Raw genomic sequence first — 126,847 nt, forward strand, 5'->3', positions numbered from 1 at the left:
CATACAGATAACAGTGGTGCTCAGGGAGAGCTACACTACCATACACACACTGGTTGAGATGAACACAGATGTGAGCAGAGGAATCTATCCTCTGATCAATCAGTCCCTCTTGGCTTGCAAAAGGAACACTCAATAAAATTAACAAGCTACCAGCCAAGTTGAGAAACAGCTCAACAACCTATTATTTGTGGCACACACCTCTCCTGCCATTTTGGCCACCAGGACACACTGCTAGCTCATGACCATTCTGTTGCTCACCAGGATATTCAGGTCCTTCTCTCTACAGAGCTCTTCTCCATCAAGTCATCCCCTAACCAGTACTGATACATGCTGTTACTTCTCCCCAGGTGCAAGACTTTATATTTACTCTTGTGAAACTCATCAGGTTCCTCCCTGCCAAACTCTCCAGTCTGTTCAGATCATGTTGAATGGCAGCACAAACTTCTGTTGTGTTAGCCATTCCTCCTAGCTTTGTATCATCAGCAAACTTGCTGAGGGTGGACTCTATCCCTTCAACCAGGTCAGTGATGAAACTGTTAAACAAGACAGGACCCAGCACTGACTGCTGGGGAACACTGCTAGATACAGGTCTCCAAACAGGTTCTGAGACACTAGTGACATCCCTCTGTGCACTGCTAGTCAGCCAGTTCTCAGTCCAATTCTCTGCCCACTCATCTATCTTGCACTTTCTAAGTTTCATAACAAAGATGTTACAGGAGATGGTGTCAAACGCCTTGCTGAAGTCAAGGTACACAGCATCCACATCTCTCTCTACATCTACCCAGCCAGAGATGACATCATGGAAGGCTACCAGGCTGGTTAATCACAATTTCCCCTTGGTGAATCCATGCTGACTACTCCTGATAACCGTCTCCTCTTCCAATTGCTTGGAGATGGTATCCAGAACGAGCTGTTCCATCACCTTTCCAGGGACAGAGGTGAGGCTGATTGGCCTGTAGTTTCCCAGATCATCATTCTTGCCCTTTCTGAAGACTGCTGTGACACTGACTATTCTCCAGTCTTCAGGCACCTCACCCATTCACCAAGACCTTTCAAAGATGACAGAGAGCACTTCAGCAAACACCTCTGCCAGTTTCCTCAGCACAAATGAGTACATCCTACTGGGGCTCTTGGATTTGTGTGCGCTGATTTTGACAAGACGCTCTCTGACCATCTCCTCCTCAACCCTAGGGAAGCTTTCCATTCCCTGGACTTTCTTTCTTTCTTACCTCCAGGGTCTGGGATTCCTGAGGGGCAGTCTTTGTTGTAAAGACTGAAACAAAGAAGATATTCAGAATCTCTGCCTTCTTAGCATTCCCATCTCATTTAGTAGGGGACCCACATTTTCCCTAGTTTTCCTTTTACTCTTGGTATATTTTAAAAATATCCTTTACCTCCCTAGCAAAGTTTAATTCCAAGAGGCCCTTAGCCTTCCTCAGTCTCCACATAGTTTTCATTGACAAGAAGAGAACAGCAGGATTAGGAGCAAGACTCTAGGGTTCCAAGTCACTGCGGATGAGATTAAACAAGCAAGTTAGTTTCTGACATGCTTCTTCTCTTTTCACTTTAAAAAGCTTCACTTTGGGTTTATCATTGCAAGTCATATGGACATGATTAGTTATTCTTCTGCAAAACAATAAGTTAACAAACTATGTGAGTGATATTTAAATCAAAAGGGGGTTCCTGAGTGGGGTACCTGAAAATAACCACAAGAAGGAGTTTGGAGAAAATACTAAAGTGAACTGACATCTCTGCCTATAGTCTCCATTAGTTGTCAGGGGATTTGCTTTTGTCTGAATAAGCAAAAATAATTTTTTAACACTTTAAAGTTAGTCTTCAGTCCAAATTTGTTTCTGTATCCAAGCCAGAGGTTTATAAATCCCTATTCTAGTATGGCTTTATAAATAATAGAGCTTTAGAAGTCTTAGAAGCTCTATGCTAAAACAGCTTGGAATTATTTCTTTCAGAACTAAATTTAACTGAATATAACATATATTCTCTTAACATTTTCTCATTTTAAGCAGGTGAGAAAAACAAAAACAAAAACAAAAAATAAGCAGCACATGGCCAGCAGCTCAAAGTAAAATAAATACTATTTCTTATCAGTGCAAGTGAAATCATAAAGTATAACAAGTTCACTGATTCCACCAGCTAGAAAATATGAATACTCATTGGAGTCAAGCAGGAAATTCCATATTCTTGTTGGTAAAAATCCAGGCATATGGACTTTACCTATGTATAGTTCATGTAAGATAGAATTTAACACATTCTCACTGCACAGCTTTGTATATACCGAACAAATGAGTTTTAAGATCCAACACCTCTGGGAAGGCACCCATCAGTTCTCTCTCTCTGTATGGTTCAGTACCAATCCTCCATTCCTATCACACACACAGTCACAGTTTCAGTAGCCTGGTTAAATTCACCTCTGCCTGCCTCTTTCAATACCCATGTCTCCTTCTTCACTATACTCATTTCCTGCATCATACATCATCTGTACACTGGAGCGTTCTCCCTACGCTGGAGTGGCCAAATGCAGAAGGGTCCTCTCCCTTCAGTGTTACGTTTCTTTAGTGCTGCAAAAAGAAAAGAAAGCAAGAAATATATAACAGAGATTGGATTATTATGGAGAAATTGGATTTCATTGCTTTATTTCCTCAAGAGTCCAGATTTTTCTCAGGAGCTCAGGAAAGAGGTCTTTACTGGCACAGGGATAACATACTTAGCACACAAAGTCAACAGAGTCAGGTATTTCATTAAAATATTTTCCTCTAAGATAACAAAGAGGCATAATAATTCTTCTATGTTCATGTTCATATATGAGGAAAGGAAAGGAAGACATCTTTCGTGAAATCCTCTATGAATTCCTGGAGCAAAGTGGGGCCTCTTTGCAGGCTTTTGGGACCTTCAGTACAGATCAGAGCTGTTGTGACAATGCTGCATATTTCATGACACTGGAAGTGAAGCCATGATCAAAACTCGTTTTTCCTTGATGCAACCAAAGAAAACAAAGCCACACAGACAGCTGTCTATAGTATGTCAGTAGGGTAGTATGCAGGCACACTTATATGGAGACCCTGACCAAAGGCAACTCCAATTCAGAAGGGTTAAAGCAAAGCTATTAAACTGTGTACGCAATCACAGGGATAAAATCTAGACCACCTAGTAATCCCACACAAGTGGCATCAACGAGCCTCTGGAAAATTTCCATCTATTGTGCTGGTGAGACAACTCAGACATACCTGAAAAGGGTTGGTGAGGGAACACAAGCATGGAAGTGGTCTGCATAGAAGAGAAACACAAAACTTGTAATCACAGAATTGCAGAATTGTAGGGGCTGGAAGGGACCTCTAGAGATCACTGAGTCCAACCCCCTGCCAGAGCAGCTCCCTAGCCCAGGTTGCACAGGTAGGCGTCCAGGCGGGTCTGGAACGTCTCCAGAGAAGGAGACTCCACCACCTCTCTGTGCAGCTGTGCCACTGCTCCGTCACTGCACTGGGAAGAAGTTCCCATGCACGTTTGTGCAGAACTTCCTATGCTTCAGTTTGTGGCCATTTCCCCTTGTGTTTCAGAGGTAATTGGAATATATAGAACAGATGATGAGCATTTGCTTTTAAGGTAAGAAAACATGCAGTACAGGGCAAGATTTTCTTCCGTTTCTGTTCCAGTACTGGACAAGCCTACACATTACATGTTTTTAAAATTAAATTAAATTAAATTAAATTAAATATTACCACAGAAAGCTATAAATAGGGTATTTTATGAATTTGAAGGCATGAACAAAAGTGCTAACACACAAAATGGAAACAGAACAAGATTCTAAGTGATTGAAAAGTAAAATAAAAACCTCATACACAAAGAATAAAACAAAGGTTTCAAGTCATAACTAAAATACATTCGTATCAAAAATTGGTTGAAGATGTGCTGCTTTTGAGATATCTTTATTTATTTATTTGTTTGTTTTTAAGAAAACCCACTTACAAAGTAGTTAATGATGTCACACTGATTTGTACAATTGTTCAGATGAGTTCTGTAACTGTGAGCTAGCAGTATATTTTTGGCAAAGCAAAAATTTTAAAGAATGAGTTTAATAACATCCATCACTCCTCTAAAAAGATGGCTTTTCAGTAAATGAAAAGGCAGACATAGTAACTCTTATGAAGTGGCAGCAACACAAATTTGACAGCCCTTTATTATTTTGTTGCTGGCAAAATGCATTCAGTCATCCTACTTTAAAGCTTGTTAGAGTAAGACGTACTGTTTCCTTTCAGATGAAAGATTGAATAGATTCTGTTTAACATCTTTTTGTTCCCTAATATGAAGCAGGTCGTAAGTTTCTTGCACACCTTGGAAGATGGATAAATATGTAATTATATGCTGGTAGCATTCAAAAGTATGATATCTAATAAGGAAAGAGGTACAGATGTGCTTTCAGCAGCAACTGTGCTTTACTGCTTTCTGAGTCCTGGAGAGAGTGTGCTGCAGTTGTCACAGAAGGTCATTTGTCAACTTTCACAGTATTGCTGCATTTTCAGCATGTAATTCTCCTAAAAACGCTTGAAAATCCCATCATCATTATGCACACTGGTTTCTAAGATGCTATGTTTTCTATCAGATACAAGAAGTTCCTTCTTTCCTTTTTGAAGTCAGCAATCTTCAAGAGGAGATGATCCATCAGTTTTTGTCAGGAGATAAGGAGTGGCACCACAGCCAAGAGCAGGCTGTTTAGCAGCACAGGTTTTTAGCAACTCCCCTTTTTGTGACAATGAATAGCACAATGGTTAACACGGTTCACAAGCAGGGATCTTGTAGACCTTTGCTTCTCATTTCTTGCAATGTTCAATAAGCATGAGGATAACACTGAAGCAACACCAGGCATCTGTGGCCATGAGCAGGCACAGGGAGGATTCTGAAGCTGTTTACTGTCTGAAGAAGGCAGAGAAGAACTGAAACAGTGTGGGGCATTTGAAGTAACTGAATATCAGATTACATAAGAAGCTATTAGTGGGCTATCATTTGACTGCTTGATCTAAAAAATAGGTGTCCAGACTGAGCTGGCAGTCTAAACATTTTCTCTAGCCAAGGGAGAGAGACAGCCATCTCCAATGGGCAATGTCTAGTTATTTTAGACACTTATCGTAAGATGATTAGAATTGTTGTGCTGATTAACAAAGATTAGCTGCCTAAATCCAGCTGAGACGAATTCTTCCTATCTTCATGTGCTGAAGCCACAAAGGCAGCTTTTGTGCTTACGTACTGACTTTCTGGACAGCCTCTCCATGAAGCATGGAGATTCCTGCCAAGCACTTGTGTAGTGAAGTAACATTTTGGTACATGCTTTGCAGTCTGAGGAAAGGAAACAACAGGTAGCTTCCATCAGTGTATGGTCTCTTTAGTAAAAAGTCACTTTGTCAAACTAATAACCTATGAAGTTCCTACTTGAAAAGGAGCACTTTATGGTGGTGCTTTAGCAAACTGTAAGAAGGGCTGTAGATAAATATACAAAGATACAAAGCAAATTTTGCTCAGGCTGCCTGTTTACAGGTTTGATGGGCCTAAAGAGGAGAGAGGAAGGGCTGCCTGAGGTAGAATCACTGAATCATTAAGATTGGAAAGACCACTAAGATCACCTAGTCCAATCACAGCCCATGCCTGTGACCATTCTAGGCCATGTCACTCAGTGCAACATCTACTCTTTTCTTAAAAACCTCCACCAACTCCCTGAGCAGCCTGGGCCAGTGCTTCACCACTCTTTCTAAAAAGAAATTTTTCCTAATATCCAACCTGAACCTTCCCTGGTACAACTTAAGGCTATTACCCATTGTCCTGTCATTGTTACCTGGCAGAAGAGGCTGAACCCCACCTCACTACAACCCACTGTCAGGTAGTTTAAAGGAACAATAACGTCTCCTTTGAGCCTCCTCTTCTCCAGACTAAACAATCTCAGCTCTCAGCTGCTCCCCATAAGACTTGTGACCCAGACCCTTCACAGTGTCCTTGCCCTTCACTGAACATGCTCCAGGGCATCAATGTCTTTCTTGTAGTGAGAGGAGCAGAACTGAACACAGTACTTGAGGTGTGGTCTCACCAGTGATTGAGTTCAGAGGGATGGTCACTTCCCTGCTCCAGCTGGCAACACTATTTCTGATACAAGCCACAGTGCCATTGGCCTTCTTGGCCACCTGGGCACGCTGCTGACTCATGTTCAGCCGTCTGTCAACTAACACCCCCAGATCCCTTTCCTCAACACAGAATTTCAGCCACCCTGCCCCAAGCCTGTAGTGATGCATGGGGTTTTGGCAACCAAAATACAGGACTTGGGATTTGGTTTGTTGAAGTTCATACAGTTGGACTCAGCACATTTATGCAGCCTATAAGGGATAGGATAGTAGAGGAATAGACAGGAAATGCTGTGCACCTGAAGACAGAATATAGACCAACAACTTGGTGAGCTTCGTGTCTCCCTGGGGGAGAAAAAGTCTGGATAACATAGCTGATGAGAGGCAGTGACCACCTGAAGCACTCCCAGTCACCCCTGCCTAGGCAAAACTCAGCAAATACTGATGTCACTTCCAGTTCGTTTGAATCTTGCTCTTCTTCCCAATAAGATTTCCTTTCCTCTTGGGATGGCAATTTGGAGACCTTTTACAGCATCTGGGAGTGTGAATGGCAAAGCAGTGCAAGCAGTGACTGAGAGCAATAAGCTAGGAAGTCAGACAGGGGGACACAGGTTGATGTCAGTCACCATCCAGTGATCATCCAGCAAGGTTCAGGGTCAAGCCAGGAAGCCAAGCCATCAGGTCCAGATCAGAAACAAGCTGCTATTGCAGGACAAATAAGCATACTCTCAGCTTGAAAGTAGCTTACATGAGAAGGGAGAGCAGGCTCTTGCTGCTGTTTTTCTCCTCAAGAGGTGACCAAGGTTCACAGTGTAACTCTTCAGAAGATAAATATTTTGTTGTTTCTCAAACACATATATATTCATGCTCACACATTCTTTGCAAAGTTCCAAGGCAGGCTTTTCTTCTCTTCTGTAGCCTGAGAAACTCACAATGGAGACTCACAAAGATAGATAAAGAAGTGAACCATATACATGTTTTCCTTATTATCTAGAAATATCTTCGGGTTATGATACATCAGTAATAATACACTCCATTTTAAATACAAATGGTCTTGGCAGCATACATACTTCAAGGATTTATCTAGGGCTTAAGTCTCAAAATGATTATGCCTAGAGCTCGCAAAACGAAGATCTCTCTTCTGTGTGGGTCCAAAGTACACATACAGGAGGAACAGGAGGTGAAGGCAGAAAACTAAAAGATGTTTCTTTTAGTTGTACTATTGAAATTTGCATAAATGCATGAATGTTTCCTTACAGCCTCTAAACAAACAGTAATTAAAGTGTTGTCTTTTTAGGGAGCTCTGAGGCATTAAAAAGATATGCTTCAAAGTGTTTTGTTAGTGCCATTACATTCCAAGCTTCCCATCTGGTTTTGCCAAGATGATAATCTTCTACATCTTGAAGAAACTCTTGCTTAAGTAAAAGTCTTTTTGTTCCACTATTCGTTTGAGTAGTCTTATTAAATGCTTCACATTTTCTTCCCCTCTGAAACACTTGGGTATAAACATCCTGACAATTACGGCACAGCCAACAAATGGATTAACTGAAAATATCTGTTATTGTACCCATTCTGAAGAACATAACTTGCAGCAGGCAAAACTGTTTGAAACAACAGAAAAACAACCCACAAACTAATTCAAATCCTACCAGTTTTTTGGCCCCACAGTATCCCACTGACTTTTGACTGCAATGGTGTGAGTTTCTCCTTGCAATGATGTGAGTTTCTCCTATGCCATTGTTATTAAAAACCTCTTTTGATTGGATTTTATAGAATATTATAATTATTACCAATATTTTGGTATAGAGAAGACTAATCACGAAAAGCAGCTCTTCCTATTACTTATGTAAGGAACATGGAGGGATGTGAAGGATTAATTAAATTGCAGTTGAACATAAATATAACTCCAGCAAGATGGTGCTATTGTACCTGAGGGTGAAGACAGCAATGGAAGCAAACAGAATTCATCTGATATAGATGGTTTTGTTTTGCCAGATTGACTGTGGCAGTTGAGAGAACTATGAAATAACAAGCACAGCCATTATAAAGACTGGGACTGATTTTCACCAAAGATACGTTCAGTTTCCCAGTTACCCAAGAAAAAGAATATTCTCAAAACACTGGATTCAACTGCTAAAAAGACTAATATGCTTTTCTGAAAAACTAAATTGCTACTTTACTAGTCCTTCTAGGAGTAGAAACATGATGTTCTGTATGCTGAGCTGACAGCAGGGGGATATAGATCCACTAGCTTGACCAGATGTACTTACGCTCTAATCACAGAATCAGAGAATTGTAGGATTCGAAGGGACCTCTAGAGATCATGGAGTCCAACCCCCTGCCAAAGCAGCTCCCTAGCCCAGGTTGCACAGGTAGGCGTCCAGGTGGGCCTGGAACGTCTCCAGAGAAGGAGACTCCACCACCTCTCTGTGCAGCTGTGCCAGTGCTCCGTCACCCTCACCACAATGAAGTTCAAATGTACATTTGTGCAGAACTTCCTATGCTTCAGTTTGTGGCCACTTCCCCTCATCCTATCACCACACACTGCTGAGAAGAGTCTGGCTCAGTCCCTTAAAGACTGCTTTATTATTTTAAAAATCTTGTGTGCTGGAACTCTATATAGCAAGCCTTACTATAAATAGTATGTATGCCAGCAGAGCAAGATCAAACAGCAGCCACTGCTAGCTTAATTATGCAAAACACAGTGCTGAGTACTGTGAGCCAACAGTGAGAATCATCATTATGTAGGTCTTTATATAGGATGATGATGCTGTGCACTGTGAGACGAGCTTTTCATAAATCTTGCTTGTCTCTAAGTATTCTGCTTTGGTTGTGAAAGCTTAACTACTCACATTAACCATTTGTGTTAGTTCATTACTTAATGTTATTACCCTGACAGTCACTCAAAGAAAGAAGTGGAGCAGGTGCTTTATTCTGTTTTATAATAATCTTACATTCCAGATGTCAGAGTCAATCATTAATGAATACTCTGGGTGATTGCATCTGATTGAGTCAGGTAGGGATTTTGAAAATGTGCTCAAGAGCTCAGGCAAAAATAAATTTTGATGACATGTTGCTGAGTTATGAGTACTGTTTGCAGATTTTATGATGCTATGCAAATATCTTAGAATAATACATATTCAGATCGACCATAAAAACTCAAGAAATATTTAAGTTTTACCTCACAGATAATAAGGCGATTCAGTTGAAGAGGTAAATAAACTGTAAATTGTCATTAGGAGAAGGGCAGAATCTTTAGCTGGTGTTTAGCCTGGCACCATAAACACAACAGAATTTCCTACGACTGATTTAAGTCACTTCACTGCAGTGTGAATTACTTTATATACCAGACATTTTGGTGGCTGATATGAAGGCTGGACGATTTGTAAAGAACCAGCATAGGGCTTATATCCCCTGTCCTCACTGGTACATGCTACATTAAGAGCATACACTGCTTTTCATCCACTCTGCACTTTACACTTTAACACACATAATGCAAATTCTAGTACAAGTCAGACACAAATTTCCTGCCTCCTGTCCAGCTACTCTGACCTGCATTCTGTCACCTGGCAAAAAGGACTGGAAAGGAAAAAGCCTGTTCCATTAATATATTCAGGTTTCATAGAAAGATATTTTTTGGATTTACATTTTGAAATGAAATAGTTCAGATTTCCCCCCATGGTTCTTAAAATAATATTGGGATAGCAGTGAATTTGCAGGAAAGAGTACAAAAGTCTCACAGAGTGATTAATATTGTGAATTACAGCAAGATACCAGTGTATTATCACCCTAGGTGGTAAGTGAGGTGAAAGAATAAATCTCATAAAGCATAACCACAAATATTTTGTCTCTGGTACTGTAGAAAATAATCATTTCTCTTGTCTACTCTCCCTGGACCTCTGTCTAGCACTAAATACAAAGCTTGCTATGCATGACACTGTACAAAGATCACACCAACACTACAGTTCTAGTGAAGGATAAGAATTTAAAAATTACCAAACTGCACAGAGTGAATCAAATGGAAAACAAATTAAAACAAATTCTTCCAGATGGGTTCATACACTTCTTTCCTGGCTGATGTTGAGGAATATTGAATTGCAAATTCTGTTCTTACATTTAGTTCTGCTTATGGTTTCACAACACATGAAGTGTTTCACAGAATGAAAGGAACACTGCAATTACAACCCTTAAGAGTTTAAATTTTGTGTTTTAAGCGTGTGTAAAATCAGAATAGATTTCTGTGGCGTTGCTCTGAGATTCCTTATTGCATTAGAGGGTTAGAATTTTGTCATCTAGGCCATCCGGCCAGGCCTTTGTTGGCTTTATACTCCCTGTGGACTTTGGGTTTGGCACCTGATCACCCAGTCTCAGCAAGATCAGGAGCAAAAGTAAAATGAATGTACAATTAAAAAAACAGTATGCTTTTTAAGCATGCAAACTACTATTTGAAGGTCCCTTCAGATGCAAGTTCAGTGCTAGTCTTCCACTGCTGTTCATACACAAAGATTAATGTTTCTGGAGTATTTCTTCCCTCCTGCTCCCCTTGTCAACAGCACCCAATCAGATTTTGAAACTAGAAAAAAGCCTACATTATGTTTAGGGTGGTTGTCTAAGCTAATAGAGCTTGTGGAATGTTTTGTGCTCTCATTAAGGAAAGGCTCTCCATTAGATACTAAAACTTCCAATGGTGAAGAGGAAGCAGGGAAGTGATAAGGAACAGGCTCTAGAAATTGAGCTTCATCAGTTCTGATGCACACAGAATTGCTTGTTCCTTGTGTTTTCATTGGTAGATGGTCTTACTGGACAGTTTTCTTCCTGAATGAGATGACTCTCACACTTGTGCCTTTGAGGAGTTAATCAGAACTATGCCTGTGAAAAACACCTTTTTGAGAACTGAACTATGGCTGCCTTTGGATCACATCCACCTGCTTCTCTTCCCAAGGTTTTCTACATCTCCACATCATCCAGAAGTAGCTCTGTTATCCTGAAACTACAGGATGAGGTGAAGAAAGATTCAACACAGCACAAGCCACAGCAAGACTGTCTAGTTCCTGAAAGTTGATCTCTGAACCCTCAGGAAGACCAGTTTGGAGACAAGTGGCTGTCTGTCAAACTATGTAATCAAAAACTGCCTTGAATGGTTTATGTCCTATGAAAGCTTGAACAACCCGTAAGGGAATTTTTCAAACATTGCTCTGTATTCATGTACTCTTCTTTTTACACAGCTTGTTTATCCAATCACTTAGCAGCAATGCCTTTTTGCAGTGCTTATCACTGATGTGCCACGGTCCTCTGTTCACAGCACAGCTCTGTTCATAACCACTGTATTGCTGCCAGCTGTTGGCAGAAAGACTGCACTCTGGCAGCAAATACTTACTGCACTGTGAAGTGGAATTGAGACATTTATCTCTTACTCGTTTGTATGACAATTCTCACTGACAAAAATGCAGTCACAACAGTGTTGTCAGTCCAAGAACGTTTTGTTTCCCTCTTTTGCAGTGGCTCACCTGAGTGGATGTAGAAACACCAAACTTCATCCCCTAAAAACACTGACTGCTGGCACTGCTGCACCCCACTTATTCCCTGCAAGGGGATCCTGAGTTGTGGGGATGGAGCAGGACAGATGCAACCCTCCAAACAGTACAAGAAGGGGCTCCCAGGCACTCCACGCTTGTCAAGATGAGCAGGGGTCATGCAGGACTGCTAGGCAGCATTGTGGACTCTCCTGCTGTCAGACAGCATGACATACAATGTTAGTGGATGCTTTAATCTGTCCCCTCACAGGGCACCACTCACCTCATACTCCTGACCGGGCTCAGAGGGTCTCCTGTTGAAGGATAAGTCTGCAGACCTTCATGTGGACATTGGCTGACCATGAGGATGTACATAACTGGTACCTTAAGTGAAGGACAAAGTCATTTTTTTAGATAACGACTCTAAAGACCTCATTCCTCTGCTCTTCAAGCACACTACCTCAAAAAAAAATCCAAAACAAAACAGCAACTATTACTAATGAAAAAAACTCATGGTATTCCACCTAGAAACGCTGCTGTAGAGCCTTCCTGCCAGTGTCAGAACAATCTGCCAGATTCCAGTTATACCACAGTTCTTAAAACTTGCAAACCCCAAAGAACCCTCACTCATAAAAATAGAAAATACCTAGCCCTTCTCCAGAGTATCAGCCCCAGGCAGTGATTCCATGTCATAAAGTAGGAGGCAAAGAGAGATGATGGGACAGCATAAATATGGGAAAAGTCATGCACCAACAAAGAAGTAATAAATAATACCCCCATCTTTACAATAAATTTAACTTACTTGCCTGCCCATTGCAGTGAAAGGAAAAATCCTTTTGATGAATTGCCACTTGCACCTCTTCTCTGCCTTTCTAACTTGGGTGCCATCTGTTTTCATAGAGGATGATAGTCCTGGAAGGTACTCAAATAAAGCTATTTCCACCTCCAGAGTGCTGGCTGGGCCTGCACCACGAATTCTCCCTAATGTTTATCGATTCAGCTTACATGTTACCAGGATGAAAAGCCTACTTGCTGCCTTTTGTTCACCTCTTCAAGCAACACTTCTAGTGAAGGAGAATTTCCACAAGCCATCTCCAGGGTGAACTGACTCCTTTCTAGCAGGAGAAAGGGGCAGAGAGCTCCTTCCCTGCTCAGCAGTTGCTAAAAGTGGCAGCAGTCAGCTCAGCACCATCCTGCCTCTCCATGCCTTTCCTGGTGGCCCAACCCCATTGCTGCATTCTTGGGGTGCCACAGCCGTGCTCCTAGCCATCACCCAGCCCAGGCTGCCACCTATGCATGGGACAAAGCTACTGGGGCTCCAAGATCCAAATATCACAGACAACTATGCATCTATTAAAAGTGCACTGCAGTATGGTGAATACACATTTCTTATTGACTGATTCTGTCAGTTTAAGAGATTGAAGCTATTCATTTTGAGTGGTCCATTACTTTCTTGTTATCCTAGCTCTGTTAAATGAAATGTGGATGCTAATATTTGCTAATGAATGCACATTGAAAAATTACCCTCAGCAGGATTTAACAAGTCCCACAGCCACTGTTAAATTCTAGTTACCAGATAAATATATTTACGTTGTTTGATAAATATGTTTACGTAATATGTTCACGATGTAGAGTAGCAGGAGGTTTGTATATCTGTTTGTGAATGTTTCTTACGTGCATATGAGCAAATAAAATATGTAAATAAACCACACTGTCCAATTTAGTCACTGAAATGAATTTGTCTTTTTTCAAACAATGAGAATTGATCCGATTAGGGTAGAAATAACAACTAACAATAGTAAGAGTTTAAAATAATCACTAAGCCTTCTGTATCTTTCAAACACTGATGTCAAACTGAGCATTTCATTGTTTTCAATTAGAACTGGCTCCAATCCATCAGTTCCTCGCACTCCAAGGAGATTAGCAATCATATACCTAAAAAGAAAAAGAAGAAAAAATAGATTGAGACCTGGATTTAGATTAATATATGGAACAAAGTTGCATGCCCAAGGGGCAAACTGGAAAATTCAGAAATGACATCATAAAAGTAGAATGCAAAATGTGGCAACATTCTGCTTTTCATAAAATAATGCAAAAAATGCTGTGCTAAGCAACTAATTGCCACCTACTTTTTCCTGAAACATATGTCACACTGTACTAGGATCAGCAATAACCTGCCAAACAAAACATAAATTAGTGCACTCACTCTATACCAGCTTGGTTATTGAAAGTAGGTTCTTAATACACTGACTATGTCAAAAATATCTACTTCTACATAATTTTGTCTGGATGATTGAAATATGAAGTATCTCAACAAGATATCAATGCAGGTGGTGCACTGATTCAGCAAAGCACTTGAGTTGGGAAATCTCATGGAGTTAAATTCCTTTTGAAGTATTTTGCTCACGTTACATGAAAACAAGTTACTCAATCTGTTACAGAGCTGATTTAACAAACTTTTGACAGTGTTTAATTGGATGTGAATGTTGTAATTCTCATCACAACTATTTTTCTCAAAGAAATCCTGGAATTATCTATGCTGCTGCTGAGATGACAGGTGACAGAAAAAATAATATATATATATAACATCATACATACATACATACATACATATATATATATGTAATTATTACAACTGTTATTTCTCTCTTTTCTATCTTAGTTAATAGTTTTTATCTCAACCTACAAGTTCTATCTTTTTTATTCTCCCAGTCCTTTCCCTCATCCTACTGGCAGGAGGGGGAGTGAATGGGTACCCTAAAGTGAACAACCTGAACGAGGGCATGTAATGGTAGTTAACACAGCTGCCATCACAGTAACAAAGGGATCCTTCTAGACACTTCTGTATTATGGTTGATGTAAAATACTAACTTTAACTATATCTTTGTGAAGCTGATCATTTTTCCCATTCTTGGTATTGGTAGAAGTTTCTTAAACATCTAAAGTAGTCCTTCAAGTTCCACTTCCTGCATACAGAGGGAAAGTGGCACTTGCATAGGTCTGTGTGAGGGGGAGAGATATCACCAACTGGACATCACTGTCCTGTACCCAGGACTATGAGGGAAACCAGAAAGACATTTAATGTGTGGACTACTGTAGTTAGAGGAGAAGAAAATCACACTGAGAGCCTAATTTAGACTTTGCAGTGAGCTGTAACTTTTGTGTGCTTACAAAATACTAAAGCTCCAGAGCATCTGTGGGAAAATGGTCACAATAAATTAAAAAGCAGCCACACAGCATACAGTTTAAAAAAAATAAAAAATGGCATTCCCTGCTAAATGGAGTCAACCTCCTCCTCTTGGAGGAGGAACATCTATTCCCTGAAAGGATTGTATGTATCTAGTTTTAAAGATATGGAGGGAAGGATAGAAGAATTTCCCTAGTGGGACACTTAAGTCTGAAAAAAAAAAGAGTAGAAAAGGCAACTGTGAGGAAGCATAGGTTTAGAAGGCTGGAGGTGGAACTGGAACTTCGACACTGCAGGGCAGCAAGGGCAGCTGGAGAGGTCCTGGCTGATGAGAAGCAGATGCCCAAGAGTAGACACATGCAGGCTGAACAGACATAGTACCTCTCACAACTATCTTTCCACATCCCATATCTTGCATTTGTCTTCTCCTAATTAGTGCAGTCCTCCCTTGAACTCATGTAGACTTTTAACATCTAAGGACACTGATAATATAAAAGAATACTGTGAAAGTAAAAGCAGTACAAAAGGTCTGAAAACAAAATTTTTACTCAAGCTGTGAAGTAGCCACTCTTGAGTGACATATAAAAACAAAAACCAGTTCAGGCACAAAAGAAGGGTTGCTGTAGTTTTACTTCAAGCATACAAACTTTTAGTAACACCTTCTGAATTTCATGTTTTTTAATGCTTTTTGCATTACTGCAACATGCAAAGTGTTGAGCCCAGTGAGTAATCTGCTCAGAGTCCCTTATAATAATGTTGCCAAAGAACACTGCAAAATGTTTTAGAAATGTAGGACAAGAGAAGAAGGAAAGTAATTTATAAGCAAACAGCTTCCCCACCTTCATGCTACTCCACAAGAGGATGGGCATTCCAAAGTCACAAAAGTGATAGGGAAAACCTTCAAGGAAGGATTAATGAGACACAATAAATTATGTTTAGACTGCATATATACACTGAAAACTGGAGAACTTGTTGAAGACACTGTTTTGTTTTGTTTTTTCCCAAGAATAAATCAGAAAAAAATATGGGATATTATGGCAAGGGGCTGGTGTATATATTAAGGGGGAAATAAATAGGTACTTAAGAGATGAAAATGAAAGGAGATTAAAATACTTCACAGAAAGAGAAGAATCAGAGACAACATCAATTTTAGCAAGTACACAGGGTAAGAAAAGCAGCTCTTCAGGGAAGCAATTAGAGCTTGTCTGATAGAGCTATAGGAGACGGCACAGGGCTCTTACTTCAGATCAGACTTCAGCTGCTCACCTGGCTGCAGACCAAAATTTTCCAAAGGTCCATGATTAGTTTGGAACATGAAGTCTGTTAGCGGTTGTAGTGCACTTGATGCACAGCAGGAGCACAGCTTCTGATGTTACGTTCTTCAAAGGAATGTTAGCTTTGCACACAGCCAACAGCTCCACAGGGCAAAACGCTCGGTGCACAGCTGACAACAGCTGGAGGAATTCCCTCCACAGCCCCAGTTCTGTACCAAGGCTAAGTCCTGTGTAGATGCAGCCATAGATCCCTATAATGTACTTTGGCAAATATCAAGTAATGTCTTGTAAAATCTGCTTGCCTTTCAATTAGGAGAATTAGTATGGAACCATAAGAAAAATTGGAGTTTGATACACAGCCTTTTGATGTGAACATTGGTCATTTTCATGTTTGGCAGGGATGTAAAATATTCATCTGAGAATGAAGAGCTTCTGAGACGAGGAAGAGACTGTGGAGATAAATCTCATTACTACTTTCAACTGAAGATAACAATAAAATTAATACAACTTAATACAGTACCCATTTCTGGACAGACATCAAAAATATAAGTCACACAGGATAAAAATTTGCCAGCAAGTTGTTTTGTTTTTTTTTTAAGCAAAATGAACAAAATCTGTGAGGAACTGCATAATTCTTTAGTCTTTTTTCTCCTGGTTGAAAAGACCTAGATGTTATACCCTGTGCATATCATCATCAGTACTGTCTGTCACATCAAAAATAAATAAATCCCTTTTCAGTCAGGCGAGATTTCTTCCAGGCTGAACTTCCTCTCTTCACAAGATATTCTCAGCTTGAAAATAAATTTTCTTTTTTTCTCACAAAAGAGATTTTTGCTTCTCTTCTCCCAGAAAATTCCTAGAAAGCTGTTGTGCATAATTAAGATCATTAATTAATAAAATAAATAAAAAACTCAAGTTCTAAGTAGAACTGGCAGAATTTCAGTCTCCCTGATGGAGACAGCATCACAGAGTCCAAACTGTGTGCTCCTTTTTCTTTCCATATGAGCTCAGGATCAGAGTGTATTATCAGACTTCATGAGTCACACTGTCCATTACATTCAATATACGACTTTTCATCTCTTCTAAATTATATAAAAAATATATAAAATAATTGTGGTCTTAACCAGTCCATAGAACTGGTATAAAGTAAGGATTCAAACATGCACTTATCTAGTTTCATAACGTCTCTTTAATTTGAATAATTTGAATAACTTAAATTAACGCATAATTACAGTTTAAAATACATAATGCGAATTTTTTTACCATTATCTGCAAAGCTTCAGTTTGAATTGTTAAGTAGCAGATAAGAACGCTGCCTGGGAAAGATGCATCAGTAAGTGGAATTTGTTGCTTTCTGTTTCCTTACTGATAAAACACAGCCAAATATGCTGAGAAACTGACACCAAATCAAACAAGGACAAGGAGGAAACTGGAAGGTAGTGACTAAGCAACAAATACTATTTTACAATATCATATGAAGAATCACGTGCTAACAGTCTTTCAGGCTTATTTTGTTTAACATGTTCTCTATCTACCAATGAACAGAAGTTAACCTTTCAGTTTAACTAACAAGATAAACACCATTTACCCTCAAAGTCTTCCATTACGAAAATCAAACCAATGAGCAGGTAACAAGTTATACCCAGAAACATCAAAAAGCCAGTGCTGCTAATCATCACAGATACTTCCCATTGACTAAAAGGAACTGTATGAAAATAAAACTGTATGAAATGTAAATAAAACTCAAAAGTTTTCTAAGTTCTGAACAGCAGTAAATCTGATGTTCTGAAAAGAAAAAAAAGCAAAAGAGTGTTTTTAAGTTTTGCTTTGTTTTTTGGGGCTTTTTTTTTTTTTGAGAGAGAGAAATTAAATATTGCAGCAATCAGAAGGGTCTTATTTAAGAAAATATAATGCAAAACTTCAGGAGAATTCATTCTCTCAAATTTCATTTTTCTTGTGTTAGAATCCTAAGCATGAGTGTTTTCCAATAGGCATTTCATGTGAGTACTTCCAGTATATACTCAGGTGATTAATCAAGACCACAAAACACAGTTGGGGCTTTACTGGAATCAAGGATTCTAGTAAAGTAAGAACTCAACTACGCAGGAAAACATGGCATAGAGAACACAACCTCCATTTTCCGTGGTACCTCTGGGGTAATCTTTTCTTGTTAGTATATACTTCTTTTATTTCTGAATTTTAGTCTGATTGCTCTGTGGGTTTTAAAAACAAACCTACTACCCAACCAAAACCACCGTCATGAAATTACTTGCTTAAAAAAATAGAAAAATAAGTTGAAGTTTGTCAAGAAATCATTCCGTCCACAATATCAGGTAGACAAGAACCACTCCAAATAACTTCATTTTTTACTTTCCAGCGGTGTCATTTCACAATGGAGTTCAAAGAGACAAAGTAAATCCCCAAGTAAACAGATAACAGTGTGGATGCTCTACAGAACGCTGACCATTTTACATCACAAATCTCTTACCTTCTGTTGTGAGGACAGCATCTTAAATCCTAGTATATTCCAGAAGCCAAATGCTACAAGACCTGTTAGTTGTTGCCATGTGCACTACAATTCCTGTGAGTTATTGCAAAAAAAAAAAAAAGAAAGAAGACATCTGCTGAGGAAAGTGCCTCATGGTGGAGACAATGTGGATAATCTGTTAAAGAATATGTCTAGTCAACCTTCAAATATTATCCTCTCCATCATTTTTTACTGACCTTGTCCATTCACTCAAGCTAAAGTTTGAAGATATCACATTCATAAACAATTTATGCACATCACTGCATTCTGGAAGACATGGCCTACTCGAGCGCTTTCAGCTGTAAGTTTCTCCAGAATATACTGTCTGGACAAAGTAAATAAATAAGAGATCATTGCCAAGCTGCAATTATATGTAACAATTGCCTACGTTTTGAATGCCTTGATGTGAGAGCTCAGGTGAGCTTCCAGAGAGGAGTCATGGTGTGCTACAGATGACTTCCAGAGATTTCTTCCAAACTCAACTCGTTATCTTTAGAGATAGGAAAAAAAAAAAAAAAAAAGGAAAAGAAAAAAAGAAAACATGCTTGTTTGAAAGTATCTTTAGGCCAGAAAAGACTAATTCTGAAGTATATATCCTGTGGCATAAGGATGGTCACTAAGAGAGTTCATTCCCCTGTACAGCAAATTGCAGATACATGCTCATAATCACCACCAAACACCCAATTCTCTCAGGATCAAAATATTATGGATTCGTAACTGTGGAATACACTCACTGAGGAGAACACAAAACACAATAGCAACAAACACCCATTCTGAACACTCTCAGGACACATGAGCTCTGCAGCAACCAGGCTCTGAGCAACTTGATCTAGCTGCAGGTTCCTTGCAGGGACAAGTTGTACTAGATGACCTTTAAAGGTCTACTCCAACTCAAATAATTCAATGATTCTATGATACTAGGGCTCTATGATTTTTCTCCAACCCATGGTTGCCAACTACTAAATCAGGTTGCCCAGGGCCCCATCTAACCTGGCCTTGAACATCTCCAGGGACAGGGCATCCACCACCTATCCGGGCAATCTGTTCTGGTGCCTCACCACCCTTATTGTAAAGACTTATTCCTTATACCCAGTCTAAATCCCCTCTCTTTTAGTTTAAAACCATTTCCTGTTGTCTCACCACAACAGATCCTGCAAAAGAATCTGTCTCCTGCTTTCTTATAGCCCCAGTTTAGATACTGAAAGGCTGAGCAAAGCCTTCTCCAGGCTGAACAGCCCCAGCTCATTCTTGCAGGAGAGGTGATCCACCCCTCAGGTCATTTTTGTGGCTCTACATTGGGCACATTCCAACAGGTGAATACCTCTCCTGTACTGAGGACTCCACATCTGGATGCAGTACTCCAGGTGAGGCCTCACCTGCGCAGAGTAATGTGGCAGGATCACCTCCCTCCACCTGCTGACCACACTGATACAGTTATACAGAATACAGTTGGTTTTCTGGGCTGACCAGACACCAGTTGGAGAGGAGGGTTAAATTACTGTGGGTATGGTTAATGATCTAAGAGTCTTGTTAAGAAAGAAGTTTCAAAAATATGCACTTTTAAAAAGAAATACTTTCATGTCTTGTTTTCTCTTACAATCTCAAAGGAGAGTTAGAAAAATGGCAGGGATTTTATATGGCACATACCTAGAAACAGACTGATCAAGTAAAGTAAATGCGATAATTCTTCATACTGTTTGAAACACTTCAGTTCTGCAATTTGTTGATGTTTGATCAGTGTTAGTTTACATTCATTTAATTAAACTACCCATCAGAAATACAATCAGTGTGAATCATTCAACACTTCTCCTATTTTAATGGAATGCTGATAAATCTTTTGGCGAAACTATAGGAGATGATTATTGTTCCTGATATTCCTAATATTATAAAGTGAAGCAGGAAGGAAGTTTGGGAATTGCACTTTATTCTTTTGTGGGTTATTTTTGTTGTTGTTTGTTCTTCTTTAATGAGTACTGCCAAACATTCTCCTTTGCAAATCACCTGTAATGAATTAGCATGTACACTGAATCATTAGATCATTGAAGCTGGAGAGAACCACGAAGATCATATAGTACAACTATCAACTCAACACCACCATGCCCACTAAACCACGTCCCCAGCTGCCACACCTCGATGCCTCCCAACCACCTTCAGGGACAGTGACTGCACCACCTCCCGGTTCTTTCAGTCTACAGCATCCTCATGACTGTCTTGACCTGGTGGCAGTGAGCATTTCCAGAAGACCATTTTACTTTTCTACCTCGCTGATCCAAAGCCAGCTGAATCTGGATTGCGAGGAGAGCACTTCATTGTTTTCTCTCTAGAGCCATGCAGGATAGTGCCACAAGCCAATGCAGTTGATTTACCTTTCCAAAACAACTGATACACCTATTCTTTCCAGCTATTTGATGAAAATGTTCTACTAAATATAGTTAAAATCATTTTTAAAATTAATTATTTCTCTTAATTTTTAACATGATTTAATTCTGTGACACTGAATAAGCATGAAGCAAGGAAAGAGCAGGTGTTACGTTTGAGAATCATGCTTACAGGTTTGCCACCTATTAATACTCTGCAAAGTGCCTTCACAAGTTATGACATTAGTGTTAATAAACAGGAAGAAACTTATTTTTGCTGTTGTATAGCATATGACATGGATAAAACTCACTATTTCTCACTTCAGCGTAATTCAGGAGAATAGCTAAGTTTTAAAGAATCTATCAGGGTTATTATCATTAATAATTTCTAGAACAAAATCAAAAACATTTCTATGTTAGAGGTCTTATCTAAGAAGCAATATCTGACTTTTCAATATTGTTCTGAAAGAAAAGCAGGTTTCACTTAAGTTCTCAATGTAAAAAATACATAGCAAATCAAGCCAAAATGGACACAGAAGTACCTATCAAAGCCTCCAGTTTTTTGATGTTTGGCAGCTCCTTCAACAAGCCAAGGGACAGGAGATAAAAGACATAAGTCAGAACTGAGACAGCTGGCCCACACAGAAAATCTTCTTAATCCACCTAGATGAGTGCTATAATGCAAAAAGATGAGTGCTATAATGGGTGATGACTTTGAATATGTGGGCCCTCTTGTTTTTGCTAGCATTCAGTTTATTTTCAATGATCACGAAGGGAAACTAAATGTTGGTACAGACAGTCCTACTGTTCGAACCTATGTGTTACCAGGCTTGTACTTCCTTGCTGAATTTCTCCCGCATTCTAGATTCTTCATATATTTCAGTTCCATCTCTATGACATCAACAAAAGAAAACATTGTCAGGAACTGACAGCAATCTCGTGGTAAGCTGTGGGACCAGTAAAGCATATCAAGAGATAAAATACATTTACAAGATATTCGTGTTTAACAGCCAAAAGTGGAGGGACAAGGAAGCCAGCTAACTGCACAATAAATGCACTTGCTGGTTGGCAGACTGCATTCCTCAACAGCATCCTTATTAAGCTCTTGCTGCCAAATGCTGTTTGTTTTAGCTGTCAGAATTGTCTGCATTAATAATGACTAACTGCATGGAAGCTACTTACATCAAGCACTGTTTTCATGCCACTGCCACAGACACTACTTCAGGGCAGATGAGAGAGTACCTTGTGAATGTGTTCACTGAACAATCCTTTTTAAAGCACTTATGTTGGGACAACATTTCTACGGGCACAAGTCCCATTGGTCTGATCTGCAGCATCTCCAGGATGAAGACCTCTAGACCTAACACACTCTACATTTGAGTTGTCTGATATCATATTTGCACTATGTGCAATTGAGTTAGCTCTGTTATGAAGGTAGGCTATTAGCAGTGTTTATGAGAGCAGTGAGCTGAGATACTCAGGGGAGACCCTCCAGACAAATATAAACTCACTGCCCTCACATAATATGGTCCCAGAGGGAAAAGCCTCTTGGTAAACAAGGAAGCCTTGCAACACCGAAGTAAGGTTTCTGGGAAGCCTTCTACAATCTTGAAAAAACAACACTGTTACCAAAAGAAATAAAACGAAGGAAAACATCTCTTCCACACACTGCAGTTTCTCTGTTTTTGTCTCAGTTGTATTCCTGCTTTTATTTTCCCTCCATCAATACCAGCTCTGTACGCAGAACATATGAAGAATACATAATTCAGAGAGTGTTCATAGAGTGCCTGACAGAAATTTCTGTCATGGAGCTGATTTGCTTGCAGTTTAGTACTGTGACGATCTGGTCTGTGTGAGTTCTGGCTATTGTTGGCAAATTACTTCCATTAAAAGTCTGCGTGAGGGCCTTCCTGTGGTAACATAACTCAGTAGCTGTTAGTGGATCGCTAATATGTCTTTTCCAGATAAGGTCAGAAACAGATTTAGTGCTGGGCAGCTAAATTGCTTTTGAGAATGGCAATCTCACCTTTTAAGCAAGAACACTACATAGGATGTATTAAAGTCCATCTCAGGTTTAACAAGGTATTACCAAGATACAGGTTTAAAATGTGGAAGAACCATGTTGAGGCAATGAGAATGAAAAGGGAGAAAAGCTCTATGATAAGCCTGCAAAACTCCAAAATGAGAAAATGTCAGTCCCAACAGGCTGGTCAAGGTCATACAGAGTTGTGCAAAAGGGTAGAAAAGAGCCTTGCTGACTGCAGCAAAGCACTGACCTATCCCCGCTTGGGCCCCTCTGGCCCATAGTCTTCAGTATGAGACATGTCACCTAGTTGTATTCATGCAGTATTAGGACAACCACGACTGAAAACTGCTTTGAGAGAGGTGGACAAAAAGAAGAGATTCTGCATATAACTCCAAGTATTTTCTGCATGTTTTACGTAGGAATTGAGTCAAAATGATAGGGTAGCTTGGGTGAGGGACACTGAAATCCTCTAGCCAAAGTATATTCCAGCTCTTTCATCATCAGATTTCTGCTCACCTTGAATGCACTTATCTCTAAACCCAGGAAAGCATACTCCCAGGAGGGGAGGAGGGACGTGCTGGCACCCTCTGGACTCCTGACACCAGCATTCAGTTTGGGTTCTTCCTCTAAATGGTGATGAACTCTTGGAAGAAATGAAAAGGGAGTACTTATAAGTGGAATCATGCATTTTCAGGAAGAATGGAATATTCTTTAAGAGCAGTTATGATTCTGAGTGTTGCCTTTGTTCTATGGTCACAAAAAGCATGCAGCTGCAAGGTTTCTTGTGAACTACACAGGATACTGCAACTAAGAAAAACAGGAAAGTAAACTGCTATATGGTTGTGTTTAAAAGTGAATAGAGATTGTTAGTGCTCGGGTGATATCCGTACTGTCAGTTACAGACTGAAAGAATCACAGAATTGTAGGGGTTGGAAGGGACCTCTGGAGTTCATGGAGTCCAACTTCCTGCTAAAGCAGCTCCCTAGCCCAGGTTGCACAGAATGTTCATGTCTACAATCAAAACCAGACAAGCCTTTATTCTGAATGCTGAAACCAGAGCCCTTGTCAATGACAAACTTCGAATTGGCATGTGAGCTAAAGCTAGTCAACTAGCTAACTGTGCTTGGTGGAAATAGAGAGTAACAGTAAAACCATCAAATTAATTCAGGTGTAAAAATTACTTGAAGACTGAGGTAACAGCCCTGTTATAAAGTCCACGTAAAATCTCTAGTAATGTATAATAATTCCTCCAGACTTGCAGAGACTACCTTCAGCATTTCAATCATGTAATATAGACTTTGCTAGCTGTTGCGCAGCCACTCCAATCTGCAACACCAGGGTACTTTAGGTTGCTCCACTGTTTTCCACTTCTTCATGAAACGAGGGAAGATAGTTTTGCTCTCATCCCATGAAGATAATTGGTGCAGTAGAGGGAAGGGGCAGGCAGAATGAAGGATATTCAGAAGAGAACCAGTTTCTCTGTGAACCTGACAGGTACAGTGCTGATCAAGGACTTAATCTAAACCCAAGAACTGAACCCTGGACAGTCTAACACTTAGATGTCTGACCCCAAAGGTGAACCTACACTCCTGTGCCACAAGTTTTTTACATAATTTATGAGGAGAAGGAGCTAGGTTGGGGTAAAATCCATCTGCACAACAAACCATAAGGTGTTTCCTGTGGCCTTGGTATTGAGTAAGTCACCTTCCCAGTAGGCTCAGGACTTTGTGCGTGTCTCCCTATGCCACGCTCATTTGATGTAATTTTTCACTTTGATAGATTCAATCCTGCAACATAGTTATAGTCAAAGTGGGGTCACAAAGAGTGTAAAACAGTTTCGAGAAGTGCTTACATATGAACTGAAGGTATAGCTGTTATTAAATACAACTAGCACTCATAAATACAACTAGCATTCAGCAAACACATTCTTCAGTGAAAAGCATTGGGATTCCAGAAGTTTCTGGAATTATTATTTGGGTTTTCTAACTTTCATTTTAAAAAGACAGGAAAAAGTCTGCAAAAGTGATTCAGTTTCCACCAGAACAGCAAGACAAGACTCAGCTTCAGCATTCATAGACCTTTTGGTCTTAAACCCCAATCCAGAGTAGAGTTCAGGACTTACCCCAGCTCATCTAACCATTAAACATGTGGCTTAACACTGCATTTATAACAAATCAGTCTTTGTGAGACACTCTTTTGAAGTTTACTTTCTTTACTTTTCTTGCTTTTAACTTGTACCACAAGGAATTCACCTGATTTCTCAGATGGGGCTCTTTACTGACTTGGCACTGACCCACACATATAAAAGGCATGTCTTGTACGTGTGGTTCCCATTAAATTCACAGAGAGAAGACAGTTAAGAAGTATATTCTGGAAGAGAATCAATGTATTAAATATTTATATGTCTGATTCTGAATAGCAACCCCTTAGCTACTGTCTTCCTTCTCTCTGAGTTAGCTTTCTTCTGGAAGACTGGAGGGAGACAGTGCTAACATATTAAAAAATGATTTCTGCATCTAAATCAAGCAGCGAGTATGCACGTTATGAGCAGACCTTGAATTTTATCAGATTAAAGTTTAATTGTATCAACTATTTGATTCCTTCTCCTTACAGAAGAATTTTTAAATAACATTTTTCTTGCTCTTATTTGGAAAACTGGATGGCCAGATAATAATTACCCTATTTTCACCTCAAAGTTTTTGCCAGAGGAGGCTGAGCTATTGCAATCTAGTAGCGATCAACACCTCATCAAGCTCAAGAAGCAATTAAACCACTGAAGTTTAAAAAAAAACCTCAGGCATGAACACTTTCTTAGTGACTTACATTAACTGTTCCAAGGGCTTTCAATCACTTTCTTAAAACCATCTGAACTGTAAACTGGGAAGATCTTTCATGTGATGGTAATGGTAGCATATTAAAAGGATTCAAAAATTTCCCTAACTGCCTGTCTTCTAGTGAAGGATTTCAAAGAATACACCTGAGCAGGTATTTCAATGGGTAAAATTCTGTCCTGTTTGCTGTACTCAGAGATCTACTTTTACACACTGTCTGTGATTACAAAAAGGAAAGGTGCTTCAGGAAGGAGATCTGTCTGTCTGTTTGGTGAAAGATTAACTCTTGAAAAGCTGAGGAATAAAGAGAAAGCTGTTAAAAAATAAATATCATCTAAAACAGAAACAACACACACGGACAGGCTCAGGACTAACAGTAGAAATTTGCACACACAGTCATCAAAAACATCAATTAGACAGTATAAAGGACTATTATACCAAAACACATCTCCTAGTACCCTCTCTGCTCTGCCTACTTCTTCCTATTTAACTACTGAATATCCATGGCTTGCTGAGCTTCCAGGCCAAATGGGACAACAGATGGGAAAGAAGCATTTACAGGAGCAGTGAGCTGTTTCACACTGGTGTACAGAAAGCCTTACACCTCTAGTCTGCAGCCATGTTGTAGCCATGCCCCCATTGCATGTCCGTGTGTGAGCGTGGATATGGGACCATGATGCCAACACCACAAATGCTATCAATCTCACACACCTTTTCAGAGCCTTTCTCCCCTTCCTTGTGTGCACAGCAGCTCTGTATCTTACAAAAAGAGCCCTGCTTTTTGTTTTCCCATCTTTGCCAAACACCTTAGCCTCACTCTATGTGGGGAAGATGAAAATTTTGGCCAGGTATCAAACACAAATCTCTAGACTACTGGCCTTTCCTGCTGCTTGACTGTGGCATACCCAAGATCTGCACTCAGCAACCCTGAGCTGCAGTTGTGTGTACATGAATCCCTTGCCAGTCATCAGCAGTAGCAGTGGGGCATGCTAGATGATAAGTGAGGGCTGGGAAATACAAAGGTTTTTGTGCTGCTGCGTCAGTTATTGCCTGCTAACAGCAATTTTATGTGCGGCCTGAGACCAAAGGACAGTCAGTAATTTGGTATTAGGGAGTCCTTTAGCTCCCAGTGAAGGACATAAGAACTGTACATAGTAGCTTAACTAATTGTTGGATGCAATTAGACTGCAGCTACTGCTAAATAACTGAGATTTCTTTGTTTCTGGTGGTGAACTGTAATTACATCCCAAAGTAGATGACAATGTTGAAGGGCATAATTTTAAAATAATTAACAGCTGGGTTTTTAGTGTAGTTTTTATTTGCATTTGTTTGTATTTCCACATAGAAACCAAAGAGAGTACCAAAGCCCTTAAATATGTAAGTATAAGCCTTTACTGAAGCTGGAGGAACATGATGGGTTCCACCTGTAAGAGTAACGCAGGTTTTATAGTCTACTTGACTCTAAAGATTGAAATAAATAACACAAGCAGTGAGGAATTTTTTGTTGGAATGACTGTAGAAGAGCACTCTAATCTCCAGAGAGAATTTGCTGATGCAGTTGTTCCATATGGTCATTTTCTTAAAAAAAACCACCTAAATTCAGAAACAGTGCATTTAAAATACATTTTCTTATGACAGAACCATACAGAAAGCAACTGAATGGCCTAACAGATGGAGTATAAAACTGGTTTTACTTGTACTTGCTTTCTGGTTGGCTAGGTTTAGCAAATGAAGGCTTAATGAGATACATGAGTAATAGAAGTCTACAGCCAGGTTCATTTTGGGTGAGAATGGAGGGCCTGAGCCAGGGTATACTACCAAAGTGCCATCCATATGAATGATACCCTTCCTTCTCTCATACAAACAACCTCCTCCTTTTGTAAATGCCAGCTAATGGGATAAAAAGGGCTCCGAATTCTACTGTAGATCTCCACTGCCTGGCACTGTTCTCAATATTTTGAGGAAAAATGTGCATACTTAGAACTTCTTTACAATATTTAGACACAGATTTTTAATTTTAACGGAGTGCTTTCTTTTCATTTCCCCTTCCCATGTTATTATTTACCTTCTGTAGATTATCTGCTTCTGGGGCTCTGCTTATTTCTCGGGGTTTGCTGGTACTGTGGGCTTTACTTTCAAGTTTTGCAGGAACAATTAGTAACTCCAGAAACAGATGAGCTAATTAAGTCTAGTTGCAAGGGAATCTGTGTCTTGTAGTTGGATTGTTTCATATCTAATAAATTATGAGCTCTGATTGAAGTTGTCACAGTGTTCATATATCTTAGTCCTGCTTGGACTCTTTGCTGCTTAATTAGACTTCAGTATAATCTCTATCTTTTCTATCCAGCTACCATCAATAATGAATTTAACACCCTTGTGGTCAATGCTATCAGATGAAACAAGCTGATTAAAAATTTACCAAGAGACCAGAGAGACAGGGAAGGGACAGTTCAAGAGACACAAGCATACATATGTGCATGCTAAAAAAATCATAGCCCTCACCAACACAGAGATTAGGGCAAAATGTCCAGTAACAACTCAGTTTTACTGATACTGTTTGTTTCTTTCCAGGTTACTGGTTTAAGCTATCCTCACAAGAGATGTCTTTTTCCAGCACGATCTGTGTGGGCACAGGAAGTGAATCCAGTATAGCTTGGTTGGGAAATCTTTCTGTGTGTACTGTAGGCAAGCTACTGAGCCATGCATTTGCTGAAATCAACAGTAACTTGAATCAGTATAATGATTTACCTTTTAACAGGCACTAGTTTGAGATTCTGTTCCTACATATTCAGCCTATCATAAGTGCACAGCAGAAAGGTTTCTATTCCTTTTTGTTCTACAGACCCCTAGACATCAGATGTAAGCCTCCTGATGAAAGGCTTCCTTTTCTCAGAACCTTTTGCAAAATCCTTCAAAGCAGTTAAAACTTCAGGATCTAGGAGTACTTCCAGAAGTAGTTCAGGTGTATGTTTTGGCTTTGCCTCCACCACATTCCTTTCACAATTCACCATTCACTTCACAGTATTGTTTCCACAGGAAAAAGAGATGGTTGCATGAGCCAGTAAGGTCATAGTGTATTGTCTAGGACTGGCCTAATCAACTCAGCTTAATTGCCAAGCTGGAAACCCATGATAAATATAAGCCTATTTATTTATAAAACCTTCCCATGGAAGCACTGGCATAACAGGAAAGGATAATTTTTTTATAATTATTTTTTATCTAATGTTCAAACGCTGTATGCCTTAAGCCTTTTGTCTGTTATTGGTTGCTTTTAAAATAGATCTTCAGTTCCAGTGACAGGCACAAGGTAAAAATAAACACAGAAGAATTACAACATTTTTTTCTATGAATAAGTTTCATACTCAAAAGTTCACACTACTTTTACATGGCTTGGAAATCTATGGTGGTATTGCTTTGGCCAGGAATGAATTGATGATTTGTGCAACAAAAACACTTAAGGATTTGTTTTTTAATTTTGTTTGTTTGTTTGCTGCGCTGCAATACAATTTGCAAATTCACTTAACAGGTATTCACTGGGGGAATTTATTGTTTATGTAAGACTATGATTTAATTTTGGAAGGCAGCAATTAATGTTTATTTGGTCAAATCTTATTAGCTACTGGAAAACGTATCTGGAAGTTACTAATCCTCCTTACTTCAAAACACAAACTTGATACTAAAACTACCTTGATCACAGGCAATAATTCTAAAGGTGGTAATTACAAAAGAGAATGAAGGTTACACAGATGGCTGTTCATCACTGTTTTTACTCACATGAATATTTCTATTGAGATTACTGAAGTCAATTCAAACTTGCATTCACATGGTTTTGTATCAATTCAGCTCAATCAAGGAACAGAATAAGAGTGACACAAGGACACACAACAATGGAAAATATTTGGACCTGTGCTTTTGTTTGCTTTGTAAATACAGAATTACAGAATGGTTGCAGCTGTCAGAGACCTCTGGGTCCATCTGGTCCAGCCTGCACTCAAGCAGGGTCACCCAGAGCACAGTGCCCAGGCCTATGTCCAAAAGGCTTTTGGAGATCTCCAAGGAGACCACACTGCCTCTCTGGCCAGCTTGTTCCATTCTTAATTTGCTTCCACAGTAAGAAAGCATTACCTGATGCTCAGAGGGAGAATCTTGCATTCCAGTTTGTGCACATTAACTCCTGTCCTATCACTGGGCACCATTGGCTCTGTCTTTTTTGCACCCTCTCTTCAGGTATCCATCCTGAGACTTTTCTTATCCAGGCTGAACAGACCCAGCTCTCTCCCTTTCCTCATAAGACAGGTGTTCCAGTCCCTTAGTCTTTTTGCTGGCCATTCACTGAACCCTCCAGTATGGCCATGTCTTTCTTGTAATGCAGAGCCCAGAACAGGACATGATGCTTCGTGTGGCATCACTAGTCCTGAGTGGAAAGATCACCTCCATTGATTCGCTGGTGAGATTCTAACTAACAAAGCCTAGGATACCACTGGATTTCTCTGTGGCGAGGGTTTGTCTGTGAGATTCTGTTTGTACACATCTCCTCTGTATCACCCCATCCAGAAGGAAAAATAATTTCCTGTGGGAGAAAAAGGAAACATTTGGCCCTCATGAAATCCCAGATCTGAAGTACACAGGCACATCTGTGCACAGGACCTATGCTTCCATGGGTCACATGGCTCTCTGCTGATCAGCTCTTGAGGAGCCTGCAACAAAAGGCTCTTTAGTTTGCAGTTGTTCCAGATCCCTCTTCATAAGATCATGCACCTTTATAGTTACAAGTCACATAAACTTAATAATGTTTTTATATTACATATCCAGAAATGCGTGTCTGTCAGTCATCCTATCTCTCTGACACTACAGCTAGGGAAATTTGTTGAATAGAATAATACCAAGTGTCAGTAGGAATTTGAGCACTCCAAATACATTTCAACTGGACTGAGATATAGACTCTTCTGAGTAGTGCCTCTCTATCAACCTTACAAATTATCTAATAACCTTTAGCGATGTTTACCTTCTGCTTTATTTGTCAGTAATGTTGTGAGGTGAATAGAACTAAGATTCTTTCCTGCCTCAGAGGGAAAAACCATCAGTACCGTATCTAGACTGCAGAGCAGATGTGCTCTCCAGTCTTGCAGCCCAGCTTCCTCAGTTACTGCACATTAGTTCTTTACTCACAATTAAACTGATAATCTTCACAGCCGTGTAATTCAGAATCACTATCACTGAGGTGACTTGTAAATCACCTGCCTGGAGCTCACACGAGGAAAGGAGAAAAAGACTTTTTATATACTATACAGCTAAAGCAGCTAAAGTCACATCCAATCTGCATCATTACAAATAAAGATGCCGAAGAAGAACAGCTTCCCAGCATTGTAGCAGCAGCACAGCCTCCCAGCATAAGCCCCAAGAGGATTTTCTTAAGAAAAAGCCATTCTCAGTCACAACACAGAGTGCACATTACATGTACATGCATATACATCACTGGCCCACCCCAAAACAGCTTTTTTCTTTTTCTTTTTCTTTTTTTTCCCAGTTTCTGGGCTGGCATATTGTTACGACTTTGAATCCAACCCAAAATAAAGCCATTCAAAGTCACTACTTCCCACATGTTGTAGGATAGAACTATGCCAATTAAAAATCTCCAAAGGATTTAGGGAAATAATGAAATGTAAAAGAGGAGTGAATTATGAAAGATGAGGAGTGCTTGCTGACCCAGACTAATGAATTGGCCTCTTTGATGGATGATAAAAGAACTTTGAGGAGCAGTACTTTCAACTGCTCACAAGATTTTGCAGTTTAGCCACTCCACAACTTCATTCTTACTCAATTATCTTCTGCACGTTCAGAGCAGACACAGCATCCCAAAATCTTTTTCCAACTATGAACATGTATGGGGTCATCTTTGGTTACCTTGGAAATAATGTGTCATGAAGAACAAGTACTTTATGTAGGTAATTTGTACCAGTCAATCTGTGATAGTTGCTTGACTTTTATTTGTCTCTCTATTCTTTATCAATTTCAAATCTGGAGATGGAAGCAACTTTTCCAAGCAGTGTTTTGTGTAGAGTATCCATGTTCTTGATATAAAAAGGAGCCTCTCAGCTTTCACAGAAAGAAACTGATAAGCAAAACAGATGAACTGCAAAGATTTTTGACATATAATTATGTTTGTATGTTATAATTCATTCTTTGTAAATAGCTGATTAAATAATTAAATGATTCAACTTCTGCAAATCTTATTATGAGCAGTCCCTTCCAAGTTTGACACCCACTTGTTTTTTTGTTCACGTTTGCTGGATGATCTGCCTCCTGCTTTGTATAATTTCAAGATCTAGGATTGACTCAATTCTGCATTCATGTACTCCTTAGGGCAGCTGTGATCCACTCATATTTGAAACTGTTCATTGCCATCACCATCCAAATATTAAATAATAATTCTCTGAAGCTGTTAGCAGTTTTTTCTCTTGTGAGATGCTAATGTTAAAAGAATCCCATTCCCAGAACTGTATGTTCCCTTTTCTTTAGTCTTAGAAAAAACTCACAAACTCTCTAACTTCAAACTTTCCCTAAAAAGAAACACTGCTAGCTCTATCTCAGACTTTTTTGTTTGAGTTCCCCTCGTCACTGTGATCTATTGTTAAAAGCAGACTTAATTTTAAAAGAAAACAAAACACAACACTTGACATTTCAAACTTATTTGTGGAAACCTGTTTCTGTATTTTTCCAATTGGAACAGGGACAAATGCCATTGTTTCTTCAACATTATTTAGGGCTTTGTACAACTGCACTGTTGTGCCTAAGCAGTACAAAAGTCCTACTCCATAGAATAACCTATAGATTTCCTAGAAGAAGATAAGCAGAAATATTTGTAGCAGAAATATTTGCCCCAGAAACATACCACTAGCTGTGGTGTATCTGTGGATGCAGATGGGCTGCAAGGGAGGGCAGAGCTGTGCAACTCAGCCTTACTTTCTTGTCTACTTTCATCCTTAATTGAGATGATTTGTAATACAGTGGTAATGGCTTGGTTTTATTTTTGCATTTTTTCAGTGCTTTATAGCTCATTTCCTTATCTCATGCACAGCAGTTTTCTCTGCTTAGGTCTCACTGCCCAGAGTCCATTTCTGTTTGGCACATTGTATTGTGGAATATTATCTCTTGCAGAAACATGACTGGAACAGAATCACAGGATCTTCCCTGTATTTTCACATGACAGAACAGCCTCCCTCATGTAACATCACACAGAAATTGTGCATATCATGGCAGTCCTTTTCTTCCTTATTCTGAAACCACAGCTGGTTAACTGCACACTTCCACTGTTCTGATTTGGTCAGGCTTCAGAGAAAAGTATGTTGCAGGGGTGTTGTTAACTCTAAGTTTATACCAGCCTTCAAATTTTTAATTATTAAGGAAGACGTAATTATAAAACAAAAATCATTAAAAAAATGACATCATTTCACAGGCTGTGGTTCAGTGAAAAATCAAAATGCTCTCATAAACCACTTTAAGAACTAAAGATGAAAACTGTAATATGGGAGATGGGGTTTACTGCTTGCAAACTAGCCCTGAGAGGATTGCCATTAGCTGAGGTCATACTGACAGCCTGGCGGAGATAATGACCTAAGGCAGATGGATGCTTGCTTCCTGATGCATAACAGTCTCCTAAGAGCCAGCATCCAAAACCATACCATCCCTCAGTCTTTCTCTTGACACATTTAGCAAGCTACTACGTGCCAGAATCTCTGCTACTGATGCCAGTCCTTGGCACAAGGTTGTGGGGGGTGACCAAACACATCCTAAAGTAAGTATTCCTACTGTGTGCTGCTGTTTGACTAGAGAACTGTATAGCACTTAAAATGTACTTGCCTATAGTTATAGTTGAGATACAATGGACTTTTAAGCACACTCTCCTGCAGCCTATGTTAAGTTAGACATGCTCTGGATTACTTGCAAAAAGACATGGACAAAAAGACAGAGGTTATGTGTAACAGAGAGCTGGCCCTTTAGGGAGCTAATAGTTAGGCTGCTTCCACGTGGTTCTAGTCTCCTCAATCACGAACCCACACGGGGCACTCTACATACATACTCTCCTTTTCTCATCTTCATGGACTGCAGCCTGTCTCAGTATGCTTCTGCAGTACACCATCCTGAAAACAGAGCGCGGACGGCACCAAGCAAGATGTCTTACACAAGCAGCCCAGCGGGTTGTGCAGCTGAGCTTCAGGTAGGGCAATTGTTAACAATGTCTTGTCTATCCATAAAGGCCTGTGGAACACAAGTTGTGTGTGTGGGTACCGTTATTCAAAATTCTCACTGAAAACAATAGGAGTTTGAGCTGCAGGGCTAACTCCATAAAAGTGATGCAGTAATAACAGTAATATTCTCTAGCTTTCACGCAGCACTGTTCAGCTGTAGATTTTTGATGGCCAAATTTACTCCTGGTATAAACTGTTACTATCTGAGTGATTGCTCTGCAGATAAACTCAGTGCTAGATTGTATTTTAAATGATTTTTATGTTTATACTCTTTTCTCCAGTCTATAAGCAAGTGGAATAAACATGCAAGTAAAGTATATCAAATACAAACCAAAAGAAACAAAACTTAAGAGGAAAGGAGTTGGCTTTATACTTACAGCACAGGATTAGGAGATAGGAAATCTTGATTCTCAAGGCTTCCTGAATAACGTCACTATGTCTCCAGGCCACAGTGTGATATTCCTCATCATGCTGAATGGCATCTCACTGTACATTATCCTTTGAAGAGCTACACTTCGCACATTTTATTCCTTGTAACAAGGAGGAGTCAACTCTTGCTAAGTATGTGGGCCTCCACTGGACAGAGGTCACAGTAAACAGCTGTCATTCTCTGCTGAAAGTAAATAATTGAAACGAGTCATTTAGTTCAAGAACACTTGTTCTTGCAGTATTCTCCAGAAGGAGATGAATATGAGAAAGAATATTTGTCAGAAACTGCTTGAAGGTTATAATACAGAGAAGGAATGCTTTTGATGGAAGCTTACTTTTCAGATTGTGTTTTACCAAGATAAGAATGCTTTGACACATGAGAGGTTCCTACCACTCCAGACAAATACAAATCAGTGGTTTGCAACAGGCTGCAAGGTCATCAGATGGAAGTTGCAGTGGAACTGGGAACGATTTTAGAGCAGTTTAAATCTTATTACCTTACACAGATGCAACTTGATAAACTTTCTTTGGGAAATAAAGAAAAAAAAAGAAAAAAAAGAAACCCATTGCATTTTATAGTCATCATAGCAAAGTGATGCACAGAGAAAAGCACAGAACCACAGCGTCAAGGTTGGAAATGAGCAGAAAGATCATGCAGTCCAACCATCAGCCCATCCCCACCATGCCCACTGACCACATCCCTCAGTGCCACATCCACGTGGTACTTGAACACCTCCAGGGATGGTGACTCCACCACCTCCCTAGGCAGCCTGTGCCACTGCCTCATTGCTCTTTCTGAGAAGAAATGCTTCCTAAATGTCCAACGTGACCCTTCTCTGGTGCAACTTGAGGCTGTTCCCTCTCATCCTGTCGCTGTTACCCCAGAGAAGAGGCCAGTCCCCACCTCCGTTCTGGTCATTGTACAGTGTTAATGTCTCCCCGGAGCCTTCTCCTCAAGGAGGGAACTTGAAGACCATCCAGCTCCAAGCCCTGCCATGGGCAGGGGCACTTCCCAATAAGCCAAGTTGTTTGCACTAAGGCAAATGGCCAGAATGGCCAGAAGTTGCGCCGGGGAAGATTTAGATTAGACCTGAGGAAACATTTTTTTTCTGAAAGAGTGGTCAGGCACTGGAATGGCCTGCCTAGGGAGGTGGTTGAGGCACCGTCCCTAGCGCTGTTCAAGAAGCGTTTAGATGAGGTGCTAAAGGATTTAATTTAGTAGTTGGGTAGAGATAGTGATAGGAGGATGGTTGGACTAGATGATCTTGTAGGTCCTTTCCAACCTTATGAACTTATGAACTTATGAAATGGAGCTTACAAGATACCAGGCACTGACTGCTAAGAAACAGAGCATGGCACCCGTGTGAAGTGCGACCAGCAGGTCACCCAACGGCCACCACCGCCCCACAGCTTGTTACGAAGGAAGACCTGACACGCACTGCCACAAACGCATCGAGCGGCACCTCGACCTCAGCGCTCCACCCACCGCTTGCGTCGCGCCGCGAACCGCGCATGCGCCCTGCCAAGCGGCGCGGCGCCGCCGCTGCTCCGGCCGCCGATCGCATCCAGAGTGGGGTAGAAGGAAGAGGAGGGCGGGTGGACGCAACTGCGCCTGCGCGAGCGGTTCCCGGGCAGCCGGGCGGGGGGAGCCGCGGTTGTCGTGCCCGGCGCTGCGTGCCCTGGGCATGGTGAGCAAGGGGCCGCTGCTACGCCTGCTGACCGCCATCAACCGCAGGAGGATGAAGCTGCTCGTGGGGCTCGCCTGCATCGCCTACGTCGCGTGTGAGTGTGCGGGGAAGGGGCCGCGCTGCGTTTTCCTCTCGCCGCCCCGCGGAAACTTCCTCCGGTCCGGCGGGTGGGCGGCTGGGCCCGGCGGGACTGGCCGTGCCGGCGGGACGGGGATCGGATTGTGAGCTGTCTTCCCCTGCTCTTTTTATCATGCTTGCGTGGATTTTGCGTGGCCTGCGCGTCACGAGGCAGGACCGTGGAAGCCCTGTCAGCATCGCTAGATGCTGTCCGTGCTGCACAGCGCGTGTTGCTGAGCTCGCCTTGGAGGTGGGCGCGTGCAAGGGCCGCCCAGAGTCCTCCGTGTGCATATGACACGGTACGGAGGTACAGCTTGAGCATTTGGGAAGAGAGATGGTGTTTCCTACGCCAGAACTGCAAGATAGGAATTCCCTTTGCCACTGCGCGTTACTGTGTTTGCAAGATCTCGTCATTTAGTTGCTGCTGAAATGGTTGAAATCATATTATCAGTTCTCGCTCTTAAAGACAGTTTACTAGAATCACAGAATGGTTTGGATTAAAAGGGACCTCACAGCGCAGCCAGCTGCCTCCCAAGCTCAGGCTGCCCAGGGCCTCGTCCAACCTGGCCTTCAATGTCTCCAGGGATGGGGCACCACAGCTTCTCTGGGCAGCTGTGCCAGTGCCTCACTGCCCTCTGTAAAAAACTTCCCCAACATCTAACCTAATTCTCTCCTCTTTTAGTTTATAACTATTCCCCCTTGTCCTTATGTTACCTACCCATGTAAAAAGTTGATTTCCCTGCTGCATGTTAGCTCCCTTTAAGTATTGGTTGGATGGCTGCTCTCAGGTGTTCCTGAGCCTTTTCTTCTCTGATTTGTCCAAGTGACTTCAGATCCCATGCATTATAAAGCAGGAATAGCTTGATGATAATTCTTCCACTTCTGAAAGGATTTGATATTTTGCAAAAGGGAGAGTTAATATAGAAAACAATGCTACCAGGCTGCTTTGAGGACACTGGGATTGAGAGGCAGTTGGTATGGCTGCAGGACCTGGCTACTGAATAGATTCTGTGGATAGTAGGTGATTTTTGCTTTCTGGGTAAAATCTACCCTTAAGGAAGGGGAAAACTGCTGCATTATTTTTGCTGTTCAGACTGCAGCTTATTGAAATCTTCACATTCTTTGTTTCTGGTCATTCTTTGAATTTGAATTTGGAAAAAATAAATCAGAGGACTGCAGCTGGGTGTGGCAAAGGGCAGCTTAAAAAGGGGACAGATGGTACCTGGTGGAACTATGGTTTCTGCGAATCTGACAGGTCCAGTTGTGGTACTATTCCAATTTTTCAGTCTTAGGGTAATAGAATCATTAGTTATTGTTCTGGTGTCTCCAAGTAGTACGTTATGTTGACAGATGCCACTGATGTAATAGATTGTAGAGAGACTATTTTTCATTATCTTTTCTGTGGAAATGATTATGATTCCATCCCCCTATCCTTACAGTGTACTACTTGCAATATTACTGAATCATCACTGTGCTCTGCGTGCTGTCAGATATTGGAAGACTAAAATAGCATGGAATCTGAGAAAACTGAGCTGCTGGTGTAAATGTATGTGCTGGCACTTACATTCCTTATTTTTCAAGTGCTCTCCAGATGACTAAGTGTTTTCAGGCTGTGCACCCTCTTTTCAATGAATCTCTGTTCAGTATTTAGTGCATGGGAAACCAGAGTTGGAGAGCATTGTTTCAGGGAATGGAGTACTTGGAAGTATTCGGTTTTCTTTTGTTTGGTTGGTTTTTATGAACTAGGAGATAGGATTTTTTTTTTTGTTCGTGCCATTTTGTGAGTTTGGATATGAAACCATGGGAGAATGTTTGGAGAGTGTCTTTTAGAGAAGTGTTTTGTTTCATAGAAATCTTCTGCCTTCAAATGTACATTGGTTAAAAATGTGTCTGAGGAACTTCTCTGTTGGAGTCAGTAAACCAGAGGAAGAGCTTACTGCAGGCTGTTGTGATGAACACTAAGCCCTTTCATTCTCAAGAGTCAGTCATTGGGTGTATCTCTTGGTGGATTTGCAGCACACAAATGTTGGATGGCCGGGCTGGCTTAGGCATCCCTGCTGTATATTTCCCATTTCCAACCAGTCCTCCACATACAAGGACTTAAACTGCTGTCATGTGCACCAGCTAAAGGAGATACGGTGTAAGATCACCTGGTAAGAAGTTAGCTTCCTTTTTAGGTTGTAGCTGTTCTACGGTGTGGGTATCAAATGATTGCCATGACCCATGCAGTGGGGAAATGGAGAGCTGTGCTTAGTGTTTGGCAGAACCTTGCTGGTTCTACAACTAGTGTCTTATCTAAGGAGCCTTGCTGAATTTGGTTGGAGTACCACCGTGATGTGAGGTGTGCAATCAGGCTGATGGTTAAGATACCTTGGATTCTTATGGACTTCACTAATTCCCCCAGTAAGAAGGTAAGAAAAGGTAAAGAAAAGTAAGAAGTAAGAAGGGTCCTTACTTTCAATGTCTATTCCAATTAGCCATTTTTCTAAATCTAATTTTTATTAATTTCAGAAATCATTATTCACTTAAATCTGATGATACTGTGGCTAGTGTACTGTCCAAATTACTCTAGGTGGGTGGGTTGGTTGGTTTGTTTCCAGAATTAGCTCATTTAATTCACTTGCACTGCTGTCTGCATGGCTGCAGTGTGCTAGATATCATAGGGAGCCATGACCCAGGGTTATTACCCCGTTGAAGAAGCAAAGTTTTGTGTTACATCTTTGCTCTGATTTGCTCTCCTACAAGATGCTGCAGGTGTGGTAGCGTCAATGAAAGAAGAGGGGCAGAGTGTGGAGGTGGACCAGAACAAATCCTTTCAGTGACAGGCTGCACTTGCATCATCTTGGAGCCATTGTGAAACCACAGCTTAAGAACATGAGGTGGTTAGGACTGAAGTGAAATGGATTTAATTGAATTTTGTTGTCCAATACAAGAGAAATGCAGACAGATTGTAAACCAGCAACCAATTAAAAAGGTACTGAAAAAAATAAAAAAATACTTGGTGTAATATGCACATATTTACTGAATTGGAAAGAAAAAAGCCTGTCTTTTTGTGGATCAGTACATGAATAAATCGATACCTTAAGTTCATTTCCTTTGAAGTTTTAAATATTCATTCAGCTTTGTACAGGCATACTGAGGTACTTCAATGAGACCGTTTTTGTAGAATCAGGCCCTTATTTAAATTGTTGGAAGTAGATTCTGAGTCCTGGCTACAAGATTTTACAGACAATAGTTTGTCCATCTATGGTTTGCTTTAATCTTGATGCTACTGTAAATAATCTGCTCTCTTGATGTAACACGGGAGTTGCATGCTCTTACTGAAAATAAAGGAGGAATTCTATTTCTGGTAAAGTAGAACGGTTCTCTTTGCTCATTTGTAGATCAAATAGTTCTCTGGAAGTATGTCGGTAGCCTTTTTCATTTTCTAAGGAAAAAGCAAATGGATAGTAGGATGCTGTCATGAGATCTGAGGTTAAGATTTCTTTTCCTTTATAAAAGAAGTCAAAAAAAAAAAACAGCTGCTAAAACAACTTTAAATGTCAAAATACTGTGAGTAAAGTGTGTTTTGCAGCATAAGAGCTTGATGTCTCTGAGCATTGTTAATTTCAGTGTTTGTTGCTCCCTGTTTTATAATGTTAGCCATTTTTTAGTCAGATTTCCATCAAGTAGGGAGAGTGTCGTGTCCCCTTCCCTCAGAATAACGAGGCGTGGGTAAGCTTCTAGGCTTAAATCTTACCAGCTTCTTGCACCTTGTGTGTTTACGTAAATTTGTTCAAAATAAGGAGTAAAGGATACTTGATTTTTTTATTCTGATAAGCTTGTAATTTCAGTTTTCATAGTAGAAAAGTAGCTGTGAATTTGGTCTTGTCCTGCTAGCAGTCTGGAGGTAATTTGGCACTGCTTTTGAGAGTAGCAGGAACAGTTCTTCATTCCCTGTTTGTTTTATGAGACAGCAGGATTGACAGGCCAAGGATGATTCAGGAATGGTCTGATGTGACATCAGGCTTGCTTTTTGCACCAACATGCCATGGATTCTCTACTAAAAATAAAATAAAATAAATAAATAAAATCCAGAAAACAAATCCTAAGTGTTTACTTTGTGGCTTTTGACTTAACATTTCTGCCTAGCTTATGAAAATTTGACTGAGCTCCCATAGCAGTTTGGGGTTTAAGTCAGGAACAGATGGTTAGCAAAGCAGGACCAGAAACATTGTTGCTGTTGTTATTCTAGTTTTGTTAATTTTTTGTATCTTGGAGTAGCTCACCCATACCATTCCCAGCATAACTCTCTTAGTATTTGTCTTTACTATGGCATGTGCGGGAGGTGGTGCTGTCATTGTTTCACTCTAGGATAGGCACTCTAGAGCTTTCATCTGCTTCCCCCTCTGCTTTTTTTGCGAAGGAGAGATGTTTCCCCATCATTTGTGTGTCTGTTCTCTCTCAAAGGTTGGTTGGCCAAAGCAGTTTGAGCTGGTGGTTTTCAACTTCAGGTCCTTGGACCTTTGGGAGGGAGATGTGGGGGTTCTGTGTCGGTTTACTTGAAAGGGTTTATAAAATGTAATGAAGAGAAGAGAGTTGGTTTTCAGCAGACTCACAGCATGCTGCAATGGCCAGTGCTATGATTGAGAAAACTGTGGCAATAAATAGTTATTTGCAGCATTTTGTAGTTTGACTTGAGTCACGACCCTGTACTTGATCCTTATCCCTAATCTGAGTCTTGCTGTCTCTCATGACTGCTCAGGTTCTTGGGTTTGTAGACTGTGTTGGTATGTCATTGTTATCCAAAGTGTGGAATATTCTCTGCCACTCTGAGCTTCTTTAAGAATTATCCTCCATTCTGTGGGCCATGCCTGAGGCGAAAAAAAAAAAAAGTGATGTTTGGGCACTGTCTGCTTTAATTTTAACAATCATTTTAACAAAAGACAAACAAAGAAACCTAACCTCTAATGCTTTCGTCAGCCACTATAAAATCTATTTACCTTCAGTGTTCTGCATGGCAGTTTTGCAGCTTCGGGATGACTTGCATTTGATTTATAATTCGTTGTAGCTGATTTGTGATGTTACTGACGAAGTTATCTAATAATTAACCCAGTTACCTCTTGCCAGACCCCTTCAGGTGAGTTGACACAGTGACCCCTACCTCTCCTTCCTTGGAGTCCAAAGACTAGAAGTTGGAAACCACCAGCTAAAATCAGTCAGCCTTCAAGAAGGAAAATGAGCATTGTAAAAGAGAAAGGCAGACATTTCCTATTTGCAGATATTTAGTGAGGAAGGTAGATGCTTCTGTTACTTGAAACTACCTTCCAAGTTTCTGAACTGTGTTAAATTTGTGTGGATGCATTTATATTGAATGTGTTGGAATTGCATTTATTTAAGCATACTTCAGGCTTACATAACATATTTGTAGATCTGTTCCTCTCTGGGGAAGAAAGCCAACCCTTATGCTTTCTGTTTTGTTTGTTTTTTTGTTTGTTTGTTTGTTTGTTTTGTTTTTGTTCTTAACCTTCAGTGTTGCTTTAAAGCAAAAGTAGAAACTTTTTCTTGTGTAGATGGGGTCTATCAGAAGATAAATGTTACTTTATAGGGAATTTTTTTTTGAGTGACAGCTGCTGTTTGAGGAAAGACATAAGGGTTTTCAGTTCTTACATGAAGTGAAAAGAAGTCACAGAGGTATTAGTAAATTATATTGCTTAGATTTTATGTTGTCAGAATAATTCTGATCTTATTGAAATCACAGTTATTGCATACTGCTCCAGTGAGGTATAGGTGAAAGTGCTGTTGGATCCAAGAGAATTCCTGCTGTTTCTGGGGAATCAACCTACTTGCAGATGACTGTGTTGTTTTGAGACAGTAATGTTGATATATCCACTAATATCACAATGTCCAGGCACAACCGAAGAACTGATTGGAACCTCAAAATTGTGATGAGTGCTTCGGGGTGAAAACCAGATGCATTCCGTTGTTATTTAGTTGCTGTAATTACTGGGTGTTTATGTTTGTAGTAGTGAATGATCAGATAGGATTACCTTGCTACCTTACAGAGGATAGACAAAAATAGATGAGAAACACTGAACAAAGAACTGGGGGGGGGGAGGGTCCTAGCAATGAAAGGAAGAACTCTGTTCAGCCTTTAAGTGGTGATGTGAACTGAAATGTTGTAAGCAATGAATATGCATTAATAGCTAGGTTTCCATCCAGTATGAAGCTCGATTAACTCTTATTAAAAAAAAATCACTTGTTGTTGTATCTGACAGCTGTAGGAGTGTAGCAGTTTGCCAGTGTATAAATATTCCTTTCTAAGGAGTGTAAGTATTCCTTTCATAAAAGAAGGTAGGAGAATGTTATTCTGGTGACTGCTTTTCTTATGCTGGGAGGATGAGTAGCTGTGGAATGGCATACAATGATGCTGATATCCAACTTGAACCCCCCTAAGAAAAAACTGTATCCTGATGTCTCTAGGTTACTCCCCACGAGGGGAAATCTGAAGGTTCTATCCCCTGTCTTGGATTTGGGGCAGGAACTTTAATGTTGAACATGACTTTGGTTCAGGAAATATAACACAAATTACTATTTGCTGTTCAGAGATCTATGCAGGTGTACTGAAGCCTTAGTTCTGTTTGTTTAAATTCAAACTAATGCATGCTCCTGAGTGGCATTATATAATCCTGGAAGGTGACATTCCATTACACAAAGCTGTAACTAGTAATTGCACATTGTCATATCCACTAACATCACAACATATTCTCATCTATATAGTACTTTCCCACAGCATATTAAGAAACTATTAGAATTTCAGTCAGGATGCAGTGGCGTTTTTGTATGTGTTAGAGAATGTAATTATAAAATTCAATTAAAAATGCATTGGCCAAATAATAGCTTATCATAGTCATATCATATTATAGACTGGCTTAGACTGAATGGGATGTTAAAGATCAGCTAGGTCCAACCCCCTGCAAGGGCAGTCCCCACCAGTTCAGGCTGCCCAGGGCCCCGTCCAGGCTGGCCTTCAGTGCCTCTAGGGATGGAGCACCCACTGCTTCTCATATGTCCACCTGATCTCTGTGTGCTGTGAAAGCTCTAGTCTTCTACAAGAGTGTATATCTGCATTCCCCAGCTGCTGTGGTTTCAGCTTTCTTCAATTGTGATTTTCAAAGGGGTCCTAATCGGCAGCAAATTAAATCCAATTCCATCAAGGCCAAATTGTATTACTTATTCTTTACATTCCAAAGAGCAGCGTGGCTCTTGCCTTGGCTGCGTACTGTCAAGTCTCCAGTCTGTACTGAGATGTAATGGTAAAATCTCCATGCTTACTCCATTAAGAGTTGTTTTACCAAGTGATTGTTCTTTGTTCCTTCCCCTTTCCTGTAGCTGTTTCCTTTCAGAGCCCACAGTATCTTTTTTTTTTTTTTTTGAGCTTGTGCCAATCTGAGCAGCAATTGAGGATCCATAATGCTGTAAGCCTAAGGTATCTAATAAGAAAACTCCTGTGCGAAAGTATGAGATCTCCTTCCAAATTCACCTCTTGTTCAAGTGAGTTGAGTTCTTCCCATTGACTCCAGTGGGAGTTGGACCGTGACCTACGTTAATACCATAGGTGATTTTTCTGTAACATCTGACTACAGTCAAGGTTACATTGTGCAGGGCAGTGCTATTGGGCTTAAGTATCAGTGTCAGCCGAAGGCTAAGAGATTATTCTGCAAGAGCCACACTATAGAGTCTAAAATGCATAAAGGGAAAGAAAAAAACACCACTTTCCTCTAGCTTCCTTCATATCATTACGTATGCAATTGAGATCTGCAGAATAATTTATTTTTAATGGGTCTGTAATCAACATTTTCAACTCCCTCTGCATGCTTTTCCATTTCGTCAAGTTTTCCTCTGGAAAGAAAAATCTTGTTTTTAACCAAGAAACCAATGCTGCTACGTAACCATGGAGAGCCTGATTTAAGGAAGAGGAAAATAAATACATAAATCCTGTTTTTTAACATCATTGCATCTCTCTGAAATAGGTTTGGCTGAAGCAATTCAATGTGAGCCTTCAAAGGTTAAGATTTTGTTCCAGAAGTTCAGGTAGCAACTGTATATCAATCCACAGTGTTCCTTCATGCTGTTTCTTCTTATAGCAGAATCTCTTTGTAACAGGCATCATTTTTGTTCTCTTCTAATCTGAGGAATGGAGGATGTAAGGAGGGCAATACAGAGAAGAGAAATCCTGTGTTTTGAACTAAATCTGCTTGGGCAAAAGTTCACATAAAAGTTTCTTTAAGTACCTTTGAGATGCAAACAACAGAGCCATTGTGAAGGGAAATGGTTTTAAAGGAACTGCATTCGTTGTTGTACTTAATGGAGTTGTATCTTCATGGGCATTAGGACCCTGCTTTTTTAAACATTGATTTCAAAATGCACGTGGTGCTGAAACTAATAAAATTGTCTGAAGCAGTCTGAAATGACTGAATGAGGTTCCCTTGTGATATATGACAGCTTGATATTAACGTCATAGTCTTAATTCCAGTGAGAAGGGTCTTGGGATAAAGGCACATGTTTCCTTTGATATTCTCCGTTTTCCTGCCTTAAGATTGTTGTGGTACTACTCTTCTGGTTCCCCAGCCTATTGAGGATGGGCTAATTAAGTCATGCAAGAGCAGTAAGCTGTGTTTTATAGAAAAGCTATACAGCAAGTATTACTGCAGTTGGCAGACCGAAATAGCGTTCCAAGTAAAATATGCATCCTATTCCTACATTCTCAGAATCTAAATGAACGACTCCTGCCTGCTGTGAAGTACAATTGGTCAGAGACAAAAGTCTGTGTTACATAGGGAAGCGTGCACTTAACAGTGGATGCTGAACAACAAGTAGCTCGGGATTTCTATTGAACATCTTTGTAGTTTGATTTAATAGGTTTTGTCTTTCAAATCAAGCCAACCCTGCCTGCATAATCTGTCTGAAGAATTGCTCTTGAAATGTTCCTTTGGAGAAAATAGCTCAATTGTTGCACTTCTCTGCATCCGGTGTAATTTCATGGAAGTCTAAAGATTAACTTTTCCAGGAAGACTGAATAAAGTATTAAATTTATAGGAATATGCACGTATGCAGTAGGATCAAAACCCTTCTTTTACTTGACCGACTGTCTTTTTTTTTTAAGGTACTTTTAAGAAGAATTGGAGATCAACAACAGTTTTATAAGATTATGCTTACCACGTGGTTGTAGGTTTATCTCTTAGGACCAGGAGGAAAACAAAATAGGGGGAGGGGACCCAGGAGTAATTAATGTTTAGTATTTAAATTTGGACAGCCTCTTTAATAACAGTGCTGTGATTAAGGCTTTAAAAAACAAATCCCCTTTTTTCCTGGAACAATGGCTCTTTATCACTTCATCCAAGTAGTGGCATTCTTCTTTCTTGAAGTGTATTATCTGTGGGAGTGATCAGTGACTCTGATGTATTCTTAATCTTAGTGGTAATTGTAATTAATCCTTTGAAAACCCGTGCAAGATAAGTGAGCATTACCTTATGGACGGGAAGCAATGGGGGAAAAACATAGAGTCAAAATAGGGCTGCACCTTTTCTCCTTCAGGCTATTAAACCAGGTTTTTGTCTCTGAACAATCCAAATACCACTAATGACTGCATATTACTACCTTAATGAGTCATTGGGTGAGGTTTAGAAATGGTCTTTTGAGAGAAAAAGCAGAATTTCTCTTCCTTCTCTGTTGCACTGAACATCTTGTTTGGTTACAAGTCATGCACCTGTCTGTCTAGTCCAATTAATCATGAATTCCTCACTTTCATGGTTTCGGTAGATGGCAAGGGAAGGCTGTGTGCTCCCTGCATGGGTGAATGGGAAGTCCTTCACAGCTTATGTACTGCGTGTGGCTGTGGAGGAAGAGTGTGTTAATTCTCTGCTTAAAAGATTTGGGTTTGCTTTTGTTTTGTTGCTGCTGTTCTTTTCTTGAAGGCTGACTTTTGCAATAAAGTCTCAGAGTTTGCTCATATTGGGTCCATTAGGAGTCTGATTCTTCTGAAAGATGGGTTTGTGTGTAATGTCTGATTCATGACCTTGCTTTTATGGATACATTTCTAACCATGCACACCTGCAGCTTTTGGTGTAACCTAGTCTTGGTTGGCCCGTGTGGGTTCTCTGGTGCCTCTGAGGGTTTTTGTCTCAGATTTGGGTTGTAATTCTGCTTCATTCTGCTTGCTGATATGTGCCTCCAAACCTGTGATCTCTTCAACCTTGACATAAGCTGCACAGAAACATGGAGCAGTGAAAGAGAACCTTCTTTAGAGCTGTTTATTCGGAGTCTTTTGTGAGGACAGTATGTCCAAGCAAACTTCTGTGGCACCTCTCTCATGAGATGCTTTGATGTTCTTCAGGCTTTTCCATAGAAGATTTCCTTTGTGTTTCATTTTGCAATTTTGCATTCTTTGTGAGTGTGTGTGTTGCATACACACTCAAGCTCTGTGGAAGTTTCGAGAAGGTCATTTATTCCTACAGAACTCTTAATATCGAGTGCAGTGTATTGGAAATATATTGATGCTTTTCTGAGCTTCCCATCCCTGCTGTGGAATCCGAGAATGCACAGTTAGCCCATTTTCTTTAGCAAGCAGGTTCTTTTTTTGTATGTAGCGTAGCTTCACTGTCTGTTGCAACAAAACTACCAGTGTGATGACTGTGGTGCAGCTGGCAACTTGTTTTGTGTCAATTCCTGCTTCACCAAGCAAGCCCAGATGTTTCCTGCCATTGCATAAACAATACCTTACATTGTGTGTACGAATTTCGGCAGCCTAGGAGAAGAAACAGTGGTATATTTGAGTGATCTATACCTTGGCAATTATGTACATGTAATTATCAAATGATAGTCATTCATGGAAAAGGAAGAAAAAAAAATACAGAAAAAAACATTTCCACTAATATTATAAAAAATAATTCAGAAATTTTAGCCAGATGGTAAATAAATGGAATGCAGTTTTAGTGTTCAATGCTCTATCTCTTTTCCCCACTGGGAATCTAATTAATGTAAAATGCTGAATGTTTTTTAGTTCATCTAGATTTTATTGATCATCTTTCCAAACATAAAGCTTACCCGTCTCCTGCCCTAAAGACTGAGGTTTTATGATACCATTGCAGATACTGTAGTGCCCTCCTTTACTCTGATGTTCTGTCATGGATTCATTTGAATTACTCGGCAGCACTCAGTAGTTCAACACAGTTCAGTGGCTTTGCCATCCCCTGGAGGGTGGAACAGTAAACTGCGTTACTGCATTCCTCCTGTATATTTTGTCCCTTCTGTTGCCTGTGTCTGCGGTTGCAATTTCTTGTTCTCATCTCTGTAAGACCTTACTGACTGCTTGAGATCAGTAAATAATGATTGTGAAAATGTAGCTGTAAGGCCTGAATCTCGACAAAGTACTTAATTCATCTGCTACTTGAGGCCTGAAGCACTGCTTGCCGAAACCTCAGAAACTTTCTATAGGCTTAATACCACCATAACTGCACACAGGCTGCTATACTTAAGACACAGTGTAATTTGAGTGCTCAGACTGAGCCTTGCCCTCTCTAAGACCAATTGTGGAATGATTTATTGAAGATATGCTGGGTATATTTTGTGTTGCTTATCATTGCAGAGTTCCTTACATAACTGTCCCATATTAACTTTATTTGTGTTGACAGTCTGAAATTGTCGACTCTATTCTGTAGCCTGCTTTATAGGGTCTTGTTTGTTTTTTACTTTCAGCTATATTCTGTGTCCTGGTTGAAAGTGAAAATCAGTGTTGTGATGATCTTTGTGCTTAAACTCTGAATAGTTTCAGATGGGTTTTCAGGTAGGAATAGGTTTGGCAAATGCAGAGAAAGAGCTGATACTTGTTTGCTGTGTCATTTTATGCTGTTGTTTGTCTTTGTTAAAGCTGTTTTCCATACCAAAGTATAAGAAATGAGCATCGCTTGCTTGGTGAGGCATTTGGTTATATTGCTTAGGTTCATTTTGAGTTTACATCACTATTTTGTATTTACTGAAAGGAATAGTGAATAAGCATTAGCACTTGCCAACTGCCTTTAATGCGGGGCTGTGGCACCTCTGAACTGGTTCAGCTGTTACCTGTGGTGGCCAGTTGTTATTGCTGTTCTGCAGTTCTCAGCTCCTGTGGTACAGGTATATGGGACTTCCTGCTTTTGCCATGTCTCCAATATATGTAATAAACAAGCTTAGAATTCTGTGTGTGTGTGTGTGCGTACAGTGGAAAAATTATAGTTAGAGAATTCTTGTATATTTTATGTAATGTAATACAGTTTGGGGATAGATATGTGGCTCTGCTATTGGTCTGAGAACTCCAGACTTGCACTGGAATTGTCCTCTTTAAATCATTCTGTCTTCCTTCTACGTCATTTCATGTAACCATCAGAATTCCTCCTATACTCCAAAACCATGTTCTGGTCACTTGGTTTGCATATGTATCTGCAGTGTATTCAACTCCAGTTAAATCATACGATGAATGTACTTAGAATTGTTTTAAGTTCTGTCTGATGATGATACAAGAAAATCACTTCCTACTGTTGTTGCATGATAGTAATGTTCTCCTTTTTGTTTTTCAGCTGTGTGGGGAAACTTTGTCAGTATGAGGTAATGTATACATTTGTATTAAATATCCTTATCTGAAATAAAATTCTTACATCCATCGGTGTATGTCAAGTAGGAAGAAGAAAACAGGAGAGTGGCTCGTGCTGTTGCTAAGCAGCTGATACCATCTTTTAAATACAGTGTGTTCAGTCACAGAGTGGTGTGTATTTGCTATAATTCTCACCCAGGGTCTCCTGCACTTCAGTATGTTCCCTTACACAAGATCATCTTCTGTCCTGGGAGTCTGCTTATGGCAAGTTACTTTAGCATAGCTGAGCACATAGGCTGGGATTCTTCTTCACAAACTTGACCCGTATCTTAGTGACAGTGCTGGATGAATCACACTGAAAAGTAGCAGATCATCCACGGCTTACCATAGTTTTGCTTCTGTGCCTAGAGTTGGAAATAAGGTTTTGAGAACTTTTTTTTTCCCCTCCATAGTTAATTGCGAGATAATCTGGTGGTTTAAGTACTGAAAAGCAAAAAATTATGTAGTGTCCACCAGAGTTATTGCCCTTGGAAATACCATGGCATAACATCTAATTGCAAACCATGCATATTTCATAGTATTGCTGCTTACACAAGTGTCACGTAGGCATTTCACTGGGAAGTTGCAACTGGAAAAGAAGGTGAGGAGAACAGGAGGATGCTGTTCTCTATAATGAAGTCTTTGTTCATAGGGGACAAAATGTTTCACCAGGTTGTTCTGCTAGTAAAGGACTTAGTTATTCTGTTGCTATGCTTGCTGGCATGGAATTAAGGAAGTCTGAAGCATGGTGAAAAAAAAAAATCAGTGAATTTTCTGTGGGCTTTGATTTACACAGAATGGCTTACTGTGGGATCTGTTCTTGACCCAAGCTATCCACTTTACCTTTTCTTTTTCTTTTTCTTCTTTTTTGCTGTTTCCTACACTTTTCTAGAAGTGTTCGGCTGTTATTCAAACAGCTGCTGAGCTACTGTGGCTTGCAGACAGAGTTAGCATTTAAATTATCTTGTGATCATCCAACTATGACAGTTGAGCAGCTGTTGGGTGTGCAGCTGAGCATTTCTGAAGGAAGGTTGATATCTCAGTGAGCTGTTTGAGAAGAACGGGGGATCGTAGGATCATAGAATCACCAAGGTTGGAAAAGACCTACAAGATCATTAGTCCAACCATCCTCCTGTCACCAGTAGTTCACTCTAAACCATGTCCCCTCAACACAGTGTCTAAATGTTCTTTGAACACCTCCAGGGTTGGTGACTCCATCACCTCCCTGGGCAGCCCATTCCAGCATCTGACCACTCTTCCAAAAAAGTAGTATTTCCTAACGTTCAGCCTCAGTCTCCCCTGGTGAACTTGAGGTCATTCCCTCTAGTCATATCACTGGTTACAAGAGAGAAGAGGCTGGCCCCCAGCTCACTGCAACCTGCCTGCAGATAGTTATAGAAAGCAATAAGGTCTCCCCTGTGCCTTTTCTTCTCTAGACTGAACAATCCCATTTACCTCAGTTGTTCCTCATAAGGCCTGTTCTCCATAATGCTCACCAGCTTCATTGCCCTTCCCTGGACACAGTCTAGTGCCTCCATGTCTTTCTTGCAGTGAGAGGCTGCTGGTGACATGATTTCAGATACAAGCCAGGATACCATTGGCCTTCTTGGCCACCTGAGCACACTGCTGGCTCATGTTCAGCTGAGCATTGCCTAATAGCCTCAGGTCTGTTTCCTCTGCACAGTCTTCCAGCCACTCTGCCCCAAGCCTGTAGTGCTGCATAGGGTTGTTGTAGCCACAATGCAGGGCCTGGCACTTGGTCATGTTGAACCTCAGGATTCAGCCCATTGATCCAGCCTGTCCAGATCCCTCTGCAGAGCCCTGCTTGTAGAATCCAGCATGTTGATTGCTTGACAGGCTCTCCTTAAAAGTTGTCTGCGTCAGCCCTTTCATCTGAGGAGAGCCTTATGGAGCTGTTGCGGGAAAACTATTTCTGAATGTACTCAATCAATAACATTGTTAGGAGGAAATGCTCATTAGAAACTAAATGGTAGAGTGCTGGCTTTCAGCGCTCCAGTGTTTTCAAATAAATAGCAGAGTTGTTTCTGTGAGGACTGTTCTCCTGTTAGGAAAACATTTGAAGCATTCACACACATTTCTTAATAATGCTTCCTCATAATAAATTCTTACTGTGTTAACTGGAGTGTTTTTACTAAGTACTACTATAAAAAAATACATTTCATTGTGAGAAGGTGATTCAGAGTCCATGAGTTGCAGCTGTGAAATGTACTGCACTCTGATATGACAAAATGAATCTACTCAATGAGATTTTTGCCTCAGTAACATCACCAACGGGCTTTAGTGTTGGGAGTTTTACAGAAGGGTATGAAGGCAATCATTGCTGTGGCTTTGAATGGTGTAGCATAAGTATATCTGCTTAACAAAGGGCCTTCTGTTTCCTTAGGTGTAATGACTGCAGGTCCCAAGTAAAGGAGCTCTGTTTTATTTGAAAGAACTCCATTTTATGTTGGATACCAATGAATCCTCTAGTATGTGAAAAATTACTACTGTAAGGCTTGATTAAATAATTCCCTTTTCAGAAGGTTTAGTTTGGGGGAGGGGGAGGAAAAATAATTATGCAAACTTAAGGAAAATCATATAACTAGATTCAAGAGGTAAAATATTAAAATGTAATGCATTTATGTAAATTCACTTACGAATGAACAGAACTAATTAAGTTATTTTACACAACTGCATGCTAAACAAGTCCACACAGATTTATGCAGGAATCCAACTGCTAGGCAGTCCTGTGTTTTTACAAGTTACCATGACATCTTTCATTCTTCAGTGTACAAGCCTGGCATAATTTCAGAGAAGTACCATATTTGAATAGTCATTTGCCCATCAGATGATCACTTAAAATTACTTTCAGTATTGTTTTTTTTCCTTGGAAGTTTGAATTCAAAGCTAGGCACATATGCTGTTGTTGTTGTTGGTTTTGTTTTTTTTTCAATTAAATTTACAGTTGTGGCAATAAAAGAAAATATTTTGTTAGCATACAGTAAATGTGGACCAACAAATGGTTATCTTAAACATTCACATACTGAAACTGCACTTAAAAATATTTCTACTGACTGTCTCTGTACAGTGAAAAGGCATTTTTTTATAGTTTAATAGATTTTGTCTGTGAAGTGAATCTGTCATCTTTAATTTTATTATTTTTTTCCTGAGGGTGTGGTTCAGTTTTTGCCAAACTTTGTGACAAGGCTGTAGCTTTTTTCAGTGGGAATTGGGCCACCACTTTCATTTTCTCTTAGTATGTCTATTAAATACTGTTTAGGATGCTGTAAAGCTACTGTTTCAACAGGGAAAGTATGATGTAGGTGCAGTGGAGCAAGCATTGCTTGGGAATAAATTACGTTTTTTTCTTTTCTTGCCAACAGGTCTCTTCAAGAAAACGGGGATCAGAAGGTAGAAAGTAAAATAGAGGAGGTTAGTTTTCTAATAAGCATTTGTTCTGTTTTGAAGGATTGATTTTGCTCATTTCACATTGAAAGTGGTTATTTAGCTAATTATTCTGTGTTCCACTAAAACTGTTCAAAGCATTACATTTGTACGTAACAGTATTTGAACTGTTCTTTGTAGTAGAGTTACTAATGTGTGTCTCTGACTCTTAGCTTTCTTTTTTTACCTCTTTTTTCATCTAAGCATTTCTGTGTCTGTAGCAGTAGAGGTGGTCTCATTTGCTGCTGTGGCTTTGTAGATCCCTTTGAGAACTGACTTTAGTTATTGACTATTGGACATATGCAGATTCTTTGAAACCTCTGTCATCCTTCCGAAGTGTTAAATACACCTAAGCTTCAGTAGATATTTGTAAACTCACAAATGTGTTTTGCTTTGTTGTCGACTTATGAAAAAATGTAGCTCTGTTGGTAACTGAGACTAGTTTGCACTAATAATGCCTTAAGGACAAGTGTTGACAATTTCCTGAGTAGATACAAGTATTGAACGTGCTGGTGGTTCAGAAATTCTTTACCAGCACCTCTGAATTTTAGTTTCAAACTCAGTTTATTGTGAAATACTGTGAACGTTTACAAATACTCCTTTATCCAGATGCTTGTAGACTTCCTATAAAATGACAATAAAATAACAGACATCAATGTCTCTGAGATGAGTACTTCCACTACTTTCATGTGTGCTTGTGTGACATTATGTTCATTTACTATGATTTGTGTAGTGTCTTGGGTTCCTGCAGTTCCTGTAGATACAGCAAAGAGCTTACTGCAGCTGCTTAAAATCAGGAAGAAGTCTGTTCTTAGGTCAAGTCTTCTTCTTTTTCTTTTTTCTTTTTTTACTGGAAACGTTTTACGTTGAAACAAGCATTCTGAAAATCCCAGTTGTTTAAGAATGATTAAATAATTGAAATGTGGGTAGATCAGGGTTGCTTCTCTGAGAAGTCAGGCAGCTCTGAACATTGCTTTTAGAGTTTTAGTTGTTTAGTACTTTAAACTATATGAATAAGTATTACTTCTTTGGGATTTTGCTGTTCCTCAGAGCTAGATGCTTGAAGAATAAATAACAATACTGTATTTCCTCTGAATATGAGTGTGCAGCTTATTTCAGTTCATTCCTGAATTTTCAGTTATTTGGCTTTAACTGTCAGAATTTATAGAAAACAAATGAATAGGTGTTGATTATGTATTAATGTTTAATACCTTTTCAATTATTAACCTTCTGATAGCTTTCCATTTACATATGACTATAAATGGTAAATCTGTTTTTGAAACTTGTCAGTGCTGTTAGAAATTCAGGTCTTGTAATAAAGAACATGACATAGATGCTGACCTGCATGATTTTCATTCAATGTAGTGAAAATGCAAACAGAAGCATTAGTAAGTGAGCTATATTTTTCTAGCAACTTTCCTTTTATTAATATTTTTAGAAACCCTGGAAATGTTTTACATCTTGGTTTTTTTTTTTTTTTCAGTGTGGTCTTTCTTCAGTTTCACATGTTCTGAGAGTTACAGCTTTTGCTCTGCAGCTAATGCTTCTGTTTCTGTGTTTATTTCCATTTAAGTCAAGTGGGAATCAAAATGTTAGCTGTTCTTATCACCAAGACTGTGGTACTTATAGCCTTGGATGCTCTTGAGCAACTCCCTTACCTCTGTATATGCTTTGTTCTCAGTGCTGTGCTAAGGGATTTCATGCTATCAGATGGTTGTTTTTTTTTTGTTTTTTTTTTTATGTTGAAAATAATTTAAGGATTTTTAACATAAAGAATAGTTAAAGGTACAAGTTTCTAGGAGTGTCTGGATGAAGAGCACTGAAGCTTTTCATTAAACTGTTTGCCATGATTTTTGCTCCATAGTAACTCTATCTGAATGTTTTGAGGTATGAATCTTGTTTGTTCTTCAAAGTTTAAATATTACTAATTTATTTTAGGCTGTTGCACCTCTAAGGGAGAAAATCAAAGATCTAGAGAAAAGGTATGTAATCTTTTGTAAGTTTCAGATTCAGTTAAAAAGCACAGCTTCTGCTTTGTAGCAGTCAATTTTGTAGCTTGTAGGCTTGAAATTCATGTTTTGTGTATGTCTTCAATACCTTTCAGTTTTTATCATACTTACGTAAGGATGGGCCCTTGGTTGGCAAAGGACATTAATGCTGAAGATAATCAAGCTGACTGAATGTCATTGAAGTGAGGGCTGAATTCTTGTGAAGTACAAATCCTGTGGAGGAGTTTGCAGGTTTTAGAACTGCTGGTGAACAGCTACCATGGTTTTCTAAGTTCAGTACAGATATATGCTGAACTGTACTGGTTTCAACTACAAAAAGCTCTATGTTTCACGTACTTAGTGATGGTTTACCATGGTTCAGGTAAGATGCAGCAGTTGTTTCAGTAAACCTGGACAGTTTCATATGGCATACTGATGGTCATGTGCCATTCCTGTGGTGAAGAGGCAGAATGACATTGCTCTTAGTCAGAGGTGAGCTTGACACCCACAGTGTTTGGAGGTTTGTCTTGATAGGAGTAGTTGACCCTCCTCCCTGCTACATCTGCAGGATAACTAGCAAACAAACAGAAAACAACAAAAGCCAAAGGAACTCATTACTCATCTCATTGTAAGCATAGAGTTCACAGGTAAAAGTAGGCAATTTACTGGCCAGCTGAAGCAGATTATACTGAGTCATCTGTAGTTGCATGTGATGCTAGTGTGCCAGTCATAATAGTGAAATTATGAAGAAATGAATTCAGGTTAAATTTTTCATGTACTCTGTCAGTTTAATTGACTTGTTTAACCTTAACTGGTAGCCAGTATATCTTCAGTTTCAGATATTTCCTTCTGCCATTGTGGTATAGGAGTATCTGATCTTTTTCCAAATGAGCAGTGAGTTGTTAGCTGTAACCGATAAGTTGGAACCTCTCAGGAGCCTTCAGGAAGCTCATTCCATTTTAAGTAGCACGAACAGTGCATTAATGTCTCCTGCTACAAATGTCTAGCAATGAGCAGAAAGAATCAAAATATATTTTACGTCTTTAAGAACTGAAAATGTAATTCCATTTTCATAAAACATTGCCTTCTGGGCTGCTGGGGTTCAGATCAAAACTGAGGCTCTTACTGTTCTAGGTTTTTTTCTTTAAACAGTGCAGCTGCTTACTTCTGCTGGCTCAACTGCCTATAAGATGTTACTGCTAATTATTTTTAAATGTTGCAATTGTATAAAGTGACAGTATGTAACTACTCACTCATCAGCCTGAGGGCTGATCCTGCTTGTGAAATTTACTCTGTAATGTCACTGGTTATTTGGTTGTTTGTCTTGCTTCTTTGTTTTACCTTATTAGCTGACTAAAACCTGTAAGCAAGCCACCTTCTTGCTTTTGGGAAGAAGGAAAGTCAAGACTTCCTTTATGCTAGCTAGTGTCATGACAGAGGGCTGTTTAACAAGCTAAAGCTGGAATGTTTCTATTAATAATTTGCGCAGCAGAAAGCATTACTAGGCTAGTGTATTCATCAAAGCATTAGGTCTAGATAAGCCTGAGTTTTTGCCAAAAGATGAGTGTTCTGCTCAGTTAGCTCTGGAGTCCTGCAGGCTGCCCCTGAGCCATTGCTGGCCTAGTAAAAGGTGCTAGAAGGGTTGGGAAATCCCTTTGGCAGCAGTGTCACTTCATGCCAGGTTAATGTAACCTGACCTTAAAATGAAGGAGACTGATTTTGATATCAAGTTAATTAATGCTTTTTAAAAACTAACTTCACAAAATTTCAATGTATCTTTATCTCTTTTTATCAGTAGATTTGCTCTTCTCTCACAAGAATGTGAGACACCATTTTACGTGTCTGCATTGTGCTTGTGCACTGCTATTTCTCATGGCTTTATCTCAAATCAGTGAATTAAGGTTACTCTTACAAACTCCTGTAGCAATACAAGGCAGGTGTTGGTAGCTTCTTATTTCAGTCTTCCTGTACAGGTGATGTTTGAAGATTCTGCTGCTGTATTTCCCCTATCTCTGAAACTGCAAACTGGGGTAAAAAAATTTTAATACATACAGAAATGTATGCTTTGTCTCTGAAAAATTCCTGTTGGGCCAGTACTGCAGGATATAAGTAGATGAGATGCTTCATGATCAGAGCTGTAGAGTCAGTTCTGTCAGTCATTTTATGTGGGAAAGAAAATGTAATCTCACTGTGAATTCTTGACACAAATGCTGTTTCCTTGCTATAATCCAATTGCATCTCTAGCATGTGGACTGCCTGCAGGAGAAGAGTAACCATAGTTTCATTTCTGGTCAGTCTTGTATTTAATGAAGAATGACTTTTAACTATTGAAATATTTCCAGGACTAAAATGCAACTTACCTTAAAAATAAAATAATAATTCACATCTTCAAATGAAGATATGAAAGAAGAAGTTTGTCATATGCAGAGTGCCAGCCAGTGTGTAAGGAAGAAAAAAGTTCCTTAATTCTACAATCATACAAGCGTTTGAGGTTCTGAGCATCAATTTTGAAATTGAGAGCCCTAAAAAATACAAATCTTACAATTTTATTTTTAGGATATTTTAGTTTAGATTGAATTCCCTTGAAAAAAGAAAGCACAAAAAGATTAAAGTGAAATTGGTTTGCAGACCATCAAAATAATGACAATCCAGCCAGTTTTTGAGAAGAAATTTAAGATTAGCTTTCAGACTGAATAAGATTTTGAGGTGTTGGGTTTTATTTTTGTTTGTTTTTTGTTATTGTTTTTTTAAGTTGAAGGATTGTAAAGAGAGTTTCTTCAGTGTTCTGATTGAAAGCATAATGCTGATTATGTTGAAATTGTAGAAGTAGTTGTTTGAGGTCAATGTGTTAACAGAATTTTCTTCTTTTTTTCCACAGATTTTTTTTTAACAAGGTGCTTGCTTTTTAAAACATAAACATAAACTAAAATCTGTTGCTCACATTTTGCTGTTCTGTTCTCTTGTGATGTCAGGCCTGGCTTCAGTTCTGCTTTCAACAGTTAGAAGCAAAGTGACTCATACTAGAAAATCAGTTAAACAAAAGCTTTGCGTGCTTCTTGCAGGTCAGATTTTAGTTTTCTGTGTTTTGACAAAGTATAGGTAATTTCACATGTTGGTCTAGATCCTTTTGAAGAAAGCAGTAAACATCCTTAGAGCTTGAAAAACTGGGGGTTGTTAGTATAGTGTGTCCTGTTTCAGAGGCAACTGTGTGAAAGAAAAAGCAAAGCTCTAACTTACGTATTTTTTCTTCTTTGTTTTGAAATGTTCTGTAGTTTTACCCAGAAATACCCCCCAGTGAAATTTTTATCAGAAAAGGACCGTAAAAGAATCCTGGTAAGTTTGTATTTACTCAGGGGTTGTGCTTGGGAAATAAGAATACAGTGGAATGTAATCAGTCTTACATGATCGATTAAAGCTATGAACAGGGGTAAAATAAGTTAACTTTGTTATCTATCGTATGTGCTGCACAGAATTGGGGCTAATGCTTCCCCACTCTGATGTGCTCAAACAGAGCATATGGTTATTAGACTTGGGCTCTGGTTTGGAGGTGTTCACAGGAGAAGTATCATTGCATGCTGATAAAAGGTTATGGAGGTCTTTATACACAGCTTTAAACTCTACCACTTGAAGGCACTGGGTGGAGATGGGAGGTGTTGTGATGAGAGCGTTTCTGCTGATCTGGAGATGGATGAGTTTTTGGTGTCTGCATTTTGTAGGTATTAAATTACTATAGGGAAAGCTGGTCAGAAATGTGAGTGAGTCATAGTCACAGTCACGAGATATAATCATTTCTTCTCTATTGCATTTGGAAACTACTTCAAAGTGAACTGCAAGCCTTCTGCTCAGGTGGGCAGTTTTATTTAGAACGTTGCTGTTATCATGTAGTAAAAATGTTCTTCTGAGCAGTTAAAAGTCAGCATGTAGAGATCTTGTGTTAGACTTTGAATTTTGTCAGGAGTAAACAACAAGAATGGGCAAGCCAATTGAAGCTTGGTAGATGACTTACTGCATATTTTGCTGATTTCCCTATACCATTCTAAATTCTGATTTTTCTTTAATGACAGTCTTCAGCTGTGACCTGGAAATATTCGCAATACTGGCATGATCAGAAAACAATTCTAGCAGTCCTTTGCTTATACTGTATCTATTGGCACATAATTTCTGGTAGGGTTGGTATCTCAGCAAAAATGAGATATTCTGTCTCTTTGATTCAGAAGAGCTACTGTCCATTAAACTTCATTCTGTGGTGTTTTGTCTAGCATGTTCAGTTATCTGACGTGACCAGGCCACAGGCATCTTATACAAGAGAGGGAATTATGTAATATTATTGATGAAAGGGCTGATGCAATCTCAATCTGTTATGTATTGGGGTTTTTTGTTTGTTTGTTTTTTCATTCTAAATCCACTATTTTAGACCAGTAGAAGCACAAAGTAATATGATGGAATTTCCAAGTGGGATGTGAGATGTTTTGAATTTGACTGCAGACAACAGAAATGGATCTGTCGAGTAAATAGACAAGTATTTAAGTGCCTCTATTACAGGAAATTTAGTAATATTTGTACTTTTCAGTAGATGCTGAAGTTACAAGGCATATTGGCACTATTAAATAATGAAGTACATACTTTTTAATGAGGTCTTAGTAAAGAAAGTCTTTTTAAGCCTCAGGTGCTAATGCTGCTTCAGTTCTGATATGGAAATGATTCATGTACAGTATATGATTTTGGAGATTAATATATAATTGTGATTTGCAGGAAGTCATATTTAGAAATGAAGTGTATTAACCTTGCTTTTCTAAGTGATTACAGGAAGGTTATACAGAGTTCCAGTGAAAAAAATTTCTTTTTTAATATAGCCTCAAGTAACAATAAGTAATTTATACAATTTTTTACTTTTCCAGGGGAAATTCAGCTCCTTTTCCAGGAAGTTCATTATCTAATACCTATGTAAATTATATGTTAATAAAATGAATACAGGTCTATAATAAAAGTAGAGTTCAAGTACTTGGAATTTCTTTCCTAAGAAAATTGGCTTGTGCTTTTTTTCATTCCTTTTTTCCCTTTTGCTTGTGTATAATGTGAAAGGATGCTGTAAGCAGTGCTTGCTTTGGTTAGGAGATGGGAAGGAAGATAGCTTCAGATGTTTTACTGCACTGAACATAGATTGCAGTCATTGAGTTTGTCTTCTCTGGAAACCTGGAAGTAGTAGTGGCAGGGAATTTTCATGGTCCTTGATTGAAGGAATTTAATCCAGCTCTAAGGATTAGAGTTGGACTGGACAATCTTTAAGGGCACCTTCCAACTCCCTTGCAATGAACAAGGGCATCCACAGCTAGATCAGGTTGCTCAGAACCTGGTCCAGCCTGGCCTTGAATGTCTCCTAGGATAGGGCATCCTCCACCTTTCCAGGCTACCTGTTCCGTCACCTCACCACCCTCACTGTGAAATACTTTTTCCTTATATCCAACTTAAATCTCCTCTTTTTAAGTTTGAGACAATTTTCCCTTGTCCTGTTGCAACAGACTCTGCTAAAGTCTGTCCCCTTCTTTCCTATATCTTCCCTTTAAATACTGAAAAGCTGCTGTAAGGTGTTCCCAGAGCCTTCTCTTCTCCAGGCTGAACAGCTCCAGCTCTCTTAGCCTCCTTATAGGAGAGGTGTTACATCCCTTGAAACGTTTTTTTTGTGGCCCTTGTCTGGATGTGCTTCAACAGGTCCATATCTCCTGTTCTGAGGACTCCACGTGAGCTTTTACCATCATGCAGTAGAAGGGCATGATCACCTCCCTTGACATGCTAATCATGCTTCTTTTGATTTCTGATAGATTCTTATCTTCTACGGGAAATTTTGTTCCTGATCAGCACAAAAAAGCTAACACCTTGGAACATGCAACAAGAGTGCCAGTTATGGAATTCCAACTCAATATAAACTTATAGCACTAGATTTTGTATGCATTTGTTTTCCTTTGGTAGGTGGAGTTACCTGGCAAAAAGCTGTTCTCCCTCAGTTATTGCTCTTCTTTCCTTACTCTTAGCATTCTGCTAGAAACCAGTTCTTTCCTCCTATCTGTTAAGGGATAGTGGAAGCCCCAAGATCATTGCTTTCTTTTAAAAAGGGCTACTCCTAAATCCTCTTTCTTTGTCACGTTTGTCAAGGAACTGAGTCATGTAGCCAAATTGTGTGCAGGGAAGCACTGACAGATTCAAAAGAATACCAAGTAGACCAGCTAAATGGTTTCTTTATCAACTTGGTACTTACAATGCCTTTGGCACAGATAGCTTTGAATTTTTATTACGAAAAACATGGGAAAACAACAACTAGAAAGCTGTATTTTGGAGAATGAAGCCAATCTTTTTTTTTTTTTTCCTTTTTAGTTTGTTAGCTTTGTTTCTTTCCTGATTTTAAAATCAGAAAAATTGTGCTCATCTGTTAGTTGTTTTTTTTTTTTTTTTTCATGAGGGAGGGAGCAGGATAAATGTTTAGGCTTTGATTAATGCAAAGTGAAAGAACTTTGTACATCTTCATCATTCTACACACAGTGCTTGGTCATCTTGGCACTGCCCCCATGTGTTAGATTGCTGTTTGACAGCTGCACCGTGTCCTTATGTTTGGTTAGTTGAAGAATGGAAGATCAGAGGCTGAATATCTTTTCCAAAATATGAATTTGATCATGCAGTCATGTAGTGCAGCTTGATGCCACACTGGCCTTTTACCTTCATTCTTTCAGAGTGTTTGTCATCTGTGTTCTTGAAAAGGCAGGGGAAGATTCCTTCCATATTTGTCCGCTTGGATGTGTCACACAACTGGCAGTACAACCACTTGTTATGTTGACTGCTTGAACACTGTATTAGTGATATTTTTTTCAGTGTCGTTTACTCTTATAAAATTAAGTACATAGAGGGGAAAATCAGATTGCTTCCTTGATTCCTTTTCCCTCCACCGTGGAAGAAGAGCAGATTTTAAATGTTTTCCTTCTGCTTGTTAGAGCTAATGAAGTGAGAGGCTGAAAACAGAATGATAGGATGATTTTAACAGCTATTTCAGATGAGAAGCCTTTCATGTCTGTGATGTGAAATCATTCCTAGTACTTAGGACACGAAACGTGTTTTCCATTTAATCCAGACAGAAGCTGGATTTGTTATTTCTGGTATTACACAAAAATAACGTGCTTTTGTCATCTTTTTTTTTTCTCAGGAATGGAGATTGCAGGGAATTCCTCTTTTTGGGTCTTTTTTAAGTCTTGCTATGTCATAAAAGGGCACAATCCAATTTGTAGGAAAAAAAGAAAGGAAAATAATCTAATCTTAAAGAATTTTTGTTGACTTGAATAGTTAGTGGAACTTTTAGGTTGAAAGTGATGAAGCATATGTCTCAAAATTTTACATACCCTTAAATGTAGGGTGAAAAATTTGTACATGGAAATGGAGTTGTTTCCCCTGGGGTAAGCAAGGGTCTGAAAGCTACTGTTTTTCTGTTTTCATGCTTGTAGACTTTGTCTGGTGTTTCTGTAAAAAGAAAAAGAAATTTATACCAACTGTCCTAACGCAGATAACTGGAGGAGCAGGGTTTGTGGGTTCTCATCTTACTGACAAACTAATGATGGATGGCCATGAGGTTACAGTTGTGGACAACTTCTTTACGGGCAGGAAAAGAAATGTGGAGCACTGGATTGGTCATGAGAACTTCGAACTGATAAATCATGACGTCGTTGAGCCCCTGTACATTGAAGGTGAGTAGCCTCTGCCTTACCTGCACTTTGCTGTGCTTTATGTTGATAAGCATGTTATGAAGTTTATGTACTGACTTCTGAATTGATTTATTACCTGTATACTTTGTTTGTTGTTCTTATTTCTATGAGTAGTATGGGGTGAGAGCTTAATAACTCTTGTCTTTCAAATCAGTTCCTTTTTATTAGAATGTTCATCATTTCTGAATGAGTGGGAGAAGGAAGTGTTTAAAATTTCCTTCATGTGACAGGTTAACAAAAGATCAGTCTGTCCCATCTGTTGTTTCATATCCATGTGTGCATACATGTAAACTGGATCTCGATTTGTCATGGACTGGGAAGCTTAAATCACGGGTGTTGGTACTGAGGATTGGATACCTCCTGCATCGAAACGTAAGCTCTATCATAGAGCAAGTCAACTCGATTTTCTGAGTTACTTTACTGTTCCTTTTTTCTATGGAAAACTGTGTGCCTGGTTTAGGCGTGACCATTGCACTGTCTATAGATTAGGAACGTGTCATCACTGAGTTCCAACAACAACAGAGCAAAAAATGTTTCACTTCAAAGATGTAGGAGCAACTGAATGTCTAAACTATCATTAAGCATTTGACTATTATGGCAGTTTGTAAGACAGCTGTATTTTAAAAATATGCATATATAGACATTAGGAATACATCAGCGTATAATGAAGAAGTAGTGAAGAAGTTACTCTAATAATGCTGGAGTCCTGGTGACTTTGCTCTATTCCTTAGACTTCTGTAGCAGTGTAGTTTAACTTTAACCAAACAGTGAATCTGAGGCTGTATTTTTTATTTTTAATTATTACTCAAGCTGCACTCTTATGGGCCACATTTCACGGAAAAAATCTTTAGCAATTTCATCTCCTGTACTATTGCTTGTGATGAATTCCTGACAACACTGCTGAAACAGTTTTGCAAATGTGTTCCTCCTCTGTTCTGAAAATGCATTGGTTCAGTTACTGTGTGTTATTTTACTTCAAACTTGTGTTGTCACTGACAGGATAATAGGACTAAGATCTTATTAATTGGCTCCAGGTGGTAGTAGCTTATACCACAGCTACATTGGTTTGTCAGCTTTCCTAATCTCTCCTCCATTACTTTTTTCTAACTGACACTTGAGAGCTTTTCAGAGAATTATCACTTATTTCCAGTTACTAGGTACAGAAAAAATGGGAACTCTGAGATCCTTTTACTATGCGTCCCATGTTCTGTGGAATTAAGACACAAATTCTCTATTGTCTGATGACAGCAAGTTATTGAATTTCTTTTCTTACCAACAACATAAATGTGAAGTGATTTGACTAAGTAACAAAATTGACTAAATATTAAGAACACAATAAAATATGTAGTATGGTAATATGCTAAAGTTTTGTTAAAGTCTGAAAAAACAATGAAGAGTTTGGTGTCCAGGAACGAAAAGAGGGGGTAAAAAAAGATGGAGAGGGGAGGACATTTATAACAAAGAGAGTAATTTATAACAAATTAAGAACTTGCTTTATCCTTCTGTCATGGATCCATAACTCTTATTTTAGTCCCTGTTAGTCCTTTCCATTTGAAAATTGAAATTGTGATGGGGAGGTCTTGAAAAAAGGTTTGTATCTAAAGAATTCCAATTTATACTCTGAACAAGATAATTTAAGGATATTTAACACTTAAATTCGAGAGAGTAATTGGGACTTTATTTTGGAAGGAGGCATCATTTCTGATCTAGGAATAACGGTGTTTGTGCTTTTGATATGGAAAGTGAGTGTAGTCTCAGGGTTGTGTAGCTTTCACTGAATTTCTTGATGAATTTTTTTGGCTTCATAGTGAGGCATACATACAATCTACCTTATGTGAGTCATTATCGTGATCTGAATTGTCCAGAGACTGTGATAAATTGGCAAAATACAAGTTTTATTTCTTAGCCCTGCAGCTGTTAACGGCAGTGCTGAGTGACTTTATGCAGTAGAATTTCTGTTGCTGTAGCATTTAGGGAAGATATCAGCAGAAACTGCACAGGGACACTTGGCTTTCATTTGGGCATTTTCAAGGAGAAAAGCAAAGATACTGAACTTCATAATAGAATGAAAGTACTTGAAGGGCAGAAAATAGTCAGAAAACTTGAAAAAACAATTTTGTGAACTTCTTTTTATTGTACTTGAATTTTATGTTCTTTATTTACCTGGGATTTTTTTTTTTTTTTATGTCAAGGTTTACACCACTAATAAATGTGGGTTTTTCTAGTCCATCAAGATAATTTTCTTTTATAAAGGGTGAGGTATAAAGAAAAGAATCTCTTATTTTCTGTGTTGTCTGGAAAAAGAAAAATAAAAGTATAGAAATTCACCTTTGTTTGACATCCTACCTTTCATTCTTTACATTCTTTAACATTACAACCTCCAGAAAATGTTTACTCGAGAGCCCTGTGGCTTATGTTCCCTTAAACTTCAGTGCGAAGTTTAATAGATGCTATTTGGAGAACAAAAGGGAATGAATGTTTGAGCTGGCATTACTGTGACCTGTCTCACTTCACGGCAGTGGAATTGCTTTTAAAACTACCAAATGAAATTTTGGATTAAATGTATGAAGGGAAAAATAATGTACTTAGTAGTGACTTAAAAATGAGTGCTATCGTGGTGTATAGCCGGGTTTCCGCTAGTGTTGACTATGTAGGCAGAAAATGTTTTATAAACTTGTGAAATGTATTTTTGACAGGTTATCTAATCCACTATGGTCTGTGTTTCTGCTGTGAAATATTGTCACACATAAATGGAGCAGGGCAGCCAATTTCAAACTGGGGTTATGAGATGATAGTCATACCATGAACAGAGCATTTTAAAGCTATTAGTGTCTGTCTTCATGACTGAGATCTGGTTATCAGCTGTTATTGTGGACAAACATCTAGTTTGCTGATGCTCCCAGGGATGCATGCAAGGTAGGTTTTGGAACTGTGCATCTGAATAGCCTCAAGCCTTTATGGGACCTGTTCCTTTAAGAATGGCAGCACATGGAAAATTCACCCTGTATTAAAAAAAAATCTGCAAAAAGATTATAGATAGAGGTAGAGAGACAAGAAAGTGTTCACTTCTCCTTTGACAGCATACATCTAGACAGTAATTTACTCCTCAATGCTTTTGAAGTAATGTTTTCACTTTGCAAATGTTTCACTAAAGCCTGTTGAAAAGTAGGCTTAGGTTGTAAAGTAGGTTGTGAAAGACTAAGTGGAGAGAAATGGTGTAAAATTAGGATGACAGTTGAAGTCTGGTGGCAGCTGGTGACTCGTCACTTGGTTTCCTTTCTGAGAGACCTTGTGGGCAGCAATGTGCATGCTGAGGGCACCAGTAAACAGCTTCTCCAACTGCTCCTTTCATAAGCTTTCAATCTATGCCTTTTCTTTGGTATCCTGATTGTACTGTGCTGCAGGGAGAGGGATGATAACGTACAGAGGGATGACTTCAGGCATTTATTTATTTTGTTTGTGTTCAGGAATGGGCAGCATCCTCAATGTCAGAGGCGTTACCATTGTGGATTTGAATGAAGATTTAGCCCCCTGCACTTGCTGCATTAGACCATTTTGGATACAGTTCTTTTTGCTATTGTAGGTTGTATGCTGTGAAAAGCTCTCTTGATACCGCACTGGAGTGGTTAGTGAATGAAAATAACATTCTGCTGAGAAGAGCGTAAATAGCAGAGAAGTCTGCTATAGGAAATTGTATTTCTCTCCACTTTTTAATGTGAGAATAAGCCCTCACCATTGTGACTATACTTGCCAGAATTTTATTCCTTCAACTTTCTAGGCTGCTTTGACATTTTGTAGACAACTGGTCATTTCTATTCTAGTTATTAAGGGCTGTAGACACTGATTCATGTTAATGGAAGAGAGAAAGACACTTCTATATTTGCAGTTATTTTAGGAAGGACTTGCTGGTTGGGGTTGTTGAGTATTGGATCTTGCTTCTGAGAAATAATCCAGCTTTTATTATACTGTTTTTACCATAACTAACTTTCAGACCTGCCATTTCCACATCCTCTGGTAATATCAAACATTGCATTCTTATTTCATATGGATGATCTGAAAATAAATGAATAAGCATGACTACTGGATTTGAACTAATATTTGGTCATTACACGTGGTATAACAGTTTAGCTTAGTTACACTAGGCTCTATTTTTGCTGTTGTGTGGAATGTATATTTCTTGTCAGTAGTTTGAATCTTTGGGTTTCTGCACACTTCAGTGACAGAAATACAGCAATGTAAATTGGTTAAGACTGGGACTAGCATTAATTACCTGGACAATTTCTTGCAAATATAAAAGCTATCTTACTATTATACATCAATATCCCTTCATTAATTGTAAATAATATATAATGTGGTGGTAAAATATATTTCATAACGTGAAGGTGTGGACTATCTATTGAGAATGGTGTTATTTTAAGAAATCTCAACATGCAGACAGATTTCCAAATCAACATTGCTGATGTATGATGTTGATGTACTTTTGTTTTACTGAAAATTGCATCTTGTGGTGGTGGACAGCAGGTTTGCAAATGCATAATATGTAGCATTTGAACTCCAGTATTAGGAAATGCAGAAAGAGTACTTTTTTTTTTTTCAACTCTTACACTTTCTCTTATAATATATCACATAGAAAAATATTAACATTTCCTTTCCTCCCTTCCCTGGCTTTCTGTAGTGGACCAGATCTATCATCTAGCATCTCCTGCTTCACCTCCAAATTACATGTATAATCCTATAAAAACATTGAAGACCAACACAATTGGGACATTAAATATGCTGGGTAAGTAGAAATCTTTTCTTCTTACTTAACAATGTTACACTGTAATATGATCTGGTCAGAGTACATTGGGAAGAGGACAGAGCATGTGAGTCAGGAGCACTAAAGTTGCTTCTTATAGAAAATTATTTTTTTTTTCTCTCTTAAAAAATTGTTGTAGGTTTTCCTTAAATATATCTGTAGGTAAGCTCTGGCAACATGGAAGCTCAGCTGGGCTAGCAAAGCTACAGAATTTCCATGCCTGTAGCTCAGCTATGGAGTAATATGTATGCAGTAATTACAGAAATCACAGGATCAGCTAAGAGCCTGGGATTCTTTTAGTAAAATTGTGCCAGTGACTACACTTTCCACCTTGATGACAGTGAACATTTACACATGGTCCATGAGTGACTGGTTCTTTCTACTGCAGCAAGCACTGAACAATAGGAAACCACACTAGCGATTTAAACCCTGGATATCAAGGGCACTGATCTGTCTTGTGTGTGCCTTGGCTGGCAAAAGTGCTGAAAGGACATTTACTGTCTAGCTTCATACAAGATAATTACAGGGCAAAATTTTCAGCTTTTTTTGTTGGTTTTGGGGCTGGGAATGAGCCTGTATAAAAGAAGGCCTTAAGCCTTTACTACTTTTTCTTCTCATCTTTAATCCATTTGGCATATGCTACCACTTGTACTGGCTGTCAGTGATCCTTACTGAGAGTGAGGAAAAATAACCTTCTGGACTCTGCTCTGTCTCTCATTTGGTATGCTAGTGAACTCAGTTGAGAGAATTATGTGACTTAAATGCAATGTGATATCAGACATTTGTACAGCATAGATGAGTGATTTCTTTGAGTGGCCATGTTAACTTGTAGCCCATGAAGTCATTGGAATGGAGAGCAGAGTAATCTTAGGAGTTGGATACAATCATTCAGACTGTTTAACAGGGCAGTAACTACAAATAAGAGGAAGAAAATGTTTTTGTCCTATAACATGTTATTCTGTATAAGTGTGTTTATGTAACCAAGCTTTCTGTTTTGTTAGTTTATGATACAGTGTGTTGTTTTAAGATTCTCACTGAGTATCTGTAATTATTTATGCTGTCTTCAACTTTTACTTGGGTGTAATATATTAAGTTCTTGGGTCTTAGTTTACTTTAAGTCCCATAACTGAATATACCACACATATAGATGTTCTTCTGTTTCTCAAGTCTTCTAGCTTGGGATTAGGAGCTACAGATGTGACTTACAGCTAGATTGATCTAGTAAAGAGAAATTGATTTGCTTTAAACATAGTACAAATCAGGGTCACGCTGAAGCAGTTAATGTTGCTGAAAGATTCTTGTGCTTGCTCAAGTATGTTCTTTCACTGTTTCCCAAAATTTAGGGTTAGCCAAACGAGTTGGAGCACGGCTGCTGCTGGCCTCTACATCAGAAGTATATGGAGGTAAGGATAAGTGTTTAGAGCTCTTGGGATGTAAATGCTGGAGGGTATTTATATGCCTTTAGATGAACAATAGATATTTGTTGACTTCTTCAGATGCATTTAAAATCAATTTAAAATGAATCAGTAATTGCTTTAAGTGTTTTCTCAGAAGGGTGGAAGAAGGTTCAGACTGCTGTTTGTTAACTTTCCTATGTCTCATTTTTACGAATCTTTTTCAAAGGGGCTTGTGGGGTAATTAGAATGTTGAACACCTATTAAGATTCAGACTCATGAGGATAGATCATTTCGGTAGTATTTCTCTTCCTAGTGTACTTATGAATCATCTTCTTAAAATTCAGCAGTAGCCTTCATGTATTCAGTACAGCACAAAGCCAAGCCATGAAAAAAGTGATTGTGTATGCAGTGGTGCCATATCTCTCATCTTTCCTCTTACTGTGTTTAAGACGTAAACTAGTGAGAGAATGACAAATAGAACTGCTAGTTGTATGCAGTAAAATATCCTTGATTTCTTGCACCCTGTATAACAGACCATATGCCTAACAGAAACTTTCTGCTTTTGTGAACTCTTGCTTAATATGGATAATAGCAGTGCTACAAGGATAACGGAGATAGAAAAGCACAAGTACCTGGTGAACGTTATAAGCTATTTGAATCTAGAACTTTGAAAAAGCAAACAAGCAAAGAAAAATTGCTAATCTCTGTGACAAAATGCATTGCAGAGTTGCAAGGGAAAATAAGTGAAGGATGAAGAGCATACCTCAGGGTGGTCACTTTTCATAGAATCACAGAATTGCAGGGGTTGCAAGGGACCTCAAGAGATCATTGAGTCCAGCTCTCTGCTAAAGCAGGTACCCTCCAGTAGGTCACAATTTCAGTCAAAAAGATTCAAGCAAACACTTAAGCAAGAGAATCCCCTGAAATGTCAGGGGAAATCAAGTAAATGACAGTCAAGTACATGCAGAATTTCCACTCCTTCCCTTGCCTTTGATTGTCAATGATCAGACCCCCCAGAGAAGAAATAACAGCCCTAAAGACTAATTGAACAAGTTCTTATTTTGCAATATGGGATGAAGAAGCAAAAGTGTGTCAGTAAATCCAACATAGCAGGAGTGGATCCACTTAGATCATGCTCTAAACCAGGGGAAGTTATTTTGCTGAAAAATAAAGGACAAAATATAAAGAACGTTTTTGTTGGCTGTTTCCACAGGAGTTTTCAAGGCAGTGTTATGTAGGGAGTTCACAGTTGCTTCATAGTGCTGCATCTGTCAGAAAGGATACAAACTGTGCAGACCAGCCAGGTTGTAGCACTTTCTGGTACTTCTGTAAAACTCCTACAAGATTTTGTATTCACGTAAAAACTGCTTTTATCAAAGTTTTTCAACAAATGAGCCTGTAACACTTGAGAGTTCCATAGTAATACATGCATACTTCAAACCCATTTAAAAAGGATAGGACAGAACAGGTAGATAGCAACATGAGGAAATGTAATATATGGTTGTGTTGTTTCGTATGGAGCCTTTGGGCAGGCACACACATGCCTCATTTTTTGTTTGTTATTTTTTTGCTAATTGAGGACTATTGCATTAGGTCTAACAAGAGGATTGTCTAGCTTGAATGTGGCTGGAGGTGACTAATAAAAAAGTGCTTGGGATGAATTAGGAGAAAAATGAGTATATTGTGATGCCTCTCTTCTTTTGTTTTTTGAAAGGCAGTGCTTATGCATCTTGTTCATTGTTTCCTTTTGCTTTATAAAACTTGAAGTTAATTTGTTTCCAAATACAGTAAAAAAAGTGCTGTGTGAGTAACCAGTGATATTTTCTTGGAATTGTGTTAGATCAGAATCTTATCTATGCACTTGAGACAGTTAGTCTTTGCCTCAAAAAGTTGAATTTAAACCCTCTGTTCTCAGTCTCTTATTGCAAAGCTCTTGAGGGCTGTTGTTTACCTGTGCTTGGTTATCTTACTAGAGACCTGTATCTTCTATAACTGTTGCTTTCATGGTTCTAGTGAATATATTTTTGATGAATAATGTTGAAATTTGGTGTGTTCTAACCACATAGCTCAGAGATATGCTGATTAACTGTCTTAACATCAGTGATTTACCAGAATATTAACTATATATAATCATCTGTTTGACAGAAGATTATTTGAAGTGTTTCTTCTCCCCCATAGATCCTGAAGTTCACCCTCAAAATGAGGATTACTGGGGCCACGTGAATCCAATAGGTCCAAGAGCCTGCTATGACGAAGGAAAGCGAGTTGCAGAGACCATGTGCTATGCATACATGAAGCAGGTATTAAATTTCTATCAGATTCAGTGGATTTTCAAATTAATGGAAACTGCAGTGTGTGTATTTAGGGGCAGGAGGGCATAAGAGAATGTCTTCAGTAGTGTTCAAACTGTGGCTGTAAAATCTGTACTTTCCTTAATGTGGAAGTCTTATTGCTTCCATCTTTTGTTATTTCAGATTAGCAGTGTTCAAGAAAATGTGTTTTAGTCCTTGATAAACTTATTATGTCTCCTAGTATAATAAATAGTTTTCAGACTGATTAAACTAAGGTGACCTTACGAATTTAGGAGCCAGATAACAGATTGCTTTAAGCTGGTCTTGTGCTGGAATGCTTTTCTGGATACAGCAATTACAGATAAATGTGGGACATCTAGTGAGCATAATTGAAGTCAGAATATGTGGGTAAAAATGGGGAAGTTCTTTAATATGTATTCACATAAAGCAATGTATTCTGAATTGCTTTAGAAAGATCTTAAAAATAGTTAGGTATAAATATAGTGCTTAATGAAAAATATGAATCCTTGGTTATGTAATACACTTTTTTCAGACAAGTACAGTAACGTGAAGATTAAAATGCAATTTAAAATATGTTTTTGAAGTGGTACGGGCCAGTTTCCCTTGTGTTTCATAATTACAAACAGAAAGTCGTAACTAACCCAGCAGTGACTTTTTACATGAATGCATGTGAGTCTTGTCTAATTTAATTGCTATTCTACTGTTCTCCAGAAGACCATTCAATTATAAAATGTGGCACATTAAAGAAAATCATCTCACTGTTTCTTGGTGTTTGCAGCCTTAATGTACAGAGGTAAAAACCAATCAAACATAATACATTCTGTAGAATTTTAAAACTTCAAGTAATAAAATCCGAACATGTTTTTAAAAAACATGTAGACAAAATCGAGCTTAAAAGTAAGGAATTAAGGGGTGGTGTTTTGGATGCTAAATCCTACAGAGGATGTGGCAATTTTCAGTAAACTCTTGCACCAAACAGAAGATAATTCTTAAGGTTCATATCTGCTTTGTTCTCTTATAAATCATTGAACATTTTAAAATATTAAATTGGAGTTTGGTGTTGTACTGTTTGTTTTCTATATTTCACTATAGCAAAATGCTACTCTTGGGTTTGGAAATCTGCTTCACAGTTGAATATTACAGTTTTTTTAATGAGAAATTCTTGTGCTGTAGGGTATTGCATTTTCTATGAGTATATACTATACATCGCAACGTTCTTTTTAGAGGGGCAAGCTAGGTCATCTTGAAAATCACCAGCTTGCCTCTTAAAGCCACAGAATGACTTACAATGCTATCCCATAAGATTTGTGCAGGATTTGCAGGTTTGTAAAGTGAAACTGCTGCTTGCACATGCATCAGTTGAAAATGCGTGTTGTCAGTACATTCTCTGTCTTATGCATCTTGTTCTTGAGTATGGATTAGTAAAGTCTGCCCAAATTTCCCCTACCTTCCTGTATATTCTGAAACGTTGAGTTGTTTGGTTGTTTTTTTTTCACAGTACAGATGGTACACTTACCAGTGGAAATATTATCCTTTGCTAGGAGAAAGATTTGACTTCTGCTATGAAAACGAGTGTTGTGCTGTTTTGGGAGGAAGAGACCACGTGTCACAGTCCAAAACAACTGGATTTACGGGATTTTACAATAAAGCATTTCTAGAATTTTCTCAAAAAATAACTAAAGAGAAGCAAGCAAACTTATTTATTGTGTTAAGTTTTCCATAATTGCATACATTCTTAGGTACATTAAATATCTGATTGTGCTTCTAAAGATAATAGAATAAAAACTAACTTCCACATTATACTTCCAATTAGGCTGTTGAATCAGAATAGTTCTTGAAGTAATTCAAAGAGGAGTCTTTAAGGTTTCTCAGTACCTATTCTGAGCAGGACTTTTTTGGTCCATTCTTCTCTGCTTTAAGGTTCTCTTCACTGCTTTGAGCCTCTGAGTTAAAGAACTCTTGACTTAATCTCCTATTTACAACTGCCAACTTCAAACAAGCTCTTTAGAGCTTCCTTATCAAGGAGTTCAAGCACAGCAGAATCATTCAGCAAGATGTAAACATTTTTTATAGAAAGTAAAGGGTTGAAATGTTTGCTGGAGAAATGCAGAGCTCATGAGTACGAAGCATGTACTCGTGTCATGTCATCTTTTGGGTCGTGTCGTCTCATGGTGAAGCACTGGAGTGTGCAGTTTGAAAGGATGTTTGCTATGGGTTTCCAGGAGCAGATGTCCCTCCTTAAATTTGTGTGGGAGCGTAGGTCAGCTTAGATGAGGCTACATGTGGATGTGGAAATACCTACTTTGCATCTTCTCCGCTGGAGATTTTAATTCCTTTGCCCTCTTTATATGGAAACTAAGTTGCATCTTTTGATTCAGACTTCAGTTTCCTTCAACTTTTTTTTTCCAGTGCTTCCTAACACTCCCTCCTGGAAAACTTTATTTCAGCACTCAATTGCCCTTACTTGATGCAAGGCATAGTTCTGAAAATCTCTTAAAGCAACAGCTTTTGTTCCATCCTAGATTCTTACCTTTGTCGCTCCTCTGCATATCTTTCCTAATCTTTCTAGTGCTTTTTTTGCATAAACTGTATGCAGCTGAGTGACTTGAAACAGATGTGATGTGACTATGCAGCTAACAGTTTTCCTTCTCCACAGAGCTTACAGTTTACTAGGTAAACTGTAGCATTCTCCAGAATGAGCAGCATTCTTTAAACAAACAATAAGATCTTCCTGAAAATGTTACGGGAGTTTGAAGTGGAATAAGGTTAGAGGGGGCTAAGGAGGAATTTAAACACATATTATTGCAGTTTAAATTATGAGCTTTGTTCAGGAGTTGCTGTTTGGTGTGCTGGTAACATCAAAAATCTGTGGTTGGAATTATTGGTCTGCCTAGAAGTCCAAAATTCATGTACACTCCGCTCTGTGACTTAATTTAAACACTAGTTATAATCTGACACTACCAGCATGACAGGAATCTGGTATGTTTGCTTAAGCATGTTGTAAATACAGACTTGTACGTTAGAGTATTAAGGATGTTTTGTGAACTAGATTTAATCTCTTCTTACAACATTGGTCTGGTAGGAAGTTCTCCAGACCTGGAGCAATGCTTACGCTCACCATAGAATAGCACAGAGAAATACTTAATTTTCTTTCACTATTTTTACCTCTTCTTTTTCATAGTGTCTGTATAACTTTACAAGCCTCAGTGGTAGCAGATAGGCTTCACTGTATGTGAAACAATGGTGGTTTTCCAATTGCCTTAGCATACCTTACATCTTCCAATTAAGCATTGCATCAGATGCCTTACTTAGCATACAGCAGTGAACCGTGTAATGATAACAAAATAGTAAGTGTACCTTTAGATGGACAAAGGTTATGCTGTGCATTGCAGAATCTTCTGAAGCTCAGACTGTGAAAACTCAAGGTGCTGAAAAATTTTAGCAGCTAGCAGAAGACAAAGACAAACGAGGAATGAAGTATATTTTACTAATGAGAGAATAACATATAAAACTGATGTTGAAATCAGTTAATTATAGAAGCACATTACAGTTGCAACCCTAGGGTGATTTCCTGTTGCATATTGAGTTGCACTTTTATGTCTAATCTTTAATTCACAAAATGAGTTGGTTTCAGTAATCATGAAAAGCCTCAATGTAAAATGCAGGGGTAATGAAAACTTGATTGAATTGCAACTGAAAAGGCAATCAATAGTGAATAACTGTAGTTATTGAGTAAATAGGTAGGAAACACATAGCTATGTTGGAATAGAGCAATTCTCTTCTAAATGTCTCCTGGATATTTATCTTGTATTCTCTAATTATCTTTAGTTGCTTCCTTGACACTCATTACAGATTTTTTTTAAGCATTCAGCCTTCTGTTTAGTGTTGTCATATGAAGTTCTCAAGCAGTTTGTTTAAGAGATGATGCAGAATGGATACTTTTTGTTGTTAGATGGTGTTGGATTATCTGTGGTAATAATAAAACAAGAGAAGAGGAGGAGGCATTGCATCTCATCAGGACAATAGTTAAAAGAACAGTTCTTTAATGCTGCAGATTATGGTTACTGTTGGGATATATGTTAGGTCAAATCTAAACAGTAGTGGTAAATATATATATATATATATATATAGGAACTCTTAATTTGTTTTAGGAACCATGTGGAGGAGTTTGACGTGCAGGAATAGATTCATAGATTGATAGATACATTAGATTGGAAAGGACCTACAAGATCATCTAGTCCAACCATCCTCCTATCACCATCCCTACCCAACTACTAAATCAAATCCCTTAGCACCTCATCTAAACGCTTCTTGAACAGCACTAGGGATGGTGCCTCAACCACCTCCCTAGGCAGGCCATTCCAGTGCCTGACCACTCTTTCAGAGAAAAAATGTTTCCTCAAATCTAATCTGAATCTTCCCTGGTGCAACTTGTGGCCATTCCCTCTCGTCCTGTCATTAGTTATCTGAGAGAAGAGGCCGACCCCCTCCTCACCACAACCCCAATTCAGGAAGTGGTAGAGTGCAATAAGGTCTCCTCTGAGCCTCCTTTTCTCCAGACTAAACAATCCCAGCTCCCTCAGCCGCTCCTCATAAGACTTGTGCTCCAGACCCCTCACCAGTTTTGTTGCCCTTCTCTGAACACGCTCCAGGGCCTCAATGTCCTTCTTGTAGTGAGGGGCCCAAAACTGAACACAGTACTCGAGGTGCGGCCGTACCAGAGCTGAGTACAGGGGGATGATCACCTCCCTGCTCCTGCTGGCTACACTATTTCTAATACAGGCCAGGATGCTGTTGGCCTTCTTGGCCACCTGGGCACACTGCCGGCTCATGTTGAGCCGAGCATCAACCAACACCCCCAGGTCCTTTTCCTCTCTACATTCTTCAAGCCATTCTGCCCCAAGCCTATAGCATTGCATGGGGTTATTGTGGCCAAAGTGCAGGACCCGGCACTTGGTCTTATTGAACCTCATCCCATTGAGCTCAGCCCAGCTATTCAGCCTATCCAAATCCCTCTGAAGGGCCTCCCTACCCTCTGGCAGTTTGACACATCCTCCCAACTTGGTGTCATCTGCAAACTTACTGAGGGAGAAAGAGGTAAAGTTTGGAAAAGGAGTCTGTAAGATTCTACAGACAAATTCAGCACCTCAGGCACTGCCTGTATTGTAGGAAAGACGAGAGAAGATGCTACAGCCATTCTCACTGTTGACTGAGCATTTTAATATGCAGGTGTCATTACCACAGTTAGTGTAGTGTGAAAATCAGAAAGCAGGGAGAAAAACACATTCGCAGTTCCTTTCCTCTGTGGAGTTTGAGTGCTTACACACTCAGTTGTGTTAATATCCCCAATAACCATGGCAATTCCATTGAAAATGTCAAGTACTTTTTGTTGGTCACTTCTATCTTTCCAATTACCTCTTTCTACTTTAAATGAGGAAACAGTGCTGTTTCCAGCCATTGTAACTTCATGAGGAAGAAGGAAAAAATGGGAGGAGAACTGTAATGTCTGAGATGTTATCATAAAAATGCAGCCTATCTTTTTATTGGATCATTAGCAATAAGAGCCCCTCTGTAAGTGGAGGGTTCTGTTATTAGAATACATTCCTGAATCATGTTGATTGTTGTATCTGAATTGTCAGCGCTTCGTTATACAAATATAGCACGTATGCAATTGAAAACTTTTTTTCTGTCAGTGCAGCTGCACTGTTTTTCAAAATTATGTGAAGATAAAGCAGGAAAAAACTGTCTGGTCATCTTGCCCCTATTGTCCTGTCTGGACATCTTGCCTGTCCAAAATGGCATTTTTGTTGCTGAATTATCTTTACTGTTTCTACCTGGTCTTTGCTGGTAACAAGTACAAAATAACCTTGTACTATAGACAAGGTCAAAGCCTGGGACTGAAGGAATATAGGTTTCCTAAGCAAAATCTGAATGCTTTCTGTAATCTCTGTGCTCAAAGTTTTGTTGTTTTTTTGTTCTTCCCTGCTGTGCTGTAAGAAATCCCATTTTCTGATTTCCCTCAGGTAATGGGAGAACTTTGTTCCTGATACTATTGTGCTGTTGCGTGCAAATTGATTTCTGAAGTAAAGAGGACTTAATGATTTTTTTCGAACATTGATTCCCTTCAGTTGATTTAACGAGTGTTTGAATAAGAATATATTCATAACAACATTCATCTGTTGATGCGAAGTGTGCGTTGTTTCTTTTCAATTTAGTGTACCTCTTATTTTTGTCTGTAAGATACATCTTCCTCATTCAGCCACCATTGCTCTCAAACCATTGATAAGGCATTGCCTTTTACCTGTTAGTGTGCTCCTCATACTATTCATGAGTAGAGATCTGGTGAACTCTCTATCATACAGGAGGTTAAAGTTGTTTGAAATAGATGTTGTTATTTGTGAGTATTCACAACCCTTAATAGAAGCTGTGGTAAAGCTCTCATTCCTTGGATTTTATTACACTGTTTATGTTAACTGCCTCCTTATGTTCCAGAGCAATGGTGTGCAGTAAAATACAGAATTACAGAATTGTAGGGGTTGGAAGGGACCTCTAGAGATCTAGTCCAACCCCCTGCCAAAGCAGCTCCCTAGCCCAGGTTGCACAGGTAGGTGTCCAGGCGGGTCTTGAATGTCTCCAGAGAAGGAGACTCCACCACCTCTCTGTGCAGCTGTGCCACTGCTCCGTCACTGCTCTGGGAAGAAGTTCCCACACACGTTTGTGCAGAACTTCCTATGCTTCAGTTTGTGGCCATTTCCACTCATCCTATCGCCACACACTGCTGAGAAGACTCCAGCCTGCCTCAGCCTGCTGACCACACTCTTTTTAGTGCACCCCAAGATCCCATTGGCCTTCTTGTCCACCAGGGCACACTGCTGGCTCATGGCCAGTCTGTCATCCACCAGGACACCCAGGTCCCTCTCCTCAGAGCTCCTTTCCAGCAGGTTATCCCCCAACCTGTACTGGTGCATGCAGTTATTCCTCCCCAGGTGCAAAGCTCTACCTTGCTCTTAAACCTCATCCGGTTCCTTTGTGTCCAGCTCTCCAGCCTATCTAGGTCTTGCTGAGTGGCAGCACAGCCTTCTGGTGTGTCAGCCACATGGAAGTTAAAATCCTTGTCTGAAGGGACACCGTAGTAATTCAGGCATAGATGCACTTTGGTGGATACACATCTCTTCCTAACGGCAGTAACTCCCATCCAAGTGCTGATAGAACAGGCTTGTTGCTGTTTCATTGTCCATATGCAGCACTTAGAAAAGATAAATAAGCTGTGGCAAATGGTAGAAGTAAAACATTTTAGCAGAGAGATCAAAGTAATGGTATGAAGAGACCTTGAACTGATATGATAGCTTCTCTAATCAGGGAAGTGTTGAACTGTAAGCATGGTAATATTTAGCTGTAAGATGAGAGTGCTGAAGATACGCTTTGATTATGTCCAAGAACTTGCATTCTACCTAAAGTAGTCAGACAATTGTGATTGCCCTTCTTAGCAGGCTTACCATTTTTGAAACTCATATATCAACATCACTGTATGTTTGCAAAACAGTTCAAAGTAAGTTGATATATATATATATATATGTATATATACACATATGAAATACATTGAGCTAAGCCTCAGCATTAGAATACCTTAGATTAACACATTGTGGGTGGCTCCTGGTGTTACTGTGTTTTATGATTAAATCAGAGTTTATTAGTGATCTCAGTGATTAAGAATATGAGTCACTAGGAAAGTGACTAATACAATGAAGGATGCAGGCCTTAGTACTTTTAGATGAAGCCTTGGTACAGATTTGAATCAGGTCGGTGGTGTCCATGCAACTGTCTGGGCTTTCCCTGCTAGATTTTTTGGCTCATGAATTTCATTGTCTGTTGGATGACAAAGTTGCAGGTTTCTCTCTCCTGACTTTGCGTGCAGGAAGTTCTAATTCATTCCTGCTGTTCAGATGCATCCACAGACTTTACAAGGAGGAAATGTTTAGTGCTTTTAATTAGTAAGATGAATTTGCCTGAGATCCTTATGTTTATAATGTTGGTACTCGTACATAAGTGAACTGAAGCGTTTTGATAGTTGATGATTTTGCATTTTTCTAGCTTGCTCCCAGGTTCTTGATTTGCTCAAGGAGCTTTTTCCCTTAAGCAGCGAGGATGGAAACCGGCTGACCACATTTGATCTCATTGTTAGGCATTAGTCTCAAGCTGTCTTCATTGAGCAGTATAAGTGTAGGACAAAGAAATTTCCTCCTTTCTCTTGGGCTGAAATTAAAAAAAAAAAAATTATACGTGACTTACTGCCAGAAAACCAAGGAAGTAAACTGACTTTGGTAGTGGGAACGTTGTGGTGGTAATCAGTTGAAAGTAACACGTTGATATTGAGAGTAACGACATGTAGGTAAGAGAGTTCCGGTAGTATTTGAATAAAGGAATAATCTCAAAGGAGATCTTCATGAAATGGTAAAAGAAGATTTAGAGCAGTTATTAGGGTATGGGCACCAAAATCTATTTCTGGAAGAGCTTATTTTGAGAAGACAGATCACAGTTTCACAGATACAAACTGGGAGTCTGCTGCAGAGAAAACAGATTTTCGAAGCAGGTTGCTGCCTAGAATAGCTTTGCTAGATGGCTCTATAAATAAAAGGTTAGTGGTTTTTAAAGTACAACGTTTCAGGTTTTTGCAGATGAAATAAATAAAAGGGAGGAGAAATACTGGATTCACTGTGATGATGAGTAAGTGCTTATCCAGCATGTGTTGTTTTACTTTTCAAGGGCCCTTACTATTTTCCAGCCAATACAGGAAAACAAGGCTGCTCCTGTAGCTTGTGCAGTACAAGAGAGGGTTTTTGGTCAGCATTGTTTAATGAGTTATTTTTATCTTGAGTACTAGCTTCCAAGTGTCTCATTTTCAGTACTTGTTATTAATGGTGATGTCTGGAAAGCCCACGTGAAATACAATCCCTCTCTGGAAGAGTCAGTGTCCTTTTAAGCTTGAGTGCTGGGGAAAACAGGAGAACAAGAAACTGCCAGAGTGTATTTTCAGATACAGAGGAGGCTTTGGGGAATGGCTCTGTAATATGCTGCTGGAACTGTATGTTTGACATGCTTTTTTAACTGCATACGAGGAATGTGTTCCCAGATTATACATTTTGCACAGGAGGAAACTTCTGCAGTTCTCAGGGTATCTCAGCAGAGATACTAGAGTGTGTTGCGAGGTACTTTTTTGGCTCTGCTATGGACACAAGCTTGATGTGTGAGAGCAGTCCAAGCTTTTCATATGGCACAAAGGTTATCTGCCTGGTTAGTGTTAGCTTACAATATATCTGCAAATATAAATAGTATTTTGTCTCATAGTCTGAAAACTTACATGCAGTTAAGCAGAACTTAATGTTGCTTGGCCTTCTCCCTACCAGGGATATTGGACTTTACGTTTACTACTTGGTCTTTCCCATTTGTCAACACCATGTAATACCTAAAATGTTAAATGTGCTTTTGCCTCTCTTACTGGCACTTCTTTAAAATGGTAATACTACTGTTTTCATAAGACTGCTTTGAGAATTCATTTGTTTATGAATCACATAGAGGTTAATGCCTTCCTCTCTGACTTCTATCAATCATTCACTTGGTAGCATTTCTTTACAGCATACCATGCTGCACTAAGTTCATCCAGAGCCAGATGCGTGCTTCAGTTCACAAAGGCCAAGCATCCTTCTTATAAGTTTTATCATGAACTGCTGCTTGTCCAAATGAATCAGTGTCAATAGAAAGCATCTGGAGAGAAATTACTTCTGTCCTGCAGTCTCCCATTGTTAAAATTCTTTGTCCAGGCAGTTTCCCAGTTTCACATTTGTTGCGTTTTACTTCGAAATTTTGCAGAATATCCTCCTGAATGACCTTGAGGGAATGATAGAAATGCTTCTTGGGGAAAAAAATTAAGGCGTTGAAAGACCTGTACTATATAATCCATGAATTTATACAGCTTAATAAGTAGCAGGGAGCTAAGAAAGGTAATGATTGTGGCTACAAAGCCTCTTTATAGCACTGGTAAAGACACTTATCTGAAATGTTCTATTCTGATCTTGGGAAGTGCTACCCTGGTACTATTTCTAGTGATTGTGAGACTTATCTTAAGGAAAAAAAAAGTCTCCTTAAGCCTTGGCAGGAAAATGTTCATGTTGGATGGGTATTACTGAAAGTCTTGAAGTTCTTCTTAGAAGGAAATTCTTGTACTGAAATCATCAGTTCTAGCATTGACTTAGAGTTTTCATTACAGATACTGAGAACTAGCATAAAATATTTGCTGTATGCACCGCAGTTTCTAGTAGCATCAATAAGAGGTTGGAAGTGTTTCATGATGAGAAAGCAATGCATTTTAAGTCTGCAGAATGAATTCTCAAGAAATATTTTTGATAGGGGAGAATTAGTGTGTACTTTTGTCAAGAAAGAAATGCTTGCTAAGGTAGTGTAGTAACATTTTTTCTTTCTTTTGCCTGTAGGAAGGAGTTGAAGTAAGGGTTGCCAGAATATTCAATACCTTTGGTCCTCGAATGCATATGAATGACGGTAGAGTTGTCAGTAATTTCATCCTACAAGCTCTCCAGGGAGAACCACTAACAGTAAGTATTGACTTGTCAATGAGATGAAGAGTTGTGTTCTGATTATTCTATGCTCATGAAGGAGCCTGGATTTTAGAAAACACTGAGCGCTACCCCTCTCAAAAGATAAAAACGTAAAATAAAATTGCAGTATATCTAGCTCATGTTTTTAGAATTGTATGTAACTATGGGTTCTGTTGATTGTATTGATATTACATCATCAGGGAGAAACAAGCTGCAATCTAAGAAGGTATTCTGGACATCCTGAACTTCAATCTCATCTGCCACAACTCTTCCTTGTGCTCAGGTTTAGAGTACCATGGCTTTGTAGTTCTTGTTGAGGAGCGTTCTCTGAACCATTTTTGGAAGTTAAGCATCCAAATGTCTTTTTGCGAGCTTAGGTGTCAGCCTAACTTTCCATGAGTAACATAACATTAAAGACCTTTAAGCTACATCATGTTTTAGTAGATAAAGTAGGCCAGGACTGGTTTTCATTGCCATGGACAACTGGTGTGGCATGGCCCACATCTGTACAGATACATTTTTCTGTCTTCAAAACAAGCTGGTACATCCAGACTGTTTGCTAGGAATGATTCTTGGCTTTTGATAATGAAACTTAAACAGTTTTACAACATTGGGAGAGCAAGTGCTGGCACGGGCCAAAACTCTGCCAAAGATGCTGCTGATAGTTTAGCAATGCAGAGAGTGCCTGATTTATGTCCTAATCCTATTTAGTTTGTTACTGTAAAGTAATGAGCATGTATAAAATAAATGGGTGGAGACATCTTGAGGTATTTGTCATGTGCTCATGGAAACATATACAGTGCGACATATAGCAGAATTTCTTATGAAGATTTGTTAACGTTGCCTAGATTAGAAGAGAGACGTGCCAGGAAATCACTCACTCAAAGAACTCTTGTTCTGATAAACCAGTGAACTGCTGAATATGTAACTGATAAAAAGGAAATAAAGGAAAAAAAGCTGCCCTTCCAGGGGACAGATGTTTTGAGGTTGAGATAACATTCCTTCTACTGGAGACTATAAAATACACAGTTCAGCCAGGACTTCCTTTAGGAACTTGAAGATGATCCCAGGAGGGAAAGAATGAAAGTTCTGTGGCAGCTTCCACTACTGTGATACTTCTAGAGCAAAATCTGAAACTGAACAGAGAATTGAGTATTTTGTCCCAAGGAATTACCTAACTTCAGCACAATGGTTTCTTTCTTTTTTATTTATTTTTATTTTTTTAAAGATTGGTTAGTTCAGCATTTGCTTTTTTGCTTGCTATTTGCTGTTCTCTCAAGCAAATTTATTATTGTTTTTTAGCATTGCATCAGTGGATGTTGACCACTCTGTTATTCCTAGCTGCTGTAATTTGAGTGTTGTATGCATCTCCTAAAGGTTGTTTTTCCCCAATATTTACTTTTATTATTTTTTAACAAAGCTCTGGCAGTGTTCAGATGTATTTGTGAAGAGTGTGGTGGCAACTGTGTAATCCTGACTGAGGCTGCAGTTGCCAGAGCTCAGTCCTGGGTAGGTGACAAAGTCAGTGAGCCCAGTGTGCCGTGTCTGTACAGGCAGGAGTATTTTCAACACAGAACAGGCTAATTGCACAACCACATGTGTTCAGTACAAGTTGGGGAAAAATAATTTTGCCACATAAATGTATGCCCTATTGGAAAATACTGTTTGCCAATGTGATTTCTCAGCAATTCTGCTGCTTCTGTGCTGGTGGGGTGATATTAAGCAATCAGAACAGAGGGAAACATCATCTGTTAACGGTCATCAAAAATAAGTAGTCTACTCTTATTTTTATTTGGCTTGAGTTTTACATTTTGTACAGCTGAATGCTTGTGTCAGGAGACCAACCCTGGGGGGTTCTTTTCGTTGAAAAATGGCACCGAGTACAATCTGTTAAAGTGTTGTATATGAACAATAAACTCTGATTTCCTCCTTCATCCTCCTCATATCATGGCTAGAAGGAAGTGAATTACTGTGTAGTGATATTCCATTTCTCGTCTGTATATTAGCACATCTACAGCAGTTTTTTTGTGAATAAATGTTTTTTCAAGGCAGTAAATCTGCCTCGGTTGCCTAGATTGAGGGTGTGTATTTATTAATAAGCTTTGGGAATGGAGGATCTGTTAACAGTACTGACTGCATGGAAGAAACTATAGGGATGTTTCTTTTTTATACTTGTTTGCAATATTCCAGATTTCATTCTTCATGCCCCAGAAACAGCTAGTTACTGATGAAAAATGCAAGGCTTTGACAGAAATACACTCTTCAAACATGAACATTGTGGCAACCGCTATACAGCTCGGGTAATTAGTTGCCAGATACTGCTTTGTTCTTTCCTTCTATTTGATGGTGCCCCAGATTTGGGACTGATTTGTAATGCTTTGTGGGATAGAAAAACTGTATGCAAAAGGCAAGCCCTTGAACCAGTCAGTCCTCTCTTAACGTGATCCTTCTGACATTAGTGCTGCAGGCAGTCCATTAGACTCATATCAGACTGCTCATAAAACAAAGCAAGTGCACAGGAGATTATTTTATGAACTTTTTTTCTTTTAAAAACATTAAATAAAATCGTGTTGAGTTTCATTTTCTTGCCCAATAAGCCATCTCCTGAAAGCTGCAAGTTGAGACTGGCTCTGTTTGTTGCACAGCAGTAAGCAAATGGAAGCAGACAAGAAGATGGAGCTTCTTGTTATGAGACTTTGGGTCATTGTAGGACTTGATATCAAAATGTGTATGGAGTATGTGTAGTTGCACTCTGATCAGTTAATTTGTGTACTTTCAGGGTAGTATAATGGGGCATAAACTCTTGAGGCTCTACATGACATTTAGAAAGCTTATCTAGCCTGTGAAGGGTCAGAAGGTCTTTCCATCTGTTATGTTTTCTCCCCTGGTGATTGTAGTGAGCTTTTGCTGTGTTTGGTCTCTGAAACATTTTTCTTTCATTGCTACTCTAGTTGCTCAAATTTTATTAAAAATAGTCCTGTTACCTCCTGGAACTGAAACTGCGTGATGAACACACTAACTGGAACTTTTGTGAAAGCTTACTCCAGTATCAAATGGAATTATTGCCATGTTTTAAAATGTGCAATCCTTGGGATATTTCAGAACATCAGTAAGATAAGTCTGGAGTCAGTGCTGATCTGTGGGAGGCAATATTAAAAGCTTTATTTGTCTGTTACAACAGCCATACTGTCTGGACTCAATTATCAAGAAAGTAACGAGAGATAAAACAAAGGATTTTGTCCAGCACCTCTGTTCCATAGGGAATAACCAGTACAGGTCAAATAAAATGAATTATCAACAAGGAGCAGTAGTTGAGATTAAAAATAAGAAAATTAAAATATCTTGCTTGTATTAACACAGTATTTGGCTGTCAGGAGTACCTAGTATTGACCTCTTCAGAAATCACAAGAGTTTGATCTCTTGGTTCAAAGTAGTTGTTCAGATGAAGTTGTTTTTAGTTATTTGCCTTTAAGAAATTACAGCTTATACAAACATGGCCATCATTTCTTTTTCTTTCTGTAAAGGAAGGATTTATTAAGATAAGTGAAAAAAAAAAAGGGGGGGGGGGGGAAATAATGCTGCATTTTTCCAGTTATGTGTAGGAGAGGTAGCCACATGGGTGACTTCTTCCCAGTGCAGTGACGGAGCAGTGGCACAGCTGCACAGAGAGGTGGTGGAGTCTCCTTCTCTGGAGACGTTCCAGACCCACCTGGACGCCTACCTGTGCAACCTGGGCTAGGGAGCTGCTCTGGCAGGGGGTTGGACTCCATGATCTCCAGAGGTCCCTTCCAGCCCCTACAGTTCTGTGATTTGTACAAATCGTGCACGGATGGCTTAATTCTGTAAAACTTATCCAATGAGCCAAAAGAAGTCAAAATGGAATTTTTATGTGTACATAGAATGTAATTCCCATTTGCTTTGAGAAGCCATCAAGCTGTCAGTGTGCTGCTTTTTGGTACCTTTCTCTCAGAATGAGTTATTCGGTAAATTCTTAAAGCCTTGAGTGCTTGGTATTTTACCCAGTGTCTACAGAAATGCAAATTCTGGAATCTGCCTCAGACAGCAGGCTCAACAAGACAGATGATAACATTCTATACCAACTGTAGTTTCTTTCCTGTCCCCTAGGAAAACAAACACGCTTTCAAATCTGTCCTTCCAGAACAATTTTCTTTTGTAGCTGATCGATGATGAGATGTGTTTCTCTCAAGTTTGTGTTTTTCCCACTTAAGTATGCCTGACAATAGCTTTCAGAATCCAAGCATTCATGTTGTAGGGTTTTTAGTTCTGCACACTCTTCAGTTGTTTAAAAAAAAGTAATTGTCTGAGAGCATTATTTACATTCTAAGTAGTTTTAATGTCTGTTTTGAATTTAAACAACTTACCTGCACAGGAGGAAACTTACAAAAGTGTCAGTGCATAAACCAAGAGGAATATTTTTCCCTCCCTAATATTTTGATCCAAAAAAAAAAAAAGGCAGGTGATTTGCAGAATCATATCCTCCAGAAATTATTCTTGCACTCATTTCACCAGAGTCTAATATTTAGAAAGTTACTTGATCTTGTTGTTTTTTTCTGATTCCTTGAAATTTTTTTCCTCAGTATTTTTTTTTTTTTAGGGACTGTGAACGTTTGGTGGTCTCTTTGAAGTTGGTGATTTTTAAAGAGCGAATAAAAATTGCCCATCTTAACCACATCATAGTATATGGAGGTTTGCTTTAAATATTTGGTGCCCTTTTCTGGCTGCTTGCCATGCTGCAGCCCCTTTCAGTGTGCAGGGAGAGGACAAAGCATCGCTTTATCTGACACCACTAAGAATGTTCCATACATCCAGAATTCTAGATTAATGAGTTGCATAAGAATATATTTGCTAGAGGAATTTCCAAGAACAGAAAGACCTTCAAAGAACTGATACTTTGCCAAGAAACTGAAAACAGATCTTCCTCCAATCTTGTAATGCAAAGCTTGTTTCTTGGGTGCTTCTCCCTGGGACTTCTTACTAGGGTAGTGGGGAAAAGGTAATTGAGTTGGAGAAGACTCTTATATTTCTGTAACTTCTCCAATTTTCATCTGGTTTTAGGTCTATGGACCTGGAACTCAGACAAGAGCTTTCCAGTACGTCAGGTAAGCCTTGTGTGTACTGTCTGATACTTGTTTACTTCATTTGCAAATTCTTTGAAATTGGTCACTTAGTTATGTGCTTCATTTTAATCAAATAACTATTTCCATTCGTAGACCAGCTTTACTTTTAGAAGGGAGATGCTGAAGTATTTAAAAATACCAAGAAACAACACATCAGTTGGTTTTGAGCTCTGAATTAAAATATGATGTTTTTCTCTTAAGGCACAGCCAGTGCCTGGTAGGAAGGTTTTTAATGCTGCTTTGAGTCTGAACAGTTTTTAAGTCCCTGCATTTTAATACAATGCTGCCACCTTGTGTCCTGGGGCTGCTGTTCAGTGCTGTGCACGTGTACCCTTCTAGGGGAAGGAACCAGTTGGGAGGTATTGCTGCAGATGATGTTTGTAGTATAAGCAAGACTGGAATGTACTTTCACTAATAAGAAGTTAATCTGGTCCTTAGAGTCTTCTGTTCTGTTTTGTTAGTTACACATCAGGGCCAGACTTCTGGGTTGTTTTAATAGTGTTGTGCTTGGAAATGCTGTTCTTTCCTTCTGATGGAAGTAATAACATAAATGATAGAAGAAATGATAGAATTTTCAGAAAAAGAGAAGATGATTGAAATAATAAACTGAAAAGCATGTGTTGGTGGTGTTGTGTGTAACTTAGTACCTGTCCTACTCTGAGATATGTGGGAAATAGGCATCTAATAAATTTGGATAGGAGAGGAAAAGGAAAGCATTTTCGTTTTTTAGTAACTTTTTCTTCGTTTTCCTGAAAATGTTCAGAGAGGTTGTATCCAGTATATCTCAAACCCTTTAAAACTAACCTTCATTTCAATGCATCTTTCAACTGGGACTGTGTAACAGAAAGCTATGGAAACATGCAGTCGTTGACATATATGCTGCAAATCTTACTTCAACATTTCCCAGTTGACTAATCTGCTTTAACAGAGCTCTGAGGAGGTAGCTCTCCTTTTAGACAAGAGCATTATTTATGGGGTAGTGAAAATTGCCTCAGTCTGTTCTTCTCTTTTTATAGTGATCTTGTGAATGGATTGGTGGCATTGATGAACAGCAACGTCAGCAGTCCTGTCAACTTGGTGAGTATGAGTGTTCACTGTGCAGTAGCTAACATCACCTGTGTTTTCCTCTTTGTTACTGATGCTGATTTCTATAAGAAATGAATAGAATAAAAAAAATCTCTTATGAATAAACCCTGCATTTTCTTTGTAAATAAGAAGATTAAGCACCTAGGTGTTAAGATAATTATAGTTTCAGGAAAGTGAGAAATTTTCCAGAGTTTTTTGTTTGTGTTAACAGGAAGATTCATGTAGTTAGAATATCAAGTGGGGAAAAAAAGAAGAAAGATTAGGATGCAAAATATACCAAGAAAATTATTAGACGTTTTTAAATACAATGAGCACTGAAAGGAATACTTAGCTCTGAATATACAGAGATCACTTAATACTAGCTTTGATTGGAGGAAAATTTGCTTATTTTTCATGGGGTAATTTTCTAATATTGATTACAATTCTTAGAACTTACCTTTTTCAATAGCATTTCTACTTTGTCTCACTTGGTATCACCTTATCTTCAGCAGTGAATATAAGTATAGAAAAAGGGTGCATGTGCTCCATTATTTCTCTGTATGTCAACTTTTGCCAAATCAAGTACTCAACTTCACGGGGCAGTTGTTCACTCATTTTTTTAATGATTTTGTTTGGTTGTTTCTGTGTTTCCATCTAAATGCTGATGGTTTTTGAATCCATCATTCATTTGCCTGTGGAAAACTAAACATTTAGATTAGTGTGTGGATAAATGTTCAGCTGTAGGTCAAACAAGGGGTAGTAAGAGGCATATTAAAACAAGGATGGAGGGAATTGAGTCTGAAGAGAAGCTAGCAAGAAGCTTTTCAGCATCTTAAATGTTGAGTTTGTTTCTCACGTGCAAGTTTGCTCAAAAAATGTAGGAAAGCAGGTAGCCTGTATATTATTGGTGAATTTGTAGATGTGGGAAATTGGGAAGTAATCAATTGCAGCAAAGTTGGTTGAACTTAGTGCATACATATATATATCAAGTCTTTATTATATCATCTATCCTCAACTCATCAAAGTTCTTGAGAACAGACTGAACTGATGATGTGGTTGTGTGCACTGCTGAATAGGGGTATGTAATTTTACTGTAATTAAGGAATGTATTCGTTTACTCTTCACATAATGATTTTTGGATATGCCCACACATCACATTGAATTCTTTTTGTCTGAGTAGAAATGAGGTATAATGTTTTTTTTCAGTTTAACATCACTCTATTAGAACTGTCTAATGTCAGAAAGCTAACATAAGTTACTGTTGTAATGAATATTTCCTTCAATTTCTAGGGAAACCCAGAGGAGCACACAATCCTAGAGTTTGCCCAATTAATCAAAAAACTTGTTGGTGAGTATAAGATGTAATTCTTCAGTGAATCCCATGAAGTACTTATTGTCATTAGATGATTTTGTCTTGATTAGTAGATGTAATATGTAGATAATCTAATTGGTCTTTGGATTTCTTAATAACTTCATTACAGTCAATTGTATTCTGGCTATATAATTAAATATTATTCAGATAATCCAAATCCTCTCAGTTCTATGTAAAAGACTGCATGAGTAGTCAAATGTATGCATTCTTTCTGTGTACCTGCGTGATTTATGTCAGTAATTTTATATAATGTTTATGCAAGTCACTAGATAATTACCCGAAATTAAAACTTTCCTCACTGCATGCTGTAAAAACGTCTTACATAGTATCCCAACTGAAATACAGATACAGTAGCAAGGTGATTCTTTACAATGGTTCAGGCAATTCTCCTTCAATTACCATTAAAAAGCTTCATGCTATCATGACAGTCTCTCTACTCTTCTTTGATCTACCAGTGACTCCTGCAAGGGCTGCCAGCACCTCCCTTGAATGTGGCTTGGAAGAAAACAATTTGACTTTCCCTTCATACTTGTTCTGATATCTGTAGCAATTCAGAGCTCTCAGGAATGGAAGCAAATAGCTGTGCATGATCTTGTAATGTGGCTTCCTCATGAGATGAAACATGCTGGTGCCATTAGCCAAGGGTTTTATTCTGTAGATTCCATGAGTGCTTCTGAGAGATGTGGAAAAAGTGACTGAAGAAGACAAGTTCAAACGTACAGTACAAAAGCTGATGCATGTGGTGTTTCAAATAGAGGACCATCCCCACTGGAAAACATTTATAAATCCACACTTTGGAGAGGGGAATTGAAAATCACAGCACCGAACCCATCTGGCAGATAAAAATAGTCGTTACCTTGTCTGTTCACTAACAACTTGACCAGTTTCAGTCTGCCTGAAGAGACAATTTAGTTCTACATCCATAAGATCTCACAGTAAAGATGGCATAAAAACTGTTAGCTAGATTAGATTAGATAAATTGTCCTGCGTGTTTTCATGAGGGAAGACAAGTACTATGGGTATTTAACAATCAGACTGAAAAGTATGGGCAAAGAACAAGTGAAGTCCTTTTGCAGTGGAAAAATGCTAACAGAATTGCAGAACTGCTGAGGCTGACAAGGATCTCTGGGTTTCCATGGCCCAAGTCCTGCTCAGGCAGAGCCACCCAGAGCAAGGTGTCCACACAATGCAGAAATGTTTTCTGGTGTTCAGAGGGAAACTCCGTCTACAGTTTGTGCCTGTTGCCTTTGTCTTGGCACTGAGCCCCCCCAAATAAAGTGTGGCTCTGTCCTTTTGGTGCTTTCCCTTCAGGGATTCGTATACACTGAAGAAGTCCTCCCTGAGGTTTCCCTTTTCTGGGCTAAACAGTCTTAGCACTCAGCCCCTCCCCACAACACAGATATTCCAGTCTCTTAGTCTTTCATGGCTTGTTTTTTTGGACCATCTCCAGCATGCTTATGTCCTTCTTGTACTGCCAGACCCAGATCTGGACATAGTACTGAGTGGAGAGGAAGAATCACCTCTCTTGATCTGCTGGTAATACTTTACCTAATGCAGTGAGTAATACCATTGGCCTTTTTTGTTTGACCTAGTGTCTAGCCAGACCTTCAGGTCTTTTCCTGCCATGCTACTTTCCAGTATGTCCTGGTCCTTGAGGTTATTCCTCTGCAGGTACAAGACTGTAATTCCATTTGTTGAACTTCGTGAGGTTTCTGCCAGGCCGTTTCTCCAATGTGTCAGGGTCCTTCTGGATGTCAGTATGGCCTTGGTACTGGTGTACCAGTCACTCACATTGCCCCAGTGTTGACTCCTGTGCTGCATCAGTAGTGTAGGCCTTCAGCTGGGCTTTGTGTCACTCATCGTCACCATCTGGACCTAGCTACTTAGTGGTAGGTACATCAATAGCTTGTCAAGATGAATGTCATGAAAGACAGTGTTAGAAACTTTGTTAATAAGATCTACTGCTCTCCTGTTGTGTCCAGACAGTTACTTCATCAGAGAGCATAATTTGATTGAGCATTACTTCCCTTTGTGAATGCATGCCGAAATCTTCATGAAATGTTTTGTGAATCCATTCACCCAGCTGCTGCATGGAATACATGCATGGGATGCTTTTCAATGATAGAATTATGATGCAGAAACTTCAGAAGCACCTAAAGTTTCAGTAGTAGAAAGGATGTAAACACAACGTGTAGCAAATTGCAGATAATAATGCATAGTCTCTTTTTCGACAGGCAGTGGGAGTGAAATACAGTTTCTCTCAGAAGCACAGGATGACCCTCAGAAACGAAAACCTGACATCAGAAAAGCCAAGTTGTTACTTGGATGGGAACCTGTGGTATGTATTACTGTTGTTGTGTACAAAAACATGGGGAGGACCACCTGGTAATGACATCTTTCAGTTATCAAAGATGTCAACATAATCTCCAGGACAGTTTTTAAAAGGCTGTAAAGTGCCTAGAGTCTCTCATGCTGTTGCCCTAGCTTATGATTCAGGAACTTCTGGATAAGATTGCATGGCTTGTGCCATGCAGAAGGACAGATTAGCACTGGCATGAGTAACAAATTTAAGTAGGGGAAAAAAAAAACATTTTTTTAGTAGGCTTTTCAACTTTTTCACATGCATATTGTGAAGTGGCCACCTTTCTAGAAGCTTAATGTATTCTTTGAAAAATGGTACAGAGTTAAGAGAGCTAATGAGTTTACTGTTGCTGCTGTTGTCTTTGTTCCTGTTTTGCTGTGGTAATGGGCATTGGGAAAGGAAAAGAAAACCCTCTTGATTTAGTTGAAATATTTTTAGAAAAATCTATGGAGTAAGACTATTTTTAAGATAATTGATAACGACATTGCAACCAGTGTTTCTTAGATTGCTTGTAGGGAGGAATATGACAACAAAATTCTGTTTTGTCATAGCTCATTTAAAGGGAACTGTGAAACTCAGGCAAAGCAAAATGTGAAGCTAATCAGAGAGAGATGACACTTTTCTGTATGGTGGGTTTTTTTAAATTCTGAACTAAACAAGAATAAGAAGTTCTTATTTTGGGCTATGAGTGTGGTATCTAGAGATGTTTAGGGTTTGTTCTATGTGTAAATAAGCTTGAAACATGCTCGAGGTTAGTAGAACTTATCTTACTATCCACAGTAAGGTTTGTCCTCCTCTGAAGCTTGGTTACTAGCCATCTGAGGTGGTCAAGATCGTTATTACTCAGCACAAATTACACATTGCCCACAATGACATTTATTTTCCTTTTCAACCTCCAGCTGAAGATAATTGCATGTGTATAACCAAGCGAAGCTCATGATAAGAGTTGGCTTGCCTGGGGAGGAAAGGCCTATATAATCTCTGGGAAGAGCATGCCTTTCTTAGCCAGATCCTCCTTCTAGCCAGCACGGTGGTTTGTAGGCTTCTCAGATTTGCAGAAATCTTTCCAGGAAGCCCGTGAACCCATCTAGTAAATGCAAACGTATTAATGGAAAAAAAAAGTGTCTCCAGACCCTTCTTAAAAGATTCGAAGACACCAGACGTTTATATACTGTGCCTTAAAGCACAGGAAGGATGTTGGGTGATCACAGGAACTTTAAAACAGTTAACTTTTATACTACCAACCTACTTTTGGTGCAGTCAGTGCCAAAATTTGCTGTGAAGCACCAGCACAGTATTGGTACATGGAGTTGTGGCTGTGTAGCTTTTGTGCTGTTTTTTTAATCCTCCTGTACTGATATCAGCAAACATATCAGAGCAAGTGGCTTCTGAGAAAAGTGGATAGTAATTCTGTCATTTCTGACTACCAATCATAGTGTTTAAATATAGTTATAGAACATGAAGAATTACAAATTTTGGGGGGGATTTGAGAGTGTCAAATGAGATACTGGAAGATGATTTGTACCCTTCTTTATATTGATACAAACAATAACAAAAAAAAACCCAAAAACTACTGGCTTTATACCTTTCTATAACATATACCATTCTTAGAGATTCTGTGTAAGGTGGTCCTTACTATTAAAAGCAGGAGAGGCTTAAATTTCTATCTCTTTCTGTATAATTCTTAAATTCTGAAAATCTGTTCAAACATAACTATCTGATACAACTTAAATTTGTTAGTTTTTTGTTTCTTACTTGCAACATCAGAAAATGCTTCTGAAGTTTGAAAGCTTAAATTTCGATGTGTTAGCAGTGCAGAGTTGTAACCAGTATGTGGTGCTGTTAATACTTAAAATTGGCAAAGAATTAAAGGACTTTCTAGCAGTCTTTTAATAGCTGTATTGAAAAAAGGTACTGTTGTGAAAAGAGCTGATGTCAACTCAGAGTGATTCTCTCATTTTTGGGAACAGGTCCCACTGGAAGAAGGTTTGAACAAAGCAATTCATTACTTCCGTAAAGAACTTGAATATCAGGCAAACAATCAGTATATTCCCAAACCAAAACCTGCAAGGATGAAAAAAGGCAGAACAAGGCATAACTGAAGACTGTTGGTTGGACGGGAAGCGCCCTGCTTGACATTTGATGGATGTAATTTTTCTTTTTGTTTTTTTTTTTATTATTATTATTTGAAAGAGACTTTGAAACAGGTATCATGAAGAACAAACTGGAATTTCATTCTGAAGCTTGCTTTAAAGAAGTGGATGTGCCTAAAAATAACAAATATTCCCCTTCCCCTGCAGATCTTGCCTTGCACTTTTTAAATCTGTCTTTTTATGTAAAAATAGAGTAGAAGCATCTTTTAGTATCTTCAAGTTTTATATCTTGCTGTGAGATCATTTTGTTGTGACTGTCCTTGACAGTTTTATTTACTGGTTTCTTTGTGAAGCTGAAGATAAACACAAACGGGATGGAAAATGCCAATTTATTTATAAAAATGGATACTATAAAATATGAGAAGTTCTACTATGCATAAGAAAAAAAAATTAGCAGTGTTGTCAGATAGGAGACACTGACATCGAATATAGAGGAGTTTAAAAGAATTCTGTATGAGAGCTTTATGTATTCTTTAAACAAGAGATTTTTTTCAGAGGTTTAGTTTTAGTTGTACACTTGAATTTGAGATATTTTCATTGATTACCATGATAGGGATATTTTGAATCACTACTGTGTCGTGCGTACTCTGGGAATAAAGTTAATGTATTATTGGTTACAGTGGTTGAATATGCTATTTTAATAAAATATTGAAACTTCTGTTTAGTTCCAGTGTTTTGCTGTGGGCACATCTCTGGCATTACATGTCTGTTTATGTGTTGTTTATTAATTAGGAGGTAACAGTCCTTAAATATTTGGCTCAAGGTTAACAGCATTCAGTCCTACACTGTTCAACTTTAATAGCTAAGGGGATGCAGGATCTCTGTCGAAATAGGCTGGACAAAAGCATCATGATTTATTCCAATTCAGTTGATAGTGATGCAGGAGTATATGATTTTATTTAAACCACTAAGTCTAGCTTCAGCCTCCCTGTCTGAATAAATGTTGCTATTATAGCATGTATTGAATTACCTGTAAATGCTTACAACTTTTCATAACTATCTCTTGTCACCCGAAAAAATAAACTGATATAAAACCACACACTTCCACAGTACCATATACAGAAGATGGAATACCTAGAAGGAAGAATTGGCTGAAGGTGTTTAAAAGCTATTTTGGTATAGGGCCACTCAAAATCAAAAATCTTAAATCTCATCCAGCAAAGTGACTTGGCTTTACTTCAGTAAAACTTGATGTTTCATTAACTATTGAGGGATGGGTTCTTCAGGTTTTTGGGGTCTGAAGATTGATAGTTGGGAAGTGCAAGTTACCAGTGGAGACATCCTGACCTCCTCGTGCTTACAAGGCTTGGAGATTCATCCTGCCCATCTGACAAAGTTTCCCAGGACTTTAGGAGTGATGGAACTGCTGTGCTTACTTGTGGGTATTGTTTGGACCAGGTCTGCAGTGATCCTTATAAAACATGAGAGTATCTTCCCAGCTCACAGTGCACAGGTTTTCTTCCAGTGGAAGTCTGCTGCACAATGAAGATGGAGGGTCTGGGAGCATTTCCCCCTCTGGTTGGAGAGACAGCAGCTTGCTTAGAATTGAATTACTGTTCATCACTTCCATCATTTCACAGCTGAGAAGTTAGGGATCTGCTTTTCACTTGAAGCTTTTTTCCAGATAGTCAATCTGGGCATTTTTTCCATATTAAGTTGCCTGAAAAGTACACCATGGTATTTGTGATCTGAGTGTGTGTTGTCCAACCTATAATTACCAGTACAGACACAAATCACTGCCTCTCTATGTGCTCAAAATAACAGCTGGATACATGTGAAATTAGTGCCCCCTCCTTTAACGATTCTGTGGTGAGAATGGCAAGTCACCTCACAGTTTTTAACCCTTAAGGGTTAAGAGTCAAGCTTAAACAATCCAAAGCTTAAGATTAAATTATTTTGTGGGGAAGGTATTCTTACTTCTCATATTAGATAAGAAGAGGTGGTGCGCAAGGGTGCAACCCTGATCCAGCAGCCCTTGAAAATAAATGGGAGTTGCAGGTACCAGCTGTTACTTCTGGGGCTGTTTTTCATTTAGTTCAATGACTTTTGTGCAAAATATTTAAATTGTAGTGGAAAAAGCATACTCCTGGAGGCTAGCACAAAATGTGCACTTTCAAAGAAAAAAAAAATCCCTCTGGAAGTCTGGATGTTTGGATGCTACAGATAGGAATTTAAAAGCTTTTTAGATTGCTTCACAGCCTGATCTCCTCGATAAAAAGAGGAAATCAGATGGAGGCCAAATGGCTGGCACTGGTATGGCCGATTTGTTCGTATGCAGTATGCCTCCCAGTGGGCCTGAGTGACAGATCGTATTGATTTGCTGCTTCTCTCTTATATCACCTCCAGCTTTTGTTCAGTTCCCGTATTCTTTCTGTAAAGTGTCTTCTAGGAGCAGCAGTCAAGGTGCTGTTGCCTTTTGTGTTTTAAACCAGTGACTGCCCTGGCCCTCTCAAAAGGCATAAATTCAAGCAGAATCTGCTGGTTCTTAAGCACTTAATGGGTAATGACTGGGGGGAAATCTGGGAATTGGTATTTTCAGCTGTCACCTAGACAGGCAGAATATAACTAATATGAGCAGACTAGTGCCTGTGTGATCACAGTGATCCACTCAGAAGGGCCACTGATTCAAGTCCTCCTGTTGCAGTTGGGAACGCGCAGCAGGCATGGTAAATGGGGCTGCTTGTTGAGCAGGTGTTAGGAAGGAATTCTTTACTGTGCGGGTAGTGACACACTGGAACAGGTTGTCCAGTGAGGCTCTGGATGCCCCCTACCTGGAAGCAATGGGACTGCTGGCATGCAGACAGTACTCATGTATGCCAGGGTGACCAAGATGGAAATCTCCATCTGAATCCTATTTGTGGTCTTGAGACTCATGTTGTGCCATGCTTGTGAAAATCTTTCACAGGTTGAAGTTCTTACTTGCAGCACCAACCCCTTAGAGTTACAACAGCAGCGATAGCTCTGGACAAAAGCAGAGCTCCTTCTGTATGTCAGGGGGTTCTGAAATGTGATTCCCTATCAGTAGAAAGGTTTTTCTGAAATAATTAGTATTTCCTGCAAAAGATCGCTCTGGTTCCCTACTCTTCCAGTTCCTTCTGTTACTCACCTACCTATAATAGCAAACATGGCAGCAACTTCTTGTCCACTTTGTTTTGTTGCTGCTTTACAATTTGGAACAAGCAACAGCTGGTTCATTCTTGCTGTTTTCCTTAGTTTTTGACCTATTCTTTGGTAAGGTGGGGATCTTCTGAATGCCCTGCTCTGTGCCATGGCTGAAGCAGCTGAAAGGACCAAAGCATGAAACCACAGTGTGGTGACCACACTGCTATCAAAGCCAAGTACTGCAATCTAGGCTCTGTCCACCCCATCGTTACAAAGAAGGAAAACTACACCTCACATTCAGGAAACAGTCCTGGACCAAAAGTGCATGATTCAGACTGACTTCTCTGGCTGACACCCGCAAACTGGGGATGTGGCATTGTGAGGCTGCAGAATGTTAAGTGATGGGCTGTGGCCTGTTTGTCCCCATTCTGTAGGAAACTACAATGAACAATGTCACTCTTCTGCCCTGGTGGAGAGATTACATGGTGTCAGCACTGAGTTGGCCAAGGACAATGATGTGATGCACCCTATGCTGTCTGTGAGCAGAACACAACAGCTGGGAGAGGGAGTCTTCTGTGTTTGGGGATAGAAATACTCAGAGGAAATCATTAACTTGCTCAAGATACAAAGCCAGGATGAGTGGCTGACACACCAGAAGGCTGTGCTGCCATTCAGGGACATCTGGGCAGGCTGCAGAGTTGGGTGGAGGCGAACCTGATGAGGTTCAACAAGGGAAGTGTAGAGGAGAGGAGCTCTGCAGGGAAGGACTTGGATGTCCTGGTAGGCAACAGGATGGCCATCAGCCCCCAGTGTGCCCTGGTGGCCAAGAAGGCCCCAGGTATCCTGAGGTGCATTATAAAAAGCGTGGCCAGCAGGTCAAGGGAAGTGATCTCTTTACTCTGCCCTGGTGAGGCCACATCTGGAGCCTGGTGTCCAGTTCTGGGCTCCTCAGTTCAAGGACAGGGAACTACTGAAGAGAGTCCAAATGAAGGCTACAAAGACAGTGAGAGGCCTGGAGCATCTCCCTGATGATGAAAGGCTAAGAGACCTGGGGCTGTTCAATCTGGGGAAGAAAAGGCTGAGGGGACATCTCATCAGTATAAATATCTAAAGGATGGGAGTCAAGTAGATGAGGCCAGGCTCTTTTTACTGGTGCCCAGCAACAGGACATGGAGCAATGAACAAAAACAAAGGAAGTTCCATCTGAACTGAGGAAAAACTTCTTCCTGTGAGGGTGACGGAGCACTGGCACAGCTGCCCAGGGGGGTTGTGGAGTCTCCTTCTCTGAGGATATTCAAAACCCACCTGGATGCCTACCTGTGCAACCTGCTGTAGGGAACCTGCTTTGGCAGGGGGGACGAACACGGTGATCTCCAGAGGTCCCTTCCAACCCTTGCAATTCTGTGTGAATTTTGTGAACTTTATTAATGTGGTTAACTTTGAAGCACTCCATGCAAAGGTGACAAGTAAGTTTTCCTTGCACACAAACTTGTGATGTCTCATACCCACTTTCTTGTTCTCAAGACAGCTTGAATTAAAAATTCCCAACTGTTGGGAATTCGTTGCTTCTTGTAAAGCTAACTCTGTCCCATCCAGACTCAACATATGGTGGGAAACTGCAGCACAGTGTAATGGAAAATATTTGTTTTTTATCTTGGAAAACCCAGATTTTGTGGGAATGTGCAAGACACAGACAGCTGCTGGACTGAGTGAGCCTGCAGGAACAGACGCAGCTTGCAAAGGCCTACAGATTGACAGCATTTATTTACAGCACTTTTTAAATTCTTCTTACTCTGCAGGTCTAAATTCCCAGTTGTTTTATATTCTGAGAAACTATGAAAATTACCAACATGGTTCAAACATCACCAAATTCTTTTTACTTTCTCTTATGGGGCATAAAACAGAAGTGCTCTGCCAGGAGTAGGTGTTTTCCAACTGTGCAAAACTGTGCGTAACTGAGAACCTCACTGTGCCATATTTGGAATAAAGGGTCTCCTTTCCTAGGAGACACACCAGTTTCAAATCATTAAACTGGCAATGAGTCTGCTGCTTAGTGCAAGTGCTCCAAGATGTAGGGGAATGCTGGTTCTTTGGGGGACATTATGTGAGCATGAGTGCACATTTGTGTGTGCAGAGAAGTGACTAACGTGCTTGTTCAGCTTGGCTGTCTCATCTTGTTATTCTGTTTCCTCTTTCAGGTTGGACTGCAAGCTTGCAGTTAAGGAGGAAGGACACAACCTGGGGAATATTCACAGTTAAGTGCTGCCTGAGGTTCACTGGGCACTGAGGCTGGATGCTCTGCATCTTAGCTACTGCTTCTGAAGTCAGGTTCCTGCTTGGAGCCTCTGGCCCAGAGGATCCCTTCCTTTCATGCACTCTGGAAGGAGGCAAGCTTCTCTGCACTGGGAGCAGTTCTTTCTCCTTGCCAACAGGATCTGTATAAGCTCCATGTCACGCAAGTTTGGAAGGTTGTGTGCAGTGGGTATGGTGACAGTGGAGAGAAGGCAACAAGAAAGCAATTCAACTGAAAGGATTTTTTTTCTTCTAATGATAGAATCATGCCATCACAGAATGGTTTGTGTTGGAAGGAACCTCAAAGCCCACCCAGCCTCAACCCCTGCCCTGGGCAGGGCTGCCTCCCACCAGCTCAGGCTGCCCTGGGCTCCATCCAACCTGGCCTTGAGCACTTCCAGGGATGGGGCACCACAGCTTCTCTGGGCAGCTGTGCCAGTGCCTCACTGCCCTCTGAGTAAAGAATTTCCTCCTAACATCTAACCTAAATCTCCATTCTTTTGCTTTCAAACCATTCCCCCTTCTCCCATCACTTTCAGACCATGCGAAAGGTCAGTCTTCCTCCTTCTTGTAAGCTCCCTTCAAGTACTGAAAAGCTGCAGTGAGGTCTCCCAGGAAGCTTTTCTTTTTCCGGCTGAACAAGCCCAGCTTCTGCAGCCTGTCTTCTTAGGAGGGGTGCTCTAGCCCTCTGATCATCCTCTGGACCTGCTCCAGCAGCTCCACATCCCTCCTGTGCTGGAGTCTCCACGCCTGGGTACAGTGCTGAAGGTTTGGCCTTTTGAGGGCAGAGCAAATGGGAGACAATCATCTCCCACTCCCTGCAGTCCCCCCCAAGGAATAATTGGATTTGTTTGTTGACACAAATCTGAATGAGCAAGCCCATCTGAAATGTGTTGTTATACTATATAATCTATATGCCAGCCTAGATTATATGATTTAGTTTTGTGATTGAGTGTAGAAAAGGTAGCAAAAAAGTAATCTCTAGTAATACGGCTTAAATGAAACTGTTGCAAATTCCACTAAATAATTGAAAGCTTTATAAAAAAAGCTTTATTTCTATAGTACTTCATATATAGCATATATGACAATAGTAAAAGTAAAGTCATGTTTCTTGGCAGCTCCTTGGCTCCTGCTGTTGCATACAAACAGGAGGAAAGCAGAGACCTTGACTGGGGGAGGGCTCGGCTTTGCACACACAGCCCCATACACCCCAGCTGCAGGAGGATGAACACCTTCAGTAATCATCATAGTTGACGCCTGCCCCATGCCTGAAGGTGTGTGGGTTCCGGGGGCCGATGGGTGAGTCCTCGTCATAGTGGTGCTGGTAGTACCCCCCGTAGTACTCACTGCCACCACGACCCAGGCTCGTCCAGTAGGACATGTCGTCTTCAAATTTCTGACAGGAAAAAAAAAAAAAAAGAGAATGAAACAAAAGAAAAAGCCAAAAAGATGAAAGAAGTTCCCCTTGTGTCATGCAGATAATCCAGAATTTCTCCTCAGAAATTCAGATCCTTCATGTGTCTCACAAAACTCTGCATCTAAGAGGCTTTCTCTGTGAGATATAGCAGTCTGCTTTCCCGTTGCCCCACACCTGTAGTTATGGCATACCTGAATTCAAAGCAGGTACAACACCCTTCACCCTGTGCCTGTGATGTCTCATTTTATTTTTCACTTGAAAAATTGTAAGGCTCCGGAGGTGCAGGAAGCAGCTCAGTTCTGCTCACAACAGCAGTGGAAGAACAGTGTGCAAGGATATCGAATGCTTGCCAAGCCAAAGCCTTTCCATCTGAATGGCTCTTTGGAAATATTTTTGGCTGAGATTTGTAAAGAAAGTTTTGCAAAATACACAATGGGTGAGCACGGCCTAAGTCCTCTCTGAAGCACTGCTGGAACTAACAGTTATCTCATTGTTAAAACTCTGTCTTAATACTCCACGAAACCTCCTAAGCGGACTCATTGTATCCCAGAGCAGGCCTGATTTCATTTGTCAATGCACAGAGGAACTTGTGGAGAGGAATACATCTTGTCTGCATGGTTTGCCCTTCCTACTTAACCTCTTGCTATTTGCACCCAGCTTTCAGCTTCAGGTTCATAAAACTGCTTTTGTTAATTTCCATATTGTGTAGCCCCGCTGTTAAAAAGTCACTTTTATCTGTATAATGTCCAGGAGCAACAAAAAATGTATCCTTCATCATTTCGGTGCAAGCAAAGGATTTTTTCTTCCAATTGTTCCAGCTTTGAAAACGAGTGCATTCATCTTCTAAGCAGTGCACATAACGTGAAGGTCTAACGTGTACTCCATCTCGCCCGTGCCAATGCAGTCTCATTAAGCGCACGCGTGCAGCTGCCAGAAGCCAAGAATCCAACATCTACGACTATCTCCAACCTGAACCTCCCCTGGCACAACTTGAGGCCATTCCTTCTCCTGCTATCACTGTTAGCTGGGAGAAGAGGCCGACCCAGCCCCACCGGACCCCGCACTCACCGCCTCGTCGAAGCCAAGGTAGAGGAACTGCTGGTACCACTGCTGCACGTCGGGCTGGCTGCGGTCCCACAGCTGCCTCCGCTGGCGCCTCAGGCTGCGCAGGAACCCTTTGGCCGCCTCTTCCTTCAGCAACACCTCCGGCTTCGTGGCAGCTGGAAGGAATCCCCCGCAAAGAGAGGCCGGGTAGTGTTTAATCAGCCCACACTGCGCCACGTTTCTGCTCTTATTCCATCACCTTTGTGCTCGGCACAGCAGTGTGCGTAGCAGTGATGAAAACAGGGATTGCCAATGCGATGCCACCCCTGTTCTCTTTGATTTTATCACAGCTATCCCGAGCTCGAGACATGTTAGGTAACGGAATTTAAATGCATAGTCCAGACAGAGAATGGGAACCTTTGCTCTGTGTGCACATGGTGGGGTCTGCCTGGGGTGCCTACACAGCTCCTGAGTGTTGTGCTGCCTCTGGGAGAGGGGCACAACGGCAGCACCTGGAGAGCTGTGATGGATGGCAGCTAAACCAGCAGGGAAACAGGCAGGCAATTGGCAGTCTCTCTGTTTACCTTCTCGTTTTTGAAGCATCCGTTTAAGCTTATTTCCTCTTGAAACATCTAGAGAAGTAAGAATATAATGCACACTTATCTATCCACTCTTCGTTTGGTAAGAAGAAAATAACGACAACAAAACAACCATGTCTTGAAAAACGCGCAAAAGAGATGGTGGAGCTCCTTCCCACCAAGAAAAACCTGGAGCATGCTTCCACCCGTGCCTCCCCATGCCCCCATTTCCCTGCCTGGAAAAGCTGCAGGGAACCCTAACGCACCCCAGCATCCTTTCCCCGACCCTTTGTGGGATGGATCCCCATGCCAGCAGCTTTGATCACCGGCACAGCCACTGCCCGGCTCCCCACCAACCACCTCCCGGCGGAGTGACAGCGAACAAAGAGTTATAGGGGAAAGAGAGTTGGCTCAATTCGCCGCAGAAAGCTCAGCCCGCGCTCACTCACCGGGGGCCGCGCAGAACAGCGGCACGACGAGGAGGAGGAGGAAGAGGAGGAAGGACCCGGGCAGGGCCCCGCGGGGGCACGGTGGCCACATGGCGAGTGACCTCCCCGCCGCTACGGGACGGGACGGGACGGGACGAGTCGGAGGGAGAGGAGGAAGGGGCCGCCGTGCCCACGCCCCACGTCGCGCCCGCCCTCGGCCCGGCCCGGGGCCCCTCTGCGGGGGGAGCGGAGCTAAGGCGGGCCCCGGTACCGGGGATGCTCCGGAGTGTGGCTGTCAGGAGCAGAGGATCCTCAGCGTGCGGGCACTGCTGCTTAAATGGGATGGGATGGGTTGGGATGGGGAGGGATAGGGTATGATAGGATAGGATAGGATAGGATAGGATAGGATAGGATAGGATAGGATAGGATAGGATAGGATAGGATAGGATAGGACAGGACAGGACAGGACAGGACAGGACAGGACAGGACAGGGTACAGGGTGTGGCTGAGGGAATTGGTATTGATCACTCTAAAGAAGAGGAGGCTCAGGAGTGACGTTATCTCTCTGCACAGCGACCCGAAGGGAGGTGGTGACGAGGTGGAGGTTAACCTATTCTCCCAGGTAACAATGGTAGGATGAGAGGGAATGGCCTCAAGTTGCACCAGGTTGGATGCATTCGGGTTGGATGTTAGGAAATACTTCTTTGAGAGAACAGTCAGAGGCTGGCACAGGCTGCCCAGGGAGGTGATGGAGACACCGTCCCTGGAGGTGTTCAAGAAATGTTTAGCTGGCATACTGAGGGACATGATGTAATGGGAAATATCAGTGATATGCAGTCGGTCAGACTGGATGATCTCAGAGGTCTTTTCCAACCTTGGTGATTCTATGATAGGACAGGATATTTTTGTGGCTGCACATAACTCACTATTAGCAGGCAAAGACTTTTCAGCAATTTGTACAGGCTCTTCGTTAGAGGGAAATGAGAAACAAAAATAGCTGCAGTGAGTCATTTAACATTTCTCTACATCTTAAATCAGTTTGTCAGCTACTGGTAGTACTGGACGAAAATGAGAGCTTGTTTTGGTGAGAAAATGAACTGGAATGAACCAAAGGTGGCTCAGTTCTGCTTTTTTCTCTTTCAGGTCCTCTCCTTTCACCCTTCTCATCCCAAAGTCCATGGAAGGCTGCAGTGCATTTTAACTGAGCTACTTTAAAAAACACTTGGATTTACTTTTCTGCAAATAACAGGATTAGCCTGCAGCATGAACCCAGGGTCCAAACCCCCAAACTCTCAGAATGGACATCCCTGCTCAGCAGGATCAGAGCTGTAGCAACTCTGCATTTTCCCATTTCAGATCTAGACTTACCTCCACAAATTCAGCCTCTCTGCTTCTTTGTAAATGCTAGAAATGCCCCGAATTAACCATGCTGCAGGGGACAAGAGAGAGGAGCAGGGCTCGGTGAGCTGCTGTGAGAAGACAAGAGAGGCTGGGGGTCTTGGCTCTGTGGAGTCATTGTCCCTGGAGGTGCTCAAGAACTGTGTGGATGTGACACTGAGAAATGTGGTCAGTGGGCATGGTGGGGACAAGTTGATGGCTAGAGTTGGTGATCTTTGTGGTTCCTTCAGCATCAACCTGTTCTTCAATTGGCTTAACTTTGACTAAAATCACTTGGCTTCCTTTGGAAAGAAAGCTTCAGAATATAGCTAAAATAACACAAGTGGAATGTACACGTAAGGCTGCATGAAACACCCATGATGCAGATGATTTTTAAAGCAGGGCAATATCTCACAGGTAGTTACCTCCTCATTATATCAAAAGTGGTTCCTTTGTAACAAGCCTCATGTGCAAGATAGTTCTCTATGTGGTTCCTGGTCATACAAGGCAATACAAGGCACCAAAACTCGTCAGTGTACCACATACATCACCATGGCTCAAGAAGCCACTCAGATGAATGCTATCTTGTGAAACTCAGAGATATATTGACTTGAGTGCATGGCTATCATAGAAAATCATTGCTCCATTGGTGGAACAAATGATTGACAGGTGAGCATCATGCCCAAGGTTAAACTGAACATGGCATCTTTCCAGGAGAGGTCACTTTCTCAGTTCAGGAGACTGTAGTTTCGAGCATAAAGCAAAAAAGTTGTTAAAGATATAATACCATTTCTTTTCTAAGCCAGTGGTGAGAGGTGATTGGCATTTTTCCAATAGAGATCTGTATTTCCATTCCAGGTTGTTTTAAGCACTAAGATGTTGTTACCTGGTGCTGCAGCACTTTTCTGCTGAGCTTGAGACTACTCTATCATTACTGGAAGTGTGTGCCTTCAAATGAGCACTCATGTTTATTGATACACCTGTGGTGCCACTTTCTGGTTTTTGCCAGTTAAAAATGCAGTCACTGTGCTCATTGCTTTGAAGCTGCAGTGTTTTCCAGTGTTCTCTCTGTTAACAGTAACATTCCTCTCTTCAAACTATCCTTTTCTTGGTTTGGAGGAACACTGGTCACCTCCTTCCTGCCTGCTTGGTCCTCAGAGAGTGCAGCATTCCTGGTGCCTTGTTGGGGGTGAGCAAATAAGACCCCATCTCATTTTTTAAATGGTTCCACACTCATTATGTGTTTGCAACGTTTCATCTGTGTGACCTCTACATTTATGCTCAGTGTTTTTAAGCCCAGTGGCTTCTACCTAAGATGACATGGAAATATCTCTGCCCTGAAGCATCACTGAGTTCTAAAGCATCTGCATTCCTGTATTATTATTGTACATTTGGACTAAAATTAAGTACAGAGAGATTCATGAATAATAGAGGAACACCTCTGCTTTTGTATCTCATCACAGCAGCTGTTGAGAGAACTATTACCTTCATTAAAATGTAAGAGATACCATCAGTATCACCATTCAAGGATATCCAGAAATGCCATGTACAGAAAAAGAAACAGCAGAAGTTAAAAAATTGATGTGGGTTTCTTTCCTTTATTAGGCCTCATGTTTTCAATATTTTCAACACAAATATGTTTCAAAATGTAGTGTGTGCTTGTATAATCTCAGGACCCTCAAAGCTGGATTTTCAGGGGAAAAAAAACACAATATAATGAGACATGATAAAACAGTGAGATCTGGCAGCAGCATAGCTGAGCAGATAAACAGGCGAGCTGTATGCTGGCCAGGGACTGCAGGAGCTGGCACTTCATCTTCTGCAAAGAAGAACCATGAAGATTTTATTGATCCACTGAAACCACTTGTTGGATCCAGAATATGGCAGCCCTGAACTGTGCTCCTGACGTTCAAAAAGGTACCACTCTCAGTTAGTGAATTTTTCACAATAAGTCCTGACCATGCTGCCCTGGTAGCTGGCTGTGGGATGGAGGTGCTTGGCACTCTGAGCTGTTCCTGCTGCCTGCTCCAAGAAAACCACTGGATATGTGTTTTTATTCCAATTGGAAGAATATTTAAGTCATGAGCCAGCTACACCCCAAACATTCAAAGCTGCACACTACACTTCTGCTGCAGAGCCTTCCTGACAGGGGTAGGACCCGAGTTCCATCTCAAAACCTTTTACTTTAGGCTAAGTTTGTCACTGAAAGTTCTGTTGACCTTGATGCACGATCTGTGACTGATAGGAGCACGAGCATTTCATCCATCGCATTTTGCCTGGTAGCAGCATTACTTTGGTCCCTATTATAAATGAACAATAGTGTTTATATTTTTTCTTACCTTGAAGTTATATAAAAAAAATCAAAGAAGGCCTTCTCCTTTTACCCTTCCACTGCCTCCAGTACATTTTCACAAGCATATAGCAAGTCTTTAAGTTGGGTCTAGCAGGAAAGGACAGGCATCATAATCAATTTCTTTCAGATCATTCTTTCCTTCACTGCTGTCTCTGAGGGCTCCTTTTAACATTTCTTTAACGTTCCAAAACTTTTTTTCTGAACTCGTATTTGTGAGCTATTTTTGACTTGAATTTATTTCCTTCTTTTATTGTATACACCCAGAACGTATTCATGCTGCCTTAAAAAAAAAAAGAGGCTGCGAAGAATTCTTACAAGTCTTAATTTTAGCAGTTTAGCTTTAGCATCCCTCTCCTTTCATGTCATCATTCTCTTAATGGTTTATACACACCTTTGATCTTTCTCCCAAGCTCTAGATTTATACATGAGGTAGCTGGTGTTCTCATGGTTCTTCCATTCTCCCAAGTACCCAACCAAACCCCCACCAGAGATCATCTCCCCCATCTTGCTTCATCCTGTTCTTCCACCTGGCCCTTTCCTCTCTTGCCAGCACTACCTCTCCTATTTTTTGGAGCCAATTCAGTGTTTATTAAACTAATGGGACTGTATTCAGGTCTGCAAATACTGAGTTAGTTGTCATAGAACCATAGGAAATCCAAGTCAGAAGAACACACAGGGATCATCAGGCTCAGCTCCAGACCCCAACCAGGACCACCCAACATTCAAACCCTGTGTCTTAGAGTGCTGTCCAAACACTCCTTGAACTCTGGCACTGAGGGCTGTGCCCACTGCCTTGGCAGCCTGTTCCAGCTTTACCCAGCTCCTGCCCAAACCCTCCCTGTGAAGGAGGCTGTGCCTCTGCCCATTTGATGCTGGATTACATTTCTGACTTACAGCTCTGTTTGTTTCCAGGAGAGTGCACCTTTTGTAGCCTTTGCATGCTGCTGCTGAGTAAGAGATCGTGGCATCTTTCATCTTCCACCATGAAATCTCTCTGCACCCAGACAAGTTTGCTCAGCACCCAGCAGCTTCAAAGGCAGTCTCTGCCAACCTGGCATCACAATGCTGCTGACTGTGGGTGCACAAGGGGACAATTTTCCAGTTGCAATCATTTAAGTACTTGTCCTGACAGTATTCAGGCACGTATTCAATTTGAATTGTAAGAGCACTGTGGAATCCCGTTCATCAGGCTGAGGGGAGCTGCCATCCATCTCCAGCACAGGTTTCCTCTACATCAAAAATATCCTGGTGGAATAACAAAAACAAAAAAACCCCTCTGTGTGTCTAGTAGTTCAGCTTGGGGCCAAAATAGACACAGTTCAACCAGAAAGCTAATCAGAAATACATATTGTCTGAACTGTCATGGGAGATGGGGTAGGCCTAAGCCAGGGTAATTGTACATCTGTTCCCAGGCAGCAGTGACCTCTTTCTTCTCCATGGGTGTCCATGTTGGTGTTCAGTTGTGCAAGAGGAAGCAAAGTCACTGACAAATCCTTGAGGAGTCCGTGTACCCTGCAGAAATTGCACAAGCACAGCAATGAGAGTGTGGTAGAGCAGAAGGGGCCACTTTGTGGAATAAGATCTTCATTCAAGCTGTACCTAGGAGCACCTTCTCAGAGACTGCCAGTTAAAGTTTGCTTTTTTCCTACTGATTGATTAATGCAGACGTGGTGATGGTAAGTGAGCTGCAATATAATGTTGTTGTTTTGAACATTTATTGGAGTCAGTATGGGAGGATGCTATGCCTTCTCTCAGTGAGGAGAACACAGGGTGTACACAGGTGGTTCTTGAAGTAGGAAACACCCAACACAGGAGCACACTTTTTGGAGACCCATCCCAGTGCTCAGCTGGGCAAATTCTAGGCTCCTTGAGCAGAATCCATGTTTTCTGATTCAAAAGCAACATTTGCCCTTAGTTTTACCAAAGCCAATCATTTTATATGAAAATTCCATTGTGTGGTTTGGATTGGAACTTCCATGAGAAATTCTTCTACACTTTTAAAAGTAAAATTTAAAACAAAAAGTCCCACCCCCAACATAACCAAATTGTTACAAAGCCACTAAATATGCCTATGGAAAAGTTTTCCATAGCAGTAATCTTATTTGACTTTTTTGTTTGTGCTTAAGACAAGCCATGCTGAAGCTTTTGGCAAGGGAGGGGAGAATTACACAGCTGAGAGAAGCCTTTTTCTTTTTATCTGGTAAAAAAAGACTGCTGCAAGGTCAACATTTTAATAAAGAAGACAACACCACAGTTCCCATCAAACTTACAGTCTCAGTATTAGAAGCAATCCATCAGCCTCCTCTAGGAAAGCTCCTGCTGCCCAAGGCACAGATTCATTCACCTGTAAGAGCACAGACAACTCCAGATTAGGCCCATACCTAAGGGAAAAAGGTAAAACAAAGGCTGACACTTTTTGGCTTCAGTATGGGCAAATTCCATCTTGTCTTATTTTTGTCAGAGGTTTCTCTCCCATTTTCAACTCTGGTTTCCATTTAAACGTCACATTTTCATTTAAAAATAAACTCTTACATGCAGAGAATTAAACTCATATGTATAGTTATATATAAGTATACACACACACACATATATACATATAAAATGCAAAATGGAAATATTATCCAAAGGTCTAAGGACATTCTCTTCATAACACACCATTGGAGAAGTATAGCTACCTTTTCCTTTCCCAGGCTAAGTGATCAGCTTTAGGAATGAATTACCCAAAATTATCTAAGGATTTATTTGTGACAAGAAAAATGACAGTTGAGGAATGTGACTATTTTTTTTTCTGTAATATTGGAAATCTTGCAGTTGTGGTGAATGTACAGATAGAGATGCAGATAGAGTCATTGCAATGACTTCAGAGTTTAACTTCAGAAGAAAAACATTAGATGGGAGTTAATGAGTGTATGACAGGGCTGCTCCAAAAGTAATGCATCCTGTTTTATTATATTGACCCATGACATCAGAGGTGGATTTTGGTGTCATGGCAACAGAAACTTCTTACCAATAGTCCATTAAATATTGTTGCTGTGTGACAGATGGCAGCAGAGAGGCACTCTGACATGATGACATTTGACATAGAAGTGCACATGAAGCACAGGTGTGTCACTGAATTCCTTCATACAAAAAATAAAGGCACCCACTGACATTCATCAACACTTTCTGAATGTTGACGGAGACAAAACCGTGGATGTGAGCACAGTGAGGCAGTGGTGGTGTGCTTCAACAGTGGTGACTGCAGTGTGAAAGACAAGTCATATTCTGGATGGCCATGCAGACTGTTACTAGTGCAACATGCAGGCTCTTGTTCATCATTGGTAACTATGCAGTTACTGATGGTGAGTGTGTTGAAAAGAATATTTTAAAGTTGAGAATTTGTTCTATCAAATTGTGTTATTGTGTTCTTTGTATCTGTAGTAGTTTCCATAGAAATAAATAGGAAGCATTGATTTCAGAGTGGCATATGTGTAAGACAACATTTTTCTTGGGCAACACAAGAAGAATGTAAGAAGGATTGTGTAGGAACAGGTGGATCTTTCTTAATTAAGGGGAGATTATTTTTCTTTCTAAAGGTGATCACTGTCACAAGTACTCTTTATGATCCAGAAAGCTGAATTTTTACAGGGATGTCAGAGGATCTGAATTATGCAGGTGGCCAGATCAGACCGATGTCTTCTAGTCTTAAAATCAACGAATCTCACTTAGATATGAAAGGAAGGAAAAGACAGGTAGTAGCACAGAGTTTATACATTTACAAATCACATATGAAACTGCTCATCTGATATTTACACAGAAATGTCATCTGAAGCCAATTTCCCTTCAAATCAGTCATTACCATTTTCCCTTCAATTGCACAGTAGTGACTTCAAGCAATATCTGAAAAAGGACAGCAGCTGATTGCAGGGTTACAATGAGCTGAGGGTCTTCAGTTAAGCAGAAGAGCAAGGAAAATGGCATAACAGAACAGAAAGACTAAGGAGCAGGAGTGAAACACAATTGCATGAGGTCTTGACAAATTACATTTACTCCCAGAAGCAAAACATTTGCGCGTGTGCCACCTGCTGAGGATGAAAGCTGCATGGCAAATAGTGAGTTCTGTACAAGCACAGATTTACAGAGAAGTGTAAAAGGGATGTGGATTTTCCCATTGCTACTCTGAGATCCAACCATCAAGCTGGCTGGCTGACACAGAGATACACTTACCTACAAATCCAGGCTTGACCCATGCTCTGTCAGCTGTTCTGTTCCACAGGCAATCACACTTCATGATCAGTGCTTTCAAAGGCTACTGGCATAGCTAAAGGAATCTCATCTGTGCCTGTCACAGGAGAGGTTTTCATCTCTATATGTCATTATTAGGAAGAGGTCAGTCAGGAAGACCTGTGTTAGCAATCATAGGGCAGAAAGATGTATTAAAAAGAGAAAGGCATCGAGTATGAGATCTCTAAATAGGACCAGAATGGATTTATTAGTGTGCCAGTGTGTTGCAACACTCAAATGAACATTTAGGGGCAGCCAACAGAGAGAAGTTCCAGTAAACATCAGACCCTGCACAGTTTCTTTCAGACAATCTTTCTGTACTTCATTAAGTCTTGCCTGTGGTAAGCCAAGCCAAACACAGCACGAAAACATGTCGGTATTTCAGCTTGTGCTAAATAAATGTGTCTTCCTATTGCTTTTTAATGACAGATGCTTTCTTTTTTTGATCTTCACTGACTAGCACAAGTCATTCTACTGTGGGATAAAAGTTCTCCATCTGTGCATGTGGATAAACTGTGGTGTTCAAATGTGCATACTAGTGAATATATGTATTCCATATATTTTTTAAAAGCTGCCTGTCCACTGCTTTCCCTGGTGACTGGGAACAGTTCTTGTATGAAAGTCAAGCTGGAGAGCTAAACAAGCACTTCACAAAGCAGACATTTGTAAAAGACACCTGAAGAGGAAATGAGGAAATATACCTGCCACACTCTCAAAACTTTCCTACCAGATTGCAGAGGTGTGCTTAGGTTCCTGCATCTCATCTTCCTCTCAGTTAAGATACGGCTAAATTACAATATGTTAAAGGCCAGATTTTAACATATAGCTGTGTGTGTGCCTGTGTTCCCCTACTGGAAAGTGTTACAAAAAGGCTTTGCATTTCTTTGAATGTACTGACATTTCAAATCCTTTTCTGTGTCTATAGCTAGCAAAATTGCCAAAGTAGAGCAAAAACACTTGGAGCTGCCAGTTGGCTTCACAGAGGATCTTCTCTTAAAGAGCTAGATTTCTGAATGTAATGTAAGGGTAGAGTGGAGGAGCACACTGTCCCTCGGAAAAAGCAGAGCCAAATGGCTGGTGAGTGTCAGCATATGAGAACAGAAGAGAGGCTATGGAGAGCCAAGGTTTCATTGGCCGGACTCCCACCACAGAATTCTATCTGCAGCCATGTCATGTGGGGTCATGGCATGATGTCATCTCGGGTGCTGTTAACCAGACTGGTAAATGTCCCACCTGTTGATGCTCAGGCACAATCAGAGCTGAGGAAGAAGAGGATGCTGGCTTTCAGGAATCATGGGAAACCTGAGCTACTTGATGGTCAGGTTCTCTTTTGTTGAGAATACCTTCACTTTTTTTCCCAAAACATGTCATTCTTAGTTGCACTCATAAAGTACAGTTCGGTCCTTTTGTGTAGAAGTATTCAAGGCTGCTGCCTTCTAAATCTAATCTGGCAAATCAGTAGAAGTATTTAATTTATCTATCTCATCAATAGAACAACAGATGCTTCAAGTTGTACAAGGGGAGGTTCACGTTGGATGTGAGGAATGATTTCTTCTCAGGAGGAGCAGTGAGGCAGTGGCACAGGCTGCCCAGGGAGGTGGTGGAGTCACCATCCCTGGAGGTGTTCAAGTACCACGTGGATGTGGCACTGAGGGATGTGGTCAGTGTGCATGGTGGGGGTGGACTGCTGGTTGAACTGCATGAACTTGGTGATCTTTTCCAAACTTAATGATTCTGTGATTCTGTTCTACTACCTGCAACAGCACAGCATATGAGGCTTTCATTAGAATAGGCATTTTTAGCTGTTTCCTTGCTGGTCATCTGAAATTGAGAAAATATTAAGAACCAAACAGTAGCATCACCAGAGACTCTGATAGCATTTCTCTGCTTCCATTCACTGTCCTTGTAATACATTTAGCTATTTCCATGGCTACAAAGTGTGCATTCACACAGCTATGCGCGCACACACACACACACACACACACACACACGAGCACATACATGTGCATACACTGACAAAGAGCTTTCTTATGGCCAGGAAAAGATCCTATATGAGCCTGCAGACAACTGAAAGTTAAAATATTCCTTTACAACACCATGCAGTTGTTGTCAGGGCAAAACGATATCCTCAAATAACTTCTTGTGCAGTAGTATATAAAGACATGTTTTCGACATTCCTCCCGTTCCTTCAGAAAACAAATATTTTATCAGTTTACCTTTAAAATAACAAGCTTCCTGTCTCCTTCTCAAATGCCTAGCCAGAAGAAGTGACCATTTTTCCACCACAGAACAAGTTTCTCTTTATTTAAGCATTTCTCAATCCCTGAAAGTAGGGCAAGGAGAGCACAGGACTGTGAGCACTGGGGCAGGCAGGCTGCTGGGGAAGTGTGGCTGAAAGGAAGACTTATTCTGCTCCTCTCAAATCCTGGCCCCTCGGCTGCGAATGCTGACCGAAGTGTGGAGAATCATGTTTCTGCTTCAGCAGGCAGGCTGGCTAGGGAACGATGATTGCAAGCAGATGTACCCATGTTCTCATCCAAATGGAATTCAGGATTTTGTAGAGGCTGAAGGATGTGCTACAGGCTCCTGGGAGTGTTTCACCCTCCCTTAATTCCTTGCAGGTGTTGGAAGCCGGTGTGCTATGGGGCGTTACAGCCTCGCTTTGCCATCTAGAATATATGTGGAGGAGCAGCATGGCAAGGGTTAGCAGGAGGGCAGAGAGAGAAGGAATGGCCTGCAGGGCAGGACAGGCTTGGTTAAAGGGGGAAATAAGGCTCTGTCTTGTAAAATCGTGTGGATGTGGGGCAAGTTTTAGAAACTCTGTAGGTCAGGTTGATGGCTGTATGATCTTGAAGGTCTTTTCCATTTCTGATGATTCTGTGACCCTGTGTCTCTACCCCTTCATCCAGGTCACTGATGAAGGTTTTGAACAACATTGAACCCAACATCTATCCCTGAGGAACACCACTAATTACAGGCCTGCAGCCAGACTGTGCTGATTTACACAGTGTCACAAGTGACCCTTTGAGCTCTGCCAGGTAGCCAGTTTTCACTCTATCTCACTGTCCACTCATCTATCCCACACTTACTGAGCTTATCTACAAGGTTTTCATGGGAGAAAGTGTCAAAGAAGCTCTTGATGCAGTTACAGAATTTGCAGCTGTATTATGATGCCACTATTACAGCTTGCTGTGTACTGTGCAAATCCCAGTTTGCTTAACGTAGACACCTACATCAAAAGGAACAGGAACTGGAAACCTTCAAAACACTTTTATGTTGATTCATTGCTGACTTCTCTGGAAACCTCACTGCTTATATGAGGAGACCTACTCTGTAAGATAATGAAAATTTATGTTCAAGTCTGATCCCTGAGGCATTGACTCAGTGAACACCTTTTAACAGAATGATGGGTTAAGCAATCCCTGCTCAGCCCTTTCCCTCGCTGTTGTGTTTTCCTACACAGCTCTCTGTGCAGCAATCCGTGCCAGGAAAGTGGCTTCAGCTGACAGCACCCCAAGCTTTCAGCTTCCCTCAGCACTTCAACTGGATCCAGTCCATAACTGACCAAGTGGTTTGCCAGTATAGTGACCTAGAGGGCACCAGGAAAGGATGAGGGTGATATTAGATGAGTCTCAGTCCCCTCTCAGATGTTTCTTGAGGTGAACTACGAGGTGCACTCAACAAAACATGTGACAAGGGAGGCCATGGAAATGAGCAGCTGAAGTTGAGCAATGGGCTACCCCAACACAAGCAAACTGGGAGATTGTTTTGGCTGCCTGGTAGAAAATTGTTCTGAGCAGGAAAAGCAACTTGAGGAGTGACGTCATCCAGCGTGGCCATGTAGACACAGCAGTGGCTAATAGGGGTGAAATCAGCAGGCTGATTCTATCCCTGAGTTAACTGTGGGGTGGCAGCAATCAGACACCTTGTGATAAAGGCTGTACAGCACACAGGGAGACACAATGCCTCCAGCTTACAGGCAGTATTTAAGAAGCTCTCACGATTCTTCTGCCTGGCTAGCAGGAAAATGAAGAAGCTTCTGGACCTGCAGCAGGGGGCTCCTCTGGTGCATTGCTCATGGTCCTCATGGGCCAGTCTTCATAGAGATGGGTACACTGAGGACACCCAGCCCTTTGCTTTAGGTCCTTATGTATAACTGGTTATGCTGATGACCCTGCTGCTGTATCCTATGGTACTGTCACCCAAACAGAAGTGACAAACGGTGTGCCAGGGTGCCACATCCAAGAAAGCCATGGGACAGCTCAGGAGATGCTTCTGAAAGAAGTCACCATGAAGTCTGTGGGGGCAAGCATCCCCAGCACGCTGCCTGAGTCCCTCTCCTGTGGGACGCAGGACGCCTCTCTCTGTCCGTGCTGTGGGTCATCGAACAACTCATCTCAGGTAGAAAGCCAGCTCCTACCCTGATTAGATAAATCACAGACAGGTAGCAACACAGTTCCAATGCTCAATGCTCCAGCTCTAGTCCAGGAACTGGTATCAGTTGCCCAGATTTTTTTATTATTATTATTTTTTTGCTAATAAATAATTAAATAAGGATTATAAGCATGAGACAAATCAAGTATGACTGGGTGAGACTTTCCTTGGTAGATAGCACTGCATTATTAAACCAGCAACTGGAGCAGAAACTACTTCTAGACAGATGTAAAAGAAAGGAAAAAAGGAGTTGACGAGTCATTAGTCTGAATTACTGGAAAATGGGCAGCAAGCTGACAGGTAGCTTCCAGCAAATTTCCACGTAAAGGTTCAACAGAACCTCCCCAACAAAAGCCTTGGTATAAGTTTCATTCCTGATCACCAAGAGACACACGGACATTATTAGCCTGGGGGGACACTGATATTTAGAAATCTGACGAGGCAACTGTGATGGGGAAAAAATAACACCATGCTTCTGGCACCACAGGAATGGGCAGGAAGGGAAGGGACACACGTCCCGCTAAGTGAGATATCTTCTTTCACATTTCTTGGCCCCTATTATTTAAATGGTGTGTCAGTCTGAATCAGAGAGACAGTTTATTTTTCACATTTGTGATTTGGCTTCGCATTGCCTGTAATAGCCGTACACAAATGCTACATTTACTGAGCTGCCCAGTAACTGAACAGGCTATTTTGGGGAAATTCTTCCTGTCTTCCTGTGGACGCTGCCTGTTTTGGCTGCCCCTGCTGCCTCCTCACATTCCAGCCACAGATCTGTTTATACCATTGCATTTCTCAGCCTGTGTACCAATAACTCCAGCTGGAGCCCCGACGTTGTGCATCCCTCTCCCTCTGCTAAAACACTGCACTGTGAGCACCCCTTCTGCAGGGACTCCTGTGGGCTCTCCGGGCCAAGCAGTATTTTTGGGAAGTCATCAGCACACAGGTACTCTGGTGCCAGATTTATGGAATAAATAACAACAGCTGTGTTTTTTTCTTGGGGGGGGGGGGGATAAAAAATACTTTACAGCCCCCTTGTCCCAGTAAAAAGGCTGAATTCCATCAAAACCCTCCTCCCGCTCAGACTTCAATCCTTGTCTAAAGCATATGGCTCCATAAATAATACATCCTAGGCAACCTGATCAGCCATCCCCAGGACGCGCTTGAGCTCCTGTCTCTCATAATATCATCACTGGATTAGCTCTGGGAATTCTTTTTATTTAATCCTTTTAACAGGTCATGTGCAGAAGGGGCGGTGACGGGGAACATGGACATGTTCAGCTAAGCCCGGCTGTCCCTCACCGGGTGCTGGCAGGCCCTCTTAGAGCCACGTCTTCATGGAGAAATGTCATCGATACCCGGCCCTGGGGAGCCTGGGGCCAGGGCACGGAGTGCTGCAATGGAAAACTTTTCCATAAGTAGTATGTTTAATGGCTTTGTAATGATTTGGTGGTTTGGTTGTGCTGGGGTGGAGCTTTGTTTTTTATCTTTCGAGTAGAGAAGAATTTCTCACGAAAGGTCCAACCCAAACCGTATGATAGAAGTTTTAAATAAAATGATCGTGAGCTGCTCCACTAATGGCTTCATCTGAATGTCCCCATCTAAAAAAAAATAAAATTTTTCCTCAAAGCAGAGCTAAACACCCTCAACTTTCTACTGCTAATCTGGAGCTTTTTGAGGCCTTGATGTACAGAGCTGTGTCCTAATTTTGTGCTCACAATTCAGGCAGCAGAGATCATTGATTGAGGGCAGGAAAACAGTGAGCAAGGCGTGAAGGGTGGGTGAACGGGTCTGTTCTGAATAATTTTGAATGGGTCTGTACTCAAAGATTTTCAGGTCTAGAAAGTTGCACTGCAGACCTATATCCTCACCTTGCACCCTGGGTAAGGGCCTGGGTTAAAAACAATCAGAAAGGCCAGCAAACTTTTTCTGTTCCACAGCTTTTTTCCTAAGTGCTTAGCACACAGACAGAGCACTGGAGCAGGCTGCCCAGAGTGGCTGTGGAGACTCCTACTCTGGAGATATTCAAGACCCACCTGGATGCTTTCCTTGGCAACCCACTGTAGAGAACCTTCTTTAGCAGGGAGTTGGACTCAATTATCTCACATTATCTGCCTTCCAACCCCTGTGATTCTGTGATAAGAAAAGCACTCTGACATTGCTCTTGTGGGGCACACACCATGGCGTGGGGCTGCAGTGGTCAAAGCAAAGAGACACTGTCCAAAAGGCAAACTTCTGTTTCTTTAATAAATGGGACTGGAAAAGATGGGCCAGAATCCTTCTCTGGAATTGTCTTCAGAGTGCAAATATTTTAAAATAGCATTGATACAACGGAATGGCTTTTAAATCATAACAAATCATATTTTGCATTTCTGTAATGCCTCTCCTCCTATTTTCCCTTAACAAACATAAACACATGAAGTTTAACAACACATCTGGCCAAGCAGTGTGCCATGTGAGAGCTCTCCCGTCCCAGCTCAGTGGATGAGCAAGCCCATGGGGACTGCAGGGACTCACTGCTCTGCTTCAGATGGATCTCTGAAGCAGAATGTGGACCACAACCTGGATCCCCTGGTGTTTGTAAACAGGCAGGATCACAGATCTACTATGATCAAAGATAAAATATTGAGGGGGTGGAAAGACTGCAGGGGACAAAATAAGCACCACTTTCCCAGCTATTTTCTCTAATCTCTTCAGTATCTACCCAAAGGATTTTCAGTGCTGAGATGCCATCTCATTTGGATTTCTGATTCATGCATAGGCGCTTGGTATTGTACTTGAAACTGATTATCAGGAGACACATTTACTGTGTGGCGAATCAGAATTTGTTATTATCACCACCCCATTAATTTCCACACACATCTGCTGGAGTACTTGTTTCTGCCTGTGTCTCACATTTATCTTCATCTAATCCACTTTTTACTGCCCTTGTCCTAGTGCCAGCAACTATCATCAGGCACTGTAAACACTCATTAGTTAACTATTTGTGATCGCCAGCTCTTCAAACCCCACTTTGTTGGGGTTTAAGGGCTGTAGGTTTTTCTGTGATATTGGAATTATTCGACTGTGTTAGGAAACAACTCACAGGCAGGTAGCCTGAGCCAGCTCCTCAGCTGCAGGAAGGATGAGGAGGCTTGGGCTTGCCAAGGATGGCCCTGGGAATCAAGGAGCCCAGGTTCTTGGGTATGGATGACACTGGGATGCCCTTAGCATGCTGCCAGATCCTTTTGAAAAGCTCAGCCCCAGCCCCACATTTGATAAGCAAATATGGGTTGATGGGATGAAGGTTGGACCAGGGTGATCTTAATGGACTTTTCCAATCTGAATGATTCTATGAAATAACCCAGGTGGCTGATTTCAGCTGCGGATCCAGGTAGCAGGTGGGATGCAAGTTGCTCCCGTGAGGGACATGTCCCCAGCGGGAGGGAATGCTCTCGAGATGGTGCATCCCCCCTCCAGACATGCCAGCTTCCTGTCAGCCTGCGAGATTCCTGCAGTTAAAATGTTTTCTGCTGAATCAAAAAGAGTTCCTCCCATGTTACTTGACAGCCTCTTTTCCTCTGTCAGATGTAATTAGCTTACCCTAATTAAAGGGCTGCAGCCAGACTCAGCAGGAAGCCTGAGGAGCTTGCTCCTTAACCAACAGCTTTCCATTTCTGTTCAGCTTTCAGGCAGCTGGAGGCCCTGAAGCCTGACCTGATCCTCCAGGGCACCAAGCTGACTCTGCCACCTCCTGCTGTGAGCTGTGAATGAAGCTGGGGCTCCCGTGGGGTGGGCAGCAACAGGAACATTGGGGGCACTGTCTGCAGCTGCAGGAGCCAGCTGAAGGCTTCATCCTGGTTTAATTCCATGCCCAGTGATGGGTGAGCTGAAATGCCATGAGTGCGACAAATGCCATCTCCCAGCACCTCATGCTTGCTCTGGTGTGGCATTATCTTTCCTGTTTCCATTCATTGTGCCTGGTTGCTATTAACGCTTTTTTCTGTCTGACTTCAGCTGTAATATGGACCACGATGTATATCTTGTATATATACATAAACTATTTCCCTCCTGGGTGCTTTGGGCAACCGTGTGCAGCCAGGAGGCAGGGAAGTCCATGGTGATGATGGCCTTAACATCAAGTGAGCCTCTCTGCAAGAGAGCAAAGGGGAAAATTTGCATTCCCATCACTGCAGCTATCCACAGCAGTGCAAGTTATACACACATCAGTGTCAGGATCTCGTCTGCTCCAGCACCCCCTCAGCATCTGATCCCCTACAGCCAGCTCCTTCTTGCCTGTTTTGCCCCTCGGTGTCTTTGTACAAATTATGTGGTGTTGAGGGGCATGTATAATCCTAAATCTACAGAGGCACCTAGTGTAACTGATTGGCACTGCCTCCCCACCTCTCAGGCATGCTGACATCCCATTAACTTTAGCAGTGGTAAATTACATTTGTGTTGGGGTTGAATTTGTCTGACTTCAATTCCTACCCACCGGCTCTTGTTGTTCCCTTGTCTGCAACTTTATTTAGACTTATGCATTATACAGAACACATGAAAGCATATATATGGATAAGCCTCATATGTATGTTTAGGAACATCGCCTCACAGCTTCCTTCTTGGTTGAAAAACCAGTCTGTGTGCCTGTAGCCACACCTGGAAAGGCTTAGATCCCAGCTAGGGCTCACTGACTGTCATCCTGAAGATCACCTTCAATGCTTTACTCCCCTCCCCAGTCTGTGTGCCTCTCTCCAGAAGTGGCCTTGCTGGTGCTACACAGAGGCAGGACGGCTCGCTGCTCCTGTGTGAAGCACCTCTTCTACACAGCTGGAGCTTTCCACAGCCTTCCCTTGGGAAGTCATGTCGAGAAGGTTATTTATGACAGCTCCTTGCAGGTATTCCTTCTGTTTTCCAAGCCACAGTCTGCCTCTATTTTAGAAATACTTAAACCTGTTTTGGATGGTTATTATTTAATCAGACGTTATTCTTTTGCAGTAGCCTATCATTATCATCACAGTTTCATCCACCAACTTTCCCACAGCACATTTAATTTTGCAGCATGGTTGTAACATTCTATGATTTAAATATTAGATGAAATTCTGCTGAGTAAACTTCCTGATTTTTATTTCACAGGCCTTCTTGGCGAGAGTTAAACACGAGTCTCCTCTTCAAATCCTTTTCTGGTGATGGTTTAGACTGTGGTGCTGGCTGTCATAGTGATGCTCCAGGCTCTTGTAATGCAGATGACTGCTGATATCCCCAACAAAGGTAAATTCCAGCAGCTTATTTAGAAGGAATTCAGATTCTAAAGTTAAAGTTTAATTACCAAGGTACTTCAACATTTAACGGGTTAATTAGATGGGATCAGCAAAACCTCATTCAGATGTAGTGGTTTCCTTGTTTCCATTTAGATTTGGATCTACTTGGGCTTCAACGGATTCCATCATGAATTCAAGTCAGCAAAAGTGACTGCAGCCTTTTTTCTCCCTCTCCCTCTCCCCCTTCCCCTTCCCTTCCCTTCCCTTCCCTTCCCTTCCCTTCCCTTCCCTTCCCTTCCCTTCCCTTCCCTTCCCTTCCCTTCCCTTCCCTTCCCTTCCCTTCCCTTCCCTTCCCTTCCCTTCCCTTCCCTTCCCTTCCCTTCCCTTCCCTTCCCTTCCCTTCCCTTCCCTTCCCTTCCCTTCCCTTCCCTTCCCTTCCCTTCCCTTCCCTTCCCTTCCCTTCCCTTCCCTTCCCTTCCCTTCCCTTCCCTCACTTGCTTTATTGTTTTTCCCTCTTCAGTTTTTGTCAGTATTGATTACACCGTGGTACTCTGCTTCACTCTAAATGAGTAGTCTTATTTGAAACTCACTGAAGCTGATGAAAGCCCTTCCACTGGTCTCAGAAGGCATTACTTGAGGCTTATATTCTATGCATTACCTCACCGTAAGCACCAGAGCTATGTAAAGAATATAATCTCTTTCTATCATGTCTTCTTTTTGTTCCTATTTTTTAAACACGCCATACAAGCTGTTAATGGAACAAATGACATGGAAGCATAATCTGTATTCTTGCAGGTTTTGTGACTGTGCTTATTTCTTATCACCGAAGTGATAAAGCCCTGTTGGTGATACCATAATTGAGTTTAGTGGAAGTGATTTATCAGATTGCTAACAGAGAATGAAAACATCAGGGAGGGGGAAGAAGCAGCAGGAGAATATGAACTTTTCAGAAACAAGAGTCTTAGCTTTTATGCAAATGGCTGTGTTAATGAAAACCAAGTGGGAAAAGAAAATAGTCACAACGATTTTGCTTACAGAGCAGATAGCTTACCTGAGAAAATAGGATTTCAAAGTTCTTCCTGAAATGTCATCCAGGTTTCACTGTCTCTCTGATAACATCTAGTGTGTAGAATCTGTACTTTACTCCTTGCTGTTAACTCATTCGGAATGAATCTGTAATTCTTCATTACTCAGAGAAAACATGAAAGAGTCCTTATAGTCTGAACAGAGCACCAAAAAACCATACTTTTTACTTTTCTTTCATGAGAAGGTATAATTTTCCAGATAGCAAAACTGAAGTCCTAATGGGCTCAAAAGAAAGCCCTACTGATTTCAGTAGAGTTTGGACCGAGATTTTGGTTAGTATATTTTCCTATTCTTACTTTTAGGAATTGTTATCTAATATTTGTGCTCTAATAGTATTTGAAAGTCCTCAGCTCAGAATCTCACCGTGCTGAACTCAGGATAAGCACACATGAAGACTTCAGGTTTTGCGAGCACGTGTATCTACTGGCTGCTGGAGACTGTGAGATGTCAGGCATAGTGCCCTACACCAGCCGTGTACAGCTGTCCACTAGTAGTGGTGGCTTCCACTACCACAGAGTCACGGAATAACAGACTAATCCTGAGTTGGAAGGGATCCACAAAGATCACTGAGTCCAGCTCCTGGCTCCCACTGCCCTCTGTTGCTTTACTTCTGAGCTCACTTTCCTTGCCATTACCAAAATAAATTCATTAATGCAGCGGTTTCAAACTTACTTGGCAGAAGAGCCATCTTTTTGGAGAAATCCTCTTTTTTACTTAATTCATTGTTTTATTTTCCTCTCTGCAGGTACAAGAAATGTGAAACAGCCCTATCAAGAACTTCTAATTTTGATAAATTAATTGTCTCCTGTAGTGTGACCGATTACAGTGGACGCTGTGAAGCATGCTTGCACATTTCAGAATGCCCCAAATTCATTAGCTATTCCACTTGAGTTATGAGTTAGTGAGCCACGCAAAGAAAATGTGTTTGGAATAACTCTTTTCAGTTCCAGTGTTTTAAATAGGCAGCTAACAATGTAGCATTCCCTCCTATTCAGTTGTTTGTTTTATTTTTTCATGAGAAAGAGAATGTAATCAGCTTTCCTATTATAGAAAAAGATGAGGATAAAGTACCCATTGTTAAACCATGTCTGCTGGCATCTCCTTATTTTCACATAACAATGGTTATTTTCTAAATCTTCTGTTTCCCGTTAACCTGTGTGTGTTTGGTTACTGCTTTTTCTATCGTGATTTCTCTGAGGTAGCTCCCAAAAATCAGTGTGACAGCATTTTGCTGTGTATATTCTTCTCTTGTTGGGCAGGCAGAGATGGCTTCCTTGCTTGTAAATTATTCAAGAAGCTGAGCAGAGCTTGTACTATGGGACCAGAATGGATCTGTCTGTCTCCCTTACGTCTTCTATGGAAATCGTCTACTGTGAGAAGTTTGCACCATGGTTTCCTGTGCTCTCAGAGTCAGAAATACTACAAGAACACATAGAGACACTGCAGCAGGTGGGTCTGCTGTATGGCGCTCAACGCTGCACTCAGCCCTTGTGGAGCCTTGCAGAGACTGGGTACCCCTGCCTCAGCCCTGGTTTGTTCCCAGACATTTTCATTCAGGTTCCCGTGCCAAAATAAAGACAGAAGAATTCAGACAGAAGACAAAAAAAGCAGTGAATTCTTGAACAGCCTCTTGCTTCTCAGCCAGAGAGATGATGCAGCCATGCAGGATCAATAAAAAGCCCATTGGGTGAAAATGTAACCACTCTGATACTCACACAGCTACTGTAAATCCGAAGACTGAGACTGCAAGATCTTGCTGGCTGAAAAAGACGTGTAAAAAGATAAGTACGTCCCAAGAGGTGGAGTGAAGACAGAAGAACTCAGTGGAGGCCCCAAAAACCCCAGGAAGAAAATAGACAAAACAGAGTTGTCCCACAAGTTCAGCCAAACACTGCACAGCAGATATGTATATTGAATAAGAAGAGTCTGCAGGGCTGTGGCAGCTACCAGAAGACTATTGATTCTTTAACTATTATTTAATGAATCCAAAGACCTCAAGCATGCCTAGGACCATGAGCTGCAAAGGGACGCTGCTGCTGCATGGAGAATGATAAAGACTTTCTCCAAAATTCAAGTTCAGAAGAATACTGGATACAAAGTCAAGATGCTTCAAATATATGAAGGCTGCATTTTCAGTAGTATAATACTCGCTTTGGCTACTCTCCCTGGGTCAACTTGCAGCTTTCAGAGCTCATTTACAGAAGTCCTACTTTCAACCCAGGTCTAAGTGCAAATAAAGCATTGTCAAGGGAATATTCTAGATTCTTCTACAGGCTCAGCCTAGGCAACTAGTATCAGTAATGCAATTGGAAGAAGTGTGCTAGGTCAGTAGATCCAGACTTTGGCAGCCAATTTAAGGTACCATAGGAAGGTAGGAGGAGAGAGGGAAAGAAAGGGTCTTAGGACCATAACAGAGTAAGGAATCTTTCAGGAGAAAAAAAAAAAAGATCTTCAAAGGTGGGTTGCACCCCATGTTGCTTTCAGAATCAAAAACCCCATTAGTTCCTCATTTGATTCTAATTTTCAAGGCCAGGTTGGATGGGACCCTGGGCAACCTGAGCTGGCAGGGGGGCAGCCCTGCCCACAGCAGAGGCTGTGGCTGGGGTGGCTGTGAGGTCCCTTTCAACCCAAACCATTCTGTCATTCCACATTTCTATGACTCGAAACATGATCATTTCAGTTCTTAGTCTGAGGACCAGAAAGATCATCTTGAAGAGAGGCTGCTCGGCTCTGCATTGAAAATATTTGCCTTCTGTCTACTCCTTCTCTCCTTCTGTATCCAATCTCTGACCTCCAGAAAGAGGGAGAACATGAAACATGGCCTCTTGTCCAAAACTTTCCTATCCCTGACAGATAACTGAGTATCAAGGGAAGCCGCAAAGGACTAGCAGGATCTGGAAATTAATTAATCTTTATTCCAACCTGGCAGGAGCCACAGTCAAAGGAGCATTTTGCCAGGCAATCTGTTCCTGAAAATCTAGTTGTGTTTTCATGATTAATTCTGATGTAGAAGTTTTAGTCTTAAGCCATTTCTGACCATTTCATATTGAACCATTGAAGCTTTGGGAAGTCACACATGCTAGCAAGGGACATTGTGGCTAGCAGGCCTATTGGCCACCAAATCATCTTGTTCAGGGGAAAACAGTTCACATCAGAATCTAAAATCAGGGCACCTTTGAAAGTTCTTCAGCTCTTGCTGCTATTTTCATGAGTGATGTCATGTTCTTCCATTTTTGAGTTGACAGAAACTCTCACAACAAAGATTTTAATGTCACAAACAGAAAATAATGATTCTGGGAGACAGAGAAAGATGAAGCAGGAGCAAATTGTCTCTTTAAAATTAATATAATAATGATAATAATAACAACATATTTTCTAGTAAATACCTCTGATAAGAAAAAATGGAAGAAAAATGCAGAAAGGAAGAGATATACAAGTCCCAGAACTGTCACTGAGCACTCAGTTTGTTTAAAAGCCTCCAAACCAGACATAAGTGGGTCTTTTACGCTGCAGCTATGGCTGCCCCCAAAAAAGCTCCAAGCCAAACCAATGAATGCTCCTCTTTCTTCTGTGGAATTCTGGCCATAACATGGTCTTAAATACTACATCAGTGCAATTCCCACAGAAGACAAGTTCAAGTTCTGACCCTTCAGTCTATTTTTAAACATACAGAGTAAGTTCAGATGCTTGATGAAATGACAGCAGGGAATCTATTGCTTCTGCTTCATCCTGATGCATTTAATGTCCTTACTGTATCGGTGAGACCACAGCAGTTCGCTTTCAGAGGGCTGATTATACTGAGTATTTGAGTATTTCATTAGTGTGAATGTCTCAGAAAACAGCAGAATTGAAAGAAAAGGGAAAAGAATGCCAACTATGAAATTAGGACAGATTTATGACCTGCCTCTAGTCAAGAGAATACGTAAGATAAATCAGGGAGAACAGAAAGATTCTATTTGCAGTTCTAAAGGTGGGCAAAAGAAGATGTTCATTGAAGTACCTTGATAGAAAAGGAGACTTTGTGAAGAAAAGCTTCTTAAACATCAAAAGATAAAGGGCACAAATCAGGCTTAGTGAGCAAGTCTTTGAAATGGTACCAACCTCCAAGTCAGCAAAATAAGCATAGATATAACAGCATAATGTTCGCTCGTACATGTGAAAAGTTACTTTCACAAATGAGAGTGCATGCCACTATTAACAATCTCATTTATTTATTTACTTATTTATTTATATGTTCACAGTGTGTGTTTCTAAAAATAAAACAGTAAAACAGAAAGTCCTGATGAGAGCCTAGCTAGAAGGTAGGGGCAGGAGAGCTGCAGGGCTGGTGGTCTTGCTCAGCTGCTTTGGGAGCAAATGGCAACCAAAGAGGCAATGCATTTGAAACCACCACACCCAGCCACCTGCATATAAATCTGCATCACTGGCTTCCAGGAGAGGAGTGAAAAGAAGCACAGATTCCCTTCCATCTTGCAACAGAGTTTAAGAACGTGTATACTTGGCAAAGTGATGAAGCATGTATTCCAGAGTGATTATAGAATCACAGAACCACAGATGGGTTTGGGTTGGAAGGGATCTCACAGCCCACCCAGCACCACACCATGCCATGACCAGGACTGTGCCCCCCCAGCTCAGGCTGCCCAGGGCCTCATCCAATCTGGCCTTGAGTGCCTCCAGGGATGGGGCACCACAGCTCCTCTGGGCAGCTGTGCCAGCACCTCACCACTCTCTCAATGAAACGCTTCCCCCTGACACTTAATCTGTATCTCCCCTCTTGCAGTTTGAAACCATTCCCCCTCATTCTGTCACTGTGATATTGTGTAAAAAGTCAGTCTCCACAGCCACCTTTAGGGAAGTGCTCATGGAAACCTTCCACAAATCTGAGGGGCTGGAGCAGGAGACTCGTTGTCTTTCCTGTTTTAAAAAGTTATTATAATTTATTTTTTTCTGCTCCCTCTAATGAAATCTGCACAAGGGAGAGACAGAAGGAAGATATTTGCCTATTAAAAATAAATGATTCAGATGCGAACTTTTGAGACTTGCAACATATGGCTGGAAAACTTCTTGAGGAAAAAAATGCCCTCCTGAGACCAGATTTCCTTTTGATAGGAATTTGAGCTAGGGTGTACTCCCTGGGGGCCCCTTATGCAGCCCTTGTTGAAACAGTTGCCTGGCTGCCCACCAGCAGCAGGGACACCTGACTCTTCCTTTTATCAGTGATTGGATTTGGTCATTCAGGATCGGGCAGGGAGAACATCTGCTTTCCAGTGACACGTTGTCCCTTTTACTGCATCCTTTGGCCTGCTGAGGAGAGCACCAAGGTCTGAACCAGCATCATAGCACCCTTGATGATGCAGCCAGGGAACAGACCAAGTTCAGAGTGAAAACCTTTGAATGTCAAAAGAGATTAAATGCAAAGCTTGGGTGTGTAAGGCTGCAATAGGACACACGTGGAAGGACCAAAGCCTAAGGATGGGCTTTGGCTTGGGTGTTGCCCTGCCATTCTATCAGCTCTAAGTGGGGGTAGGAGAAAGTGGCAGCAGGACCCACCTGGGGAAGTGGATGCTGCCCTGCATTTCAGCAATGCAGGAGGGGATTCGGGGGTGCCCCAGCAGCTGTAACAAGTTAATTATTTTCTAAACACAGCAAAGCACAGGGTAAGGAAGTGTGGCATAAAGCCCTCTGGCTGTATGAGCTAGTTACACACAATTCTTTGAAAAGAAAAGATAGATGAGAGGTCTCATGCTGGGTCAAATTGCCCTAACGTGCTCTCTCGGGGATGACAATTAATCTGTTAATGGCACACACACAGAGACCAAGAAAGTAAAAAAGGAAAAGAAAAATGAAAGGAAAAAAATAATCAGGACACAAGGAGGAGGAGGATGGGAGGGC

The 126,847-nt window shown here is 40.5% G+C and overlaps 2 protein-coding genes across 2 annotated transcripts; one reads left to right on the forward strand and one right to left on the reverse strand.

The window, feature by feature from the left end:
* Positions 1-36,082: 36,082 nt before the first annotated feature.
* On the forward strand, positions 36,083-94,002 carry UXS1 (UDP-glucuronate decarboxylase 1). The gene is made up of 15 exons (XM_065741109.1): positions 36,083-36,294; positions 48,911-48,938; positions 52,347-52,395; positions 54,346-54,389; positions 57,668-57,728; positions 61,939-62,119; positions 66,813-66,917; positions 68,279-68,338; positions 70,511-70,632; positions 81,132-81,251; positions 86,331-86,374; positions 87,409-87,469; positions 88,748-88,805; positions 91,064-91,167; positions 93,162-94,002. Exons 1-15 carry the CDS (start codon positions 36,198-36,200, stop codon positions 93,291-93,293), a joined length of 1,266 nt encoding a protein of 421 aa, XP_065597181.1. The 5' UTR covers positions 36,083-36,197; the 3' UTR covers positions 93,294-94,002.
* A 5,772-nt stretch (positions 94,003-99,774) lies between these two features.
* ECRG4 (ECRG4 augurin precursor) lies at positions 99,775-102,352 on the reverse strand. Its single transcript, XM_065741112.1, has 4 exons — positions 102,227-102,352; positions 101,784-101,831; positions 101,224-101,375; positions 99,775-100,134 (listed from the first exon to the last, which is right to left on the reverse strand). The coding sequence occupies exons 1-4, from the start codon at positions 102,315-102,317 to the stop codon at positions 99,973-99,975; spliced, it is 453 nt and encodes a 150-aa protein (XP_065597184.1). The 5' UTR covers positions 102,318-102,352; the 3' UTR covers positions 99,775-99,972.
* Between the last annotated feature and the right edge of the window lie 24,495 nt (positions 102,353-126,847).

The sequence above is a fragment of the Cyrtonyx montezumae genome, unplaced genomic scaffold (assembly GCF_038088225.1).
Source record: "Cyrtonyx montezumae isolate F1298 unplaced genomic scaffold, pur_monq_1.0 scaffold_3, whole genome shotgun sequence".
NCBI classification, from domain to species: Eukaryota; Metazoa; Chordata; class Aves; order Galliformes; family Odontophoridae; genus Cyrtonyx; species Cyrtonyx montezumae.

Excerpts from the sequence above, each read along its gene's own strand:
- ECRG4 (XM_065741112.1), bottom strand. The coding sequence starts at position 102,317 with ATGTGGCCACCGTGCCCCCGCGGGGCCCTGCCCGGGTCCTTCCTCCTC. Across the intron at positions 101,832-102,226 it reads GCTGTTCTGCGCGGCCCCCG|ATGTTTCAAGAGGAAATAAG; the intron begins GTGAGTGAGCGC and ends TTACTTCTCTAG. Across the intron at positions 100,135-101,223 it reads ACCTTGGCTTCGACGAGGCG|AAATTTGAAGACGACATGTC; the intron begins GTGAGTGCGGGG and ends TTTTCCTGTCAG.
- UXS1 (XM_065741109.1), top strand. The coding sequence starts at position 36,198 with ATGGTGAGCAAGGGGCCGCTGCTACGCCTGCTGACCGCCATCAACCGC. Across the intron at positions 68,339-70,510 it reads TACATCAGAAGTATATGGAG|ATCCTGAAGTTCACCCTCAA; the intron begins GTAAGGATAAGT and ends TCTCCCCCATAG. Across the intron at positions 87,470-88,747 it reads TCAGCAGTCCTGTCAACTTG|GGAAACCCAGAGGAGCACAC; the intron begins GTGAGTATGAGT and ends TTCAATTTCTAG.